The sequence below is a fragment of the Thermobia domestica genome, chromosome 7 (assembly GCF_964235325.1).
Source record: "Thermobia domestica chromosome 7, izTheDome1.hap1.1, whole genome shotgun sequence".
Lineage (NCBI taxonomy): Eukaryota > Metazoa > Arthropoda > Insecta > Zygentoma > Lepismatidae > Thermobia > Thermobia domestica.
Genome location: NC_137460.1, coordinates 111,089,513 through 111,233,691, shown reverse-complemented (window position 1 = coordinate 111,233,691; position 144,179 = coordinate 111,089,513). Strand labels below are relative to the sequence as shown.

At 36.1% G+C, this 144,179-nt stretch overlaps 1 protein-coding gene across 1 annotated transcript; it reads left to right on the top strand.

Moving 5' to 3' along the window:
• The first annotated feature begins 35,548 nt into the window (after positions 1–35,548).
• Stip1 (Stress-induced phosphoprotein 1) lies at positions 35,549–100,126 on the top strand. The gene is made up of 11 exons (XM_081765137.1): positions 35,549–35,704; positions 52,724–52,927; positions 65,132–65,421; positions 68,729–68,909; positions 71,169–71,295; positions 76,814–76,956; positions 81,612–81,789; positions 85,241–85,402; positions 89,239–89,342; positions 93,515–93,678; positions 99,685–100,126. Exons 1-11 carry the CDS (start codon positions 35,669–35,671, stop codon positions 99,755–99,757), a joined length of 1,662 nt encoding a protein of 553 aa, XP_081621263.1. The 5' UTR covers positions 35,549–35,668; the 3' UTR covers positions 99,758–100,126.
• The last annotated feature ends 44,053 nt before the right edge of the window (positions 100,127–144,179 follow it).

Here is a 144,179-nt window from a genome sequence, read left to right as displayed (position 1 = left end):
GGTCGGTTTGCGACACAGAATCATATGATACAGCTTTTTCTTTGTTATCACTTCGATTTACGTTTTTTCAGGATCTTTCAGAATTTAACATTGAAATCCCATAAGGAAAAATCGAAATTTGATCTTTGACCCTATATCTCTTCAACCTTCAGTACAAGTGACATGCTTCTATGGCGAAACAAAACTTATGTCCTTCGTCTAAAGTTACACCAAATTCCACTGCTTTACCTCATACCACTTTTGCACAGTGAGCAAATGAAATTGACACACGAATTAATCAACACTCTGTATATATATATATATATATAATGTATTCTGGCTTATAAACTATTTGTTCTTTTTTAATATATATATATATAACATGGAGCCTAATAACTACTCCGAAGTGAACAATTCCAGAATCAATGGTCGGTCATCCAGTAGGATACAAAAAGAGTAAATCTAAGAACACAGTGGGTTTTCTACTTCCAATGATTTTTCCAGTGGTCGAAGTGAGACGGTTTGCGGCGGTATGCCATACCGCCTCTGGTTTTTCAGTGATCAACACATGCCGTTACTAGAGAGTAGATGCTAAATACCTTTAATAAATCCATTTTTATACACAGTAATTGGCGAATAGCTTTGCGTGTAAAAATATTTTATTTCGTATGTAGAAATAATTTCTAAGTTGACAACACTGACATTTTTGTTTTACCTACCTTTTGTTTCTAAAATGAGGTGTCTTCAAAGAAGTTAATCTAGTTTATATTTTGATGTGCCATATTGAATTTTTCTTTCTTATATGTGTTCGTGTCTTCTTCCCTTAATGCAAATAAATGTGTTTTGAGCGTGGCGGATTTAGGGGTAGTCTGCTATGGGGAACGTATCTTCCGGGGTTTTGGTATACCCGTCAGTTGATAGTGTAGTCCTAAAGTTTTCCCGCAGGAAATTGTTAAGATAAAAATTCGGTTTTTGATCATTTTCTTGTATAATTCTCTACAATACAACACAAGTCTTTTTTTTTCTTTTTTTTTTAAGTATTGGCGTGGGATCAAAGTCTCTCCTCCCATCCCTCGTAACTAAAGAAAAGCTCTCCAGAAGATTTCAGTCATTATATAAATAGAAATGCAATGTTTTAGGCAACATACCCTCACTGTTTTTCAACATTTAGATAGCTGGTATGACGAGTCAAAATTGTAGTAAAACATACCGTCTCTGCTTTTTTCCACTTCGAACACTGGCAATTATATTATTGTAAAATGAAAAAAAAAAGTTTAGCATAATATGTAACACATTGACGACGGGCTACGAAGATTTCTGTACTTCGGTAGGCATGTGACAGGCAACAGGCCACGGAGATTTCAGTTTTGGCCTACAGGGTTCCATTTACATCGACCGTTTTGCGAGAGTGGGCTGATAAGTTCTCGGCCCGACCCAGAAGGACTTGAGCTGCAGGCATGAAAGTGTGAGGCTATTCAACATAATCCCCTCGAAGGTCAACACACTTCGGACTTCGATGCTGCAACTTCTCCAACCCCTCAAAAAAAATCTCAAGGTCTGCAAAAAACTGTTCCGCAGCGTTTATCACCTCTTCATCACTGTGAAATTTCTGTCCTTTCAGTGCTATTTTGAGTTTTGGAAACAGATTTTGGAATAATAAGAAGGGGCAAGATCTGGCGAGTAAGGTGGGTGGTCAATGCACTGAAACCCTAGGTCCCTCAGAAAATCCATTGTTCTGCCACCCTTGTGGACGGGAGCATTGTCCTGCAAGAACAAGACACCTCGTGTCAACTTTCCTGGTGCTTTTCTTTAATAGCGTCCTTTACCTTAGCCAGCAGACTGCAGTAATACTCTGCAGTTATGGTTCGGCCCTTTGGAAGGTAGTCTGAGAGCAAAACACCATCCTTATCCCAGAATATTGAGGCAAGCACCTTCCCTGCGGACTTTTGTGCTTTGAATTTTTTGGGCCTTGGAGATCCTGAGTGGCGGCACTCGCATGATTGCTGTTTGGTTTCCGGATCAAAGTAATGCAACCACGTTTCAGCCTGGGTAACAAACCGATTCAAAAAATCGTCCTTGGAGGTCGCAAAATGCCGTAAAATCACCTGCGATGATCTCACATGTTCGCATTTCTGATCCGCGTTCAAACATTTCGGAATCCATTTAGCAGAAAGCTTGCGCATGTCCAACTGATCATGGATTATTGACCCAACACGTTCTTTGGATATGTGCATTTTGTCAGCTATCAACTGAAGCGAAATCCGCCTGTTGCTCAAAATCAGGTCATGAATCTGGTCCACTTTTTCCGGAGTTGACACTGACATTGGCCTGCCACACCTGTTACCATCTTCTGTTGAAAATTCACCACGCTTGAAGTTCGCACACCATTTCTTCACAGTGGAGTATGAAGGGCACTGCCCACCTAATGTGTCTAGCATGCAAAAATACATTTCCTTGGGCGACTTCTGTTGCAGGAAGAACTTCATTACACCTCGCAACTCCTCTTTGGTGAATTTCACACCTGGCTCCGCCATGGTTAATTCAGTTACCTGTAAAATAAAAACTGTTCATGGTAGAATCGCGAAATTTGGTACTTAAACATATAAAAGATCAACATTTCACATGACATCAATTACATCAGGGTAGTATATTCGGAAGGAGGTCGGGCCAAGAACTTATCAGCTGACCTTCGTAAACACTCTTACAGGTAAAAATGGAAATCTTCTTGGCCCATTGCCTCCTGCATGCTTACCGAAGTATGAAAATCTCCGTAGCTCAACGTCAACGGTGTGAATAATGTTACACCAATAGTTGATCTGGAATAGGTAATATTAATAGTTAGATTTCATGAAACAAAGTTATCATTATGCATTTATTTATGCTTATACTAAACATTTCAGTTAGTGACATGTTTTAGAAAGTAAAGACACATTTTATATAGGAATGTACGTGGAACAAACGTCTCTCTCTCCCTCTTTCTCTCTTTAATAACATTAAAGGGGAGATAGCTTGAAAACGGTATCCACAAATTTCCTATTTCAAACATTGACAGCGTATAACAATAAAGAAAGTAGAAATTCTGTAGATCATGAACTTTCACTTGTGTGTTACAGAGATGGAGTGAATCGAGAGGGTCAAGATTTGTGAGTGGGTCAGTGGGTCATGGACCAACAGGACGTGACCCACTGCGACCCACCATCCACCGTGACCCACTCTAAACCACTAACCACCATGACCTACTCTGACCCACCGACCGACTCTGCTCAGTGTATTGTAGACATCTGTACACTGGTGAATTTTTCTATGTTTTACTTTCAAGGCCTCCATTTGTCTTCATTTTTAAGTGTTTCTATTTATTACCTGATATGAGCATATCTAAGTGAAAAAAGAAGTTAAGACACTTTTGGATATTGATATTTGTAATTGTAATAATAACAGTAGGACTTACTACTTGGCTTTCAAGACACAACCTGTGCGTTCTTAGAGGAGATGATACTGAAAAAATATTTTTTTGAATTGTCTGAAATATATGAATTATTATATAAACAATTGAATGTAAATATGTGTGCGTAATCATCACGGTCAAATAGCAAAGCCAAATAAAATGACTGAAACGCCTCTTTCAGTCGACTCCATTGCAATGTAGTCACATGTTCTTCGTTTGATGCATCTTTTGTTATTATGAGTGGACTTTCTTCAAAGCAGCAGAAGACGAAAAGTGGGGTAAGTATGTAAAACACGCAACGGAAAATTGAACACGTCACCCTGTGTGAACACGGAAGCACTCACGATAGGCGACGTGAACGGCCCGAGTCGCCAGCTTAGGATGACATCCCAAGCAAGAAAATACAAACAAGCCCTTCCAGATACGGAATGGGGAGAGTCTGTACCCAAGGAATCGAACATAGCTGAAAAAGATCTTGATACGATAATAATACTGCAATGACTAGCAAACAGTTCACAATTCAAATCAGTATTACAAAACAATAATCTGAAACGAAACAAATGAGTACAGAACATTAATATAAATAATACATACATAAAATCACATGCAAAGGTATTATCAAGACACATATTATCTGCGTTTACATATTGAACTTATTTCCTTTTTCCTGGTTGTGGCTGTTTTCCAGTGATTCATCCAATTCATCATGAAACTAGGACGATAGTCTGCATCACAAGGTAAATATCCTTTTTAAATTTTAGAATAGTAATTGTTGTATAATTAATATACAATTTACCAATAGAGCTCGTAATTATAATTATATTTGTAAATATTTTCAATCAATTAAAGCTAGGTATATGCTAGCACCATTTAGTAGGTTAGGTTAGATTTCCTCTATATCATTTTCTTTGTGTATTCCGTAGTTAATAGATTTGTTTATATGTTATTAGTTTTCGTTGACTATACTTAAGACTATTTCATAATAGCTATAATAATTAGTTTAAAAGCAGTACTGTTTTATATGCTTTCAATGTCTTAGACTATTTCAGTCTTCCTTTGTTTTATAACTTTATTTTATACTTGTATTTCATATTTTATCTTTATAAAATGCCATATACTTTGTACTATTTTATCGATAATAAAGTTACATTTATTTAGGTAATAGTATACATGAGAACCCCCTGTCTTCCGTGCGCGAGGATACTTCATATTATATATTTATACGTTACCAAATTAAATCACTGCGTTGTCTTCATTATATGTGCTTAACATTCTATTTTTACTTTCTAGAATAAATTTTGTTGATTTCGATTCGAAAAATGTTAAATATTTTTAAATTTATATCATGATGCAGACCAAAATCCTTGTTGCATATAATGTAATGCGCTATAGCATATAAAGTACAAGGGCAAATAGGTACGTTCTTTCTTATTTTCGTATCAGTGGATAAGTAAATGAAAGTGGGTTTGTTACCCCCTTTCTAAATTCGTAGATACTCAATGAATAATCCCTAAAAGTATGAGCGTCCAGCTTCTTCTGGAACTCAGACGGTCTTACGTATACTATATCCTTTATTTCATATCTTATTTCTTATTATGTATTCCTTTTTTCATTTTCTCGACGTTTTCCTTATTCTTTATACGTACAACATACCTGAATTACGCCTAGTAAAATATTATAACCAATCTTATAAATCAACGCATTCTACTGATATCAATATCTGAAACTTGTCAGCAGCAGGCTTATGTAGGTAGCATATCCTGATAAAGCATCCACAGACTTCTAAAACCAGATACCCTCCAAATGTATAACAGCCCCAGATACCAAAAGAGCAGATAACATGTTGTTGACATTGACACTGAGAATTTTGATGTGGTTTCAATAGCCTCAGTACATAAAAATGGTCATCGGAAGTTACGTGTGAGAACCCGGAGTGGGTCCAATTATTAGTATTCCATAGTTTTCAACTCCATATTTGTCGGACGATAAATAAAATAACAATTAACGAAACACTTATGCTGATAGTTCGCAGATTCGTACATTTCCAAACTATTTTTCAAATTGATAATTAACAATTTAAAGAATACTATTTACTTCCATTTGTTTCTTTTATACTTAATAACATTTGTTGTCTTTTCTTGCCTTCTGCACTATTAATAGTGTTCAATAGGCGCACCAAGATTCACCAGTATTTGCTAGAAATGCAAAAAGAAAATGTTATTATTTTTTCCAAATAGTGAATATTGTTAGTAACAGGTTGTATAAAGTTCCGAAGAAGTAATATGGTTCTCTTCCTGTAATAATGTTTCTGGTAATCGATTTTCACTAAGAGTACACTCTTTATCTAAATTTCTTGTATCGAGATTTATAAAAAGATGAATAAAAAACAGTATTTGTTATTCTTGATTTTGCATATTACTTCGTTGTATTCCATATGACCAGTTGAAAAATATTATCCAATAGATGATTTTTTAAATAAATTTATGCCAGATTTTATGAAAAATTGTATTAAAGCTTTGATTGAAGGCCAATTGTTGGTTGCCAATATATATTTGTAAGAAAATGGTGCATATACAAGATGATTATGTAATTGTGTTAATAACTGTAAGCGTAGAGATTGAAACAATTCACATTCAAAAATAATATAATTGAGTGTTCCTATTCCTTTGTCACACCAACAATGGTAGGTGGGTTTTCTCCGTATTTGAAATAATTTTACAGGTATTAACGCTGTACCAAAATTAAGACGAGAATAAACTATTATTTCTCGCAGAATCCAAGTTTTAATAGTTTTTTTCATTTGGTCTTGAAGAGAAGTAGAAATTGTCCAATAAAATTTTCCAGGTAGTGGTTGTTGCTTATTATACCAGTTGATTAACTCTTTTATATGAAATTCTTTAATATAATTATGATAATTCCTAGATGATAATTTGATATTCGTTGGTTTTCTTTCTAGACATGAAGTTTTCGCATCATTATCTATAATATTACTATTTATTTCAATATTGACATGAACCTTGATAAAAGAGAAATATATTTTGTAATTATTCTCCGTCATAATTAGATAAAGACGTTTAATATTTAAAAGAATCCATGTTGTAGAGTATTTCCAATCTGTAGATTTTAAAGCTGTTAACACACTTAATGAATCTGAACATAACAGATTTAGTGATTTTATATTTTTTTATGTATAATAATGCCTGCCAGATGGCAAATTCTTCTCCTTCAAATATTGTGGTGTTTATAGGGGGTTTGTATTGAAGCGTTGTTGTTCTAGACGGAATATATACTTCTGCTCCTATGTTGATATTACTAAATTTTGATGCATCTGTATAAATAAATATGGTATCTTCATCAAATTTCTGTTTAAAGTCCTTCCATAAATCTTGATAAATGTTTTTGCTTAAGATCTTCATTTGTCATTGGTACATAAGTAGGTTTCATCACTTCTATTTGTATCATATTGATCTTGTAGTTCCAAACAAAGCATGGAAGTGATGGAACTTTATGTATCGCTGTATTTAACATTTTAAAATTGAGATACGCCTGAACTATCCAAGGATAGTTACGTGTATAAGGAGCGTTCTTTTTCTTGAGTAGCAATTCTATCTGTTGAAGTCTGTGGAAAGGAAATTTACGAACATTCTTGTCAGAAACTCCGTCTAGAAAACTACTTAAGCCATGGGAAATACCTTCAAGGGCTAGATTTCAACTTGCCAGACTAATCTTGCTCCTCTCTATAAATATTCTCCAGAAGTATCTGTTGATGTTGAGAGGTCTTTTTCTGGCTGTCACAAACTGATATATTTTTAAAAAAATGTAGAGAAGCATCTGTGATACACTGTAAAACTAACTACGAGAAGGAGCCAGCCCCTGAAAAACGAAACTTTTTTTTGTTCAGTGGAAACGTACAGAAACGTGAGGCTCCTATTATTTCGTGTAAAATAAATGTACTCTAAAATACAAAAGTGGAAAAAAGAAATTACAGATCGTATCTTATATCTCATAATTTGTGTGTTCTAAAAAGTAAGCAGTATATAAACTTTATCTATCATAAAAGTAAATTCTGAGAAAAAGTGGCAAAGTCAAAATATATTTTCGGTGTTATATTTCATCTACAAAACATTACCACTACTTCATTGCATGTTTGACAATGCTTTTATTGCATTGTTAGTGCATATTTTTACATATTTAACAGCATAGTTGCATGCATATTTCATGAATTTTAAGTGCATAAAAATCTGATGTCTAATCATGAGTCAGAATTTGCTCAAAAATACTGAACTGTAGCGGGCTAGAAGCACGAACTGTGATCCAACAAGTACAACGAAAGAGGCAAGTTCTCACTGAGGGCATAAAGCTGCATGCTTTCAATAGGCTCAGAAACATTGGACTGCAGCTGACTAGAAGCACGAAGTATGATCCTACGAGTACCACGAAAGAGGCAAATTCTCACTGCGGGCTTACAACTGCTTGCCTGTAGTGGGTAAAAAAAAAAAAAAAAAAAAAAAAAAAAAAAAAAAAAAAAAAAAACTGGACTATAGCGAACTAGAAGCACAAAGCGTGATCCAACGATATATCCAAATTCTCACTGCCGGTATAAAGCTGCATTCCTTAAATGGGCTCAAAAACACTGAACTATAGCGGGCTAGAAGCACGAAGTGTGATGAAACGATACCGCAAAAGAGGCAAATTTTCATTGCAGGCATACAGCTGCAGCCTTCAATGGACTCAGAAACTTCAATGAGTACTACGAGAGAAGCAAATTCTCACTGTGTGCATAAAGCTGCACGTCTTTAATGGGCTTAAAAACACTGGACTGCAGCGGGCTAGAAGCACGAAGTGTGATCCAACGATACCGCTAAAAAGGCAAATTCCCATTGCGGGCATGCAACTGCATGCCTTTAATGGGTTCAAAAACAATGAACTATACTGGACTAGAAGCACGAAGCATGATCCAACAACTACCATGAAAGAGGCAAAGCCTCACTGCAGACATAAAGCTGCATGCCTTCAATGGACTCAGAAACACTGAACTATAGTGGACTAGAAACACGAAACGTTACCCAATTACAAAAGAGGCAAATTTCTACTACAGGTATACAGCTGCATGTCTTCAATGGGCTCAAAAACATTGGATAGTAGCGGATTGGAAGCACGAAGAGTAGTGATTCGGAGAGTACATTCAAAGAGACAAATTCTCAGTGCGGACCAAAAATATACGTAATCAATACGTATTTGTCATGTGCTCTATATGTAGTTGGTTTTGGTCCTAATTTATCTTCTTTTGTGAATCATTATTGGATTATATGGTTTTATGCATAGATATAAGTTTTGTACATGCATCTTTGTACTTTGATGCATCCTCTTAAATGTTGGGAGGGGTACATGAGACAACTACTTAAATTTGGGAATTATCAGAAAGTAAGAATTGGTTTATGTTTCCTAGGACGCAAATACATACTCTTGTGAATTTGTTAATTCACATTGTACTCTTGTATGATTAAGAAATTGCTAAAAGTATGTGTAAGCAACACTTAAAATTTTTGTCCCAATTTTGAATTTTGGCGGGAAATTTAAATTAGCATTAGGGGAAATTTTGAATGTATTGTCCAGGATCCACTAAGAAGTGCTTTATTGCAACATAAGTACATTGGTTTCTTCTCTTGAATAGGGCATTAACACCATGATGCACCCCAATAAAATTTTGGGAAATGTACATTGGCCCACTCCTTAAATTGGAAATTGGTAGAATTAGAAACTTGGTATGGTAGTATAGGACCGAGATATGTACCTCTGTAAATTTGGTTGGTTCATCCCGTTCCCTTTATGGATAAAAAAAATACCCAATTTCAAATCTCGGAGGTTTTTGACCTGTTTTATCATCTTTGATTATATTTTATTATGTTATAAGTTTATAAGAATTAGTAGAGGTGTTTATTCTAATTTTTATCAGATATGGGTACATTGATACACTCTCTTAAATTTCGGAAGAGAGACATTGAATCATCCCTTAAATTTGGGAATTGTCGCAAAAATAAATATTGGTAATTGTTCTCTAGAACTTGAATATATTGTAAATAAATTCTAGGTAGAAACAATATGGTACGCGAGATACGGACTTTCTCCCAAAACTGTTTTATTACAAAATCATATTATAACACTATAACCGTCACCAGGTTATATAAGTAATTTTTGTGGACTATCTGAATATTTTCGAAAGACAGAAACCATACTTCGATTTATACTTTATTTTTGCGACGCAAATAATTTGTTTTCTTCGAAGGGAACTGCTAATAACTCCATTTCTCTCCCCCGAATTCGAACAAAAGAGTCTTTCATCGTTCATCAATACGTAATGTGAAATGTTGTTTTGCGGTCAGAAGATTTTAGTGAGTAACAAATGCCACGTTCATTTGGTGAGCTATATGTATGAAAATCGTATTTCTATTACTTAGATACTTCAGTGTTTCTTCCTTAGACTACGTTCTATAGATATTTGGAACTGAATTAAGTGTTTTCTTCAATTACTTATGGTGATACTAACATGGACAGCTGCGACCTAGCCAAACTGTCGCCTAGCAATATTGTTCAGCCAATTTTTATCTAGAAGTTCTCACGACCAAGTTATCATCGTTTTCGTCTACATTGTGGCCAGTGAACTGTGAATTAACGCAAATCCTTTCAACATCTAATTTGCATATCCATACAGGTGATTTAACCTGATCCCATTTTAAAATGAACTGCCAACATTTACCAGTTGGTCAACCTAGCTCGTACCAGAAGCACCTCAACTCTAGTTTTCTCCATGTGTGGATACAGGCTACATGTTCGTTTAATTCGCCATAGAATTAAGTAAGGGACATACGTCAAGTATCCGCCCAAGGACTTGCACAGCGGCTAGCCCCCATTTAGTGAAGTCCTGGGTCCGCTGACCCAGTGCGCATAATTAGTAAACGGGTCCTACCAATGTCCTAAATTATATATTGCGACTGCCTGTGTTTGTTCTGCCAAATCTCTAAGACTACTCACTAATCCTACAGATGGCTCCAATTTCTAAACAATCGACAAACGTCAAACGCTTTGAACCAAGCTTGAAATAGGCTTAGTAGAAAGTTGATAAATTCAAGCTTCTTTTCAAGTTAAAAACAAGCTAAAATAAACGTTGATTGTCGCTTGTCGCATCAACTGTACATTGCTAAGCCAAAATCAAGGGAAAGCGACCCTTGATTTAAGCTTACGTGCTATCTGGGCTTTAACTGTCTATTTTGCATGAAACATAATATTAGGAGGCCTCTGAAAGTGATAGGCAAATATCTAAATGTTTACGTACTCAGCTTATTTCTATTCTAATTAACTTAGCATTGAGTAAATCTAAAAATTATTTATTATACAGTTAATCTAACATACTATGTCTGGTTATAAACTGAATACTCTTTAAATGTTCACAAATAAATAATTATATTGTTACAAAAATATCCACTATACACTACCACTGTAAGCTAATTAAATCGTTAAAAAATATTGTAATTTATGACAATAAGAAATTGCAATCATTCGTTTAATTTCACTCTTTATTTGGAGTAAAAATTCCTAATTACTTTTAATTATTAATCTAATTTAATTTACTTTCTACTTGGTGCAGCCCTTTCACCTGAGGCAACACGTAATTTGTTAGTCGAGAAAACTAAAAAGTTAGATTTTTTCTTGTCACGTCTGACCCTAGTCTCCGCACATTCATCTTTTTATCTCCTTCATGCGTCGTTCTCCATACCAAGAATAATATATTTCTTACGCTGTTCTACTTCTTGGCGTGAAGTCGATTTACTAGGGAAGTTTGACACCGTTCTGAAATGTGGACTGGAATCGTTACTCAACTGTAACCTAAATAGCAACTCATGGATACAGGCCTCCCTTCCAGTTGGTTCTGGAGGTCTTGGTATTCGTCGGGCTGTCGATTTGGCGTATCCTTCAATTTTAGCGTCGTTCTATGGCTCCCGGCATACCATTGAGATACTCCTCAACCAACTAAATGAGCCTCACATAGAATCTGATGTCCAAGACTGCATATCTGACTGGTCTAACCTAGTTGGTTTAAGCCCTCCTGAAATAACGGGCAGAAGTTCGCAATCAATTTGGGACAAGCCAATCATCAAATTACATCAATCAGTCTTATTACAAGAAGCAGACAGTCAAGAGGATAAGGCTAGACTTCTCGCCTCCTCATCAGCAATTTCAGGTGCTTGGCTACAGGCTTACCTTCACACACCCTAGGACTGCACCTTCCAAACGAAAGTTTTCGTATTGCAGTTGCACTTCGCCTAGGAGTAGACATCTGTGAATCACATAACTGCTCTAAATGTGGTGCATCAGTCAAACAGAATGGTCTACACGGTCTGTCTTGTATAAGTAGCTCCGGAAGACATGTAAGGCATTCGAACGTGAATGACATTATCTGGAGAGCACTCACATAAGCGGAAGTTCCATCTGTTCGTGAACCTGTGGGGTGTAACAGATCTGATGGCAAAAGACCAGATGGCATGACGCTGGTACCATGGAAGAGGGGAAGGATTCTTCTCTGGGATTTCACCTGCTCTGACACTTTCGCGTCATCTAATCTCACTCTTTCTTCATCTCGAGAAGGAGCTATTGCAGCCCGCATAGAATGCGAGTAAAGAAGAAAATATAAAGATCTGCTCAATAGATACATGTTCGTGCCCGTAGCCATTGAATCGAGCGGCATTTGGGGCCTCAAAGGGCTCAATTTCATCAAAGAAGGAGGCCAACGTATAGCACACCATACTGGTGACAAGCGGGCTACTACTTTCCTGATACAACGTATCAGCATAGCAGTTCAGCGAGGAAATGTTGCTTCCATTTTAGGTACATTACCTCCTGGAAAATTATTAGAAGTTGTTTTTTCTTTTATAACTAACTGTTCAGAATTTGCTGTTTATCTTGTATATCTTTTAAAATAGGTATAAAGGTCAATAATTTAATTTAATCTTTATTTTCTTTAATATTTTATTTTTTTTACTTACAGTACAGTATATATATTTCACATAGTGCATTTAATAAATAAGAATAGTATTATTTTATTTAATATGTTCTTGTTGCATGCGTTAATGATATTTTTATGTGTCGTGATCTGAGCGATCACTTGGATGTCCGTGAGGATTTCGAGACGAGACATCCGAACCTCTCGGTGCTGGGTGCTCATCTCATTGTTAAGACTTGAGGGAGATCCGGGAAAAGTTTTGAAATCCCTTTTTGGAAATGTTCTTTCATGACTTAACCACGTAAGTTCAGATCTCCTTAAAGTACTGTCGTGGGCGGGACAGCAGGGGACAGATCCGGAAAGCGATTATAGTACAATGTGTTACAAGTTCCTTTATAAAAGCGGTCCGAAGACCTAAGAATGTCCCTTAATTTAATAAATGGGTATCGGTGAGTACTTAGGATTGTCCCAGAATCTAGAACATCCAAAGGACTGGTTCAGTAGAACCCCAGGCCCAGACACAGTCAAGAGGTCGATGCATAGAGCTCTCAGAGGCCAGATGCAGCCAAGAGAGGGCAAACTATGATCAATCTGGAGAGACTGATACCGTTGGGATACCTCGATATTTCTCGTGGGTGGTGATGTCGCACTCCTCTTCGGGTGACATATTGGATGATGACACTCATCGTCTGTTGGTTGGTTGTTGTTGTTCGGCATGTGTAGAGGATATTATAATATACTTCTTTACAGTTAGTTGAACCTGCTTGTCTCCTTCTATGGGTAAAAAAAAAGTCAAAAAAGTACGAAATCGATGTGTATTATCACGCAATAGGTTATTGATCTAATTTATCCTCTAATGAGGTTTTATTGCATAATATGGTTATATGGTGAAGAACGACAGCCCATTCAATTGAATAGAACACGGGTATGATCAAGGATCTTATAAAATAGGGGATCTGCCCTTACAACAAAATCTTGAAGCCATACGTCACAGTTTCGCCACCCCTACTCTGCCCACTCCGACCAATAGGATAGCAATGTTTTGAGCCAACAACCATGGCGGAAACGAAAGTATCCAATCAAACAATGGCAGAAATGAGAGTAGCCAATCAGACGTGCCGATGCTCGGTTGTTTTTTGGCTTTATCGATTTAATAGGATGAAGATACATATGTACAGATCCTCTATTTATAACATCCTTGGGTATGATAGTGTAAAATTCTTAAATTTAGGAAGAGTTAGTGTTGCCAACAATAACGGAATTCCGCTACAGGTAGCGACTTTTCGTTGCCCTGGCGACAAAGCGGCGAAAGACGAAAAACACGGAAAATGTAGTGACTTTTGGAAACCTATCTTAAAGCTTCCAATTTTCCGCCGTAGCTTGAAAGAAGTGAACAAATTAGGTTACAAAATATTTAGGGGCCGCGGTGGCTCAGCGGTAGAGCATTCATCTCTGGTGAACTTCGATCCCAGCTCGCGCCATGTGAACTTTGTGGTGAACAAACACCGTGTGTGTGGGTTTTCTCGGCGTTCACCCGTTTCCTCCACATTATTCATTCCACCATTTCATTTATTTCTCACATCTCCTTTAGCCTAGCCGGCATAACTGTGGAACGTAAAACTCAAAGATTTCATTTTCATTGTTTTTTTCGTATTACTAGTAATAGCAGTAGTGGCATTGGCTGTCGTATTAGTATAGTAATGAGTAGTAGTTGCAGTGGTAGTAATAATAGTAGTAGGAGTGGCAGCAATAGTGGAATTAGCACTAGCATTCGTAATCGTAATAGTAATAGTAGTATTAGCAGTAGTTGTTGTAGTATCAGTATTACATACGGTGTAGCACTTTTACATATCTTCTTTGTTACTCGTAACGCACTAATGAGTGTAGTACAAGACTTTTACGTCCATGAGCTGTATTATTGTATTATAAACATGTCTAGACAGAGCAATTACAGATAAGAAATAGACAGACAGAATAGGAATATAGAAAGCACACCTTGGGTAACTTTTCACACGATTTTCCCATTCGAGAAGGACAAATAGACATTGCAATATTATGACGACACATTTTTCATTTTCCATTGCATATTGAAGGATTGACTTGACATATCAGACTTGGTTATTTTCAGGTCGGTTTCGCCCGGCCCGTTCTCAGCCCGGCTCGAGATTCAGGCCGGGCCCGGCCATTTCGGATCGAGCCGGGATCAGAATACAGATCCATCCGGGCCAAAGCTCATGTGGGCCCACCCATTGAATTTATGAATATACAATATTTGGCATTATTTGAATTCAATTTGTCTTAAAATCCTCATATTTGTCTTAAAATCCTCATATGGACCCTCCCAAAGTTACAGAGAAATCGGCGCCCTTGACCGGGCCGGGCCGTCTTCAGGCCTGGGTTTGCAGAGTATAATCGAGAAATGCATATTTGTAGAAAATTTCATAGGAAAGGGATTATAAATACGAAAATTAAATGAGTCAAGCAAAATGTTGCTAAATGGACAAGATCATTTTCTTTATATTGTTCTTATTTACTGCTCTGTTGACATGAAATTTACCATATATACATACGTCTTTGCCGATATACACATACTGACATCGTAAGAAATACCAGACAAAATCATTATCAAATTACGATATTCTTATAACAACATATTTATAGACATGCGAAAATCATTTTGGATATGACTGTGCATCTTTATAGCATGTAGGCTGTAGACATACATGCTTCTTCTAACATTTACAATTCACTTTACTGTATTTGTGTGATATGCTTCTTTCAATATTTGTTGCAAGTTTATGTTTCTGTGTTTTGTTTCATTAGTGTGTCCAGAAACATGCTAATATTAATTTGCTACCCACAAGCATAAAGCTGTGAGTAGAGTAATACCCATACGTCCTTTTTTTTGACCTTGAAAGTACTTATACTCTATGTACATACTGTCGTTGAAGTAATGAATATTGTAATTACTCTAAGTACTCTCATTGAAGTACAAAGGTTCAATTGAACTTGAATTATTACCGGTACTTTAGGAACAATTACTAACATGTAATTATGCTGTACCGGACTGTAGTTTCATTATTTTGCCTACGTAATAACGACCTACATATTTTTTGTTCACTTTTTTTTATATGCGTTCCTTTGTAGAGCATGTTAAAGTGACAGGATGAATTATTTTTTGATAAAGGTTTAAATAGGAAATTGAACGAAATGGTTGGCTGTGCTTGTACTTTATGTTGATTAATTATTTTTGTGTACTTTGTAACATTTTGAATGTTTAAACAGAGCTCGCCCATATATAAAGTGATAAGTAAATGCATTTGTAATGAGGGTGTGACATTAGATGAATTGAATCGGCAGACTTTGTAGTGCTTTGAATTATAGCGAAAAATGTAAAGAAAACAACATTAGTTACTGAAAATAAATTGTTTTGGGTTTAAATGAGAAAATAATGTTAATTTAGTTCTGGGTAGGGTGGACATTTTAATATAAAGGATTTAATTAATAATGTAAAGAATTCACGCATGGTTCTTGAAGTGTATAATTAATGTCAACCGTTTGATTTTGAAAGACTTTTTTTGAAACGGAAACGCAATCCTTTAAAGATTAATTGTTTGGGGAAACAACAGGCAAACAAAACTGCAACCCGGCAGGTTTAGGACGCGACAGGAAAATTAATTCAGAACGACAAGGGTTCTTTAAGAAAAGAGACCGCCATCTGTTTTAACATAAGTGCCCGCAGGGGAGGTTGGGCGACACAGAGGATGTAATATATGAGTTATGGAGAGTGAGGTTCTAGAATTTGGTAGAACTTTCTGGATTTATTTTTGTTGGTATACAAACTTTGATGCAAATCAAGAGGTTACATTTGAAGAAATAAAAGCACGATGCGTTTGAGTTGGTGAATTGTATTCTATAGAAGTTAACAGAGAAGAAGAATTTATCTGTAAGTACTGGCTTTGTTTTTTTCTTGTTTTATGTTTATGTTTTCTTTTTTTCGTATGAGAAGGGACATTGGAAATGAAATACACGCAAAACATTTGTAATTGTTGGGAGTATAAGGGGGACGGAAGTGTTTGTTTTTATCGGGAATTGATTGCGGATTTTCCGGCATCGAAAACCATATGACTCGATGTACTTATATGTAATTATAAATTAACTAAGGTGTAGTGTAATGTAATATGGAGACTACAGGGATTTAATATTGGTCATTGCACTTGGATTTGAACCAGGGCCCTCCCACGTGGAAAACCGTACGCTAAATTTTTTTTGTTCGATGGAGTTTTTTTACTTATATGGTACTAAAATTGAACACAATCTGTGACTTGCCGGGAATCGAATTATGATCTTCCGCGCCGAAAGCCAAACACAATAAACAAATAGCAAGGAATTTTGGATTGTTTGGACCTCTCCGTTAGGACGAGGCGTAGTTATTATTTTACATATTAAAAGAATAGTTGTATAGACACACAAACGGACACATTTTATAATAAATATGCGATTATTTTCTTGTTTATAGGACCATAGCATATCTTCAGAATATAAGAAGTTAGTGTTACATGAAAATACCATTAAATGATGTGTGAAACTGATTACTTATGTAATATGGTATTAATTTTTATTATTTTTGTGTGTAGTATTAACATTTACAGTAGGGGAAAGGAACTGGGTAGCCTACACCTGCTTTGAATTTTGCTTATTTTTATCTTTAGTACTATTGAACTGAACATAAGTTTGAATTTCGGTGACGAATAATATTTTTATAATTGTTAGCATATGTCAGTGGTTTCCAACCTTTTTTCATTTTGAGGCGCATCTGGAAAAAATGTTGTTTGTAAAATGCAGGAGCTGAATAAAAGCTTGATATGTGATACTTTTGTAATCATTTTATGAGAAAATTTAGATTTTTTCTTACTGTTTTTTGATGGTACAAATAATCGTATTTGATTTGAAGTTTAGCGTTCCTTTTAAGCACCATAGTTATGTGGGACATGGACCTACTGATTAACGTTGAATTAGAATCCTTGAGCTTCCGCAGGGAATTCAATCCCCACGCCAAAGGCGCGTACGCTAACCACGTAGCCACAAAGAAGATTTATTCGTGTTTGAAACAGTTACATGAACTAAAATACGGTATATAGGTAATTTCTTTTGGTAAGCTTTGTGTTTTATATTATATATTCACCTCGTGATTTACAGCGGTCCTAAACTAATAGATAGGAATTTTGTGTTGTAAATGAGAGGAGAGTATTTGAAAATGTTATTTACCTCAAAGTCGCGTCTCAGTTTCATTAATTGAATGCCGGACAAGCGCCTTTTGTAGGTATAGAGCATATGGTTTTTTACTTTAACGTTTTAGGCTTACACTTCCTTGCTATGAAAGATGGGAAACTAGTTTAAAAAAGTAAAACGATTATTATGGTTTATATGAAAAAAGCACTGTGAATCAAACTTGGACCTACGTGTACGAAAAGCGCCCTGCTAGCCATTAAATTATCGGAATATATTAGACAGTATGGAGAACAAGAATTAGTACCAAGAATGTAATTTTACGTGCGTATGTGACATACACGCTGGGACGTTTTTATACTAACATTATCAGTGAGATTATTTTGTTTTGCTAATATTATATATTTAGGGTTTAGGGTAAAGTAGACGGATAAAAGCGAATACTTATAAGTAATTTATGAAGGGAAGAAATAATAGCGGTAGAGGGAAACAGACATAATGTTTCTTTGGATGAAAGGAAGACATTTCGTATGAGACATAACCATACTATTTTATTGAGGCATTAGGTCATAGATTTTTTAGATCAAGAATTTTTAGATGGGGATAATGTAAAAGTAATTAGAACATGATACGATATTAGTTAACGAAGAATCTTCTTTATTGAAATTCTGTGTATGAAATTAGTACACAGTACTAATACTGCGTACTGCAGTGTGCTAAGATGAACCGAGAATAATAAGTTGTCTAATATTAATCACGTTGATTGCATGGTTTAAAGACACTTTTTAAATATAGAAAACCTATTTGTTTCTCGCCGAGCGACTTTGTATGAGAAGTGACTAGTAAGAGGAGATATATATGTAATAACAGGTAGTGTACGTTAGGGACAACTTGTAGTCATCTAATCAAGGTAGGTAGCGACACTTGTTGTTACGGAATATAAGAGATAAACGTTTATTCGCCAGTGCAGGTAACGGCATCTAATAGTGTGATTAATGTACTTATTATTGGAATTAGCCTTATATACTGATTATAGTATTTAAGTTTATGACAAGATTTATTAGCTTTGAAATTTTGTAGGTCCGCAAATTTCCTGTACGCTAGCGCCATGTTTGCCGTCAGATACGAGGCAGCTCAGATAATAACAACAATTGGCTTAACCGACCTATTAGGAATTACCGTGACTGAGTTACTGAGACGCCTTGCTGTTACAATAAGGATAGTAGTTTTAATTCGGTAACAATATCTACTGTATAAAAACAAGCAAATGAAAAGTGGCTTGTTTTAAGATAGCACTGGATAAAGCATACCATTTAACTGGCCTACACACCGTCTGCATGATGTAACTAGCTCTATTAAGAGTTAGGATGGGTTGCATTTTAGATATAATGAAAGCTTTACGCAGTATACTTGACATTTATGCTACGTAAAAATAACGTATTTTTAAATAATGTTTCATAAGTTTCTTTTTTGGAAGTTTGTGATTTCTGTGACAAAAAATTGCATTAGGAAGTGTGCTGCAATCTATTTTGTATTTATATAATTATTACTATAATTATATTTTCTATACTTTAAACAAAATCGAGACTTAGCCCTAATAAATGACTGCTTAATATTTTTAACAAAACATATTGCCTTCAAATTGTTTTGTTTGAAATATAATTGTGTTCTTATATTTGATATTGAGGAATTTCCGGCTATACTATGATCGTAAGACTTCTAAGAAGGAAGTGAAGAACAGCAAGCGAAACGAAAATGGCCCTAACTGTGTGTAAATCAGCAATTCACAACTTTTAATGCAAGTTGGCTACTAGTATGTAACTGGCAGATTGTTAGATTCTTGCAGATGCTCGCTTGCTGCTAACTTAGAGATCAGATAACTTTTTAAAGTTTCGCAAGTCTAGTGCAAGTGAAGCGCAAACTTATGCTATGTACGATGTGACATACTCTGCAATGAAGCAGAAACAGAACTGGTGGGTCACATACCTAGAACAGATAGAAGATGGACGAGAAATAACATACATTGGATTTTCTAGAGATAAGAAGCGATGTACATAGAAGACAATCGAATACAAAATGTATAGATATAACCTGCCGTTTAGCAGAAACTGTACAAATGGAAAAGATCAGCTGATGGAAACATGTAGAAGAAAATGATGGAGACCTTCGTTCAGGAGATGATTGATATCATTTGAATACATATGATAGTTACACTTTTATATTTAAGCTGAACGTTACAATTTTTTCTACAGCGACAGGAAAATGATCTAGCAGTTGGCAACACTGAAAAAACGTTAGAAGCACAGACGGTGGATGATTTAAATTATTTATTTTTACGTCCTAATAGTTTTTTAGTTTCACATACATTAATTGTATTTTCGTTTCTTTATTATAAACATGAACATGCAAAGCATTTTGTTTATACAGTTAGTTTTAATTATTTGATATTGTACTGATTGGTATATTATTTCAATTACTAGAAGATAGTTGAAAAGTTTTGTGTAGCTAGACGACTATGGAAACCTTAGAGTATTGTGATATGAGCATGTTTAAAGTTACAGAAGAAGGGTGAAACAGAATCATGATGAAAAGTTGTAAAAGGAGAATGTGTAAGGAAGTAAGAGATTTGTGAATTTAGAGAGACAATTGAAATCATATTTAGTTATTAAACTAAAATATTTGATAAAGATTTTTAAAATTTTCTATAATTTTATTTGACATATCCAGTTAAAAATATGCACGCTATTCACAAGTAATGTAGTTAGACACGTATTTGAAGACATTTAGTTGTATTTTGATACATTTTTAAAGATATGCCTGAATATTATTTTTAACGATATATAATTGTTTTGACTATATAGCTGAAAAGTAATCATACTGATATGTATTTTGGCTATATGTTTTGTTTTCCAAGGTCCTAATACGTGATATAAGCTATTCAGCATTTTATGAACTTATTTTGTTCATCCACTACTAAATTACATCCATCAGTTACACATTTAAATCAGTAAATTTTTAACTTATGAACCAACTAGTTATTACTGTGAAGACTACGTTACATCATAATAAATTATAATTGAGCAAATCAATTATTTCTAAGTCTTTAGCAGTGGAGGTTTAGATAACTATCTCAATTGTTCAAAATTGGATTCCAATTGTAAGTGCACTTGTTATGATTACTTTTGATATTTTAGTTTCATATTTAAGTATAAAGTTTGTTTGTTTATTATTTATATAAGTAAATGTTTGTATTCATACTATTTAAAAGTTCCTATAATACATTTTCAATGAAAGGAAAATTTTCTGCATCTTAGTTTATCCGAAGAAACAATATGTAGTGTATTCCCCTGCAAGAGAAATGTTTCTGAAATTCAGTTTAACAGAAAAAGTTGGTAAAAAAATATGTTAATAACAATTTTAGTGCAAAAGTTAATGTATATTGTAACCAAAACGTTTCTACATTCTAGTTTATCAGAATCGTTAGAAACAATATGTGGTGTAATTGTCTGCAAGAAAAGTTTCTGAAATACATTTTAACAAAAAGTTTGTAACAAAATATGTTAGTAAAATTTTTAGTGCAAAATTTTATCTGTATAGTGTTGTAACAATAAACATTCTGCATTTTAGTTTATCCGAAGAAACAATATGTAGCATAATTTTCTCAAGAAAAGTTTCTGAAATACAGTTTAACAAAAGAGTTAGTAACATAATGTTAATAAAAATGTTTAGTGCAAAAGTTAATGTTTAATGTTCTAACAATAAACATTCTGCATTCTAGTTTATCAGAATCGTTAGAAACAATATGTGGTGTAATTGTCTGCAAGAAAAGTTTCTGAAATACATTTTAACAAAAAGTTTGTAACAAAATATGTTAGTAAAATTGTTAGTGCAAAATTTATCTGTATAGTGTTGTAACAATAAACATTCTGCATTTTAGTTTATCCGAAGAAACAATATGTAGTGTAATTTTCTGCAAGAAAAGTTTTCTGGAACTTCGTTTAACAAAAGAGTTGGTAACATAATGTTAGTAAAACACTTTTAGTGCAAAAGTTAATGTTTAATGTTCTAACAATAAACATTCTGCATTCTAGTTTATCAGTAACGTTAGAAACAATATGTGGTGTAATTGTCTGCAAGAAAAGTTTTCTGGAACTTCGTTTAACAAAACAGTTAGTAACATAATGTTAGTAAAAGAAAATTTTTAGTGCAAAATTTTATCTGTATAGTGTTGTAGCAATAAACATTCTTCATTTCAGTTTATCCGAAGAAACAATATGTAGTGTAATTTTCTGGAAGAAAAAGTTTTCTCGAACTTCGTTTAACAAATCAGTTAGTAACATAATGTTAGTAAAACACTTTAATGCAAAAGTTAATGTTTAATGTTGTAACAATAAAAATTCTGTATTCTAGTATATAAGACTCATGCCAGAATAAGTGTTTTTGCTTTGCTCTCAAGACAGAAAAAGAAGAAACACGTATCCACGAAGTGAAATTTCTCGAGTTGCTACTCGCCGAATTTCACAAGTTTCGTGGATACGAGTTTCTTCTTTTTCTGTCTTGAGAGCAAAGCAAAAACACTTATTCTGGCATGAGTCTTATATACTAGAATACAGAATTTTTATTGTTACAACATTAAACATTAACTTTTGCATTAAAGTGTTTTACTAACATTATGTTACTAACTGATTTGTTAAACGAAGTTCGAGAAAACTTTTTCTTCCAGAAAATTACACTACATATTGTTTCTTCGGATAAACTGAAATGAAGAATGTTTATTGCTACAACACTATACAGATAAAATTTTGCACTAAAAATTTTCTTTTACTAACATTATGTTACTAACTGTTTTGTTAAACGAAGTTCCAGAAAACTTTTCTTGCAGACAATTACACCACATATTGTTTCTAACGTTACTGATAAACTAGAATGCAGAATGTTTATTGTTAGAACATTAAACATTAACTTTTGCACTAAAAGTGTTTTACTAACATTATGTTACCAACTCTTTTGTTAAACGAAGTTCCAGAAAACTTTTCTTGCAGAAAATTACACTACATATTGTTTCTTCGGATAAACTAAAATGCAGAATGTTTATTGTTACAACACTATACAGATAAATTTTGCACTAACAATTTTACTAACATATTTTGTTACAAACTTTTTGTTAAAATGTATTTCAGAAACTTTTCTTGCAGACAATTACACCACATATTGTTTCTAACGATTCTGATAAACTAGAATGCAGAATGTTTATTGTTAGAACATTAAACATTAACTTTTGCACTAAACATTTTTATTAACATTATGTTACTAACTCTTTTGTTAAACTGTATTTCAGAAACTTTTCTTGAGAAAATTATGCTACATATTGTTTCTTCGGATAAACTAAAATGCAGAATGTTTATTGTTACAACACTATACAGATAAAATTTTGCACTAAAAATTTTACTAACATATTTTGTTACAAACTTTTTGTTAAAATGTATTTCAGAAACTTTTCTTGCAGACAATTACACCACATATTGTTTCTAACGATTCTGATAAACTAGAATGTAGAAACGTTTTGGTTACAATATACATTAACTTTTGCACTAAAATTGTTATTAACATATTTTTTTACCAACTTTTTCTGTTAAACTGAATTTCAGAAACATTTCTCTTGCAGGGGAATACACTACATATTGTTTCTTCGGATAAACTAAGATGCAGAAAATTTTCCTTTCATTGAAAATGTATTATAGGAACTTTTAAATAGTATGAATACAAACATTTACTTATATAAATAATAAACAAACAAACTTTATACTTAAATATGAAACTAAAATATCAAAAGTAATCATAACAAGTGCACTTACAATTGGAATCCAATTTTGAACAATTGAGATAGTTATCTAAACCTCCACTGCTAAAGACTTAGAAATAATTGATTTGCTCAATTATAATTTATTATGATGTAACGTAGTCTTCACAGTAATAACTAGTTGGTTCATAAGTTAAAAATTTACTGATTTAAATGTGTAACTGATGGATGTAATTTAGTAGTGGATGAACAAAATAAGTTCATAAAATGCTGAATAGCTTATATCACGTATTAGGACCTTGGAAAACAAAACATATAGCCAAAATACATATCAGTATGATTACTTTTCAGCTATATAGTCAAAACAATTATATATCGTTAAAAATAATATTCAGGCATATCTTTAAAAATGTATCAAAATACAACTAAATGTCTTCAAATACGTGTCTAACTACATTACTTGTGAATAGCGTGCATATTTTTAACTGGATATGTCAAATAAAATTATAGAAAATTTTAAAAATCTTTATCAAATATTTTAGTTTAATAACTAAATATGATTTCAATTGTCTCTCTAAATTCACAAATCTCTTACTTCCTTACACATTCTCCTTTTACAACTTTTCATCATGATTCTGTTTCACCCTTCTTCTGTAACTTTAAACATGCTCATATCACAATACTCTAAGGTTTCCATAGTCGTCTAGCTACACAAAACTTTTCAACTATCTTCTAGTAATTGAAATAATATACCAATCAGTACAATATCAAATAATTAAAACTAACTGTATAAACAAAATGCTTTGCATGTTCATGTTTATAATAAAGAAACGAAAATACAATTAATGTATGTGAAACTAAAAAACTATTAGGACGTAAAAATAAATAATTTAAATCATCCACCGTCTGTGCTTCTAACGTTTTTTCAGTGTTGCCAACTGCTAGATCATTTTCCTGTCGCTGTAGAAAAAATTGTAACGTTCAGCTTAAATATAAAAGTGTAACTATCATATGTATTCAAATGATATCAATCATCTCCTGAACGAAGGTCTCCATCATTTTCTTCTACATGTTTCCATCAGCTGATCTTTTCCATTTGTACAGTTTCTGCTAAACGGCAGGTTATATCTATACATTTTGTATTCGATTGTCTTCTATGTACATCGCTTCTTATCTCTAGAAAATCCAATGTATGTTATTTCTCGTCCATCTTCTATCTGTTCTAGGTATGTGACCCACCAGTTCTGTTTCTGCTTCATTGCAGAGTATGTCACATCGTACATAGCATAAGTTTGCGCTTCACTTGCACTAGACTTGCGAAACTTTAAAAAGTTATCTGATCTCTAAGTTAGCAGCAAGCGAGCATCTGCAAGAATCTAACAATCTGCCAGTTACATACTAGTAGCCAACTTGCATTAAAAGTTGTGAATTGCTGATTTACACACAGTTAGGGCCATTTTCGTTTCGCTTGCTGTTCTTCACTTCCTTCTTAGAAGTCTTACGATCATAGTATAGCCGGAAATTCCTCAATATCAAATATAAGAACACAATTATATTTCAAACAAAACAATTTGAAGGCAATATGTTTTGTTAAAAATATTAAGCAGTCATTTATTAGGGCTAAGTCTCGATTTTGTTTAAAGTATAGAAAATATAATTATAGTAATAATTATATAAATACAAAATAGATTGCAGCACACTTCCTAATGCAATTTTTTGTCACAGAAATCACAAACTTCCAAAAAAGAAACTTATGAAACATTATTTAAAAATACGTTATTTTTACGTAGCATAAATGTCAAGTATACTGCGTAAAGCTTTCATTATATCTAAAATGCAACCCATCCTAACTCTTAATAGAGCTAGTTACATCATGCAGACGGTGTGTAGGCCAGTTAAATGGTATGCTTTATCCAGTGCTATCTTAAAACAAGCCACTTTTCATTTGCTTGTTTTTATACAGTAGATATTGTTACCGAATTAAAACTACTATCCTTATTGTAACAGCAAGGCGTCTCAGTAACTCAGTCACGGTAATTCCTAATAGGTCGGTTAAGCCAATTGTTGTTATTATCTGAGCTGCCTCGTATCTGACGGCAAACATGGCGCTAGCGTACAGGAAATTTGCGGACCTACAAAATTTCAAAGCTAATAAATCTTGTCATAAACTTAAATACTATAATCAGTATATAAGGCTAATTCCAATAATAAGTACATTAATCACACTATTAGATGCCGTTACCTGCACTGGCGAATAAACGTTTATCTCTTATATTCCGTAACAACAAGTGTCGCTACCTACCTTGATTAGATGACTACAAGTTGTCCCTAACGTACACTACCTGTTATTACATATATATCTCCTCTTACTAGTCACTTCTCATACAAAGTCGCTCGGCGAGAAACAAATAGGTTTTCTATATTTAAAAAGTGTCTTTAAACCATGCAATCAACGTGATTAATATTAGACAACTTATTATTCTCGGTTCATCTTAGCACACTGCAGTACGCAGTATTAGTACTGTGTACTAATTTCATACACAGAATTTCAATAAAGAAGATTCTTCGTTAACTAATATCGTATCATGTTCTAATTACTTTTACATTATCCCCATCTAAAAATTCTTGATCTAAAAAATCTATGACCTAATGCCTCAATAAAATAGTATGGTTATGTCTCATACGAAATGTCTTCCTTTCATCCAAAGAAACATTATGTCTGTTTCCCTCTACCGCTATTATTTCTTCCCTTCATAAATTACTTATAAGTATTCGCTTTTATCCGTCTACTTTACCCTAAACCCTAAATATATAATATTAGCAAAACAAAATAATCTCACTGATAATGTTAGTATAAAAACGTCCCAGCGTGTATGTCACATACGCACGTAAAATTACATTCTTGGTACTAATTCTTGTTCTCCATACTGTCTAATATATTCCGATAATTTAATGGCTAGCAGGGCGCTTTTCGTACACGTAGGTCCAAGTTTGATTCACAGTGCTTTTTTCATATAAACCATAATAATCGTTTTACTTTTTTAAACTAGTTTCCCATCTTTCATAGCAAGGAAGTGTAAGCCTAAAACGTTAAAGTAAAAAACCATATGCTCTATACCTACAAAAGGCGCTTGTCCGGCATTCAATTAATGAAACTGAGACGCGACTTTGAGGTAAATAACATTTTCAAATACTCTCCTCTCATTTACAACACAAAATTCCTATCTATTAGTTTAGGACCGCTGTAAATCACGAGGTGAATATATAATATAAAACACAAAGCTTACCAAAAGAAATTACCTATATACCGTATTTTAGTTCATGTAACTGTTTCAAACACGAATAAATCTTCTTTGTGGCTACGTGGTTAGCGTACGCGCCTTTGGCGTGGGGATTGAATTCCCTGCGGAAGCTCAAGGATTCTAATTCAACGTTAATCAGTAGGTCCATGTCCCACATAACTATGGTGCTTAAAAGGAACGCTAAACTTCAAATCAAATACGATTATTTGTACCATCAAAAAACAGTAAGAAAAAATCTAAATTTTCTCATAAAATGATTACAAAAGTATCACATATCAAGCTTTTATTCAGCTCCTGCATTTTACAAACAACATTTTTTCCAGATGCGCCTCAAAATGAAAAAAGGTTGGAAACCACTGACATATGCTAACAATTATAAAAATATTATTCGTCACCGAAATTCAAACTTATGTTCAGTTCAATAGTACTAAAGATAAAAATAAGCAAAATTCAAAGCAGGTGTAGGCTACCCAGTTCCTTTCCCCTACTGTAAATGTTAATACTACACACAAAAATAATAAAAATTAATACCATATTACATAAGTAATCAGTTTCACACATCATTTAATGGTATTTTCATGTAACACTAACTTCTTATATTCTGAAGATATGCTATGGTCCTATAAACAAGAAAATAATCGCATATTTATTATAAAATGTGTCCGTTTGTGTGTCTATACAACTATTCTTTTAATATGTAAAATAATAACTACGCCTCGTCCTAACGGAGAGGTCCAAACAATCCAAAATTCCTTGCTATTTGTTTATTGTGTTTGGCTTTCGGCGCGGAAGATCATAATTCGATTCCCGGCAAGTCACAGATTGTGTTCAATTTTAGTACCATATAAGTAAAAAAACTCCATCGAACAAAAAAAATTTAGCGTACGGTTTTCCACGTGGGAGGGCCCTGGTTCAAATCCAAGTGCAATGACCAATATTAAATCCCTGTAGTCTCCATATTACACTACACCTTAGTTAATTTATAATTACATATAAGTACATCGAGTCATATGGTTTTCGATGCCGGAAAATCCGCAATCAATTCCCGATAAAAACAAACACTTCCGTCCCCCTTATACTCCCAACAATTACAAATGTTTTGCGTGTATTTCATTTCCAATGTCCCTTCTCATACGAAAAAAAGAAAACATAAACATAAAACAAGAAAAAAACAAAGCCAGTACTTACAGATAAATTCTTCTTCTCTGTTAACTTCTATAGAATACAATTCACCAACTCAAACGCATCGTGCTTTTATTTCTTCAAATGTAACCTCTTGATTTGCATCAAAGTTTGTATACCAACAAAAATAAATCCAGAAAGTTCTACCAAATTCTAGAACCTCACTCTCCATAACTCATATATTACATCCTCTGTGTCGCCCAACCTCCCCTGCGGGCACTTATGTTAAAACAGATGGCGGTCTCTTTTCTTAAAGAACCCTTGTCGTTCTGAATTAATTTTCCTGTCGCGTCCTAAACCTGCCGGGTTGCAGTTTTGTTTGCCTGTTGTTTCCCCAAACAATTAATCTTTAAAGGATTGCGTTTCCGTTTCAAAAAAAGTCTTTCAAAATCAAACGGTTGACATTAATTATACACTTCAAGAACCATGCGTGAATTCTTTACATTATTAATTAAATCCTTTATATTAAAATGTCCACCCTACCCAGAACTAAATTAACATTATTTTCTCATTTAAACCCAAAACAATTTATTTTCAGTAACTAATGTTGTTTTCTTTACATTTTTCGCTATAATTCAAAGCACTACAAAGTCTGCCGATTCAATTCATCTAATGTCACACCCTCATTACAAATGCATTTACTTATCACTTTATATATGGGCGAGCTCTGTTTAAACATTCAAAATGTTACAAAGTACACAAAAATAATTAATCAACATAAAGTACAAGCACAGCCAACCATTTCGTTCAATTTCCTATTTAAACCTTTATCAAAAAATAATTCATCCTGTCACTTTAACATGCTCTACAAAGGAACGCATATAAAAAAAAGTGAACAAAAAATATGTAGGTCGTTATTACGTAGGCAAAATAATGAAACTACAGTCCGGTACAGCATAATTACATGTTAGTAATTGTTCCTAAAGTACCGGTAATAATTCAAGTTCAATTGAACCTTTGTACTTCAATGAGAGTACTTAGAGTAATTACAATATTCATTACTTCAACGACAGTATGTACATAGAGTATAAGTACTTTCAAGGTCAAAAAAAAAGGACGTATGGGTGTTACTCTACTGCTGTGCAGTCAGAGAAATAAATTGGATTGGTAAAAGTTCAGAATTGAATAATAATAATAATAATAATAATAATAATAATAATAATAATAATAATAATAATAATAATAATAATAATAATAATAATAATAATAATAATAATAATATTGTTTTTGAACTTCAGAAATATTTTGAGCATCGTTTAACAAAAAAGTCCCCCCTTTAGAGTCTTACTTGTCCCCCCAATGTTGAAGACACATTTGCGCCGCTGTGTACCAACCTGTGCTAAGTGAACACTACAGGTACCAAGTAGATTGATCTTGTATGTATGTTTTATTTACTAGTATCTTAATGGAATTTTCGCAGTGTTTCAACGTGCATTTCTTTCGTGATATAAGAAGACTATCTATATACATTATAAACATTACTATAAGTACTCAGAATTATCAACGGGTATATGAGTTCACATGTGTGATACTTTCGTACAACTCTTGTAAATCACGCCCGTATTTAGGTAAGTGCTATTGTGTGCTCGAGCACGGGGCGGCAAAATTTTGGATTTTTTAAATGAAATGAAATGAAATCTAAATTTTACGTCCCACGGTTATGCCGGCGAGGCTAAAGGAGACAATGATGATAAATATGAATGAAATGGTGAAATGAAGACAGCGGGAGGAAACGAGAGAACCGCGAGAAAACCCACGTACACGGTGTTTCGGATTTAGATTTCTGGGCTTTCGGTATCTATGGCCATGTAGCCTGTCACGTTTGAGGGATGATGTTCCTTTTCGAGCACACTATCCGGGGAAAGGGAAGGAAGCGGCCTGGGACTCATAAGTCAGGTACGACCCCGGCATTTGCCTGGTGTGAATGAGGAAACTCTTATTCAGGATGGCTGGCCTGAAAAAGCGTTTTACATTTTTTCGACTTAGGCCTAGTGCTCATACCGAAAGCGAGAGCATTAGCGACTACGCTACGTGGGGCTACTCCACGTACACTGTGTTTGTCCACCATTAAGTTCATTTGGCGTGAGCTGGGATCGAAACATGGACACCATGCACCAGAGGTGAATAGTCTACCACTGGGCCATCGCTGCCCTCAGAAAGATTCGCAATAAAGTAATATTTAAAACTAGCAACCCGCAGAGTACCGCGCAAGCGCGAGAAAATAAGTTAATATGTTTAAATCGCCCTAATTACAGTAGTTACTAATTAGTTAGCTTATCTGATTATTTTTAAAAAGTCATCCTCTCCCATCCCCACCCAGAGGAGTAAGGATGAACACCATGATAACTGATACAGTTAAACTCACCGACCTACTATGAATTCTATGAATTCTACTACGAAAACTATGAATTCAGCACTAATATCTGTCGTTTTCGATTACTTTTAAAATCTTGCCCCCTCCCAGGGAAGTGGAGTATGACCGTGAAGTTGAACTGGATTAAAACTGTCACTATTAATCTCAGCAACCCCTAAAATTATGAATTCGACTCTAATATTAGTCGTTTTCGGGGGTGGCCAATTATTTAGAGCACAGGAGCGCACAATATATAAATACGGACCTGTTGTAAATATAAAATACAACTCTCCTACATTATGTACTAATACTCAGATGGAAAATAATATTTAATACAGTCCTCTTTCATATGGATTCTGCCATTTAAACCGTAAAATTATCATTTTTCATGAAGACCTTTTGTAAGCTGCACTATAATTTCAAGTTTCATTTTTACTGCTATTCTGTAACTGAATAAATATTATTTTGCTGAAATATATCAAGGCACTTATATTTCGTTTGTGACAGGGGTAAAAGTGCGGGGGAACACGGGAGGACGTCGTCCCCTTACTTTTCGAAAATATCTGTCGCTACCCCCCAGTTTCTAAAAAAATACAATGGGCCAAGATAGGCACAGGTAACGGCGTGATGTAATGTGTCCCCTTACCTTTTCAGATCCACTTTTATCCCTGGTTTGTGGTACATAAAATTTCCTTTATAGAATTATGAAGAAACCATTGCCCACTTCACTCATATTACCTAACGCTAAAATATGTCTGAATAATTAACATATATAACAGCGTTTCCCAACCGGTGTGCCACGGCACACTGGTGTGCCGTGAATGGGCCGCTGGTGTGCCGCGAGGAATCGAAACAAAATTATTAATTTTATAGCAATCAAAATGCAAAAGATAGGGGGAAATATATATTTGTATTTCACATTACTATGAATCTACAATTTTAAGTATTGTACCATTTTACTGTTCTGTACATTTCTAATGTTGAAAAAAACGGTTATCATTGTTATGACCATTATTGCTTCTTTATTATTGCAGACTATTTCGTAACTTGAAAATTTTAAATACCATTCAATCCTTTCGACAAATTACCTACATTTGTGTTTTAAAAATAAAAGAGATTTGTTTGTTCGTTCGTTATTTAATGATCTTCCTTCTTAGTAAAAGGTTAGATACAGTTTTTAAAAAGAAAGCGTATTTTTAAAAACCTGAGTCCATTATTTCATTGCAATTGTTTTCTATTTTTAAATTAGAATGAAAAATATCATAATGATTTACGACGGGGAAATACCAGTGATAGAGCTTTATTCTCTGTAAGGAGATCAATAATAACAAAAATACCACTGTGTTTTATATTTACAAATAATAATATCTATAAGTGTGCCGCGAGAATCCAAGTAACCAGGGGTGGACTGGCCATAATCAAGTACCGGCCCGATGGCCGCTGCGCCCTCCTCATATTAGTGCCTTTGCGCCCTCCTCGGGAGGGGCTAAGACCCGTCTTAGTCTCGGGAAAACGCACAGTTTCCTATCTGAACACATTAAAAAAAAAAAAAGCTACATAATTATTTTATAAATTCGCTAGCCTTTGGCCAGTTAGGGCTCACTCCAGACCCCGGTATTTGCTCGGCCTGCGGCCTCGCTCTTTCTGTTTTCGGCGTGGAAATGCTATTAATGATATTAGATTTACCCCTAAATATATAGATTTGACTCTAATATCGGTCATTTTGGACGATTTTTACACATCACCCTTAGCAACCCCACGCTCCGCCCCAAATCCCAGTATTTGCTTGGCCTGCGGCCTCGCTCTTTCTGTTTTTGGCTTTGGGAATGTCATTATAATGATCTTAGGGACCCTGAAATTTATAGATTTGACTCTAATATCGGTCATTTTGGATGATTTTTATATATCAACCCTCCTACCCCCACTGCTCCGCCCGCAGATCCTGTCTTTACTCGGCCTACGGCCTTGTCCTTTCTGTTTTAGGCTTTAGTGGTACCATTAATGATCTCAACGACTTCGAAATATATTGATTTGACTCTAATCTCGGTCATTTTGGATCATTTTTACATGTCTCTCCCTCCCACTCCCGCCGTTACATAAAAACAAGACTCCGTTCAAGACTTACAGATGAACATCTGGAATCATTGTTCTTGATGAACTCAGAAAGAGACATTCTGACCAAAAAAAGACAACCATCTTATTATTGACAAAATGTGTGATAAAAGCAAGGAGATGCGAAGGCTCCTTCAAGCATAAAGTGGTGACTTTACTTTCATATTCCAGTTTTGCTTTGAATTTCTTTTTTCGCTAGGTAGGTATATAATTCTAAATATACTTTTGTTAATTTGTAGTAAATGTTTCATGTATGCTTTTTATTAACGGTTTTAAAAATAGATGAAAAATAAGTTAATGTTTTGATGAACATAGCTTTAAAAGGACAGAAGGATGAAAAATAGCATAAGCCCCAAACTTAACTCAAATCTTCAGTTATAATTAGGCTGTTAACAAATGTAGCCGAAGAATTTAAAAAACTGGTGTGATTTTTGTAGTCTCAGTTAAAGTATGCAGATTTATATAGGCCTAATATACGAGGCGTGTTTTTTAAGTAAGGCCGTTTGAACATAAGTACACAACGAAAGGTTATTTCAAAAAAGTAAATGTATTTTCAGAAAGTACATACTTTACTCTATTTTTCGACATAGTTGCCAAGAATGTTCAAACACTTATCATACCTCTCAACCAATTTCAAAATACCCCCTTCATAAAAACTTGCCGCCTGCTCCGATAACCAAGAGTTCACTGCCGTTTTCACATCGTCGTCATCATTGTAACGGTTGCCACTGAGGTGTTGTTTGAGGTGGAGGAACAGATGGTAATCGCTCGGCGCAAGATCAGGACTGTAGGGTGGGTGGTCTAAAACTTCCCAGCCAAAACTGTCCAACAAATCGCGGGTCTGACCTGCAGTGTGAGGTCTTGCATTGTCATGGAGAAGAACAATGCCCTTTGTCAGCATGCCGCGTCGTTTGTTTTGAATCTCTCTGCTTAGCTTTCACAGTGTTTGGCAGTATGCTTCTGCATTGATAGTGGTTCCTCGTTGCATGAAGTCGACCAACAAAACACCATGCCTATTCCAAAACACCGACGCCATGATTTTGTACTGGGACACAGTCTGTTTGGCCTTTACCTTTACAGGCGAGTGTATGTGTCTCCATTCCATGCTCTGTTGCTTCGATTCGGGCGTGATATGCGAAACCCATGTTTCGTCTCCAGTTACGATCTGACTCAAGAAGCCGTCACCTTCTTCGTGATAACGAGTCAAGAACTTCATGGCATACTCAAATCTTTGGTTTTTGTGGTCCTCTTTAGGAGTTTCGGGACCCAACGGGAGCACAGTTTCCTAAACTTTAGGTGTTCAGAAACAATTTTGTAAAGCACTGATCTCGACACGTCAGGAAATTCGTTTGAGAGACCTGTTATTGTGAAGCGCCTGTTCTCACGAACTCTCGCTTCAACTGAAGCCACCAAATCGTCTGTAATCGAAGAAGGGCGACCGGAGCGGTCCTCATCATGGACGTTGTTACGGCCATTTTTGAATTCTCGTAACAGTATCACCGTACACTTCGCAAATCTGTCGATGAATTTCTGCATCAGACAGGTTACTTGCTGACAAAAACCGTATCACTGAGCGAACCTCACACGCGGCGGGCGACGTGATAGTCTTAAACATTGTGAAAGCACATAACACAACCGTACAGGTCAGCTACAGAGTTGAAACTGAGCACAGTTGTTCCCGAGGCATGCCGGTACACGACGCACACGCTAGTTGCGGTACGCGCGCGAACTACTAGTGTCTACAACAAAACGGACCTTACTTAAAAAAATACGCCTCGTATTTAGTACTCAAAGTCTCTTTGTTTGTTTATGAAAATATTGAATTTGTATAATTCTATCATGATTAACTGCAATAGCTACTTAATCTTTTGTTGTTTTTTGTGTACTAATTTTCCGAAGAAAGCCCCCGGACTTCCATTTATTAGGAGGGGGTATTCCATAAAGCGAAAGCCTCAGATGGACGGCGCCCTCCCAGAGTATGTGACCGCGCCCTTTTTACATAGCCAGTCCACCCCTGCAAGTAACACCCGTAGTGTGCCGCAAGTTGAAAAAGGTTGGGAAACGCTGATATAAAATATAAAATTAGGGAAAAATTGAATTTTAACAAGTCAAATAGTTCATTATACATGCATAGTCATGGATTTAAAGTACAACATGTGGAGGTTCGTCTTCATTAACATAAAAGGTGTTAAATTCAGACATAAATATTTTGATCATATATACGTGATAAAATATTTCCGTCCTCCATAAAATGTACAATTACATTTTTTTTTTTTTTTTTTTTTTAAGCACTGGTTCTATAGGCATTTCCCGCACTGAAAGCTTCATTGTTTCGTTTTCGGACAACGTGTATTCCGAGTGGATGAACAATCCCATGTCTGCGTCGATCTTCGCAATTCGCAGTAACTTTTGGACAAAGCGAAAGCACTCTTGAACCACAGTCGAGAATCAGAACAAAAAATACAGATTTCTCTTCTATCTGTTGGATATTTCTTGAAGAGAAAAGTCATTGTGAAAAGTATTTTTCATATCCCTGTCAATTTGTGTTAAGTCGTACTGGGCCAATGCGACACGACCCGAACCGTGCTGTTCAGTGCGAAAATTATACCTATATTGGAGTTAATTATCAAAGTGGGGAGGGAAACTAATTTGGACATTGTCCTAGAAGAAACAGTATCCCGGGAAGGCAAAATGGGAGGAAAAAGATGAAGAGGAAGAACAGGGTCGATCTACGAACGAAATATTGCGCCCGGGGCAAAGATGTATATCTGTCCCCATCCTTCCAATTTTGCATCGAAATGGTGTCCCTACATACTCTCAACTAGCTGCGCCCCAGGGCAAATGCCCCGAATTGACCCCCCTAGATGCGGCCCTGGGGAAGAAACCAGCTCCAGTCGACAGATGGTATTGAAACGGATAATGAAAAGTCACTATGGAAGATCAGCTGAAGAAGATCGTAATGCATGCAACTTAGGACGCCAACTTTGATTATCATGAGTAAGATCATCTGATTTAGTTACGCTACAATTATAGACTCAACAATTATTACGTAAATAGAATGATCATTGAATTGAAAATAATTTTACTTATTTGCACCCTCAACCCCTCTGAACAACTTTTTCTCGTTTGAGCTTAAACATTAGTTGGAATGGTCATATCTTCTTAAGGGATTACCAACATTGCCCGAAGAAAACACTAGACTATACTAGTAACACGCAAAACGCTTTTCAACTTTTTGTTTCTTCGAGACAGTTCTATCGCATGCAGTATGCCCGGCGTCATGGCTGATGGGAACCAAGCTCAGGTAATGACTAATAAAATTTTTGCATATTAACTAATAGGGTAACTTTTCTTTTAGTTTTTTATTATATTTAATACGAAGTTTTATTTGGGTTTAGGTGCCACGTAAAAATGATACGATAATAGTGTTGTTAGCAAGTTTAATTCTGTTGATTGTTTCTTAAGTAGACTACCATAGGCCTAAGGTGGATATGAAAATCTAGTAAGTAATGGACAAATAAGAAATTCCTTGCTGCGTGTTAATATCATGTTCATGGATCACTTAATTGTTAATTAAGATAAGTCATTTACTAACCTCAAAGTAGTCTGTAATTAGTTTTGAGGCAATGTTTTCCTTTCTTCCATTGTTCTTAGGGACATGTCTCGTATAGGCCATATACAGTATTGCCATTTATATATTTATGTTCCTGTTTTCGGACCTATTTTCTAGAAGAATTATAAAATGTTTCTGACGTGCAGTTTTACTACACGGATCCATAGTATAAGTAGTAGTTGAAGTAGGGGTAGCAGTATGAGTAGAAACGTGTTAGAAGCTCCGCAGGGGTTCGTTGGGTACTGTTCTCGACATAAAATGGGCAAATTAAAGACTTACCTAAATTTTTTGGGCCTTGTACAATCTGTGGATCCGTATAGTAAAACTGCACCGTTTCTGAATATATATCGGGACCAGGTGAATCGGTGGTAGAGCGTTCATCTCTGGTGAATGGGGTCCTTGGTTCGATCCTAGCCCGCGCCAAGTGAGCTTTGTAGTGGACAAACACTGTGTGCGTGGGTCTACTCGGAGTTCTCCCGTTTCCACCTACATTCTTCATTCATCTTTCATCACCACCGCCTCCTTTAGTCTAACAGGCATAATCGTAGGACGTTAAACTTAAAGGATTTCATTTTCGAATATATATACTTGCACTTAATTTATGCAGTTGTATGTTAATTATTGTAACGTGTAGATTCTAATTGCTCTTCTTAAGTAGGTACTTAATGTTAGGAATTGGCAAGTTTTTACTTATTTCATTCCGTGAATAGGTTCGTCTGGTTCCTTGGAACAGTTATTTATCACCAAGAACCAGTTCCTCGCAAATCGATTAGAAAGCGTGGTGGTACAACGTATATTTATCAGGAGTCGGCAGATGTATCGCATTTGTGGCTAATTAGTTCTGGTTTCGAGTTCAAATGGAGGACAATTTCTCTCGTATGTAAGCCGAGAGGCGGTTTGGATTCCGCTTTAAGCTTGTGTGACCCCTTCCAGCACAACCCAGTTGATGTATAATCAGGGTTTGCCCAAGTGGGCGAGCCCGAAAAAACCCACCGAGTTTTTTCGGGTTGGACCCAACTGAAATAAAAACACTTTAAAACCCACCTGGGTTTTTTACCTTTTTGTTAGTATATTATTAGTACAACTAAGGTGATCACATTGAAAGTTATTTTTATCAGATTCTGAATTTTCTTTGGACAAATTAACTATATGCTTTCACGTTATGGTAGACAACAACACTAAACATAAGACCTTTATAAAGTTCTGAATGCACTGAATGAATGAATAAAAAAAAAAAAAAAAAAAAAAAAAAAAAAAAAAAAAAACCTTAGTTTGAGATAATTATAGAACAAATTAGTATGTGCATTATACTTATAGCTTATTTGAAGTAAAATAAGCAATAAAATACTTTCCGTGAACAGTATGCTTCCTGACTCGGCGCCGCTGAGGGACGTTATCCCTCACACGTTGACGGGTTTAAGATCATAGGTGCCGCTACTAACAGTAAATATGTAAATACATTAGTAAAACTATTAGTATTATTTTTTACCTTTGATGGTAACACAAGTATTCATCAGTTAAATTTGGTTTTCCAACAACAGTTTAGTTCATTTATTTGTTGCTACTCTTCAAATAAGCATTCTGTAGAATCGACATCAACAATAGCGTAAAAATTATTTTCAAATTTAAAAGCTTAATGTTCGGAGCCCCCAAGATTACTTAACGCTTACTATTTTAAATGCTGAATTCCAACTTCAGTATTAATGGAAGTTTCGATGTAGAATAAAGCAAGCTGCATTTTCAGGGAAAACCCGTCGTGAAAGAAGTGTTCGGGAAATTCCCGCAGTTGAACCCACAAAGCATCGGAAGTGAATATTTCAACAATAAAACTATTTATTTTAAGCTGGAAGATATTTAATTTCATGCAAGACATTTTGAAACATTTACTTTATAAAATATGAATTATAGGCCTAACTTTGTTAATTGTTTTAAATTAATTTTGAGAAAAGACCCGTCTTGCAACAAGTGCTCGGGAAATTCCCGTAATTGAACGCACAAAGCATCGAAAGTGAACTTCAACAATAAAACCATTTATTTTACGTTGAAAAATAATTATTTCATATAAGACATTTTGATGATGTCTTTGTTTTATATTAATATAGCTATTTGGTATTCATATTTGGCGAACGTCCTTGAGGCTCCTGGGACGACTCTATCTACATTTGTTCGTTTGTCTGCCTGTACTACACAGTGTTCAACTTTCGGTCTTTTAAATTTTCAGAATACAAGCTGGAGACACTTTAAATTTTCTGTATAGATTTTGGCGGCATACCAACGTAAAATTACAAAATGGCGCTTTTTTTTTTTTTTTTTTTTCAAAATAGCGGATATCCACGCTACAAAGGACAGTTTTCGGTCTCTTAAGTTAAAATTTTCAGAGTAGAAACACGAGAGACTAAATTAGCTGTATATATTTTGACGGCATGAAATTTCAAAATAGCGGGTATCCGTACTACAGGGTGCAATTTTCGGACTTTTTAAGTTGAAATTTTGAGGGTAGAGCACAAGATATCTAAATTTGCCGTATAGATTTTTTTTTTTTTTTTTGGCTATCCAATATAAAATTTCAAAATGGCGGCCATTTTTTCAAAACAGCAGTGAGTAGAAAATTGTTGCAAGTTGTGACAATGACAATCTTGAAATGTAAATCATATTTTAACATTTTTACCCCAAAGACATTGAAATATTTCGGGAAAAAAAACAAACCCGAAAAAAAACCACATGGTCTCAGGTGGGTTGGATTTTTTCAAAAATGCCCGGGTTTTTTCAAACCCTGTGTATAATAACACCAAGGCGAAACAAACTTATTTCTGTCCATATGTGATATGAATACATCGAGCAAATTATTTAAACCAAAAAAAAAATGTTTTTTTGTTTATTTTTTCAATAAAAACCATGGTTTTTGCCAACCCTCAATCAAATGCTAATAGATTTAGAACCATACGAACTTCATACTGTAACACAATTCTAAATTTGATACATATTAAAAATAGTCCGTCATTTAAATAAGAAAGCATTTTCTTTTTAAACTTTTCTTGCTTCAAACTATTCTCTCAGACGTTCTGGACAATTATTACCGTAGCGCGTGCAAATTAGTGTGCCCTGTAAGTGATTACGCTGTCATATTACCTGTTATCCTACTATATGGGATTACATCATGAAATTCACTTGTAATGTCTTAGAAGTTCTTTTTTAGGGTAGGAGTTGCATTCATATGTGCAAATTTACTTTATGAGGACTTTCCGTTGCAGGTATAAGATCAGGTCTGGACGTACGCCCTAAAAACGACTGTGCAAAGGTGGCCACTAATAGCATTCTATCTAAACAAGTCAGGACAGGAGCAGGCGCGTCAGGGATGGAAAGATGCACAAAAACGATTATGGTTCAGAAAACACTTGATATCACATCGGTTAGAGCACTTGTAATGGTTTCACACTTGTAATACTCGTAAACTTAACTGCAGTTCCTATATTGTGCAGAATATTTCACGGTAGAAATGGGTATGTTACACAGTCATGTTTCGTATGCATTCATTACTTTTAACCCTAAAATCGCTTTTGTAATGGTTTCACACTTCGTAAACATGAAATTCTGGTTTCCTACATTGCGAAAGATTCCTCTAATAATGAAATTTAATATCCTACAGAATTCTGTCATTTGCATTCATTTATTTTAATAATAAAATTGCCATTTTTATGACTGACTAATCTTAATCAGTATCTTAAATTTATCAAAACTTGAAATATGCCATATATAAAATAATAATTAAAAAACTACAGCAAGAATACCACATTTCTCGACTGCTATAAAGGGCACACAATAGACAATAGGAAAACAAGCAAATTATCAAAGCCCAAAAGCCAAACTAGAAAAACACAAAAGGGAATAAATGAAAAACACATATTAACTATATGTATGAGTGGGGCAAGACCTCCCCCAAATCTCCCTTAAACAAGAAGAAAATACCCAGGTTCGATTCCCAGCGGAAGCTCGTTCGGATTTCATGTTAATCAGTAAGTCCACGTCTCATGTAGCCTCGCTGCTGAACGACGCGAAACTCAAAATCAACTCAACTCTAGAATAAAATACTGAAACTAATATGAACAGCTCACAAAATCATATACTTGAAAGTAATTAAGTCCCCCGATTTCCCGACCAGAATCAACTATGTACCCTATCTTATAATAATAATAATAATAATAATAATAATGAAATGCCTAAAATTTTTAATGTAATAAATATAAGTTGGGCAGGTTGCTTCATGAATAAATATTTCTCCCCAATATTATAACCAAACCAGAATTTCCTACTTCATAAATAATAGTATGTGCAACAGTGAATTTTTTTACATAAATGTAAATGGTCATCCTTTATTGATTTTTAAGTGCTGAACACGAAACTGACAATGAAAATGTGCTCCTGGCTAAGATTTACTTGTAATTACACAATTTACATGTTACGTATAGCGCTATAATAATGAAATTCTAAGGGAAAAGTCACAAAACATTGAAATAATTACAAAAATAAAATTAGTTATTCTTTATAATTTCTTGGACGCTGAACAATAAAATGACAGTGATAATATGCTCCTAGCTCAGATTTAATGGTAATTGCATAGTTTACCTTTTGAATATAACGCTGTTGTAATGAAATTGTAAAGGTAAAAGTAATAAACATTAACATAATTACGGAATTAAAAATAGCAGTCTCTTATAAATGTTTGCACACTGAATATGAATACCAAAAATATAACGTCCTCCTGGCACACTATCGGTGTAATAACACTCTTTAACATTTTGCATTTAGCGCTACAGGACAAGAACTGAATTGGTAAAAGTTACCCAAAGTATCTCTTTTAAACATGCCGTCTCTTTGCTTGTTTCTTGTGAGGAACATCTGTAGCATCATGGAATCATCCAGCAGAAATCCGCTGACATTGAAACCGACCACTTTCTTTTGTAATGTCCCATCGCAGAAATGTCCTGTTGAAATCGCTCTCCTTGCTCGTCACTGAAAGGTCCACAATTCACTGGAAAGGCATCAAGACGTGAATGGAGGAAGTGCATTTTGAGTGACATATTGCACCCAAATTTATCGTAAGCAGATAGCAATTTGTAATTTTCGGCTCGGTGGTTGCCCAAGAATCTGGTACAGGCATTGCGGAAACAATGCCACGCATGGAGCTCATCAGCACTGAGAATAAATTCAAACAGTTCGTCTTGCAATAGGTTCCGTATCTGCGGACCAATAAAGACTCCCTGCTTAATCTTTTCTGTACTTGACGCAGAAGCTTTTGGCACAAGTATGCCAATGCACGTTCATTCCTATTCATGGCCTTCACAAATGTTTTCATGAGTCCAAATTTAATGTGCAATGGTGGTAGCACAATGCTTTGTGGGTTCACGAGAGGTACATTTGATTTTTTTTTTTTTTTTCCGCCTGGCAGCAAAGCTGTTTGTCGCGGCTTTTCTTTTGAATGTAATGGACATTCTTTGCAAGACTATCCCACTCACATATGTAACAACTGTACTTTGTATAGACACCCTCTAGACCAAGCAAAATTGCGATCACCTTAAAATCACCACATGTGTTCACGATATTTTATAAGACCCAGAAAGCGTTCCAACATGGGTTAACTTTCTTTACCTAAGGGTGCATAGGCAACAGGGATTGATGCTGTTGTACTGGATCAGAGCCTTAAGGCTTGTTTTAGAGGCGTCTATAAACAGTCTCCAATCTTCTACTGTATGGAATCTTCAGTTTCTGCACCAAAACCTGGAACATCATTGCAAAATACTAACTCATCAGTGCAGCAGAAATATTTTGAAGATCTTTTTGACGACCGCGTAGAGTTGATACCCTAACTGTATCCTCCAGAAGGTTCCACTGCTGTAACCTAGATGCTAAGAGCGCAGCTTTATTCTTTGCAGTTCCAAATCTCTAATCAGGTCATTAAGCTCCGCTTGTGTGAGTTGGTGTGGTTCAGGATAGTTGGTTTTCGGCTCAAATGAAGGATCAGTGTCAGTGGTATGTGGAGCAGGTTAACTTTCACTTTCATTGTCTGTATCACTTTCCGTCGGAATGGAGCCGGGGGATCGGGAACAGGCAATCCTTCTCCATGGGCCACTGGACGAATGACAGATGGTATTACTGGGTATTCGATCTTCCTTCTCTTCCTCGTATTTATATCTTTCTTCAAGCAGGGTAGCATGCAAAGGTAGCAGTCTGTACTATGGTTAGTTGGTTCACGCCAAATGGCGACCACAGCAAAGCGCATGGAAACGTTCTTCCCATGCATCCAGGCATTCAGAGTAGATGAACAACTCGTATAGTCGAGACGTTCTATTGGTCCCCAACCGGCTTCCTTTGAACTCGAGCGGAAAATTTGCCCTAACCGCCCTCATAAATAACACTCCAAATAAGCCATAAACGGCACGTGTTCGGTGTCGAAGTAATACGTTGTTGCCATCGCTAACTTTTTATTATTAATGGATACATTATATAATAATAATAATAATAATAATAATAAAACACAACAATCATCAAAGGAATTCAGTATAATAGTATGGACATGAGCGGTCAAGGACGGATTTCTGGGAGCGGCAAATAAAGATTGTATTTTTTTCTCATCATGCTTTTGCGGCACTGCCTTGCAGGGGGGGGGGTGAGGACAGGGGCGAACTACTTAACATGTTTGGTTCGTAAAGCGTTATCGTTATGGAAGTTACATAATATTAACAATATGCTATATTTAAGAGTAATATAAGCCCATATCATGAAACTAATGATTGATTTCTTTTTTCTCTTCATTACAACATATCCAAATTGAATTCAAATTAAATGAGATATTTCAGTTTAACGTCCCACAAGCTAAAGGAGACGGAAGGAGGAGGATGCAATGAAAACAAAAGTAACAAAAAAACTAGATAAATCTGTCTTTCTGCGAAGACTACTGAAGAATCAGTAAGCAAGAGGGTGAAAATTGCAACATCGCTTTCTTTTTCAGCAGGTCAACTGGCAGGCCACCCTCAACTGGAAAGACATGTTCAATTATCCCTCCCTTGTAACAAAGAAACACGCGGTTTCCTTCAATTGTGTTCCGCTTCCTTTGTAGCCGCCTGGGGATGGTTCGAGCGATTTTACTATACAACAAACGTGGGGAGCCCATGATTTATCCTGGTCTCCAACACAACACCCAAAGTATAGTAAATATACCCTTCGCACTGCAGCAGTCAATAGCCGCTTCCTGGAACCACAGATCACTTCCACATATGTAGCACACTGTCCACCGAATTTTTACAAATGCGGGGCATTGCTGCACTTTCCTTGAATCACTGACACTTCACAATGAATACGATATGTACAACAGCAATAATGTTCTCATTCACTGGAGTTAGTTGCAACTTGCAATCATTGCCTCACGTGACTCATGAGACGCTTGCACTGTTGCCAAGTCGAATATGCAGCAAATACTTGTCAAGAACGACACTTTGTACCGTGTAAAACAATGATTTCAAATCATGTATTTATAATGTCTCATAGCGTTATATGCAAAATATAAAACGCTAAATTACTCAAACATGAGCCAGGAGAGAATTTTCACTGCGATTTTCGCGTTCTGTGGTCAAAAATCAATGAAGAACGGCTAACAAACGGAACGGAACGGCTACTTTCGTTTCTGTAAAAAATAAAAAGTGAAAAAAAAAAAAAAATGTTGAACATTGTAATAGCCGAACTGCATCACCGTTCCTTCTGAACAATGTGTGGAGTTCAGTCTTCTCAACTGACACCAAACGTTATCAATATTTTGTGTGTATGCTACACAAATAGTATTGGTGAAATTACATTAATGGTTCACAGTTGAATGTCTTTCACTGACCACTAAGGACGAATAACGACTGAAATGTACTCCGTTAACTTAATAGAAAGGTATACTAATTTTGAGAACCGATGTAAATTCAAATATTTAATTTGTTCTTTATCAAAAGGAACGTCCAGCACATTAGACATGTGCCGCCAGAAAAACTACTTAACACAAAATAGAAAGCAATGCGCGCGAGACGCACATGTAACAGTAAACCAGAGCACATGAGGTAAAATCATAAGCAAGACCACATGAACACTAGCGCGGCATATGACATCAAGTCATATCCATACTTTCACGCTCAAGCAGAAAAACAAGCACCATCAACAAGTCACGTGGTGATTCGATACCAGTAACGAATATAGAACAGAAACGTTCTGAAAACCGGAACCAAAAGATCCAAATCACAATCGAAAAATCGAATAAACTAATTAAAATTACCAGACTAAAAACTTGCCTTAGAAACTCATCTGTAAAGGAATAAATTGAGTACTTATTCCACAAAACTTACAGATTGTAGTGCAAGGACAACTTATATGCTCTATCAGTTTCTAGGATGGTTGGTTCTATTTCATCGCCGAGACTATATGAGGCGTGGACAGTTTTGAGATGAATTCTGAACGACTCTAATGCGTTCAAATTTTTTGAGGGTCTCTCACCGGGAATTGGACCTTGGGTCCCATGCTCTAAAGGCGCGTGCTAGCTATCAGGCCAGCGGGGAAGCCGTGTCAGGTTCTTGATTTGTATTATTTCAGATTAATTTCTTACGTATGCACTATGAAACAACTAATTAGATAATGAATCACAAGTATGATACAAGCATTTACTCTATCTCAGACTAGTTGATAGGAAACCAGGAAAACTCCCCTACTCTCCTCCTCTTTCTCGCCGCAAGAGGGAAAAGCAGGTATACCATGCCTGACAGGGAAGGAAACGTTAGAGACATTCAGTATTGTTTAAAATCTCAATTTTCCGCTCCACTCCGCGTTTTCTGTCAATGTGAGGAAGTTTGCTATTCCTTTTAGCTACTCTTAACCTACTCATCATTCGCAACTTCAATTAATATGGTCATTTTAAGAAAATGATATAGCATTGTTTATGTATTTTATAGGCCTAATAAATATTGCTTTGACCCTTTTTTTTTTAAAAAAAAAAAGGTATAACAACAGTTGCTTATAAATCAAATTTATGCTTATTCTTTCATTTTATGTTAGAAGGAGTAAATCTTTTTTAAGAACATTGTTGTATTCAACTCACTTCGTTACATTATGTTACAGATTGACAATACCTTCACTTCATATAAAAAGATAAGTGACAAAGGACCGTGTAAGTATTGTTTTATATAAAGTTTGTTGTTCCCGTTTACATTTTAAGCAGCAAGTAATTGCAATATGAAAAATATCTAGTGAATCTCACAACGAAATGTGAGTTCCTAGGGGCAACAGTACAATAGGCAGTGGACTGCTGGAGAAAGAGGAAACGCCAGTTTGGCAAGCAAAAATAACTAAATTAGTATTTTTAATAGTATTAGACATATATACTGTTTTCTTCAGTTGCTTTAATTTGAATTCCTGTTAGACTATTTGGAATTAACTCGTATTTTTCTTTCGTGTATACAGTATGATAACTGTTTCCATGGAAAAAGAGTCGACACACTTTTTAGTTTTCTTGTTATATACGGTATTGTTATATTTTTGTTGTCAAATGTTACGGTGGAGTGGGGGCTCAGTGGTAAGTTACTTACTTCCGGTTGGATCTTTGGTCATGTAAATTCGTGGCTAACGACATCGTGTCAGTGGGTTTTCTCGGGTTATCGCTTTGCTGCTACTTTCTCCTTCCACCAATTCTTATTTATTATTCATTTTCAATAATCATAGTCTCCTTTAACTGTAGCCCCCATCTGAAACAGTGGACAGCTAGCAGATGGGTGGTGGGGATGTAAGTTCCTAACAACTTGTCTGAGATAGACTTTAATGTCGATAAATTACTTAAAGAAACTTTGAATTTCCTCAGTATATTGTAACTGGTAGGGAAACTAACAATTTGAAGAGTGCAACTAGAAAAATGAAAAATAGTGCTTAACTTTTTTTGTTTTAACTGCAACCCTCCATCTTACTGTGACTTTGGTTTATTATAATTAGACTTTATATTGGTCTATATTAAGATAAGTTGACAGCTAGTGGTTCCTGAAATGGAAAGTAATCTTCATGGAAAGTAATCTTGGTGCATTACATGGGACTTCAAACTTGAAAAAAGAATATGCGTAGTTCCAGGGTTGGCTGGTTTAAACCTTGATTTAAACTAGCTGTTCAAAAAAAAAAAAAAAAAAAGAAAAAAGTATGAACTTCATGTTGACGTTCCCACATATCAAATCATCTGCATTAGTTTTAGCTCTGATTACTACTCATTCTAGCTTTGGAACTTCTTGTATAAAATAAAAGACAAATTCTGATCAAACCATATATAATCTAGTAAATAATAGCGTTACAGTTTCGACAAAATATCTTTGCGTTCATCAGACATATTATCTCGTACATTATACATCGGATAATGTGTCTGAAGGCAGAGACATTTTACCGAAACTGTAACGCTATTATTTATCCTTTGGTCAAAATTTGTCTTTTAAGGTATAGTTTTATCTCCTTTTCACCTTTTAATCAAGGCGTCCCATGTCCAATTCTCGGTAGAACCACAACCTTTCTTTCAAATGTAAACCAAGTAGCGGTTCGGGTGTCACTTTAAGCAAGTGTTCTTAATAACCTCGGTATTACATAAGGATGTTAAGCCTAAACATACGAAACGAAACCAAATTGTATATATATTTCTGCTTGCCTGAATGCCTGTTTTATAAAGACCCCAAGGTTGCTTAAAGATATTGATAGAAGTTGCCAAAAATTATCGACTGCTTTGAATTGAACTTTGTTTTAATTTTATTGAATGATATCTACATACTAAATTTCTATTTTAATTTTATTAAATGATATCTACATATTTGTAATCTAATATCTCAGTTTTAGCGTACTGGTTACGATACGTTGACTGTAAAATTTTACATGCGAAGCGATAACGAGATTTTCCCGTTATTGATTTGCACTGAAGGTAATAATAGGATTTTCCTGGTGGCTAAGGCAGGAGTTTCCCGATTTAAGAAATTTATTTACCGGACCACGTAACTTTATAATGAAACGGGACAGTCCCGATTTCCTAATAAGCGAATATACTATTGGTGTTGGAGTGAAGTGGGTGGAACTTCCATTCTACTGTTCCAGGTCCAAATGGAGGGCAGTTTCCCTCGGATGTAAGCCGAGAAGTGGATTGGATTCTGCTTTAAGTTTATGTGACCCCTTCCAGAATAACCCCGTTGTTGCATAATAACACCAAGGAGAAACAAACTTACTTCTGTCCATATGCAATATAAATAGACCTACATAGAACAAATTATTAAACCCAAATTTTTTTTTCCCTACATGGTTTTTGCCAACCCTGTGTAGTTCTCTCCTTATTGTTGAAATATGTAGGTGACTTTAATGTGAGTGACTTTCCCAATAGTCGCACAAACCTCACACTAAGGAACGATCTCCAGCTCTAATGCCGTCTTTGTAACAACTGAATTGATAGATTTTTGAATTCTCTATACTTTCGAACTCCACTTAGCCCGAAACAACTGGTTCACGTAATGGTTTGCAGCCTTAAGGTTAAATTATGGTAATTTATAATCAATACGGTTCAAGATTGTGTAACTTACACATTACTCTCAAATTCCCACGGAATGCTGCAGTGGTTTGTTGGATACTGTGTAAGTAGGGAGAAGTCTAACCAGACATATGGTATATAAAAACCCATAGATTGTTCTCCAAACGTATGTATTTTTTACCATACGTCAATAACTCGTCCAACAGCTTTCATTGGTCATAATGTTATTGACCCGCATATTTGGAATTGTTTGAAGACCTTTAGTAATCTAAACTACAGAAGTCTTATCAGTATTTTGTTTGGATAAAGCAGAACAACTGTTCGCATATAAGTAAAACGATTTAATCTTGTAAAATTTAAATGACCGCGAGAACAGCTAGTGAATTTGAGTTACATATTCTCAGGTACTGGTGAACTCTCCAGTTGTGTAAACATCTGTGTTTTAGTCGCTATGAATATTGAACAGTGTTCTCCATTGTTTTCTTTGTTATTGTGAAACTTCTGTATTGTTTGTTAGCAGAGAAAAGGAGGATTAAACTCTGCCTTAACGCTTGAATAAATTACTCCTATTCCATTACGAATAGATACAGCACTCTCGTGACTTAAGTAGATAGCGTACACGCCTTTGGCTTGGGAGACCCAGGTTCGATTCCCGGCAGGAGTTCTTGTGGCTCGTATCCCACGTTAAGCTTCAGGTTTACGTCTCATATCCTCTTGCCGGGACAGGACGTTTGGGCGCCACCATTTGGGCGCGGACGTTTCGGCGCTGCCGTTTGGGCGCGAGGTACATAGTAAAAATCACAATTTACGACATATAAAGTAAGCTAGGCACTGAAAACTAAGCGCGAATCAAGATATATACATTTCCTATACTTCTGTTTTTATCTCACCTCATTTATCTGTATGTTTTCTAAATTAAACAGTTTAATTCGTTTGTGGTATTTGTTGCCTAACCTCGTCATGGACTGATTTTTCGCTTGTTCACTATTCTTGTACTTCTGATCTAATGATCTAATTTTTGTATTATATAAGAAAGCTAGAAAATGAAGGAATCAGACGACTGTTAATAATGCTGAGGTGGTATCTAATTTACAGGTCCAGGCCGCTTCCTTCCTTCCCTTTCCCCGGATAGTGTGCTCCCTCAAACGTGACGGGTTAAATGGCCTTAAACACCGAGAACCCAGAAATCTAAAAATCTTAAATCCTAATCGAGTTGAGGGAAAGATGTTAATACAGGGAATCTAAGACATTGAGTTTAGGAACTGCAGTATGCCGTATCACTTTTTTATATTAACATTCCAATATAAAAATCAAAACTTAACACTTTTTTTTCGTCCCATTGTAAGCATTTAATCTGCATTAAAGAAAGTGGAGAAAGGGAAAAAAGAACGATTTCAAAGTGAAAAATATTGTTAAGTGTACATATATTGGTCATTTAGCCACTAGAAATGTGTTTGACATTCACATTTATTGCATAACCACAGTAAAAGGCCTGTTTAAATTTTTTAAAGGAATAGGCTTACTATGTATGTAATGCAGTCAGTCATATCTAGTCTGGTCTACTTACTTTTGGCTTGAAAAGTTATCAAATAAAAAGCACACTTAACTTTGGCTGAAACTTAAATTTACAAAATTTAATTGTTAATTCAGTTTTTAGAATTTTGAAATTCCAGTATTTCTAATATGTAAAACAAAATCCAGTATAATTCAAGGACTTCCACTACAGTAGACACCTTGTGATATCTTGAGTGGAACTTAGTACTCAGCGCCTAACATAATGACTTTTTAATTTAACTCGCGCCCAAACGTCTGGCGCCCAAATGGCTTCGCGCCCAAACGTCCAGTGCCCAAACGTCCGCGCCCAAACGTCACGTACCGCCTCTTGCTGCTGAAATGAACGGCTAACTCAAAATCAAGTCATCCGTTAGGGATAGGGATTTAGAAATGTGTATGTTACTTGCTATGAGAGCTGGAGTCTCTCAACTCCATGATGGTTACTCTTTTTTCCATGAGGATTAGGAAGTCACAAAATTACAATAAATGTATGTATGTATTTACATAAAATCGCTAATAGTTTCTGTACTATATTTTTCAATGCAATTTGTAAAGTATGCATTGATTATACCAATATATGTTTATATCTGGTGAATATACGACGAGGTATCAAAAAGTTCGTGCAATCTTCTGAAAGAAAACATCTATATCTTTGAGACTATACCTTCAATGACATTAGTCTTCACATAGTCACCATGCTTTATGACACTTTTTTGTCAGCGGTCCTTCACCCACCTAAAGTTTATGGTGGAATATAAATCACCATAATACGTTTCAACGTCAGTGCTCTCCCGCCGGGAATCGTGACCACGAAAAATGAATGTTGTTGTTATTATACAGTTACTAATTGATTTACAGAGAAAGATGTTCGTATGTAGTTAATGCATTTAGTGTAATTGAAATTGAATCCAGGATTAGTTGAAGTAAGAATAATTGAGTTCGCTTAACGTATGATGGAATTAATAGATTGTAGTTTATTGCTTATGTCCTAATTAGCTCTAATAATCTTATGGTGACCCGGTTGATACTGTTATTGATATAATCGTTTTCAGCGATTGTATAGGTATACTTCAACTATATAGTACATTAAACGCTACTTCTATGAAATTTACGTAACATTAATTAGCTGTGATAAGGGGTAAGTCCTTTATCAAATCACATCACATATCTTCTAACAAGCAGATATGCTTCCGTATTCATGTTCACACTACAAACCTATGGAAGATGTTACAAAGCATGGATAGGAAAGAATATTGGCTTGCTATACGATATGTAATGTGATTTGATAAAGGACTCATTCCTTACCACAACTTACAAGAAAAGTACTTGGGCTCGAATGGGTGAATACACACAAAAAGGAAAGCATGTGTAATGTTAGCACCCTGGAAGCAGACAGTGATATTCGTTTTTTTGCAAGATGCTGTAAACGTCCGCAAGAGCAAGGCAAAGTAGAGCACGTGTCATAATTACAGGGCGTCTATACCATCTGACCCCGTGCCATTTTCTGCAGAAAAGGGTGGGTGAATGGAAAAATAGGCGAACAGGTATCCCATTATTTTAGAGGCACACATTTTGAATGAAAAAGTTGTGTCCCAGGGTCACCCGAAGGGTCTCAGACAGGGTCCAACCAAAATTTTCAAATGGTAAGATGGGTAGGGTCAAATGTCATTGAAAAGGTATTTGAAAAGAAACAAGATGAAGTCCCGAGTTTCTACGCTCATTCTGTACAAAACGATAGACAGTCAAAATGTCAACACAGTTGTCATGAAAAGTCTATGACCACCATTTTGCATAGGGTACGCATACAGACTTGGGACTTTTGTAGATTGTTTCTATTCACAATACATTTTAAACGATATACTACTTCACCCACCTTACCATTTGAAAATTATGAGGTGGACCCTGCCTGGGACCCTAAGGAGGCTCCTGGGGCAATAAGTTTTCCTTCAGCATGTGTGCCCCAAGAAATAATGGGATACATGTGCTCTGATGTTCCCATTCATTCAAACGTTTCCGCAAAAATGGCCCGGGGTCAGACATCATAGACGTCCTGTGGGCATGGCACGTGCTCTTGCGGACATTTACACCAGCTTGCAGAAAAACCGACATTATTGTTTGCTTCACGGGTGCTAACATTACACATGCTTTCATATTTGTGACTATTTGCCCGTCCAGGAAAGTACGTGAGCTCGACCGAAAAAATACGTAAAAGTAAGAGTATAAATAGTGTTAGTACCCTAAAGCGATAGGTGATGTAGGTTGTCTGCAAGATAGTGCAAATTTGCACCAATAGATGGCTACATAGTGGCAGATAGAGCACATCTCATGTCTACCACTACACTACTCCCAACAGTAAAGCTGCAAACGCTAGTTCTTCGCATGAGGAAAGGTTGAATATGTAGTGAGACGTCAAACGGCGCGGAAAGTGTGATCAATCCAATGAATATAGTGCGATTGGTTGGAGTGAAAGTTGGATGCAAGGTACGTCATTAGGAAGGAATTGGTCTGGAAGATGAGATATTTGCATGTTTTCTAGAAGAAATAATGTAAAAATATGGAAATTAGTTAGAAACCGAAAGTCTTCGAACGTTAGAGCCCAGTGGTGAAGATTGTAAAGAGAATGAAGAGGAAGAAGTATAATGACACTGTAAGTCCTGCAAGAGACAATGAAAGTAGCCTAAGTGAATTCGAACTGTCGACAGTGTGATCACACATTGTGCTGATGCCACACTAGAGAACATATTCAAGGATTATCATGTACGCGGATTCAATTCATATAAAAATCTCCTGCAACGATACCCGAAACTGAAGACAAAAAGCAATATTAAATATGTGTTACAATATGTAGCAAAGAAACAGTAAAACACGGCAGCGTTCAAAGGAAATCGTTCACTACAGTTAAAGACCATCAAGCAAGGTGCCGTAGCAAAGTTTGATGAAGCCCGAGCTATGGAAGCTAACGTCCTGTAATTATGGCACTGAGAGTTTGTTTTGCTGATTTCCTCTGAAAATACAGGAACTCGGTAACACACCTTGCCTCAAGTTTGTCAGTCATTGTACCTTGCGTGATATATGTATTTTAAAACGAATAAATAAATACGAATTAATATTTTGTATGCTTAACTTAGGAGAAACAAGGTATAATGCGCATGTCGAAGGGGGTTCGTCTTCTGGGTGATTGCACGAACTTCCTAATACTTCCTTATATTACAAGGTTTCGTAGTGTTTATGATCTATACTCTGTTAGCGAAATGAGATTAAACGAAGTGTTGTAAAATTTCTAATTTGACCTGTGAAGGAGAAGGGACGGTGATAAATGCAAATAAATTATCAGATAATGAGGAAGATTCTTAGAAATTATACCAGGTGTAGAATTCGTGACTCTTTTGCTATCAGATACTACCATGCTTAAAAATCAGATCCTATCTCGTATAGCGTCCGTAGTGAAAAGACACCTTAAACTTTCATTCTATTAATGCTGATGTAATAATTGAAAGTTTGGTTTCATTTTGCATTTTGTGTATTGCTGTTAATAATAATTAATGCTGCAGTCTTGTAATTGTACAATAATTGTCTATGCTTGATTTTATTCCCTGCAGGCTTTGAAAGACAAGGGAAACGCTGCTCTTCAAGCAGGGAAGTTAGATGAAGCCATAAAATGTTATACAGACGCCATTGGATTAGATGGTAGTAATCATGTCCTATATAGTAATCGATCAGCAGCATATGCAAAGGCTGGCAGGTATCTGGAGGCACTCAAGGATGCTGAGAAAACTGTTGAGTTGAAACCAGATTGGGGGAAAGTAAGTATTGTTTAAAAAATACCAGCTGTTATTACTGATTCAAAGTTTAGTGTATACTAGCAGCGTTCACCCCGCTTCGCTGCGGTCACCCCGGAACGCAATAAACTTTGTTACTTAGATAATTTTTACTTTTTCGCTTTCAAGTGATATGATAAAAACCATAGAAGATTGCACTAATGTTAACATTATATCGCCTGTCATTTATGTTAACCCGCCCCGCTTCGCTGCGGTCATCCCGGAACGCAATAAACTTTGTTACTTAGATAATTTTTACTTTTTCGCTTTCAAGTGATTTATAGCGCCTGTCAGTTATGTTAACCCGCCGAGTCACAGGGTCATGCGGGTTGCATATAAATACGTTTATTTTTATACCTATGATGAACTAATAACAAAGGATTTGTACGTATGGACACCTGAATGGTCAATTATCTCAAGACACTGGTAATTGAAAATTAAAGTGATATGATAAAAAACATCTAGGGTCCACATCCTAACAACCCCCCAAAAATGAAAGAAATCGGTTCAGCCGTATTAGCGTGATGAGCGGACAAAGGATTTTTTGTACGTATTGACACCTGATTGGTCAATTATCTCAAGACACTGGTAATTGAAAATTAAAGTGATATGATAAAAACCATCTAGGGTCCAAATCCTAACAACCCCCCAAAAATGAAAGAAATCGGTTCAGCCGTATTAGCGTGATGAGCGGACAAAGGATTTTGTGCGTTCTCTTTTATATATATAGATTTACTCTATTTGCCGGGGTATAAGACACACCTTATTCGTTGAGAATCAATCAGGTAAACGAGGTGTTTCTTATACGCTTCGCTGATACAGAGATTTTTATTTAAATTTCAGGTAGTTTTCCCGATTATTTTGTGTTTGACACCTGGCTTGCTGTCTTACAGTGTACAGCATCATTCTGTTTACGTATAGTTCAGTGACTAGCAAATAGAGTTCGGATATTATCGCTCTGTTTATAAATTCAGTGTGTATATTTTTCTGAGGATGCGCATGTGTGACTCTAAATTTAGTTAAGCATTTGGCAATTCCACACATATTCCTAGCAAAAATATCACTCCAATTGAATACAAAAAAATAGATGTGTCTTGTAGGCTCGCAAATGCTGTAGTCATTATCAAGAAGAGAGAGAACTTCTAAAAGTTCTGTATCCTTATGCATAGAGAGAGTTGCAGCACGCATAGGCATGTGTTCTTGTTCTCTGTAAAATATTTCACGCAAGTGTAGACCAACATACTTGCTACGATTGTGAGTTTTTTTTTTTTTTTTTTTTTATCAACTTAATTTAAACACACAGCATTTTCTCAGCCAGGAACTTCCTCGTGGCTAGATGGTTAGACTACGCGTCTTTGACGCGGGAGTTTCGAATTCGATTACCGGTGAGAGTTGGTGTGTTGCACGCCTCAGAACTTCGATGCTGAACAGGACCCTAAACTCGAAATGAACCAATTTGACGAAGTTGTTAGAAAGGGCAATGATCATACTGACATGTTTAGAATGTAGTCAATGTATTGTATGCTATTCGCCACTATATTAAATACAGGTAGAAAATTAATAAATTTCTTAAAAGTAGAGTACCTTAACACTGAGATGGGACCAAAGACTAAGTAGCGAAACCTAGCGTGGAATCCCTTGGACTACCTGAAGAAAAGTCCCGAGTTTTCTGAAGTTTCACAGTTGCCCGAGTATGAAAAGGACTTGATCTAGTGTTTTGTCTGAAAGAGTAATCAAACTTCGAAAAAGATGTGTTGATTTTCACATACCCTGCTTGTATATGCAGTCGTAGCAGTTGAATTTACTGGAAAAGTTCAATCAGGTGTTCGAATTATGATTAAAAGAATATGATTTATCTATTATTAGATGGCTTCTCTCAAATCCTTCCAATAAAAAATTTGTGATTAGGTATCTCTGCAGTTCATAATAATTTTCTGGCGTCCCTCAAGGATCTGACTTCGGATCGCTCCTCTGTCTATTAGTTGTAAAAGATTTGAACAAGTACATGATCATTTTCGTATGTATGCTGATGACTTAAAAATTTGTTCCCTTGATTCGATTGATGACTATGCTGTTATTCAAACTAATATTGGTAGTGTTGTGAAGTAGTCGTACGACAATGCTTTTTACCTTTAAATCTCAACAAAATTCTTACTGTTACTTTTTCCAATAAAACTAATCTTATTTATTATACTTATTTTATTGATAATATTAAATATGTTGAGTCCAGAAAAGATCTGCGTGTAATATTTGATAATAAATTATTATTTAATAAACATCTAGAACAGATTATCTCCAAAGCTAGGCGAAATTTAGGCATTATCAAATAGACTGATTGGAACAAAAGTGTACAGTACTTTTATAATGATATTGAATCTGTTCAGAATCTCTTCCTTTCCTGGTTGGGCTGGAAATTTAAGTTAATTCAAAACTAATAATGAGATTAAACACTTACTTGGACTCGTGAAACTATCAAAAAGAAAAACTTTATATGATCTTAAATTATGGTACGGTACTAAATTCTAAGTGGTAAAGTATAGCTAATTAATAATGATGTTAACTTGCATAATCCTTACGCATCTACAGTAGTAATTACAAAATTTCTAAGTGTGTACCTAGTTTAATCGATGTACCTATCTGTGTTTGTCTGCAGCGAACAATTACTGTGATTTTGATACATTTATTGGAGATTTTTTTTTTTATTATTATTATGGAGAAACAATTTTCCAGATATGACTCTTTATAATGCATGTGATTAATATTTTTATGCATAATTATGTGTTTTTGTATCTGCATTAATGATTGATTTGTTATTTATTCATTTATTTTGTTCTTATTATGATTTAGTACAATATTTTACATTACAGCAAATTGTCATTAGACTCATGTCTGTTATTTCCTGATGAATAAATAGATATTCAGCTGAGAATAACTTTAGCTCTCAAAGATTTTACTGTTAGTAGATTCCATTTTCTGTATAGAGAAAAGGATAAATTATCTCCAATATTGAAGGTCAGATGGAAAATTTAGGATACGTATGCCGTTCAACATTAGGAGTTTTCGTAAATGACGACAGAGTGGGTTATCACAGATCTGCGAAGACCCAGAAGTTGAAATTTCAAAATTTTATATATATATATAAATCAGACAACTGGAGTGAATTCACAATCATGTACAACGGCTCATGCAGAAATCGATTGCTTCAAAAACTAGACAGTAAGAGTTACTTTAAAACACAAAATAATCCTAATCAAGCTTGTACTCACCTAAGCATTCACCTATAGACAATGGTAATCTTGACCGTAGATGGTTCAGCGACGATTTGTCGCCTTCATTACTACAAATCCTTAAGAAGTCAACGTTTCTTAAAGACTCAAGATTGTCGGTAATTATCGAAACGAAGTTAAAACAGACATGATCTTATTAACTACGAACGTGCTTAGTAACTGTTTAATGAAGCATTATTCCGGTTCCCTTTGTTCTGGATTTGTGTTGTTTTCTCTTTTCAGTATTCCAGCTTGGGGATGTGAAATCAACATATCTTATACCTGCATCAAAAACCTCAAAACTTAGCAGAAAATGAAGTTCGTAATAATTTCAGTGATAATAAAACACCTTACAGAGTGCTTGTCATAAACTGACTCCCATATGTCGAATTTCACAAATGTCACTTAGGATTTCCGTCGTATATTTTGGATAATTTATCATACAATGGAAGATCCTGTAACCAGGATGGAAGAAAGTAGGAACGCTTTCAAATTCTGAACTGGAAGACCAACCGGAAAACGACCATTATGAAAACATAGGCGCAGAAGGGAGAACAATATTAAGATGGATCTCGCAGAAATAGGAATATAAAGTAGAAACTGGATCCAGTTGGCTAAGGATAGAAGTCAGTGGGGAACTTTTGTGAACGCGGCATTGAACCTCCGGGTTCCATAGGCCATAGAGTTAGTTAGTTAATCATACAATGGATCTCTCTCAAGCGTAATTCGGGACCCTGAAAAATTTTCTTAAATTTCAAGTGTCTCGCCTAATTCGAGACAGATGGTAACCTTATTTGGAAATGACGCACCTGAGGCAGAAATTTCATTTGCATCAACATATTGTATAGTAATTAGGAAAAGGAATATAAAAACCGTTAAGAAGAATTTAGCAAAGGCAATGAAACACACACCATAAAGAAATGATAGTAATATTCAAGTACCATTAAATACACAGCATATCGAAGGTACGTATTTCATAAAAGCATTTATATAGTAACAGCATAGTAGTGATATAGGAAAAAATATTTTGATAACATTCTGGTGTAAAAGTCGGCAACTTGGATTTGGAGTTTAAAAAAAAGAAGAAAAAAGCAATAATTTGTACATTAGTGTACGTTAAAAGACCGTTTTCAGTCAAAATATGAAAGACGGAACAATGGATTAAAAGAGCAAGAAAAGAGGACTTAACAATATCAAACTATGAGAAAGCAAAGGTATTTAAATAGCTTATGGATAATCCTTCGTAGCTGACCAAAACCCAAATCCTATGCTAATTATAGGGGGGCTCAGTCGTAGAGCGTTCACCTTCGGTGCTTGGGGCCCCTGGTTCGATTACAGCTCGCGCCGTGTGGACTTCGTGGTGGACAAACACCGTGCTCATGGGTTTTCTCGGGGTTCTCCCGTTTCCTCCCACTCATCATTCCACCATTTCACTCATCTCTTTATCATCACCGTCTCCTTTAGCCTAACGAGGATAAACGTGGGACGTAAAACTTAAATATATTTCATTTCATTTTCCTATGCTAACTATAGACTCGGCGCATGATTTGAACATTTAAGTATACAATTAAAAGCGGAACGTACAAAAAAAGTAAATAAAATTGTGAAATATCTCTGTTGCTTTCTTTTGAAACTTGACTTGTAAACTAAATAGTTACATTAAGCAGCTGTAAGGAACGGCAGAAATCTTGCGAAGTTAATATAAATACCTTATCGCAGATCGTAATTAGGTACTGTTACGGTAATCAATGTTACTTGTTGATAGATGCTATAGGATACGTAGTTTAAATAAAACTTTTTATATTGTATCTCAATAAGTTTCATTTAAACAGTATGAGTGTACTTTGCCACTTTCTGCAGTAACGTCTTAAAATGCACCGATTAAATGTCAACGTTAGGAACTCAGTCCAATATTCACGCACAGATTGATAGTTTACAAACTCAGGGTTAACATTTAATCGATGCGTCGCACTTTTTCCAAGAAGCCTGTTTTACTGAAATGTGGAAAATAATGGTTTCCTGGATTATCATTATTTCTTGACTGATTGGAAGTTTCAAGAACAAAAACTAGTAATAATCTTTATTGTGACAGTACAACATACGAGCTGCCATAAAAGAAAAAAAAGCATTATTCGTACAGTTTCCAAGGATGAAAGTTTTACTACTTTTTGGGGAATGGAGGTTCTGGAAGAAGGCATCGATGCGTCCAATTTAGAAATTTTAGGATGCTGCTGAAGAAAGTATCAAAATTGCTGAAACTAAGTGAATCATGTAACTTACTTGAAATACCAGGTAAGAAGTTATTTGCTAACCTTGGAAGTTCTCAACGTGGATAGATATCCTGTCCGTCAATGCGGTTGTTTCTGATTTTTTTAAACCGAACAAAATGTTCACATTGTGACGACTTCTATTCCATCGTAAAGTGCAGAAATGTGTAAGCTGTTCGTACTTACATGTGTTGTCAAGGGCACTTTAAAGATGGCATGTATGTAATATTCTTTGAAGAATGTAAGATATGAAACTCATTGATATTCATTAAAGAATGAAGATTTGGTGCAAAAATTAGTTATAAAAAGTATTAATTCTGCAAGGAACTTAACAATAAAATATCAATTCTATTGAAAATCGAACCACTCGTTTCATACTCTTACATTATTAGTTGTTTGAACAGTAAGTCGAAAATGCCATTGTTACTAACATACACAGGTATTCAGTCAACGTTCGTTCGAAAGTTAAATCATAAATTCCTAATAATTCTAATTTATAATCACTCAAAATAAGTTTTTCAGTGAAACACTTTTATTTCTTTATAAGTAATACGTAGACAATTTATAAAAAGGTAATGTGTGTTGACTCATCTACAAGATATTCAATTACATCGTGATCAATTAGTAGCACGAAACAGTTTCACGGCGAAAATAAATTTACGGTACTTGTCATAACTGAACACAGGGAAAGGCTGGTAATCGGGATTCCAAAACATCTCTAATACAAGTTCTTGCTGTTGATATTGGAGTGAATCACTGTATCCAATTTCAGCCTGTGCGTTGTTAGCTATCTGAGACTTAAGTTGTCACTCCTGCGTGTAAGTCGTTGACACCTAGAATGGCAGGATTTTGTGATGAAATACACATTGTGTTACCAGATTATCACTTGACCTTGTTAGAACAATATACTCAAATTTCGAGAAAGGAAGATCTGCAAAATTCTGAAAGCACAGCGTGATCCGGAAGTGGGCGTACTCCTAATTGTTGTTTTCTGACGGTTTTAAGTTTTACTCAGTTCGTTTGATAACATTGCTTGGCATTGTCTGGCAACACTGCTATCCATGTTCATTTGTTTTTGCTTGGTAACATTTATTTGCAGTGAAGTTGGAGTGATCAACAATGTGTGATCAAAGTCCATATAGCATTGAACAAAGATTAGTTGTTGCGGTTTGGCTTCACGAAAGGCGTTAAACAGGTGACACCGGACGATGCTCTCTGGGGTTACATAAAGTAACAAGTAAGAAACACTCGATATCACACAGGAACGCAGGAATTACGAGCAGCCGTGGAACACGTCTTCATCCTCGTGAGTCCGGAGTATCTCCCCAAAAGATCTGCGAGAATTCAGCTGGGTTTCGACATGGATGGTAATCATACCCATGTTTATGACTTAAAACTTCAAGGTAGCTGTGTACAGACATTCTACCATAACGAACACTATACTGTTGAAACTAAAGGGGGGTACGCCCACTTCCGGACCACCCTGTAGAATATTAGGTAATCCATATAAAAGTGAAGTTTTTTTTGAGTCGAGTTATATACATGCATATGTAAATTGCTAAATACAATAAAAGAGATCATGTTTAGAAGGTTCAATCTCGTTCGGTAGACGTCAGCCGCTGGAAGAAGTTTGATGCAACCAAGCGGTGTGATGTGTGAATTCGGCAGAGATAATCGTTCTTAGCTATTTATTGCTACAAACAGAATTTTGTTTTTTTAAAAAATCGCTTTCCTTCAAGAATTATCGTACCAAGTAACGGACAGACGTAATAACATCACAGTCTTACACGACACACTAGCGTAATTCTAATGAATACCAACACTCAACTTTTTGGTAATTATTTTACCACCGAACCATTTTTCAAGTTTGGACAGAGAAAATAATCTGAATTGGGCTAAATCTGGCAAATAAGGTGCATGAGGAAGCAATTTGAACTTTCTCATGGATTTTGCCATTGCGATAACAGATGTTTGAACTGGTGTATTGTCTTCATGAAGCAACACTTTTTCGCTAAATGCTGCTTTTTTTATTTCATCACTCAAAGGCTACAAGTTTGCATACTACTTCCTTTGATTATTTTTCCTTTTTGAAGATAATCAATGAACATTATTTCACGAGCATCCCAAAAAAACTGACGCCATTACCTTGCCAGTAGATGGAACTGTCTTTTCCTTCATTGGAACCGATTCTTCCCTTTCAGTCCATCATTTTGACTGTTCCTTCGTTCTCAGATGTAAAATGTTGTAGCCATAGTTATGAATCGACGCAAAAACTCGGCTTTATTGCTGCGAAACATTGCCAAACACTTGTTTTTGTTTCGTTGAGTAAACGTGGTACCCATCTCGTGCACAGCTTTCTCGTGTCCAAATTTTTAGTCAATATGCGATGTACAACACTTTTTGAAATTCCTACCGTGTCTGCTAGTTGACATACTTTCAGTCGACGATCATCCAATACCAGCTTGTGAATTTTCTTCACCTAGTTGGGCATGGTCATTTCATTTGATCGATCACTGCGATGTTCGTCTTTGCAGCTCATAGGGCCTCGTTTAAACTCTGCCACCCAGTATTTTACTGTTGTAAACGAAGAAGCAGACTTCCCCAGAGTAGAATCTAACTCTGCTTTGATGTTGGTTGTACCGGGACCTTTCGAATGAAAGTATTGTATCACGTAACAATAACCCATTTTTTCCACGTTTACAAATTCACTGAGAGCGTTCACTCTCGATGGCTGCCATACAAATATTAAACATCGTAGATCTTCAGACTTCAAATTTAAGCTTTATAAGATTGGTACTTGCGACCATAGTAATGTTTTACAAACAGTCGCCATCTATACGTCAGGTGGGGTATTTCGAGGACTACCCACGTTAAGCAATGTGAACCCCTACAAACGCAAGAATTAGCACATGCTATCAAACAAAAATTGCTGCCATCAGAGTTGGAAAAATGTAAAAAATTAATATTTTTTGTGGGCCCTGTAATCATGTAAGTATCTACAAACAAAAAATAATTTAATCATAAAATGGTCAAGCAACTATTTTATATATATATATATATATATATATATATATATATATATATATATATATATATATATATATATATATATATATAATATAGAAACCTCTCTAAAGCGGACAGCCGTGGGGAATCAAAAATTGTCCCTTAAAGAGGTTTCAATATTTTCATACGTCAATTAGAAAAAAATATTTTTGCATGAATCATGTATTTACGAATATTACAGAAATGTTACTGTACCTGCATTATTCTCCCCTATCCAATACTGTTCGAAGCACAACATGGAAATAAGATGTCATAGTTCTCTGCACTTTACACTTATCACTACTTCCTACGTTTTCAGTATGTCGCTTTAATTTGTGGGTTAATTGCAGTCCAGAAGTGTCCTTTTTGAGACAATATGCATACCTGCGGGCAAAAACCACTAAACTTTTTTTCTGGTTGGTTAGAGATTCGAACGGGACACTAGCATAACGTCTCATCCCAAACAGCGGGCATCTGTGAATCACTTTTGTGTCTAAAATAGCTTGAGTGGGAGTGTGATGTAAGCAAAGGACATAAGAGTGTTGTTAAACAGAGACGCTTCGTCTGGGTTGCTGAGCAGATGATTGAAGGGGCAAAATGTTGTCACTATGTTTCCTTGGTGACACATGTATGAATTACTAAAAATGTATTTTTAGTACACTTTTCAACTTGCTTCTAGAGAAACTGTCCGTAACACGAAGGCAAATAATACCTATAAAAGACAGAAAAGACTGTACGTGTCCGTACTAGAGAGTATCCGCTTTGGAGAGGTTTGCCAATATGTTTTTTCCTGTTACAATGTTTGGGGATTACAAAATATGTCCGCTTTATAGAGGTGTCCGTTAGTAGAGGTTTCACTATATATATATATATATATATATATATATAATATGTGTGTGTGTGTGTGCGCGCGCACACATTTGAGATGGACGGACCTATATTAATGCAATACAAGCATATATTGTCTCTTGCAGAAACTAGATTACTTATTAACGTTTGCTACGTAGACACAAAAGTACATGCTGATGTTTAGAAGGTTGTATGTACTTGTAACCAAAGTTAAATAGGCATGACGTAAAGAAATATGGCCCTCCCCGCTGGTCTATTGGCTAGCGCGTGTACCTTTAGTCTACGGAGTCCCGGGTTTGATTCCCGAGAAAGCAAGAAAAAATAATTTCTCAATCATTCATTTCATTATCGCAATATTTCATTATCATTCGTCTCCTTTAACCTAAAGGGCATAATCGTAGGAAGTTAAACTAAAAATTTCAGTTTTTCATTTCTTCAGAAGAATATGGCAGCTATAATACCTTTATATTGAAGTGTTATATCGTACAGTTTATCAACTCGGAAAAGAGTGGGTAGGTGTACTTGGTTTTAAGTGCTGAAGTTATCCTTTCTCCCGTATACGAGAGGAACAACATGAATACGTAACAGTTAAAGAAGTAACCCAGCGAAAAACCTACTGAAAAAAGTAAGGTTTGTGAACTATTGCAGCCTTTCTTTTAAGATGACTTCATTGGGATTCGAATGAAATCATACATGATGTAAACATTTATTACTAGTTTCACTACAAACAAAGGAACATATCTGTCGCTTCAAATCCCAGGGTGAAAGTTAAAACTGACATCACGGAAAAAGTTGGGTTATAGATTTGATTTTAGTTAGCATTCCTTTCAAGAGCTATGTGAGACCTGGATCTACAGGTTACGTAAGATTCGAACCATATGAGCTCCTGCCAGGAATTGAACCCGGGTCTCCGATGCCAAAGGCGCGTACGTTCACCGCTTATTCACGGAGAGCTCATCACAGAAAAAGTCTCTGTAGTATCAAATATATATCACTATTTGTATATATATATATATATATATATATATATATATGTGTGTGTGTGTGTGTGTGTGTGTGTGTGTGTAAGATGAGAGAGAGTGAAAGAGACTGACTGACTTACCATAAATATTGTCCCAGGTTTTAGGGTGGCTGTACTTCATCCCTACAAGCGACCGACGTTAGGAACAATATCGTCGTGAAGCATGAGTCATTGCTGGATGAGCTGAAAAAATGTAAAGGTGTCAGTTGTAAGTGTTCGAGATGGAATGGGGCGAGTATGAAAATCTTATGGTTCTTGAGCTAAAGATATCAAGAATGTCTGTCTCGCACGCAAAGCAGTGCCCAGGGACTCCTTGCTTACAAACAACGCAGAGGACATCTCTTGACAAATGAACTGAAGCGTCAGAGGCTCCCAAAGGCAAAACACACTTAAGCGTTACGCAGCAAATGAGCACCGTCGAATCCTTTATACTAATGAGAAGATTTTCATTGTTGAGGAGACTTTTAATAATTAAAATGACAGGATATATGCCACATCTTCTAAAGAAGCTGCTGAAAGGGCTCCAAGGATCCAGAGAAGTCAGCATTCTGCCTCAGTCCTGGTGTAGTGAGGTATGAGTTCCGAGAGCACGACGGAGCTCCATTTCTGTGAATAGGGTGTCAAAACGTCAGTCAAAGTGTACCAGGAGACAGTACTTGAGAGGCTAGTCAAGAATCGCACCAACATCCTCTTCCATTTACAGAACCGGAGCTTCCAGCAGTACTCAGCCTTAACACACAAGGTACAGACAACCCAGCAGTGGCTGAAGGCAAATGTTCCGGACTTAATTTCCACTTCAGAATGGCTTTCTGCAAGTCTGGACCTAAACGTTTTGGACTACAGATTGTAGTCCAAGCTTCAGGAAATGGCTTGCAAGAGACATCCCAATATTGGAAGTTAAAAGCGGTCTCGTCGAAAGGCAGCTGTAGATTTTTCCAGTTGATGTGTTTCTTAATGCACTTGATGGGTGGCCGCGAGGACTTAAAGACTGTATACATGCTAATTGTGGCCATGTTGAAAATTTATTTGTGATTATTGTTAATAATGCATCCATGTAACTCATGTTATTAGGATATTAAAATATATCTAACCATTTTGTGTCAATGTACTTAACATTTTGAGACAGTATTTATGGTAAGACTAGGTGTATAGATGTATATGCAACGTGTAAGTATGACCCAGTAAAAAAAGAAGAGTAATTGTAATCTGGTGAAATGACTCGATATCCCACAATTTCTTGGAATTTCTGAATTCTGCTTATTCGAAACTACGTATAATTTAAATAAAAATAATTTTCAGTTTTGGCAATGTATCATTGTCGTCTTGAGACACATTATCTTATACTATCAGAAGAATATCTTACGTATTATCTGATAAAGTCAATGATATATTGCGAAAACTGTGGCATAAATTAGTAATAAGTATTTGAAATCCTTCTTTTCCTTGTTCTTACTTTTTCCGATTACTGATTTAATCCATTTGTTGCTTGCTTTGACAGAGGTATCGACCGTATTAAACTAAGGATAGATAATCTAATAACTGAAACTTACTTGGAATATTTTGTTAGTTATAAAACTGCAGAGAGATCTAGTTGACATGTTTTCTTCATATATAATTATGATTTACCTATATTTTGTACTTCATATAGTAAGTTCAAAAGAAATCGAATAGCATTGAAGTTCTACAATAAAAATTATTAATACAGAAATAATCATTAACAATGGTTCTTTCTTTTTCATAGGGATATTCTAGAAAAGGTGCAGCATTAGCTTACCTGGGTCGTTATGACGATGCAATCGAAGCGTACCAAAGTGGCCTTCGTTTTGACCCAGGAAATACTCAGTTGAAAGACGCACTCGAAGAAGTGAGAGTGCAGAGAATGAATAGAGGTGGGAAAGGAGTACCGAATCCATTTAATTCTCCAGATATTTTTATTCGTCTTCGAAACGATCCACGAACAAGGGCATATTTGGATGATCCTGAGTACGTGAAGCTTATCCAGGAGCTTCAGAGTAATCCAAATTCTTTAGGGTAAGTGTGATGAGTTTTGGTTTCTGCAATATATGTTTTTGTATCTGAGATGTGGTATTTGTGCGTCACATCTGACTTCTAGCTTATATACAGGGTGTTCATTTATTATGTAGCCAAAATCCACTGGTGAAATCCTCACACCTAAACAATTAAAAATAAGTCCATATGAACATAGGGCGAAAAACTCGTTGCTTCAAAGTTACGAGATGTCAAAATCGAGGATACTCTCACTTTTGAGGCTGCCTAGCTCGAAAGCTATGAGAGATAACAAAGGCGGTTAAAGGAATATTGGAGGAACTAGTACACTCTATTTAAATAACTATGTTTCAGAGTTGGGGCCTACCGGCGCAACGGATTTTATAGAGAGAGCTGCGGTATAGGCTCCGCTCTTCCATTGTTGGCAAATCTTTTATCACCAAGCCAATTTTTCAAGTTTGGAAAAAGAGAATAATCTGACGAGGCTTTTAATTCATTGATTTTGGCCATCACGATAACGGATGTGTGAACTGGTGCATTGTCCTCATGAAACGACACTTCCTTTTTCGCCAAATGCGGCCATTTTTTTTCTTTCTTAATTTCATCACTCAGACGTATAATAAGTTTGCATAATATCCGCCGTTGATTGTTTCAACTTTTTGAAGATAATCAGTGAAAATTATCCCATACACATCACAAAGAACATACCATGACTTTGCCAGTAGATGGAACTATCTTCACCTTCTTTGGAGCCAATTCTCCCCTTTTCAGCCCATTATTTTAACCGTTCGTCTCAGATGTGAAGTGATGGAGTCATATTTCATTCATTATTATGAATCGATTCAAAACTGGGCTTTATTGCTTTGAAACATTGCCAAACATCGATTGAAACATCCTCACGACACTCTTTTTGTTCTATCGTGAGAGTAAACGCGGCACGTGTCTCAAACACAGCTTTCTCGTGTCCAAATTTTCAGTCAATATGCGATGTACAGCACTTTTTTGAAATTCCTACCATGTCTGCTAGTTAGCGCACACTTTCGGTCTACGATCATCCAGTACCATTTTGTGATTTCCGTCACCATATACGACGTGATCATTTCATTTGGTAGAGCACTTCGATGTTCGTTTTTGCAGCTTTTACCTCGTTTAAATTCTGCTATCCAATATTTTACTGTTGTAAACGAAGGAGCAGACTCTCCCAGAGCAAAATCTCGCTCAGTTTTGATATGGGTTTGGCTGAAGCCTTTGAAATGAATTTGTTGTATCACATAATGATGGTTAATTTTTTCCATGTTGACAAATTCACTGAGAACATTCACTCTTGATGGCTGGCAAGCAAACACTAAACAACGTAGCGTGTTCAGATTTCACGTTTAAACTTTATATGGTTGGTACTTTCGACCGTAGTAATGTTTTTCAAACAACTGCCATCTGTACGTCAGGTCGGGTACTTCTGGAACTACCGTATCTTAACACTTCTTCCAATTAAAACCTTTTGAAAAAGATCAAATTTTCTAGTCTTTGTAACTTAAGGCAGCAGACTACTAAATATTTTTCAAAAGCTAACAATTTTTCTTTGCCCTTTTTTCGTAAGTGAAAAGAGATAATGAAATGTAACTTACCACAATAATATATAATGTTATTCTACATCCCAAAATACGAATCGGAAGAATTTTCAGTGTTGCCATCCATAGAAATTACAATGTGGCCAGAATTGAATTACCCAAAAATCTAGGTTAAGGCAGCGACTAGAAAAATGAACTCAACGGTAATTGATGACTTATGATGCTGTCTTTGTTCCTTGTTATCTACTTTTTAAATAATACTTGTCTTTATTTTATAACAACTTACACAAGTTATTATAAAACAAATAAGTTATTACAAAATAAATACAAACATGATTTAAAAAGTAGTTAAAAAGGAACAAAGATAACATGATAAGTCACCAGTTACCGTTGAGTTCATTTTTCTAGTCGCTGCCTTAATATAGATTTTTGGGTAATTCAAATTCTGGTCACATTGTAATTTCTGTGGATGGCAACACCGAAAATTCTTCCGATTCGTATTTTGTTGTGTAGAATAACATTATGTATTATTGGGGTAAGTTACATTGAATGATCTCTTTTCACTTACGAAAAACGAGCAAAAGAAAAATGTTTTAGCTCTTGAAAAATATTTAGTAGTCTGCCCCCTTAAGTTGGCACGTCCGTTCCATTTGTGTCATTACAACTGTAGAGGGCTCCAAAATTTGTGTTTGTGTACGAATGTTCATGATACTGTGTAGATTTTAGTTTGTTACAGTGAATAATAAGTGTAGTATTGTAACTTTTCGTTTAACACGAAGATATTTTAATAACATGATGTAAAGTGACATATAAAGTAGTACAACTTTACGTTTGGTTTGCAACAGTCTTAATCTGGTAATACTGCGAAATATGTCAAATGCCCCCCTGTCGATATTCACATGGTAAAAATGTTTAATAGTTACAGGAGCGTTTCATGATAAATAACCAGTTGTGTTAAATCATATCAGTGGATAGGGATGGCTAATGAGATGGAGAATATCAAAAATACTTCGAATTCGAAGTTAGCGTTTCTTTAGTGATTGCCACATATCTTCAACAGTAGTGACATTTTTACTGCGCGTCACATCACTGAATACCTTACGAAAGATTTCGTGGCAATAGATCATTAATGGACAACACAGCGTTTATTTAATTTCAGTAAAATGGAAAATTGTCTGTATTGGTCCGGAAAACCTGAAAAAAAAAAAAAAAACAGGGAATTTTGTTTCTTTAAAATAGTAGATACACTGTCAGAAGAGTAAAGGTCATCATTGCATACGTAGATCATCTTCGGATCTAGAAATGCTGGCTTAAGATTTCAGGCAGTGTAGATCTTTGATCATTAACGAATAACACTCAAAAGGAAAGCACTGATACCTTGGGGCTTTTATTTATTTTTCTTTGACCGTCCTAGTACGCAGTTGTAAGACATTTTTTCCCATTAATTTGGTATGTACATTAAATATTTTACATTATTATTCACCACAATTTTTTTGTATAATATCCTATTTTAAATATTGTTTATAACACAGTTCGCGATTTAAGACTCCATATTTTGCGGATAGCCTTTCGTTTCAGTTAGTTCATTAAATTGAGCATTTATGTATCTCATTACTATATATTCTTTTATGTCTTTGTATGTGGAATAAATAAAATTGAAAATTCCGCGAGAGAAAGAGAGAGAGTAAGGTAAATGGTAAGAAAAGGATAAAATGTGCTTTTGATCTCGTTTACAAGAGGAACGATTTTCTTTTTATCTGTAGGAACAAATTAAGTGATACGCGAGTTCTTACGACTTTAAGCGTTCTGTTGGGAGTAAATCTAGAATCACCAGGAGACGAGGAAATGGATGTAGATCCTTCTCCACCACCCAAAGAATCTCCAAAAAAGGAGGAGAAGAAAGAAGAAAAAATGGGTGAAGAATTGACCGACGAAAAGAAACAAGTAAGTGATCAAGTAACGATATTTTCATATTTATGTAATTTTGTTTTACAGGATATGTAACAATTACCTGATATACTCTGGTGGTGGTAGTTGTGGTTTGCACTCTTAACTCATATTTTCATTTTCACAGTATTGTCCTCATGGTGCGATATACTGCAAAGTTATTTTTACCGATGGAAGAGTTTCCATGTTTGTGAAACGTATCTCTAATACAGATTTTTGTTACACAGGATGAGGAAATTCCTCACGCTGGAACAGTTTTTACCACTGTGCGTTATGGAAGCGACTTCCAAAGTCCATCCTTTTCTTTGTTTAAGTTACCTGAGTTTGAAAAAAAAATTTTTTTTTTTCGTTGGTGAAGCAGGTTTTTTATTTATTTATTTATTTATTTGATACAGTCATCGGATGAAATATTATTATCTTGACTCATTTTGTTTCTTCATGACTATTACACTAGAGATTTGCAGTATTACTTGTGTAACATATGTTTGTGGCATTGCAAGTGAATGAATACAATTCTTGTTAAAATGCCCGACTGATGTAACGATCAAAATTCATATTGTCTTAACCCTTTAAAAGAAAATTTTCAAACCGTATTTTATCTCCAAAGGAATTTATCGTAAGTTAAGAAGTACATTACATAGATGGTTCAGCACAGGTCGCGTTCATATGCATGACTTCTGTTGTATATGTGCGTGGGCAAGTGCAAGAACAACCATTTCAGGAGACTTGTACGGGGAAATTTGAGTTGCTTCTTTCAGTAGCTCATTTGAGTGAGTAGGTTTAAGCATAGGCCGTGAAGATCCGACCTGTGTATTTACTGCTCACACACTTTTACATTTCTTCTTAAATGGATTTAACATTATTTGTATATTAGAACAATAAAATAATTTTACCTTTTGAAGCGTTGTATTAGGTACTATAAATGACTTGAATGATTCCATCCTCTCAAGTTTTCGTTTGTGCAAATATGAAAGCACTGCCTGAAAGTGCTTCCAGAAAGGAAAAGGGGAAACTAAATATTGTAATAAATCACAATTAATACAACATTTCAAAATGTAAATCATTATATTATTTTAATATATGGAAGGCATTATAATGCAATTGTTAGCGTTTGTTATTTATATAGTTAATAAGTAACTTACAAATGTAATCGTTGAATCATAAAATCCCACAAATAATCTCCCAAGGTTGTGCCCTTTCCGCTGAAGGAGGCTGAAAAATGAATGAGCAAAGAGCAGGTGTTCTTTGGTAGATACTACTACATAATTACTCCGACTGGGGTCGTTTCAAGGCCAGTATCTTACAGGTAACACCAGCCTGTATTTGTTCGGCTAGTGGTGATTGCTCGTTCGAGGGTGATGTCTATAGAGCAACAGAATACCATCAAGCGCGAACAGATCGAAATCCTGAATGTATCTCAGTTGTCTGGTATTTGCGATTAAGCAGGGGTTTATAGTATCTACAGTGTTCGTACCCGAGCGTTAAGGCAAGCTCACATCCCCCTTGGTGCCCAAAATACCAAGGTACCGAATCCCATGGTTTGATCCAACCTAAATCCGAGGGACTCTGGAGTTTCAAATTGGGCTCGTTAATTCCCGATCCTCCCTACCTCATTGAACTTTAATCTCGTGCTAAGGTACCACGTACCAACCCGACCCCAATTTAACGTGTAAGTCTTCATTGCGAGGCGGACCGAAACCACTTCTCCTTAGTAAGGGCGTCCAAATCCATCTGTTTATGACCAATTCCGACTACATCAAGTTTATCACGTAAAATTATCTCCCGAACACAATGACATGGGTTAATTGCCGTTTGGGAGACGAGCCTGATGCCGAAGGTGCCTACCTCAAATTACGGTTAAGATATAGTGTACATTACCCGATTTATTGACGGCAAGTATGATCATTCGGAAGACATGGTCATTTTCCCGGGAGGGCTAGCAAAGTCTGTCTAGGGGTCTCAGCTTTCCTGAAATTGTGTTAATGTACTACGGACACTCCCAGATCCAATCGGCTTAACTATTCTTCCGTGATACGATCACAAACGAAATTATATTCATTTCTATTAGTACAGATGCCAAAAAAATAGTGTAATCTTTGCTAGTCCAGCTTCGCACTTGATGGAGTTGAATATATCAATAAACCTATATGTAATTCTTCACAGGTAGCTAAGTCTCTTGTAAACTGGTTTGTTGGTAGTAATTCGTGATATGCTGATAACCATCGTGTACTTCATAAAATAACATTTTTATTACAGGCTTTGAAAGAAAAGGAGTTGGGTAATCAATTTTACAAGAAAAAGGATTTCGAAAATGCCCTTAGCCATTACAATAAAGCTATAGAGATTGATCCAACGGATATTACTTACTATAATAATATTGCAGGTAAGCTTAGAAAATCTTTTAGTTAAGTAAAAATTTCTATGTAGTGAAACAATGCATTACATTATCGCATTGCATCATTTAAGTTTTCATTACGTATTTGATTTGCTGGATTGACAACTGAAAAAGACGTGGAGGTCCTAAGAGAAATTCGATGTTTGCAATGAAAAGGCAAGCGAAAATATTCGAAGGCCTGCTGTTTTCATTCTCAGTTGCTTCAAGTATAGAAAACTATGGATAGACTAAACATGAATCGTTAATATTAACCCTTAAGTAAGCGCACCTACATGACTTAAGACTCGTGCGGGATTTTTTATTTATTTATTATTATTATTATTTTTTACCTATTACTATGTACCGAATCTAGTTTTATAACATTATTAAAATACTATATTCATCATCCTTGAATGTAGATCTTCATAATTTACTTTCCAATCTGTTCTATGGAGATATGCACATGCTCTATTTTCTATGAAATATAAATTATTCTTTCTTTTTGATTTAAAATTGATCTTTCAACAATGCAGTTGTTCAAGTATTTTATGTCAACACGTTGTAACATACAATATTATTTCCTGCAGATTTAGTTTTGTAAGTGATGGTTCTTTTATCAAATTATAAATTTTTGTGTATGGTTGTATATTCAGCTATTGTGTATGCAGTTCGACAATATCATACAAAATCTCACGAGCATGGGTCGTCAATTTTTTCTTACTTCTAAATGTATTTTCTTTAAATTTAGGACAGTTTACAAGAAAATAGATATATTTCGTGACATTGTGCAGATTATAAATTCTGTACCTATACTGTCCTCACTTCAGATATCTTTGGTATTTCGTTGAGATTATTACATCACAACTATACAATATTCTAAAAATAAAATGTTTTGGTTACTTTTGCGTCGAGTGCTATGGCGTCACACTCCTTGCTTCAAGTAGTCTTAACGACGCTTATCTGAATATTTTTATTTTACTAATTTGTCTGTCACATCGCCTACAAAGAGCTCCCTCGTGCTTAAGCGGATAGCATACATGCCTTTGACATTGAGACCGGGTTCGATTCTGGACGGGAACTCATGTGCGGATTCCACTTTAAGCTGTAGGACTAAGTCTCATACGCGTATATAGGCTTACCATATTTTTTTTGTTGACTAACCGGCACACTAAAAGGGGAGGATTAAAATACATCACAATATTTATTACATTGCTACTTCTTTTCTATTACAGTATTTGATACGTCTATGCAATGTGTTTTCCAATTAAAGCTAATTCCAAAAAGCTTGCCAGCCATTTGGACAAATTCAAGCAAGCTTGCAGTAGGCTACCGTGTCTGTCTGCTACAGACATGCAATAGAGCAGTGCTATTAAGATTGTTTTTTAAACCACTCATATTTTTCACTTGACTGCACCTTTCTCAATATGTCCTTTTTGTTAAGCATCATTGCACGCAGAGGTGGACTGGCTATGTAAAAAGGGCGCGGTCACATACTCTGGGAGGGCGCCGTCCATCTGAGGCTTTCGCTTGTATGGAATACCCCCTCCTAATAAAAGAAAGTCCCGGGGGCTTCCCTCGGAAAATTAGTACACAAAAAACAACAAAATATTAAGTAGCTATTGCAGTTAATCATGATAGAATTATACAAATTCAATATTTTCATAAACAAACAAAAGAGACTTTGAGTACGAGGCGTGTTTTTTAAATAAGGTCCATTTTGTTGTAGACACTAGTAGTTCGCGCGCATACCGCAACTAGTGTGTGCGTCGTGTACCGGCATGCCTCGGGAACAACTGTGCTCAGTTTCAACTCTGTAGCTGACCTGTACGGTTATGTTCTGTGCTTTCACAATGTTTAAGACTATCAAGTTGCCCGCCGCGTGTGAGGTTCGCTCAGTGATACGGTTTTTGTCAGCAAGTAACCTGTCTGGTGCAGAAATTAATCGACAGATTTGCGAAGTGTGCGGTGATACTGTTACGAGAATTCAAAAATGGCCGTGACAACGTCCATGATGAGGACCGCTCCGGTCGCCCTTCTTCGATTACAGACGATTTGGTGGCTTCCGTTGAAGCGAGAGTTCGTGAGAAAAGGCGCTTCACAATAACAGGCCTCTCAAACGAATTTCCTGACGTGTCGAGATCAGTGCTTTACAAAGTTGTTTCTGAACACCTAAAGTTTAGGAAACTGTGCTCCCGTTGGGTCCCGAAACTCCTAAAGAGGACCACAAAAACCAAAGATTTGAGTGTGCCATGTAGTTCTTGACTCGTTATCACGAAGAAGGTGACGGCTTCTTGAGTCAGATCGCATGCTGACAAAGGGCATTGTTCTTCTCCATGACAATGCAAGACCTCACACTGCAGGTCAGACCCGCGATTTGTTGGACAGTTTTGGCTGGGAAGTTTTAGACCACCCACCCTACAGTCCTGATCTTGCGCCGAGCGATTACCATCTGTTCCTCCACCTCAAACAACACCTCAGTGGCAACCGTTACAATGATGATGACGATGTGAAAACGGCAGTGAACTCTTGGTTATCGGAGCAGGCGGCAAGTTTTTATGAAGAGGGTATTTTGAAATTGGTTGAGAGGTATGATAAGTGTTTGAACATTCTTGGCAACTATGTCGAAAAATAGAGTAAAGTATTTACTTTCTGAAAATACATTTACTTTTTTGAAATAACCTTTCGTTGTGTACTTATGTTCAAACGGCCTTACTTAAAAAACACGCCTCGTATATTAGGCCTATATAAATCTGCATACTTTAACTGAGACTACAAAAATCACATCAGTTCTTTAAATTATTCGGCTACATTTGTTAACAGCCTAATTATAACTGAAGATTTGAGTTAAGTTTGGGGCTTACGCTATTTTTCATACTTCTGTCCTTTTAAAGCTATGTTCATCATAACATTAACTTATTTTTCATCTATTTTTAAAACCGTTAATAAAAAGTATATATGAAACATTTACTACAAATTAACAAAAGTATATTTAGAATTATATACCTACCTAGCGAGAAAAGAAATTCAAAAAGAAAACTGGAAAATGAAAGTAAAATCACTGCTTCATGCTTGAAGGAGCATTCGCATCTTCTTGCTTTTATCACGCATTTTGTCAATAATAATATTGTTGTCTTTTTTGGTCAGAATGTCTCTTTCTGAGTTCATCAAGAACAATGAATCCAGATGTTCATCTGTAAGTCTTGAACGGAGTCTTGTTTTTATGTAACGGCATTAGCGCCTCTAACGGCGGGAGTGGGAGGGAGAGACATATAAAAATGATCCAAAATGGCCGAGATTAGAGTCAAATCAATATATTTCGAAGTCGCTGAGATCATTAATGGTACCACTAAAGCCTAAAACAGAAAGGACAAGGCCGTAGGCCGAGTAAAGACGGGATCTGGGAGCGGAGCAGTGGGGGTGGGAGGGTTGATATATAAAAATCATCCAAAAAGACCGATATTAGAGTTAAATCTATAAATTTCAGGGTCCCTAAGATCATTATAATGACATTCCCAAAGCCAAAAACAGAAAGAGCGAGGCCGAAGGCCGAGCAAATACTGGGATTTGGGGCGGAGCGTGGGGTTGGAAAGGGTGATATGTAAAAATCGTCCAAAATGACCGATATTAGAGTCAAATCTATATATTTAGGGGTAAATCTAATATCATTAATAGCATTTCCACGCCGAAAACAGAAAGAGCGAGGCCGCAGGCCGAGCAAATATCGGGGTCTGGGGTGGAGCCCTAGCTGGCCAAAGGCTAGCGAATTTATAAAATAATTATGTAGCTTTGTTTTTTTGTTTTTGTTTTTGTTTTTTTTTTTTAATGTGTTCAGATAGGAAACTGTGCGCCTTCCCGAGACTAAGACGGGTCTTAGCCCCTCCCGAGGAGGGCGCAAAGACACTGATATGAGGAGGGCGCAGCGGCCATCGGGCCGGTACTTGATTATGGCCAGTCCACCCCTGATTGCACGTATTGTTGACTCATGCATCAAACCTCTGTCATCCGTCCAAGCGTTATTCATCAACGAGAAAAATCTCTCTACTGGAGCTGATGTTCCGGGTAGGCAAAAGATGTACTCAACTATCAGCTGAAGATTGCACATTGGGATGTTATTTTGCTTAGCTTGGCTGAAAAGTTGCATCCATTTTTCTTCATTCGATAGCTTTTTGTCTTTTTCTTTCTCTTCTCTTTCCCAGGTTCCTGCTTTACATTTTTTTTTTTTTTTTTTAAGCAAAAAGTTCATCTACTTGGGGCGTTCAGAAATGATTGGCACTACAATTAATTTGTTTTCACAGGAACCATTTATTGAACAAACGATTACAGTTGATTTTAGAGGTATTTCCCGGCAATGTCTATGCACCTTTGCCACCGTTCTGGAAGCTTCCTTATTGTGTAGCAAACCATTCTTTGGGGGTATCTCTCTGCCACTGGCGGACAAATGTGTGGAGCTCATCATTTGTGTTGAACTTTTTACCTCTCATGTCCTCTTTCATTGTGTCGAATAAAGTATAGTCGCTAGGAGCCAGATCCGGCGAATATGGAGGATGCGGCAGTACACTAAACCCTAGTTCATGCACTGTGGCAATTGTCTGGCGACTTACATGTGGCCGTGCATTGTTGTGTTGGAGAAGAACGCCACGGCCCCATTTTCCTTGTTGGCGTTGTTGGATGCGTCGGCGGAGTCTATGCAGTGAACTGCAGTAGCTCTCACTGTCGATGGACGTTTTGGAGGGAGTCATTCCACCAGCAGTATCCCTTCCTGATCCCAGAAAATGGTCGCCATTTGTTTCCACACGAATAGTCCCATCCGTGCCTTCTTGGGACGAGGGTTTCCAGTATGCCTCCATTCCATGGACTGGCGTTTCTTTTCTAGTCTCTCGTAGAGGAACCAAGTTTCGTCAACGGTGACCAGACACTCAAAGAACTCGGTCGGATTTTCACTGTACTGTTGCATCAACTGCTGGCAAATCTCCACACGCTTTTGTTTCTGTGCAACGGTGAGGTCATGAGGCACCCATTGTGCACACACCTTATGCAGCTTCAAATCCTCATGAATGATAGTGTAGAGGGAACCCCGTGATAAACCTGTTTCTTTCTCTAGTTCATCAAACGTGATTCTCCTGTGCTCCATTATCAAATCGTTCACTCGCGCGGCATTGCGTGGTCTGCGTGCAGTTGCAGGACGCCCAGTGCTTTTGTTTTTTGCAGCACTGTCTTTGAATTCGGATACCCAACGAAACACGGATACATACAACTCACTTTCTGCGCTCTGTATTGATTTAGAATCATTACTGTTTTCTACGGAGTCGTCATATGATAGAAAACATGTCTTCCTTCACAATTCCATAGCCACATAATGTTTAAAGTAAATAGTATTTTTTATTATTATTAATAGAGAGAGTCTAGGTGCTTTTATTGATGAATTCTTACTTTTCCTTGCCAGTAATATTTTTCTTCCTAAGTAGGGTTTATTGTTTTGTTTATATTTATTTGTAGATTTCATTGACAGATTGATTCTTTCTTCCAGCTGTATATTTCGAACAAAAGGAGTATCAGAAATGTATCGAGCAATGTGAAAAAGCAATTGAAATAGGTCGAGAGAACAGAGCAGACTTCAAACTTATAGCCAAAGCTTTCACACGAATAGGTAATGCGTACAAGAAATTGGAGGTGAGTTTAAAAGGCAATGTTGTATTTCAAGTTAAAATCTCAGCTAAATTTTGCTGTTGTTAGACTTTCCAACTATGCAGAAATATGTGAAAACGTCAGCCAGTCAACAAGTATCAGAGCAAAAACCGTAGGAGATAGGGAGAAATGTTTTGTTAGTGTAGATTGAACATCACATGATGTGCCCTGTTGGTTGGTCTATCAGCTCTGCTGGAATCTGGATACACACTCAAGGATTTGGGTAATAAAAGTGAAAGAAAATTTGCTTAAGGCTTACCATTAAAAAGCACTTCAATTGGCTTCGTTGGTGTTTGACGAGCTGAAGATCACTCTCTTTGTCGCCACTGTTTTGGATCCGGAAAAAGATACCGTGAGAATAACTTTTTGTACTGACACAATGTTTAGGCTGCAAGATTCTGGAACTGGCTCAAGATTTATTCCAGCATTTGCTGATATCAGTAAACGTGGAAGCCAAAGTGCTTTGCTAATCGGAGTGAGGCAAACAGTGATGACAAATGTTCATTCAGAGCTTGTCCTGACTGGGATTAAATATTTTTTTAAAGTAATTTTTGGGGGACAAGATCTTTGCTTTCAAATTATTAGCTTCCCTGTCTTTTATCAGTATAATACCTATGCAACACAGTCTAAAATTTTAGATATATTTCAGAAAAATCCTGGTTTCACATTTCGTGTCCCCATGTTTTCTGTTAAAAGGGCGTATGGTCCCAAGTTTAATGTTTTTTGTAGGTTAAACAATAATTTAGAGTTACAAAATTTGTAGCTAATAAACATTCAGTATTCATGTGCATTTACACACTTTTTTTCATCATAAACCGAACTATCTCGTAAGAAAACAGGTTTTTGTAATTTCCCGAAAAATTTGTTTATTGCACAACGCCCTTTTAAAACAAAATGGTTCATATGTAAATATATATATATATAAAGAATTAACTGTATTAATGAAATTAGTAACAAATTTTCTAATATAAATTTAAATGAAAAGCAAGAAACACTTAACGTAGATGTGAAGAAGAAATCCGTAAAATCAAATTACTAAAATTCAGAATACTTCAAAGAAAACAGAAAAATAATTTTCCATGTAAGTCAATGGGATAAAAGCAAAGATGGTGTAGTTACAATACTATTAAAATTGTAATATAAAATTTCTTACGTACTAAGTATCCTGGGTGTGAGAATATAATTGTAAATACTGTTAATTTCGTAGTAATTTTTAGTATTGCTTATCTAAATGCTGTGAAAATAAATGCAAAATAGAGAAAATGTAGTCAACCGTAGTCTTATATCAGAATCACAAAATTAAAAACTAGGATTAATGCATGCATTAGGGGGAGAATTATAACCATCTTGAGACTATTAACTGTACTTTTTAATAAACCATCATTCTATGTTCTTCAAAAATAAATCGAAAAGAAAAAGTTTTTGTATTAGTTTTTATTAAAACAAAAATCGGAATGCAAATTCTGATCAAGCGATAAAATATGTATATCGTACTTACATTGATTGTATATCGTATTACTTGTGTAACTACAATTTTCAATTTTGTGTATCATTGGCTTCACATCTAAAGACGAATTTATGATATATAATTCAGTTGTCAGAGGTGTGTTTTATAGTGCAGAGACTGGGTTTTCAAGCATAACAGGAATTTGGGTACAGTCAAATGCGGTATGAGTGGTGACCACCGACTTCAAATATGATAGAATAAATATGGCTGAATGGCTCATCATGAAATGTACTGGGTACTATAGTGTGGTGCTGGGTACTACGCCTCGGTATAGTAAGTCTGAGATCCAGATTTGAATTTTCCGTCTAGTCCTTTTTAGTGGTTGCAACAATCAGGGCCGGATCTACCATTTGTGCGACTTTGCACGAGGCGGCAAGTTTCGAGGGGCAGCAAAATCTGTCATAACTATATTTTTAAAAATATTTCTTGTTGAAACACTCCATGATGAGGGTACTTAAAATTTACTAAGCTGACCTCCTATTTGAATACTACATTCATAAATCATATTTAGGTCGCTTTAGTTTAATGTCACGTGGGCACTGCTAAAGTAATTGGTTAAACAAATTCTAGCATGAATTGCTTGATTGTCAAATACCAGAACACAATTCTCGAACAGTAGCGAACACCTTTTCCATTTAGTTAGTTATTACAGTTTTGATGTGAAAACTAGTCTTTGTCACAAACAAGGTCCTTATCATTGAAGATGGAAATAAGGTTTTTAACAGATGTAGAAAGTGTAATCGCCTAGGTATTGAGTCGCTGTTCAGGCGTCAATGATTTATATAACTGCTTTCCAGGGTCTGTCCTCCGTGATCCTGCCAATGAGTATGTTCCGAATACCTGGACTTACCTGGGTAAGACGTTGAAGGAAATCTCCTAAAAGGGATTACAAAATTGCCTTTAGATTGCCTGCCGGTCTCAATAATGAGATGAGTATTAGGCAACGAGAGGTTCAGATGTCTCGTCCCGAAAACCTCACTGCTCGTGGGTTTTCTCGGGGTTCTCCCGTTTCCTCCCACTTTCTTCATTCCACCATTTCATTCATTTCTCATCATCACCGTCTTCTTTAGCCTAGCCGGCATAACCGTGGGACGTAAAAACTTAGATTTTTTTTTCATTTCGAAAACCTCACGGACGATCAGACGGTCACTCAGACCACAACGCGCACAAACATTATTCATACACACAACAAAAACACACTGGATTAAACGACACTATGCCTATTTATTAAAATACTATTTAAAGAAAAAAATAACTGATTAGAAAAATGATCACAACACTGCATATGTATAATTATTTCCTTTAATAAAATCACACTTTACTTTAGCCCTTTGTCACTTTATATATTAGGATTGGAGATTAAGATAATGACTCCACTAAATACACTTTTCTCACACCACTAATGCAATTCGGGAATTAGCACTGAGGAAAAGTCGCTGGGATAATCCCACGAAGTAATATAGTTGCTGCTCCAAACAATCCTCAAATGTTTACGTTTATCCTCAGTGAAAATAGGTAGTCTCCAAAGTGGAATGATAATGTTGGAGGGCGCGTTTATAGCTTTGACGCACAAGGTATGTGAATCTGGGACTTACTGATTGGGGCTAGCCACGATTAAGTCATTGACTGGTGGCTAATAACGTATACCCCTTAGCACAACATTATACTTGATGCTCGACGCGATGTGCGTGGTTGCTGCCTCGAAACGTGGAGTACCACTCCTCGAACTCAGAGGTTCGAGATACGAGCTGCATTGGTCCACTGATCAGTGTTGGCAGTTCATTCTCAAAAGCACTCAGGTTAATTCACCTGTATGTACATGCAAATAGAACATAAAAAGAGTTGACGTTAATATTAGTCCACTGGCCACGACGCACAAGACATTGCGATAACTTGACTGTGGGAACATTTAGATAACGAACTGGTAAAGCGATGTGGCTGGCGTCGCCCTAGTGCTCGACACCTGGTGTGCTCTGAATCGCAGTATTTCCATAAATGATTGGAAGATACACTTAATTCAGTTCCAAATAACCATAGAACATAGTTTTTTTTTTTATATTACTAAGTTAGGGAGAAACACTGAGTTGCTTCGTTGCTCACTGAAATGTTCTCACCACAAAGTAACGTCTTAGATATATATATATGAAAAAACGATGAAAGACTTCTTTATTCAATTGCGTGGGAAAGAAGCAATTCCCATCGAAGAATGAACTTATTGGCATCGCAGAATATAGTATAAATCGAAAAAAATATTACTGTCTTTCCAAAATATATAGAGCATCCACAAAAAATACTTCTATAACCTGGTGTCGGTTATAGAAGAAAAATCGGGAAATAAAGATAAAAGAGCTTATTCTATAAAAAGGATTATCATCTTTTCTCTGCAGTTGTTTGCTTTATCTTTCACTAACACAGTAAATTAATATTTACAGAAAAAAAACAGACACAACAAGATTGTATTTGTAGTGTTTAGACCTTTCTGAGTGAGAGTGCTATTTCCCTTTTCGTTGTTCATGATGGGGTAGCATACTTTAAATCGTGGCTTTTAAAATGTATTCTTTCTGGAGCTGGTGGGAGGAAGGGCAAATTGTCTAGGGCTAGCCCTGGCAACAGTGAACATTAAAAGTAATCTTCATCTATTATGGTTTTTTATACATAAATCAGCCAGTTTATTATTATTATTATTATTATTATTATTATTATTATTATTATTATTACTACTACTACTACTACTACTACTACTACTACTACTACTACTACTACTACTACTACTACTACTACTACTACTACTACTACTACTACTACTACTACTACTACTACTACTACTACTACTACTACTACTACTACTACAACAACTACAACTACTACTACTACTACAACAACTACAACTACTACTACTACTACTACTACTACTACTACAACAACAACAACAACAACAACATCATATTTTGGCAGACAGAGTCAAAATGAATATCCTTCATTTAACATTTTACTCCCATAGGCTAAAAACTTACCTTTACGTAAGATGGACATAGCTGTCTAAAACATTGAAGTGATATTTTCTATGAGTGAAGTATATTGGCAAGATTATTAATTAATTAATTTATTATTAATTATAAATTTGTGCTTGCAGGATTGGCAAAACGCGAAGACATATTTTGAGAAATCCCTCTCGGAACACAGGACTCCTGAAGTGAAGACTCTTCTGTCTGACGTGGAAAAGAGAATCAAAGACGAAGAACGGAAGGCGTATGTTGATCCTGAGAAAGCAGAGCAAGAAAAAGAACTAGGAAATGAATTATTTAAACAAGGTTAATTTCTGCTAATTACTAATTGATACGATAGGCTGTGTAAATAGTAAATAAAGATTCCCTTACCTTAAAACATCCAAAAGACAGGTTATCTGCGTACGACTTCGAGGCACTCGGCGCCTCTTCCTCACCACATCTAAAGCATTATGAGCACAACTTTATTTTTTACTAAGTTTTGGTTACATTCGTTATAGTTCAAAATTTCTAACCAACACCTGTGAGTTTATTGGGGAGACCGAAGTCGGTTTGATCAAACGGTTCCGTTTGATTTCAGGTGTATAATTTGGTTCCTGACATAACTTGTCGCAATCTGATCTTCACCTGCTTATCTTCTTGAAATGTACAGAACAGTAACAAGTCGATTTCATAGTTTCTACTCACAAATCTTATGTACTTAACTATAGAGTTTCTATGAACCTGTATTACAGTGTCATCAGTTTGCTAACTGGTTCACAGTTCAAGATCGTCAGTCGTTTATTATTTGTGATTTTACGTAAAAGTAAGTACCAAGGATTTTTCATTACCTGTAAATTGGGAAGATAAGGAAATCTTAATATCAAACTTCACTGTAATATCTTCACTCTTATTCTACAGGATTGGTACGCGAAGAAATTCATCTGTCCTATTTTTTTATGTAGTGTTTTTTATGAGCATTCTTAGGAAGAAGTGAGGAGTGCCTCGAAACCGGAAATTTGTGCAGTTTTTATGGCTTTTAGATGTTTTTAAGGGATGATGATTTTTATTTATTGTCCAGGTTAGCGTCATTAATACGTTTTAAAAGCGAAGTTCTTTAACCCTTTTAAATTCTTGCCTTTTTCGGCGTTTTTCTTGAGTCTCAGATAAGCAGCGACAGTATCATCCCTATTTACCCTAGGATCATGGTTCATACCTAGTTTTTCTCACAATGGAACAGCCTTTCAAACGGTACCACTTACATGTCCCTATGATGTACCAGAAGGGAATTATTTGAGGTAAAATCGGGATTTTTTGAAAAAAAAACTACTTCAAAGTTGCCAGCTGAGGCTCTACCGGGTCTGCGCACAAACCTCCAAAAATTTGGAAAAATACTACGTAGTGTACTAATTACTTGTGACAAATTCGAATTTCCTGTCTTAAGGGCGGGAAAATTTTTTACCCATGTTGAGAGAGCATAAAAAAAAATGCCCAAAAATTCCCTAAAATGCACCCTACAAGTTTAAAAAAAATTCTAACACGTCCCTAATGATTGTAAAATTATGGTTCATACGTCCTTTTGTTCAGAATGGAGAAGCTTTTCAGGTGGTATCACCCGCATGTCCCTCGGACATCCCTAAGGAGGGAAACATTGAGGAAAATAGGGATTTTTACTGAAAAATCCCTTTTTCCCCGGTTTGGAGCCTTCTGGTGCGGCCCTAGGTAAACATAGAGATCTGGAAATCACTTTCAATAATACTACGTAGTGTACTAATTACTTGTGCCAAATACCAATTTCCTATCTTCAGTACTAAAGACGGGAAAAATATTTTCCCCTTCAGAGAATATTTCCGGAATTTCCCAAAGATACTGTATAAATTTCAAAAATTTCTTGATACGTCCCTAATTATCGTAGGATCACGATTCATACGCCATTCTCTTAAGAATAGAGCAGGCTTCCAGATTGTATTACCCTCATGTCCCTCGGATGTCCCTAAGGGGGCGCGGTGGCTCAGTGGTAGAGCGTTCACCTCTGGTACTTGGGGTCCCGGGTTCGATCCCAGCCCACGCCAAGTGAACTTTGTGGTGGACAAACACCGTACTCGTGGGTTTTCTCGGGGTTCTCCCGTTTCCTCCCACTTTCTTCATTCCACCATTTCACTCATCTCTCATCATCACCGTCTCCTTTAGCCTAACCGGCATAACCGTGGGACGTAAAACTTAAAGATTTCATTTCATTTCGGATGTCCCTAAGGAGGGAAAAATTGAGTAAAATAGGGATTTTTGCTGAGATCTTTTTCCCGTTTTGGGGCCCTCTGGCGCGGCCCTGGGTTAACATAGAGATCTGGAAATCACTTTAAAAAATATTACTTAAGGTACTAATTAGTTGTGCCAAATACCAATCTCCTATCTCCAATACTAAGGGCGGGAAAAATATTTTCCTCTTCTGCGAATATTTCCGAAATTTCCCAAGGATACTATACAAACTTCAAAAATTTCCTGACACGTCCCTAATTATCGTAGGATGATGATTTATACGTCGTTCTCTTCAGAATCAAGTAGGCTTTCAGAAAGTACCACTCAAATGTCCCTATCATGTAGCCGAGCGGAGCAAGAATCGCGAAAGTGGGGTTTTTGGTCAAAAAATGTCCTTTTACCCTTTTGTCCCTCTGAACCCCCCATTTATGTTGACGAAGAGATCCGAAAAAATTCTCATAAAAACTAATGGGTCCACTGATTGTTTATGGAAATGTTAGGATTCTAGGATTAAAGAGAAGCTCACCAAAAAATGTTGAAGTTAGACCTCGGTAAAAAAAAAAAAAAAAAAAAAGGAATTTGTAAATTGATGACGTCATACCCCCCTATGTTCTGACGCTCGGAAGCGTATAGACCCTTCCAAGTCTTTCTTGAATGCCTCCTCTCTTGGAAAATAATAATAATAATAATAATAATAATAAAAACGAACTAAATAGCATTCTTAGTTCTCTTTTAATCGAATCTTTAAGACACTACAATATCGGTCGAAAACGACCGAAAAAACTTAAAAGGGTTAAGTAGAAATAGTATTTAATATGTTTGTTTATGATTAGATAGACTGTGAGCGTCAATCGTATGGATATTACACATGGAGTGCGTAGTCTCAAACAAACAGGAAAGATAACTTTGGAAAGACCGCGTAGAGTGTAGGGATATAATAGAAGAGGATCTCAGAGAAATAAAATGTTAGAATACTTTGCCTTGGCACAGAATAAAATCCAATGTAGATATGAAGATAAACCTTCGTATTTTTTAATCCATGGTGTGTTACGCAATAATATTTACATTAACTCCTTTCTGCATGATTTTTTTCTTTTAGCGAAAAAAAAAATCAGTATTGGAAATTCTCATGTGGGAACTTGAAAAATGAATTAAAACTTGAATTTTAGATTTTTCACTTAATTCCGACGAGAAATAAGTAAGTGCCATATATGACACATTTACAACTCTCAAAGAACATGCCAGAGGACACCAACATCTCTTATTCATACATGTTACTATCTCACACAGCAGACAAAACAGTCATTTGATGCCTTTGATAAATCACAAAAAAGCTACAGTGAAAAAAGGGTATGTGCCATATATGGCACGGCATGCAGTAAGGGGTTAACGTACTATGCTTAATGGATAAAAGTACTTCGATAGTTTTGAAAACAATGGAGTGCGTGTAAAATTTTGTAGCACTCTTGTGTGAGAAAGTACATATCTACATAACTAAACGTAAACTTTTTAACTTTTCTAGGTGATTATGCTAATGCCATAAAACATTATACGGAAGCCATAAAAAGGAATCCTGATGACCCCAAGTACTATAGTAACAGAGCAGCGTGTTACACGAAGTTAGCCGCCTTCGATTTGGGTTTGAAAGACTGCGATAAGTGTGTTGAATTAGATCCAAAATTTAGTAAGTATATCTCAGTTATTAAAATGGCATGCAGTATTATTTCAGAAGTAGTAGTACTGTATTTTTCATTATTATTATTATTATTATTATTATTATTATTATTATTATTATTATTATTATTATTATTATTATTATTAAAGAATGGTTAGCTTATATGACTTTCCTAATAATTACTTTTTTCCCTAATATTCCAATAAGAGATGCTGTTCAAAAGTTCGTAGCTCAACCCAGGAGCAATGGACATGGAATGATGAAATTGTACAATTAGTCTACATACGCCTCCCGAAGTTCATTTCACTTCCTTGCACGGTGCTCTCATTTTTGTTGACTAGTTTAAAAAATTCTAAAGATTGAGCACTAATGATGGCCTTATCAGATCCAAAATAGCATCCTTTCAAGTGTTGTTTCAGTTGGGGAATAGTATGGCGAAGCTAGACCTGGGAAATAGAGGGGATGATCTAGATATTGAAATCCTAGATCATGCAATGTCAGTTGTATTTGCAGTGTTCGATGAACAGGGACATTGCCTTAAAAAAAAAAAAAGCGTTGCACTTCCAATTGTCTTTCGGTTTTATGAGAAATGCAAAGTAATGCTCTGCATTAAATGTCTGACCCTTGGGCAGGTAGTCTATGACTACGACTCCATCCTGGTCCCAGAAGAATGTTGCACTGTTCTAACTTCTCTCTCTCTCTCTTGAACTTCTTGGGAAACCTACCTCCATTCCATTGACTTTGTTTCATTGCAGGACCGTAGTGGTACAATCATGTTTCGTTTCTAGTTACTAGTCGTGACAGAACTTCAACATTGCGGTCAAAATAGAATATAACTTCCCTTGATGCCCTCACTCTTTCATGCTTTTGATTTGCTAAAAGTTCCCGAGAAATGTCTGCAGTCTGCTACACATTTTGCTGAGATTCTGCGATTTTCAATAATAATGTCATAAATTTCATCCACTGTTCCGGAAACATTATTCTTGTGTTCCTGCACAGGGAGCATCATGTGTTGAGAAATCGTCACATTTAAACTATGCTACCCACTTCTTCACCACTTAATATGACGGAGGAGAGTTCCTAATGTTTCACTAATTTCCACATGAATTTGCTTTGATTTTCCTTGGTGGAACAAAAATTTCATGACAACTCGGATCTCGATGTTCGTGAAATTCGTTGGTTGGGCACACATGATCACTTCAAGGGCCTGAAAAACACAATAAGAATTTTGTTACTAATACAAAAATTGGTATTTGTACATACAGAGATATCTTCTTTAAAACTGCACAGTTTCATCTTTCTACCGGCACTCTTTCTGGGTTAGGCTATGAATTTTTGAGCGGCTCCTCGTGTTTCTCACATTGACTGAAATTTATGGCAGTAGACTACTGAAAATGACAAAGTAAAATGGGAAAGTAAGAATACTCTTAAGCGCAATAACACATAGACAAACAGATGAACAAAATGTAACACTTAAAAGTAATTAAGTAACTTAGCTCACATGTGCTATTAGTTTTTAAAAGAATGTATGGACACATTAATATGCGTTGTAATATTTATAAGGAGTATAATTTTGGCCATTTGACTGTAGCTTTCCACAGGTCCTTCTTAGTTGCAGGTTCTTACCGGAAAAGTTCACCGCATTTCTTGAAGGCAGCTATGTTCACTGATTAAGTACTGTTGTTTTTAAGAAACTACCGTTCGTATTAATACAAGAGGTAAAAGAAAGCAACAGCTCAAAACTGAAATTTCCATTTAAGATGATTTTGTTTGAGTATACTTGAAAGCAGTCTAATCAATTTTGTCCATAACTTCGGGCACACGTTCCACAAATTAGGCAGTGTGTGTGGACGTTTTTTTTTAATGATCATGATGATTATTATTATTTATTATTATTATTGGTTCCCACTCACCTGGAAAATCTGGAATAGTCAGGGAATCCAGCTTAGCACTAAAAGTCCTGGAAAAGTCAGGGAATTTCACTAAAATGTCTGAATACCTGGAAAAGTCAGGGAATTTCACTAAAATGTCTAAATACCTGGAAAAGTCGGGGAACTTCATAACTTACTGTTTAAATTTCATTTAGCTACAGCAGGCATTTCTTATGTAATGACAAATGCTTGAAAGAGGTGGCAATTCTTGCTACTGGAGCCAGTGGTTTAATATTTCCACTTATATATATATATATCTAATTCTTCTTCTGCATTCTAATGTGGAAAGTCAGTGTCTTCTGCACTTGTACATGTTTTTTTTACAAAAGTGAATAAAATCTCTAATATTTTTATAGTGATACATGATTCTTGAGAATAGACAATCCAGTGTGCCCTGTTACTATATGAATGTACTTGCTTTTCTTGTTGTTAGTATTTAAAGATGAGATGATTCAGATTCCTGGGATGGAAAAATAATGTTAGATCGTTTTTGAAATTATTTGGAAGCTAATGTGCCATCTATGTTCAAAGCAGTTTAAGAAAAGAATACATTGAAATTTTGTAATGAATCTATTTTCATGCAACTATGATCTTTATTTTCTCATGGAATTATGAAATGTTTCTGTTGTTTCCATAATGATAGTAATCTATGTATGTGGATAATCCATTTCATGGTGATTGAAATCCACTTACCGTATCTTTTAGATTTGGACTTTAATTATGCACCAGGGGCCGCGGTGGCTCAGTGGTAGAGCGTTCACCTGTGGTGCTTGGGGTCCCGGGTTCGATCCCAGCCCCCGCCAAGTGGACTTTGTGATGGACAAACACCGTGGGCGTGGGTTTTCTCGGAGTTCTTCCGTTTCCTTCCACTTTCTTCATTCCACCATTTCATCCATTACTCATCATCACCGTCTCCTTTAGCCTAACCGGCATAACCGTGGGACATAAAACTCAATGAAAGATTTCATTTCATTTTTTTTTTAATTATGCACCGATACAAATATGTGCTACAAAACGGTGTACCTGGAAATTTCTGAGAAGTAACCTGGAAAACCTGAAAAAGTCAGGGAATTTGATCTTGGAAAATGAGTGGGAACCCTATGATTGTTGTTGTTATTATTATTATTCAAAGTGCCCAAATGCACAGAAGTTAATCGATGTAGCATCTCGCAGGAATATCCGAATATACGATATATTCTAAATGCTAGTTTCACCTAGTATATCGGCTATGTATGCAACGGGTCCAGTATCTGTTTCACTTCCAGCTGTAAATCCTGACTGGTAATTCATGCACACTTGTTTTGGACCTTCTCACACTCCTGGCGAGACTCTTTGTGTAGGGGGATTGTCCTTGCTGATCATTAAGTGAAATTGACGAACCATATAAGCTGTACGTTTTGGCTTTGGGATCTTTCGTAGATACGGTGAAACCTCTTGAAAAAACATCATTTCTTAGTTGCATTATTGGCGTTCGCCTCCCAGAATGTTGCTGTATTGTGGTAGCATATACTCCAATGCACAGGCTTCTGCCTGCTGTGCTTCTCTTTCGCACGTCGAGATTACACAACCTTGGATATCTGTCAAACTTGCTCCATCTGTGTCAATCGACTGTCCATATTCTTTTGTTGACAATTGTACATCCATGTTTAAAAATGTTTTTTCGTAATCAATATTCTTCTTTTCTTTATTCCGCTTTTTTCTTTCGAGCTTATGAATCAAGGCATTTTTAAAGCAAATTGCCTGTGTGTGTAAATCAGAAAATACTTTCAAGAGTTTTCCCACTGCAAAGTAACCGCGTTAAAGAAACTTATCACTGTATTCTCGATCTGTAACACATACATGTATTATTACTTTTTTATCTTTTAATTTAACTCTTAAAACAAGAATCTAACTTAATTTCTTTGTACATTTCAGTTAAAGGTTGGATAAGAAAAGGAAAAATCCTTCAGGGGATGCAACAGTCAAGTAAAGCTTTAACTGCCTACCAAAAGGCTCTAGAAATAGATCCAACAAATGCCGTAAGTATTTACGTCTTAAACATGAAGAATTGAGAGTCGGATGAACCAACTGTACACCAATTAAAACTAAGAGAGCATGGATCTTACTACTGTATTGGATGTGTCTGCATCTATATAGTTCGGCTGCTCCGGAAATATTTATTCCGGATCATAAAGTATGAAAATTTCTGTTACCGCATACTAGCGGTATGGAAGCGAGTATTGATCTCCGATATTTCTCTTCTCATTAAAGTAGAAATGGGCCACTTTGGCTCTCATCCCTTCATGTGTTAGTTTAAATTAGAAGGTAATCTCGTTAACGTATATTTAAAGAGTTTTAACTTCCTATCTCAGATCCTGGCGTTGAATTGTTAATTATATTCTGATAATTATAAAGAACTACGGCTTACGGCAATGGTAAAAGTACCCACGCTTAGATAAATTTCTAATTGCGCTTTTTGTACTTACTTGAAAGTGTGAAATCCAATTAAACTGTTGTTAAACAAATTAATGCATGGAGTCACGAAAATATTAACCTCAAAGTTGGAATATAAATATTTACTTGTAACTCAAATATTATTGAACATAAAGCAAAAATACCTGAATATATATCATACTACAAACATTTATTTCTTAATAAACATGTCATTTCTTACTAAGATAATTAAAAAGTAATATCCGCATATGAACACATGTTGAACAGTTGCACTGTTCGAGAACTTTTTCAGGTTACTGCCTTTTTAAAATTATTTTTAGTAATAATTTCTTATATTTAAATATTAAAAAAAAACGCTGATCTTACAAAATTGTTCAATAAAAGAGATTGAAGTGTATGTATCTTGTGTATCGTAGGATTTATGTTTATAACGCTCATTATTTCAACACCTTAAAACCCTCTGGTGTTTTTTCAAAGTAGACATAACCTAGAAGTCATAGATCACATGTAGATTCTAGTACCGGAAATTTTCATCCACATCAAATGTAAACAAAACTTTAAACACTGCAATATATTCACTGGAATAAACCGTAGTAATACTGCCGATCACTGAACAAAACAGAAAGTAGTTGCTTGTAACGAACTGTATATATTCAGAATTACATCGCCATACTTATTCGCCTTTGTTCAGTTACCGACATTCTTACTAATGTTCGTTCCAGTGAATATTTATTGTTCCAAGAAGTTTAATATGTGGATGAAGATTTGAAGTACCGGAATGTAGATGTGCAAATTGATCTACGACTACTAGGTGACTTGTTCTTTAAAAGACATTCGAGGATTTTAAGGTTTCTAAGTAGCAAGAATATGCTAGGTACGTTGACTTTATTATTATTATTTTTAATTATACACTAGTTGAAATGCCCGTTCATCGCACGGAGAAAAAAAGTTTATGGAAAATACTTAAACTATCTTCTCCTCGTTGGATACACATTTCAATGAAAGTTTAATGATAAAAACTGTATTTTAGTCTATGTTAGATTACACTTTGAATCTCTTTACCTCTTACTGTAGGATACGCCCTATAATCAAAGTAAAGTGCTAAAAAAGCAGGTCGAGTTCTAAAATTCATGTCGAACTGTTTAACCGTTTCCCCGTGATGTGATCACAAGCAACAGATGGCGTTGGTTTCAAAATGAAGGAATTAATTATAGAAAATCTCTCTTTCCCGTCAAAACTGAAATCTTAAGAAACACTGAGACACTGCCTCTTATTGCAAATAAGTTTGTAGTGCTGGTATGATCATGCTAACTTAATGTGCTCTGAAATACTGTATTTTTGGCATAAATTTTGAATCCCCCGTAGTCTTCTTAGGATGCGCCTTTTAATCAAAGTAACATTATAAAATCCAGTTCATTGTAACTGATAACTATATCCGAAAAATTCATTTCAAACTATTCAGCCGTATTTTCGTGATTCGATCACCCACGAGAGCACTTTCATATAGATACATGCGTATTACACAAAAAATGATAAATTGAACATTTTATACAGAATTGTACTGAGTTTTTACACAATATTAAAAATAAAGTCCTGTTACCGATAATGCCTGAGATATAAGCAAATTTATGTATTAACTATGAGTTTAATTGATCCTATGAACGAATATGTTAAACAATAGTGTATTGAATTTGTGTCCTCGAATTACAGTAAAAAGCGGAATTATAAATGTATGTAAGTACGGAATTTTTTATCATATTGGCATAGGCATAGTTGTTTGCCATCAACGTAACTCACCATCTATAGTATGGCACGGAAGGTGTGACGTAAAGACCAAGATTCCTTCCTTCATAATGTCGGCATTGCATAAGGACATGTAAAATGAACCGTATCAGTGTAAGCGTCATGTATCGAACGTAACCAACACACACTTCTATATTCCAATAATTTTAAGTACATCTGTTACCTTCGTCAGGCGATGAAGTTGAGAACTGTTATACTTCAGTATTATACAGCTTTCAAAAAGGATACAATTCAAACAGCAATATTTTTTGTTTATATATTTTCAGTTTCTCAAAAACGAAACACTAACCTACGTTGCTTCTTTCTTTAACATATGTAACACAATAAACATTCACGGTTTTGTTTCAACCTGTTGTTTTAAATCATTGTTATCAACTCTCATACACAAATAATTTGAACATGTTTTAGTCTGATTTACCTGAACATGTATTCGGAATTGAACTCGTCGAACAAATCGAACAGAATGGCTTTGAATACTGAATTCAAGGGGGAACTAATGAACACCACATTACCTCAGTATGAAATGTGCTTCACATGTTGATACCACCATGTTCCTTTCCAAAAAAGCCATATATATATATTTATATATTGCATGTACCGCGCATTGAAGGCCAATTTCGGTGGTCATCCGCCTCACTGGTGTTGTAGGATTAAAATAAAATGCAACCGCTTGGAAAGATTTCATAAAGTAACTTGTTTCAGACTATACAATTTGACTAAAATCAAAACTCATTTTTTGATATATATTCTTTTGTCATAAGAAGCAGAAAAAAACTATATAGATAGTGAATTCTCTTTCTTGCGCTTTAGATAGAAAGCTCTCCTTTTCTAAGTGAACATCTGCATTTGAGATAAAGTAACTGGTGAGAAATCAACATCGCCTTACTGCGAAGAAACTAAGGTAACAGTGTTATTTTCTCCATTGCATCAGGTGGGTAGAACCAATCTTGTCTCCAGATACCAATATTGCCAATTACTGATATTTGAACTTAACCATTTCTGTGTTAATCATATACGAATATTTAGTGACCTGTTAATACTTCTCAAGAACTTGAGCTGGAAACACTATGAGAAGCCACTATGAACCAAAGTCTCCCAAATTAAGTCAATTGTGTAACGCGTGTTAAGATATTCATGAATATCCAGCCCTTCGTCTTCGCGCAGGACATAACTACAGAGTACATTTCCACATTTTAATACCGTTGAGGATCGAAGTACTCCTTTTTTTTTTTTTTTTTTTTTTTTTTTTTTTTTTTTTTTTTTTAATCATAAGGTGTACGATCTCAGGTCGCAGTTTGATATTCATTGAATGCACAGTGTAGGATAATGACAACAAGAGATCCAAGACATTATATTGAAATCATATACTAAAGATACCTCAGTTATGGATTTATTTAACAAAGGTAACAGTGGAAAGGTATTTCTAAATACAATAAGAATACGAATAATAACTCACCGAATATCAGGTCACTAGAAACATATCACATTTAAGTTATTATATGTAACTTACAAGTTCATATATAATATACCATGTTCAAAGCCACACATTGTAGGTTTGAATACTACTTAATTTCTGTAGTTTACAACAACTCGAATCACTTCTCTCAAAATCGAAATACATTTTTCTTCCATTGCAATGATTTAATACACTCACAAAGATAAAATTATACCGGTTCGATGACTAGCCAATCTCCCTTCCTACAGTTGAAATAATAGTTTCATTAATGGTCACATTTGGCACTACTAGTCTGAATAAGCTATGAAATTAGATTATAACTTATTTTTTAAAATTTTTTGCGATTACTTCAACTCATTACACATCGCTCCTCCTAACGCAAAAAAAGGTTAACTTATTATGAATTATAATATCCCAAAGAATTCAGTTTAAACTTATAATTATTTTTACATTGCCACTGCTGTAGTATTAAAAAGCAATTGAACTTCTGTGTTTCAGGAAGCATTGGAGGGATATAGAACGTGCAGTGTAGCAGTAAATTCCAATCCCGAAGAAGTAAGAAAACGTGCAATGGCTGATCCTGAAGTGCAATCCATTCTCCGAGACCCAGCCATGAGATTAATTCTGGAACAGATGCAGAATGATCCGAAGGCATTACAAGAGTACGTATTACTTTGTTAGCTCATCTTACAGACACATTTATTTTCCGAAACAAATGTATTACATATATCAGTCTATATTTTCCTTTTCTCTTCTCTCTTTCTCTCTCTATATATGAGGGTTTCTAAAACTTGCGCCCTACTCAGCACGTAGTAATACTATAGGAGAAATAAATGAATATGACCTTTACTCTCCGAGGTCTCATTTTGATAGTAGAGCCCGCTAAAAAAATATTATGGTACATGGTAAAATAAGTGTATAGCAGGAGCCACGGTGTCTGTGATAGAGCGTTCACCTCTGGTATGTAGAGTCCGTAGTTCGATCTCAGTTCCCCGCCAAATTAACTTCGTGGTAGACAAACACTGTGTGCGTGAGTTTTCTCGTTTCTTCCTTCCTTCATTGCACTATTATCATTCATCAGTCTCCCTTAGCCTCCGTGGATAACCTTAGGACGCTGAACTCCAAAACCAAACCAAACCAAAGTGTGTGCATTAGGGAAACATGTGATTGGCAACCAGGCAAACAGTGTTCAAATTGCACCATCAGTAACATTTTTTATTTGGCTTAAAACGTTATTTTATTCTTCATGTGAACAGCAACAAAGAAACTAAATGGGAATAAGTGCAAAGAAACATAGATACGCGTCCATTTAGATGTCTGAACGTGTTTAATTTTAGTGAAGAGTTGGCATATGATTGTGAACGTTCTGAGAAACAGATAAGTTACACACATGTGCATTCTGTGTAAGCTTTTATCATGCCAAACTGTTAAGATGCTCACGTTTTAGTGCGCGTAGGTCTGGTTCGAGTCCAAATGACGCACTAGAACGTGGTAACGGAGTATAGAGACCTTTGAAGTCAATCAGTAGTGAGAGTTCGCGCATGACGAATAAGTGCTAAGATTTATCACTGACAAAGGTCAAATTGTGGCGTATCACGGGCTTAGTGCTGTCGATCGCCCAAACTACAAATTACTGCACTAGTGGGATGTTCGAGAACAGTAGTATTGAAAGTGTGCCAAGTTTCGTGTCAGTAATGGAAAGTGACGAACCATCGCAGAAATGTATATGATTGCGCAAGGCTAACAGTCGGAGTAAAGGTCACATTTGGCGACTGGTACCGACTCAGGCGCAGCACGATGCAGTAGCAGACTACCCAATACAACGGAACCATTGTCAACTCAAAACCATATATCCTGTTTCCATTCGCCGTGTACTATCGTGTCTGTTTTTTTCAGTAGACGCATTCAGTGTCACTTGCTCTTCACCTAGATTCAGCAACAGCAGTGACATGCAGATTGGACGATGGGAAAGAGAAACGGGAAAAAGGTCTTGTGGTCAGATAAATAACTATTTTTGCTCCACTCTGTGATAGACGTGTTGGGTAGAAACTTCATGAGATGCTGGATCCCTCCTGCATGATGTCAACATTACAGGCTGATACTGCTGGGCGTGTGATATGGGGCATGTTTACATAGCAAGAAGTAGGTCGCATGATGGCTGTAAGCGAACTCATGACTCGTCCAGTGTCACAAAAGACAACAATTGTAGCAAAATGTCATATATTGTCATTTTGTGGTTGTTGCTAAAGTTTTGTTAATCTACCGAAAATACAAGTTACATTGCTTACCATTGTCGTGGAATATTGATCACTTGTGAGATAAGTAATTTAACGCTCCTTACGGGAGAGAATGTGTTATCGATCAATCAAATTCATGGAAAATATACTTGATGTTGATACTAATTCCAAGGTTATGATAACGTGCTTCATATATAATCCTGTCAAATCAATATATGTTGAACCTCAAACTCAACGGACATACGACATAACTTGTGCATTAAAAACCTAAAGAAAACTGTTTGTGATATTGTGTAATCAGAAGTGAATTGTGTGTTGTATGGTACATAATTGTATGTGCTTTATCAAGTTTCGAGGTGGGGAATATGAACTGAGTTACGTAGTTATTGGTCATGGTATTCATTAGGATATTTTCTCTTCATTTTTATGTTCATGATACTTATATTTATGTGATCGTAATTTTCTTCGTTTTGATGTGTTTTGGTTACTGAACTATTCAGACATATTTATTAATAGTGTAATTTACAATCCTGATGTTGATTAACTCATTTAATGTTAGCATTTGGTAAATTATGGACATAAAAATGCAAGGAATATATAATTTTTGCAGTATAAAGTGCCATCTTGTAGTGTCATCTTTAAAATTTATTTTGCCATTTTTGGTATTTAATTTTACCACAACTGCCGGTCTTTAATAATAAGTTATAATAATAATCCACCTAACGTTGACCTTCTGTGCAGAGAATAAATAGTTCGAAGAACACTGTACAGACTTTCAACATGTTCATGGTCTATATACTCTCCGAATCTCAGCTCTGTTAAACACATGTGGGACACTGTAAAACGAGAGGTCCAGCCTCTTAAACCCCCCCCCCCCCTTCTCTCTACTTTCGTAAGTTAGCATCTCGGCATTTATGACTGCATTACACGCACCTTAGTTGCTTATACCAGTGGACGACTACCGACATCTCATTACACCCTTCCATTTCAGATCGTTGCTGTATGGAAATGGGATGCAAGAGGTGCATCCTGTTAGGGGACAGGTCATAGTCTACGATAGTAGGTCGATAATTATGCATACTAAGAAGTGTACACTATAGACAATCTTCGTTGCACTGGGGCTCAGTGGGTGGGGTCCCTGGTTCGATCCCCGATCAAATAAGTTTGTGGTGGACATCATGTCCGTGGGTTTTCTCGCAGTACTCCCACATTCTTATTCCACCAATTCCATCATTTACTTGCCTTAAACATCCACTTCCCTTAGCCTAACAGGCATAAACGTGGCACGTTAAACTGAATTATTTCATTTTCGTAAGCACTAAACTCTTAATCAAATAGGGGAGGGAAAGAAGTTAGAAGAAGAGCAACGAAAAATTAAAGATTAGAGGTAGCTGTGAATCATCTTGATGAAAGCCGTGTTGGAATCCAGGTATGTGATACTGACGCCAAGTTCATAGTAGAGAGCTTTAACGAAGGAAGATAAAACTAATGTGACTAAAAGAACGAAGCAATAATAATGTAATAAAAAAAAATGTACACGTAAATTAACGAGCCAGTTAACAGGAGTTAATAATAAATACTGATCATGAAGAATATGAAACGCTCGTTATCCTTGATGCTGTGTGACGACGTTGGAAGATGGGTAACTGGTCCCATACTAGATTGCCAAGTGTATATGTGGATCCTATGTAGTGATTGTGAACATACATTGAATTTTCTCTCTCATCTCCATATCTGCGGTCACGCACAGAACCGTCACTGTGTCACACAAATGACTGCTGAATATCACTCCTCCATTCGTATCGCCACTACGGTCTGTGCCGATACTAACGAAAACGTTCTCTGCGATAAGCAACTGTCAGGAGTAATCCTGTAAAAGGAACGTAAAAACGACTTCAGCAAGCGTGTTTAGTATTCGTGTACTAAAATGTTGGTAGTGGTGGTGGGGGAACGGACAGTGGTAGCTCTCACTATACTGGCTGTTGATATCTCATCAGACAGTCAGCGGTCCGAAAGATCCTTCTGTGGGGAAACCTCCCTCCCACTGTGTACACCATGAGTAGAACACTTAAGCGTCATAGCCCCGAGATCTCTGTATAATGACCATCCGGCTCCTCATAACTTTACGCTGATCACTAAACTTACAATAGGCGTTCGCTCGTGTCATCTTGGCATTGCAGACAGATCGTGATTCACATTCAACTTAATTTGTCATGTTCACTTAAAGGATATCCCGTCCGCCTCATTTAACAGAATATAGATTAGATTGTGAAACTAGAACAGTTTATACTGAAACATGTATGTAGACGTAGGTGTCGTGACTGGGAGTAAAGATTCTGGAATATGAGCAGCACTTTAAATGATAATTGCCTCAATTTGATATCCTTTGCAGCAAATTGCTTAGCTCATATTAAAGTGAATATTGTTTTCCGGATCCTTTCAAGAAACTTTGGACTACAGAAAAATCACATTTTGCTGAATACTAAAAATAAGTTTTTCATATTGCTTGTGCAGACTTAGGTGGTTGTGTATTAATGTATAATAAAGTAAATTTACCTTTTCATGCTTAAATCAATACAGGGAGTACATAAAGTCCTGCAAGAAACTTCGAAACCGTTACGTTTAAGTGTGTAAATTTTGGGGGTTGGAAGAAGGGAAGTTTAAAGTTTTGTTCTGGCCACAATTCTCGATGACGTTTGGGCTGGTAATCACGTGGCTTAAGATGGCGTCTGTTAAAGAAAAGGCATAATGTGTTTTGTGGTTTGTGGAATTAAAATCTTCCGTTTCAGTGCGGAGAAAGTTCCAAACAACGTATGGGAAAACACTCCCAGCAGAAACAAGTATCAAGAGGTGGTACGAGAAGTTCAAAGAAACGGGAAGTGTCAGATTTACCACGTAGTGGAAGGCCAGGAACGAGTGACGATGTGATTCACACGTTGCAGGACAGCGTAGCCAGGAGTCCAATGAAGTCGCTTAAACGTAGGTCATTGGAACTGGGAATATCGAAGTCAACGTTTACACAAAATCGTACGCAAGAATTTGAAGGTCCGGCCCTATAAGTTAAAATTTGTGCACGAGCTGATAGAGGAAGACTGTGACATAAGAATGGAATTCTGTGAGTCAATGCTTACCCGCTTACAAGTAGATGGTGACCTGTCTCGATTTCTGTTTACAGATGAAGCCACATTTCATGTGTCGGGAAAAATGAACGGGCACAACTGCCGAATTTGGGGGGTTGAAAATCCACGTGAATTCGAGGAGCACAAGCGGGGTAGTCCCAAAGTCAATGTGCGGTGTGCTGTTTCAATGGACCACATTATCGGCCCTTTTTTCTTCAAGGAAGAGACGGTAAATGGTAAGAATTATCTGAACATGCTACATACATTCCTTTTGCCAGAACTTACTAGGTTAGGTATCCTTAGTGAGGTCCACATGCAACAGGATGGGGCACCGCCGCACTATGCCCTTCAAGTTCGATAGTTTCTTAACGAAGAATTTAAGGAGAGATGGATTGGCCGAAAAGGACCCACACCTTGGCCTGCAAGATCACCAGATTTGTCGCCTTGTGATTACTGGCTGTGGGTTTCCCAAAAAGACTGCAAGAGTGTTTGGACGTGAATGGTGCACAATTGGAGGTTTGGCGGTGAACCTTAACTAGCTGAAACAAAACTTTGGACCTTTCTGCAAGCACACCTAAAAGTATTTGTTAATACGTTACGTAGTTTCCAAGTTATAGAGTTTTGCTTTCCTGCAGGACTTTATGGACACCCTGTATTTGCTCATAATTTCTGATGCCGTCTTCTGGACCAACTAAATTAGATTTTAAACCAAATTGCTGCTACGTGTTATTACATTCTCAAACTTTTTTTGGTGCTTCCAGTAGTTTTGACTTGAATTTTAATTGCTGCTAAAGCACTGAAAGTCCTGTTATTAATCTTGAACTATAAAACTTCAACACTATTATAAAAATTAACAATAATTATTGTTAATACGCTTGATAAGTTACTCTTGAAACTTAATGAATACAGTTGAAGATTGATAGCGATGAGCAACTGATTAAACTTGCATTTTCCACATATAGTGTTGAAATTTTGTTGTTATAGGTTAAGAACAGGACTCGATAGTGCCAGTTAAGATTCAGGTCAAAGGTAAGAAAAAAAAATGGAAATGTAATTCTACGTAGCAACTTGGTTTAGAATCTTTTAATTTAATTGGTCCAGAGGGAGGCATCTGAAATTTGTGGTGCTGAAATATTGACTGAATAATACAATAAAAAACGCACGAAAAGGAGAAGTAAACTTTATTTTATTATATAAAAAAATAAGTTGTTTAATTAAAACAGGGTTCAAATCTTATCGTTAAGTTACTAAACTTCTTTCTACACAATAGGGTATGAAACATAGTAATGTGTTTTTCTTCCTTTGTTTACAGCCACTTGAAGAATCCGGATATTGCTGCCAAAATTCAGAAACTTCTAGAGTCAGGGTTAATAGCCATTCATTAAAGGAGTGGAAATCACTGCTGAAAAAGTTCTATTTGTCCACAAATTATAACCAAACCATGAGTCTTGAGTCGCAAAGAATGATTGGCCTGTTTCGACAGTTGCGTTGTGACGTTGAAAACATCAGAACTGTAATGTGTAATGAAGCTGGTTTGTTTTGTAGTGGACATGAACCTTCGAGAAAATTCAGCAATATATGTTCTTAATTGAACTGTCTATGGTGAATAGGGAAATCGTTTACACTTTTGCTATTATGCTAAGTCAAGAATAAAATCAAACGAACGGCGCTTACAATTCCAGAACACTTTCAGAAGCATTCTTAGTGCTTCACAACATTGTTTTATTTTGGACGTTTAAAAAAAAAAAAATAAATAGACGAAAAGCTATCGGATGTCTGTGTAATGGATCTAACCTGCGTGTACTTTGCTAGCTGTCAAGCTCATTCTGAAATTCATATTTTCTCAGTTTGATGTAAGATCTTTCAAAATGAAAGCGAAGGAAATATACATTACCTCATCGTATTGGCTTAGTTGACATTTATTGTTTTTGTATGTGGTTTTGTTCGAATTGAAAGTAATTCTTAGACTTGAAGAAAGAAAAAAAAAAACTGTTCGAACTTCGTTGTATAGTTCAGCTAATGCTATGTAAGGTGCTATAAAATTATAGCACAGTCTTTTTATATTATGCCATTGTATTGAAATTAATAATAACAATAATAATAATAGTTAAGTTGAATTTTTTTCTTCATGATAAGAAAATTCATGATAATGTAGAATTTAAAATATGGACTTAATCTTGAAAATTTTCCAGTTTGTTACCTTGTTGCATAGATTTTACTTGATTATATTGATAAAATGACGATGAAGAAAGCTTAGGACGCTCAGGTAGGCTTGTATGTTCTTTCGCAAACTCTTCAGTGTGTGGCCGAAGAAGCCAGAAGGTTCATTGCCACAGAAACAAAAATTTGCCAAACCCATTCAGTCAGGATTATTATTGTCTATTTTCTAAATAGTTCTTAATTTGAAATTTAGAAGTAGTATATGTGTTAGAATTATGAATGTGTGTTCCACTCTTACAACAAATCAAACGACAGTAGATACAATTTGCTTCGTAATGGTGTATATTTTTCATATTCAGTACATAAACAATCTATCTTTGAGCAGAATAAAAGTTATCAGCTGCATAAGATTAGCAATGAATGACATAATTTTTACCACCATAAAAATAACTTTCCTCGAAAAGTACAGTATGCAGCAAAAACAGTTCTGAACTTGGCTTACAGATGGCGCGCAGGAGCGCCACATGTATGCTCAATTATGTGTGGACTAGTGTAGTGTACAGTTGGCGCGAAGATAATGTTACTCAAAACAGAGGAAAAGGTATATATTGTCGATCTCTATTTCCGCTCGTACGGTTTGATGCAGCGTATCACTGCAGATGAGCGCGCACATCTATTGTATTGCTCTGGAGTGTTAGTTATGACATATGAAAATGATTTCATCAGCAACATATGGTTCAGTGATGAAAGCCATTTGTACCTTAATCACTATATCTATTGACAGTTGATTATTGACCCATTCTTGCATGATTTGCACGGCTTTTGCCGCACCAAAAAATCTGTCGTTACAACAACAATGGATATAGCAAAACGGAGCTATTTCCCACACTGTAAATGAGTCACTTGCTCTTCTACCCATGAAAAGTTTGATCGCTTGATTTCCCGTGGAACAGATTTTCCATATCCTTCCCACTCCCCTGACTTCACAGCTCCAGATGCCTACATATGCGATAGGCTGAAGGAAGCAATTTTCCGAACAGATAACCCCCCTAACACTATACCGGAGTTAAGAGACAACATTTGATAATTTGTTTTGTTGCCCCATTAACTCGTGTTCATCGATCTATAAGATCGCTATGAAGCATATGTGCGACGTAATGGTCAACATTTTGAATACATGATGTACTGGTGCGATTCCTCTTAAATTTACAGTTTATGTTGAATAACATTTGGTTGACATTCATGTGACAACATTTCTTACGTTTCATTGTTGCACAACAAATTAATACATAAATGTCAATGATGTTATTTTAGTACTGTTTTGCCGCATATTTTACGAGTTCAGCTCAATCTCATTTATCGATTGATATGTGTCTTTGGACAGTAATAATAGCTGAACAGAAATTAAAGTTCGAGTTAATAATAATTTTGGACAGGTTGGCTTCTAAAATCAGACACCCTCCGGACCGGACTGAGGAGTGCTGGATTTTTGCGTGGTTTTATATATTGTAAATATTTAACAGAAAATCCTTTTAAAGATTTTCCTGTACCATCCTTTTAAAGAAAGTAAATCAAACGCTAAGTGAAAAGCAAATGAAATTCATGCTCTCTACACACTGTCAATGGCTTCATTCTCTAAACAGCAACATATGTTCGGAAACATTGCTTTCCGAAAATAATACAGATACGTTTAAGAGGAGAAAGTTTCTTGCCGTGGGAAAGTTATTTTGTAAAGAATTCTCACATTACGCATCAACTATTTACACTGATTCTAGCGTTATTTGTATTTTACGTTCCCGGAGTAAAGGACTAGTAAAATCTGAGAAAAAAGTCCAACTTCCCTCAGAAGACAGGAAGGGGGTGCAGATACGAAATCCCCAGAAAGTCTGAGAATATGCAAAGGATACAACTGTAACATGAAACAATTTACGAGAACTATGATATCTCTGAAACAATAACGTTTATGGTCCCAAAGGTTTATTAGCAGGGAGAGGAGATTAATCCACAATACACTGGAACAAGACAGTTTATATTTCAATAGTAAACAACAGTGATTGTAAACCAAGGCAGTAGCGTGTGTTAAATAAGAAACAGGGATCAGTGTACAGACTATGTCCAAACGTATAGCAATATATGGACAACCTCGAAGCTAATTAACATTTATAATTCGTCGAACATGTTTGTTCTATCATTAAGATCATAGTACCTAATTTCATTATCATAATTCAGCATAATTCGTTGTTGTAAGTATTTTACTATTCACTGTCGCAATGCCACATAACATTACACTTATCAACCACACCCATCAGAGATATACACCCTCCATTCCAAAAGAAACCGAACGTTTTAAAAAAAACAAAAAAGCAATGTACATTTTGGAACAAATCATTTTAATTAATCAATGTATTCCCCTTCTGCATCGATACACATATTTGCACGCTCCAACAAGTTGTCAAACGACTTCTCCATGTCCTTTATTGGAATGGTCTTTAGGACGGCGGTCGTCGCCTTCTCAATGGCATCAATCGATGCGTGCCACTTTCCTTTCATCGCCAAATGCAGTTTCGGGAACAGATAGAAATCGCACGGAGCGAGATCTGGTGAATAGGGCGGATGATGCAACCGAATAATGTGATTTTTGACCAAAAAGTCAGTTACAAGTCGCGAACGATGTGATGGTGCATTATCGTCCAAAAGAGTCCAACTGCCGATTTCGCGATATTCGGGCCGAATACGACGAATTCTTGCCAGCAAACGCTTCATGACGCCCAAGTAAAACTCTCCAGTGACTGTCTGGCCGGGCTGAACAAATTCTTTGTGGATAATTCCTTTTGAATCGTAAAAACAAATCAGCATCACCTTAACTTTTGACTTCACCAAGCGACTTTTTTTTGGGTGTTCCTTCATCCGGCGCTCTCCATTCAGCACTTTGCCGCTTTGTTTCGGGCTCATATTCAAAACACCACGTCTCGTCACCAGTTACAATCGATTTCAAGAAGTTTCGATCCTGCCGAGCACTTTTAACGATGTCTTTGCAATGCGCAATTCGATCAACTTTTTGGTCTTCGGTGAGTTTGTGTGGTACAAACCGCGAATTAACCTTCTTAAGGCCCAAAACTTCGGTCAAAATGCGGAATGCGGTTGTTTGAGGAATGCCTAATTCCATTTCAATAACTTTCACCGACGATTTTTTGTTATGTTTGAAGAATTCACGCACTTTTTCGATGTTTTCTTCCGATAATCCGGTTCTGGGACGGCCTGATCTTTCGTCATCATCCAGCGTCTGTCTACCCGATTTGAATCGCCTGAACCACTCGTAAACTTGCGTACGGGATAGACACTCATCACCATATGCATTTTGTAGCATTTGGTGCGTTTCACTAAAAGTTTTACCCAGTTTAACACAAAACTCAATTGCAGCTCGTTGTTTGAAACTCATTTTCCGACCGATGTACACAACACACTGACAGTTGAAACGCTATAACTTTGTTGCCGTGCATCCAAATGTCATGACATTTATACCAGTTGTCAATGAGGGACTACGCCATCTACCGGTAAAATATTACAACAGATGGCACTAGTGGTACTATTTGTTTTCAAAAGTTCGGTTTCTTTCGGAATGGAGGGTGTAAAGTATATCAGATAGGTACAGCAGCTATCTTGAAAGATTACTCAAATCCCGTTCTTGTCTCATAAAATTCACTGTACTAAACTCCACAATAAGTCATTAACATAAAATAGATCTAAACAGTCTTTGTGATTTGGAATACAGATAATTTTAACAGCAAAGATTCAGGATCCTAGGCTTCTAAATTTACAGATTATTCATCATTTTTTGGCATTAAGATCTCGAAACAACCTATTTTATGACTACAATACAATACCAAAAAATAAGAAAAAGATAAATTCGTAACTCATGATTCCGTGACAATTGCTGTATACGAATATTGTTGCGTGCATCGCCCATCTTAAAACACCCAAATTCAATCTCTAATAATAAAATAAATACAAGATAAATTTAATTTCAAGAACTTCAGAAATTGTTTTCAATTAGACTCAGCCAAATGCCACATGAATTTAATTCGTTTCTCCATCATTTAAACATTCTAAAGCGAACACTATTTCAATGATAAACAAAAGAGCGTCTGTGTTTCTACTAGTGGGTCGGAAACATGGCTCAGCAATAGACCGTTTACTTTTGGTGCATGTGATCCTTGGTTCGATCTGCTGCCAAGTAAGTTTGTGGTAAACAACGTATCCATGGGTTTTATCGGGGCACTCCCGTTTCCTTCCACATCCTCATTCAATATCCTTTCTTCCATCATTCACTTGCTTTAATCATCCGTCTCCCTTAGCATAACGGGCAATTTGGGACGTTAAACAAAGATTTCCTTTCATTTTCTACTAACAGGCCAATGCAATGAAACAGCTAGATGTGTTATTCGTGAACTATAACCGTAGCTTGAAGCAGATTAGAAATGACAGAAGACCAGAAAAGGGCGTGAGAATTTTTTAAAAATTAGTTTACAGAAAGTAAAGTTGGGTTTTGCATTTCTCGATAAATGACATCTACTGAAGCTCTTTCTTTCCAGTGCAAGAAAATAGTACTTGGTCTCTATAGTCAAGGATGATGTGCTGGGTACAGGGTGGTCACTAAAGTGTGAATTTTATATAATGTTAAAAAATCTGGAATAAGCCGTAAATTTCGTTATCAAATCGTAAAAACTTAGAAAATTATCAAATCAAGAAGAAAACTTACCAGGAGAAAATTAAGTCGAAAAAATTCTGTAATCTCATAAAATGGAGAATTGAGGGGCATTGCCCTCTCAACTTTTATGTCTGAAATCAGAAAACCTGTCTGTCTGAAATACACTGTGTGTATGTGTGTTTGTTTGTTTTTGATTTTGTTTGTTTGTTTGTTTGTTTTGCAAGAAATACTCACTTCGGTAATAATTATGCTTCGCAGTTTTGTTTTATTTTTCATTGTTATTGGACTTCTGTGATTTTGTTTAGCAAACTCTGATCTAATACTGCTTATAAACCATTTATGTATATAATTTTCAACTCGTGAAACCTTGTGTTCATAGGGCCTATGGTTAGCGATGCGACCCGGATTCCATTCCCGGTGGGAGCTCTTGTAGTTCCGTTCGTACGTTAAGCTGTAGGTCCATGCTTGATATAACCTTGATGCTTAAAACACACTTTAAAATACAAATCAACTAAAGAACTTCCACGAATTCAATATAGTGGACGCAGATAAGCGGAATGATGATGTGGAACCACTGGATTGAAGGGCGAATTTGTGAAAGATTTTCAGAACTCGAGTGAATTGAAGCTTCCGTCAACAAGTTTCTCGATCTAGAAGTCGGTGTTCTCCGACTAGAAACAGCTACAAGGAATAAAATTATGTAATACAAGTGATCGGGATACTGTTCTTTAAGAATAAACCGAACGGAACATCGTTCAGTAATAAATTTCACCTCTCCGTTAGGAAGTACTCTAACTGTATCTGCTTGACCCTTCTTCCATCTCAGGGCATTCGTCAATTGTCAAATCGAAAGACTAAAAATTTATGTGTCAAACATTTCCAGTTAACTTAAAGCCGGTTGGCGTTGGCTAGCAATCTCTACATTGTTTTCTTGGGTTCGAATTCCACGCACGATATTAGTGTTTTATATTGTCCTTTTACCATTCATTTAACTTTCATTTCTCATTGTTTTCTAAAGCCTAAAGGCAGAAGAAGATAAATAAAGATTAACAATCACAATGAAACTTTTTTTTTTTTTTTTTTAAATGTTGAACTGCAACACACACATTACAATTTCGGTAGTTTCTGTTCACATTAGGTTAGTTACGGTTAGGTTAGGTTAATTTATGTTAGATTATATCAGTAATGGGGTCCAGCATAATTTTCGAAAAAATTATAGAATTTCATTTATTTCTATTAATATTTTGTTAATTTGTTAGATTTCGTTAGGTCATGGTAGTTCTACGAGGTTCACTACGAAAGTTTTGAAATACGCATTGTTGTGGCACAGTATTTGAATTCCAACAATTGCGTTCGGTAGTGGTATCCAGAGCGAAGAAGCGGAGCAAGTTTCAACTCGCCTCGCTTATCGGCGTGGCCGTATCGCCTTCACTTGTTTGTTGATGTGAGCAGTATTCGGCTGTCTAGAATGGAGCTCGAAATGGAACATTTTCGGGCAATGATCCTTTACGATTTCAAAAGTGGTTTGAACGAGACACAAAGCCTTGACCGTTTGCAGGGGGGCATGTGGGGACCTTGCTCCTTCCCGTGCTACAATTTTTCGGTGGTTTGGTGAATTCAGAAGAGGCCGGACATCGCTTAAAGATGAAGAGAGAGCTGGACGTCCGGCAACAGCTGTGTCAGATGAAAACATTGCCGCTGTGGAACAAATGATTCGAGAAAATCCCCGAACAACTTTCAAGGACATTGAATCTACAGTGAAGATTGGATCACCAACAGTAACAAAAATTCTTCATGATCATCTTCGGCTCAGGAAGGTTTCATCTCGTTGGGTGCCTCACACTTTGACTGAACAGCAGAAGCGCATGCGTGTGGAATGGTGTGAAGAAATGCTTGCAAGATTTGATGGAGGCAATTCTCGACGTGTCTCTGACATTGTTACTGGTGATGAGACTTGGATCTATCAATTTGACCCTCAAAGTAAACGCCAGTCTACAGTTTGGATCTTTCCAGACGAAAATCCACCCATGAAAGTGAAGCGACCGCGAAGTGTGGGGAAGAAGGTGGTCGCAACTTTCTTCTCCAAATGTGGCCATGTTGCAACTGTTCCACTTGAAGAACAAAGGATTGTTACTGCTCAGTGGTACACCACTGTTTGCCTCACAAAAGTGTTCCCGAAGCTTCGGGAACGGCGTCCTAGAACTGGATTGCGTGGGATCCTGCTTCATCATGACAACGCATCCGCACACACGGCCAACATCACAATTAAGTTTTTAGAATCTACGGTGGTCAAACTTATGACTCATCCGCCGTATAGCCCTGACCTGGCCCTGTGTGATTTTTTCTGTTCCCCAGGATCAAAGATCGCATGCGTGGGAAGAGATTTTGCAGCCCTGAAGAAGCTGTAGTGGCTTACGAGAATGAACATTCAACACTTGAAGAAAAAGACTGGCAACACTGCTTCCAAAATTGGTTTTCGAGGATGCAAAAGTGTGTACAGTATAATGGTGAATACTTTGAGAAAATGTAAGTGTTAAATTGATTTTAAGTATGTAAGTTATTTCAGATCTCAAAACTTTCGTAGTGACCCTCATAAGTACTTGCGTCTTTCATTTTTTATGTACTTCTGGACCCCTTCTGCTAAACATTTACCAAAGAAACTTTTTAAAAAAAATCAATTTCAGCACGGAAGTTTATCATAGTGAATCTTGCGTCTGAACACGTGCAGAAATTTTTAGCTCGGCCGGTCGTCAGCGTGACGCGTAACGTGGCTAAATATAGATTAGTGTTATGATACATTGTCACGGTTTCAACAGTGAATATCAAATTCTGTGCATGCTTAGGGCAAACTTCAACAGAAATGTTCGAGATGATGAGGTTTTTAGGGACAATTGCCTTTCTTGTTGCAGTATTTTTACATAGTATAAGAAATTCAGTACTAACAGAGTGTCCGTGAAAGGTGATGAGCGTCCAAGTCCAAGCATGTCTATCAACATAACTGAAATGATAGACGAAGTTCGGGATACCATTTTGAATGACCGAAATGCAACTCTTAGGATAACATCAACCTTGTGGAGATGAATAAGGAAACTCTTCGCTAAATAATAAAGGAGGATTTAAGGAAACGTAAGTTATGTGTACATTCTGAGTCCCATTCCTGAACGGTGGAATAGGAACACTGATTATTCGTTAGTTTTGGGCCCCAAAAAGTGCTTGTGTTATCACATCCTGCAAACTTACCAGACCCGTTATTCTGTGATTACTTTCTTTTCCCCAAAATAAAAGCATCACTGAAGTTTATATATATAATATACATACTATTTTTCCACCATTCAGAAAGTAGTGATGATCATAAACATCATTGCAGTCCGGAACTTCCAGAATCCATTCCATTACTTACTGGATCGAACAAAACTGTTTCTGCACAAATGAGGTTCCTAAGTTAAATGAACCAAGGTAAGTTGACTTCACTTATTTATTCATTTTTTACAGTACCAGTCTCATTTCCTAATTGCTGCACTGTGTGTGAAGGTAACCAAGAAAGTTCTGTCGCTTTTTCACCCATCACCTTTGAACATCGATGTCACCTAAAACATACCTGGAAGATCAAAAATAGTCCCATCAGCATCAACGACCTTGTGCCAAGGTTCTGGAAGGCCATGGATTCCATCGCGGTAGAACTTCGTGGGCCGTAAAGCGAAGGAGGTATCAAGTACATTTTGCACCTCTACTAGGGATTTGAACTGGCGTCCTCTAAATTGTCCAAGGAATGGAACAGGTGATAATCGGACGGAACAGTGTCCGGGGAGTATGACGGATGCAAGTTTCCCATCCAAGACGTAGAATGGTGTCCCCGGTCATCCTAGCCACGTGGGGCTTAGCGTTGTCCTGTAACAAGAGGACTCCTTTGCGATTCAGAATTGCTGGCTCCAGAGTTTTTCTTGAACACTGCTCAAATGCTGACAGTCCACAGTTGCATTGATGCTTTGACCAGCTGGTAGCAATTCCCAATGCATGCTGCCGCGAGCAGTCCACCAAACACACAGGAGGACCTTCTGGTACAGTGCTGGTTTGGGCTGTTTTGGAACCGGTTCATGGGATGCTAACCAATGATGATGGCGCTGTGGAGCTTCGTACCGGACCCAGTTCTCATCATGTCGACACCCTGTCCAGAAATGACTCCTTCAGACGAGACAGCAAAGAAACTCAGGTGTCTGCTCGCGTTGCCTTCTGGCCCTGAACCAAATCATGTGGGATCCACCGACCCAACTTGTAGTGCTTCCAAAGTTGACTGAGGTGCTGCCGCATAGTTTGTCCACTCACATTGAATTGTAGTCCCATTTCCTCACATGTCTGGACACTGTTCGCCTCAATTGCTGCCTGAAGATCTTCATTTTGTACATGTGTTGGTCTTAGTGTTTCGTCACCGTCAGTGGCGATTTTGTTTCGAGGGGGATTTGCTAACTTTATTCCAGGAAATGTGAAAATTCTGCCAGATGTTCATTTACTTTAATATAGTAACCAAAATTTCGGGGGAGCTTAAGCCCGGAAGCCCCCTTAAATACGCCACTGGTCACCGACCTTAAACTTGTTAAACCACCGTTGCACTGTCCGCGTAGTCATGACACTCTCACCAAAGACCTGGCATATCTTGCACCCCGCTGCAGCGTCGTTTGACCCGTTTGAGCTCGAACAGCATACACGTCCTTATGGCGCTCTATGGAAGTCCTGTGTTCACTCTGCCCTTACGCAAGTTAACGATGTAACTGAACTGCCACAAGCAGATAGTATGTTGGATATACCCACACCAACAACTGACCTTCGTTTTATCTCCATCCCCATTCAACTCACGGTGTGAGAGCCAATGGAACACAGACCTCCGCAAAAAGCGACAGAACTTTCTTGGTTACCTTTATGCGGACTGCGTGTAAAACTATTGACGGACGCGCTCCACGTCTGCGTCGGGCACTCGAGGACGTCCCGGTGATTTTCCCTTCCACAAACAACCTGTTGTTCGGAATTGTTCATACCATCGTCTAATGCTCTGTGCAGTAGCAGGATCCACACCATACTTAGTACGAAAGTCACGCTGAACAGTTATCACTGACTTGCACTCCACAAAACGTAGTACACAAAACGCTTTCTGTTGTCCAGATGCCATTTTAACCAGAACCGTAGTGGGCGTTCACCCAAGCACACTGCTGCTACCTAGCGGAAACCATGTACAACTAGATATGTTCCTCTTTCCAATAGTACGTTGTTCACTCTCATCTCTGAAAAGACAGAATAGATAATATTGTTTAAAACCGGATGATTCTTTTTGATACACGCTGTATTTATGTTTGAATCATTCTATGAAAATTCTAATTTAATTCTACGCTAATTTTCTCTCAATGAAGGGTGGGAACGATCGAGTCGAAGGCAAGGTCAATGGTCTTTGGGGATGCTGGTTTATTACACATTTCTACCGCCCGCTTCTAAACGAACTCATACAATTAAAGATGTCCACAATACCGACTATCCAAAAAGAAAGAAAAATGGAAAAAGATGGCTACCTGACTTGTCATAAATATGTTGGAGTATTTTTAGGGCGGATGTGAATGATGCAGAAAAGACGACCAGATAAATTCTATATATAAATTCTGTGGGTGAACAATCGTTGAAGGAGAATCTTTGTTTCTCTCTCCTTTTCATCCTCAGGCTCTGAAAGGATTTTTTAAAAGTTTCTTTCGACATAATGTCATTATTATCAATGATACAAATAATAATATTAGAACAATATGTATAAACATATCCGAATACTAAAAAATATATTATTTGTTTACTGATTGACTGCCGGTCTCGGTCGTCGAGAAGTCTAGGAGACAAGGAAGGACATCGTTTACGAGTTCTGGGTTTGAATTCTGGAGGAGCAAGTATTTGGGCTCGAACCAAAAATTGTTAAAAGTTATAAGGTACCACCAAACATGTTCAAAACTGATCGGCCCGGGTTTAGGGTTGTCAATGACTCGAGCGGCTCGGCTCACAGCTCATTCACTATCAAGCCGAACCAACAGCTCACCCAACCGAGTCGGATCGAACCCTCAAAAATTGATCTCAAAAGTTTGCTCTCGAAAGCTTTTAATGTGCTTTCTTACTTTAATGTAAGAGTTCATGTGTCGCACGCACAGAGCACTGGAGGCAAAATAATTGTTTTATAATTTTAGTTTTTAAATCTTTAGATAGTGCCTTGATTTGTTTGGAGAAAAGATTTGGAGAAAATATATAACAATAACAATTAAGCCACATTTTCTTTACTATTATTGGACTCTGCTGTTCTGTTGGAGATATCAGTAAAAGCGTTTAATCAGTATTAATTAGGGAAACAACGACACACTGAAGTTTTCTTAAACTTAACAGCGTAAGCGTGAACATTCATAAATGAATTTAACTAGAAATTCGGTAATTTTGAATAATACAGGCACATCAAAAGCAAAGTGATAAAATATTTCATTGATATTAAAACATAATTTAACAAAAACATGAAATATCTTGTCTAGAGTTCAATCAGTTAAGTTACTTTTAAAATGTAACGCGCTATACTTTGTCATCAACTTTTCCTTATATACAGTATATGACGCAAGCTACACAAGTTGATAGTTGTTACTAATATAATTCACATTCAAGTAATGCTACCTCTTCGCTGCCAAATGGTAAATATACTTGCCTTCTATATGTGTGGTCCCGGTTTTATTCTCGGCGAGTTTGCTTGTCTCAGTTTCAACAAGCGGTAGGAGTAAATTTATTATTTCTTCAGTTGATTTTCTGTATGCACAGAAAGCTTTTAAAGTTAAGGAGACGATTTAGAGTACCCGGGTCGTACCCAAAGGAGGAGCAATTGACCCATCGCCCCACCCACTTGAACCAATGAAAACTATTAAACACTGGTCCAATTCATTTATTTTTCAAGATATACTAGTTATACAAGAAATTTATCGAGTTTTAAATTTACACCTAACTGTACAAAAACTTAGTTTCGTAATAGTCTTTTTTTACAGTCGACCCAAGGATTTTTTAAAACTAGAATCCAGATACAAGAAACTCATTGAGCCGGATATACAATAATTTCCTAAAAGCGATATTTGACCTCTAGCGAACAAAATTCGATCCATTTGATCGTGTGTATGATCTGTGCCGACTATAATGGTGTAATTGGTTTTTAAATGGGTCGGCTCACGGCTTGTTCACCACAGAGATGAGATCAGAATGACCGCTCACATCTCACGATTACCGAGCCGATGCTTCACCTCAAGCGAGCCGCCTAGAGCCAATGACTCACCAGAGCCGAACCGAACCGAGCTGAATGCTTACTCCAACAGAGCCGGCTCGACTCAGTTGAACCGACTCGAGCCAGTTGAAATCACTACCCGAGTTGGGCTTCTATTTGGGCTCAAAAATTCAACCATGCAAGTCTCAGTCTTGATGGTAAGAACTACAGTGTATTGTTGTTATCCTCACGACATTTGAGGCTGTCTCGTTATAAAAATCTATTGTTGTCTCGTTATCGAGGCGAGAGGAGATGTGAGCAGTGTTCCCTCTCATGAGTAACACTAAAAGTATTCCACATTAATGCTTACATTTCTCATGCTTTCGCTTTCCAGTCTAATGAGGTCATAATTTCTAAAAGAGCTGAATGAGCGAGGCATTGATTAAACTCGACTCGACTCGAAACTCGACCTTAAAAACAGTGACTCGGCTCGGAACTCGACTCGAGACAATTACCTTTGACTCGACTCGAATTCGCTTTGAGTTTCGAGTCCAGTCTCGACTCGTGCCCATCCCTAATTTTGTCAGCCAGCATTTGCCTCACTCCTGCACAAAAACACACTTTACGATTTGTTCTTTTAACAGTTTGGGGTAACTTCATGCTGCTGTTCTAGCTGCTCTACCAGGCGTAATTAATGTTGGAGCGGGCGTTAGTTGGGTTGCCTAACTCATGGATTTTGTACCTCAAGAATTTCTGTGTCCCACTCTACATGAAACATGCAAAGGCAGAAAGGTATGGAATGTCATCCTATTAAGATTCGAAATAAATATGTACTAAAAATACATGTACTTCTGCATTGTATACATTTAGTGCTCTCTATTGTGATAGTGAGAAGTTCAGGGAAGAAGTTGACAATGTAACTCAAGATACAAATTCGGTTTTTATTATAAAACTAATGTCAACTAAGGATGTTTGTAGGAACGTGTATAGATTATGAACAATTATTGCAAAGGAATATTTTGATATGGAAAGTTTACAAGACATTTGCCTTATCAATTGTTAAAGTCCTGTTTTGAATAGATTGAAACGATTTTTTTAATTGTTTCCCACCCTGGACAGAATCAATAATTTGCATTTCTCTCACTTGTCCGGTACCAATAATCAGTGGCGGATGTACGCCAGGGCCGGGGTAGCCTAGGCCCCCCAGTTTTTTCGGTGAGAAAATAATTTAAGCAATTATTCTACTAGTGGTGGGTACAAAAAACGGTTATTCGGTTTTCCAAAATTTGTTCTATTTCTGACCAAAATAGTGTTTCGTTGTTCTCCGGAAACCGATTCCATTTCCACAGAAATAGTTTTATGTGTTTTCCAAAAGCTTTCTCCGAAACTGGTTTCGGTGAAAACCGAACCGGTTTAGGAGAAAACTGAAACCGGTTTCGGTGAAAAACGAACCGGGTTTTGGAGAAAACAGAAATGTCGGTTTTTCGGGTTTCGGTTTTTCTAGAAACCAGTGTCCGGTTTTTATAAAAACCGGTTTTGCCCATCCCTAATATATACCTATCATAGTCTGGTTACTAGCTTCTCCCCCACGTTTTTACCTTTTAGATCCGTCACTGCCAATAATTATCAGATCGCATGTTTTAGTGCCAATAAATACTCACAACTTAAATCAATTATATATACACAGAGATTAGAACAGTGTGTAAATGAGGAACTGATATTTGGACCAACCCTGTGCCAAAAAAGTTAATAAAACATTTTGAATTGTCATTTTGCTGTGGAAAGTGCACATATACGTCCAAATTATAGATTATTATTTTCATTGAGTGAGTTTTATGACTGCTTATAATGTTGCACCTTCTGATAGGTTTGTAGGACATACGATAGAACGTTTGAGGGCGTTTCAGTTTAAAAGCTTTCCTATGGTTATAACCCTTCAAGATAAGACATACTCTGTCAAAAGTATAATAGAGTTTATACCATCTGAAAATAATATTAACATAGGACATTATGTATAACATAGTTACTTATAATTAGTGACTTTACAGTCGTTGGGAGCGCCAGGACTCACAAGGTATGAAAAGTGTTTCATTTGAAACAAGTGTTCGTGTCCAATTATTAATTTACTCTTGCGCATAACTGACGAATCAATATTGTCCTATTCAGATTAAACGATTTCCAAATGTGTTTTTTCGAATGAAAGAAGAAAAATATTTAGTGAAGAAAAATATTGTTAAATATTACAACAATTATAAGCATGGTTATCGAAAATTAGGATCTTATCTGTAATCCTAAATTCATGCTTTTTTTTCAAATTTTCCAGGACTTTAGGATTAAATATGTATATCAATCTTGTAAATCGTGTAATGATCTTCTCTGGAAGTTGTTTTAAGCATCAGTCTTTTGTCTGTTTAATGAAAAACCATTTTACTATTATATTCAGTAATGTTCAATAATTTTCCTTTTTCTGATTTTATTTTTTATTTTATTTTATTTATTTATTTATTTTTTAATATGCAATTCTGTACATTCACTGCCTTGGCATATGGGAACGATATAACTTCAAACAGATACAATAATTAAAGAATAAAAGTACGACTAAAAGATTCATCTTTTAAAATTCCTGCAAGTCTGCATTATGGAGAACTCCAAACCTGATTAGTCTTAATCAAGGAAACGAGTAAAATATCTTCCACATATATTTCTGAACAGTTTGTATACAATTTATTTACAGATAAATGTTAATGGATTGCGAGTATATGGCAATATTCAGCTTTTCAATACAATTCATATTCTATTTGCAGTGTTCAACTGGAAGTTGTAAATGCTTCATATTCGCATTTAAACCAAAAATATCCCAATTCTCTTCCATTTAAGATTTAATTTATATATACTTTTAACTCTCATAAAGCAATGGAGTGTGATGAAAATTATTGGAATTATCCATTTCTTTTATTTAAGTTGACAACTAAAATTTGAGTTTAATGTAGTGATCAGAATTCAAAAACATTTTGAATCCTAAGCTAAAAAATTTTTCTTTTCATTTAAAAGTAGGAGAGGTAAGATGAAGAGGTAGGATTTTTATTATAGAGTATGATTACACTTTTTTTTTTTTTTTTTTTTTTTTTTTTTGAGGGGCCGAGGTTCCAGAAAGAACGAGGTGAGCAAATATGTGTTGAGTGTGGTTAATTCAACCATAAATTATGAAGGTTAATCATAAGGGTATAAACGGCAAACATGACATAAATACTTACATTAAAATCCATGTGTAATAAGTAACTAATGTTTCGGTTGTAAGAAAGATTTTACGTTATGTTTGTGTGAATTATGTTCTATGTTCATTCCTATTATATTTTGCGTGAATCTGGGTTTTAAAGTACTTTCTGAAGTTACGATAATACAGTACTTTAAAAAAAAGTTGCTATAACTTTTAGATGTGAATTTATTTCTTTTATTTGTTGTGTATAAGTCTTTCACTTTATTATATGGATATGTATTGTTTGCACTTTAAGTAAGACACCCTATTTAAGGATTTTAAATAGACAATGTAAAAACAGGTCTTATTTTTACAATGTAAATAAAGTTTGGTTCGTGTTCTGTGTCCGTTAAATTTTTGTATAATTATTATTGGAATATACATGTTCTCCAAAGGGACTGTTCCAAAAATGCCCAATTTTCCCGTTTGCGTCGCGTGCATACACTTTGGTGGGGGAAGAGGTCGTGACCTAAGACCTTCCATATAAATAATGGTAGTCATAGCTCAGCGGGAAGGCCAAAAATGTGTCAACAATACAATGGAAATGCCCATAAGGCCCGCATGTTTTTGACATATTTTTTGTATATCGCGCAAAAGAGGGGGCGCGCTCCGTTGAGGTCCGTAAATATTATTGTTACCGCAGTCGTTGTGTAAAAAATGTTCTTGGCGCTTCGTGTCTACATCTGTTGACAGTGTGCGAATTACAAGGGGAATGAGGGGAAAATCTCCTTTGGTTATAGCAACATCCAGTATTAGCAAAGGGGATTTTCCCTCAACTCCTTTGTAATTCATACACTGTCAACAGATGTAGATACGAAGCGTCAGGAACATTTATTACACAACTGTCGTAACCATAATATAACTCGTGATATCAGTATATGTACGGAATAGATTAAATTGTCTTGCTAGTTAACATGGAACATTGAAAGATTTTACAAGTGATTTAAAATTTCTGTTGCTTATTCAATATAAACATATAGTCAATTAATATTGTACTTATAGTTGCAAATGGCTACTTTATTGGTTGAAGCAAAAAATAAAAAAAGAGTTTGTATCGAACAGGAATCGAACCCAGAACCCTTTGTACATGAGTCGCAGATTTTCCTCACTGCCACGCCGCCACTTCATAAATTTGCGCGTCGTACGATGTATGCGTCGAATAGAAAACTTTAAGACGGTTTTTCTCCGTTATTTTTGGCCATTGCGCTCTCCCAGTTTGTAATATTAACTCTTTAAATGTGCACTACCACCTCGCAAAAAATGGCCCCGAAGTTCACTTACCAAAGTCTGCCTTCTCCTTGTTAGACCACAACCTTTTCCCACACTAAATTGTATGCGCGCAAAGCAAACGGGATAATTGAAATCTTCGAGTTTTACGTCCACGCTTATGCCGGCCAGGCTAAAGGAGACGGTGATGATGAGAAATGAATGAAATGGTAGAATCAAGAAAGTGGGAAGAAACGGTAGAACCCCGAGGAAACTCAAGCACATTGTGTTTGTCCATCACGAAGTTCAGGTGGCGCGATCTGGGATCGAACCAAGGACCTCAAGCACTAGAGGTGAACGTCCTACCACTGGGCCACCGCGGACCTGCAACTGTGAAAGAATAAGTAAAGTGAGAATGTGGGAGGAAACGGGAGAACTACAAGAAACCGATGTTCTTCTTGGGCACAATGTTGTTCACAACAAACTTGTGTGGCTGCGGATCTAATCGAGTTCCTCGCACCAGACGGAGTACTCTGTCATTTTTTTTTTTTTTTACGTTATTTTGTACTGTTAAATATATTTCGGATTTGACAGGGAGAAGAATGAAGAAGCTCCGAGGGTAGTTAATAACGTCCTGTCCTCTTAATTTTACTAGAACCATGGTGGGTTTCGCCTCACGAACACCAGTCTAATGCTCATTGTAGACGGTCAAAGAAAACTTGAACAAGACCATTCAATATCTCAAATTTACACGTTCAAAGGAGTATTATTCAAGATACTTGAACAAGAGTCTTGAATGGTCTTGAAACAAATTTTACACGATCATAGAAGTATTGAATCATGTTTTATATACTTGTTGATAAGTGGCAGCATTTTCGCCGATCCCAAGAGGTTCATCCAATACATGGCTGAAGTAGCACTCTTATTGGTCACGTACGGATGACGTCACAAAGATTCAAGTTCAATCTGCTACTATGCTTGTTGCTTTTGTTTCTCTGTTGTGTGTATGTGTATGTTTAGAAACAGAGAGAGGAGATTTTATCAATATTATTACTTGTGAAATACATCGCATTATAATTCTTGATATATGTTCACTTCTTACGCTGTACAAACAAATTATCCTTAAATAAGTCTTCGTCCAAATAAAAATGTTATAAAACGCACTTCACATGAATGTTATTATTGTCTACAATTTTAACATTTTTATTAGATCACAGAGACAATATTAGGTGATGGTCCTCACAATGAATACACTTTTTTTTCTTTTTTTTTTTTTGCAGAAATCGTGCACTTTTTTATGCAACACCTTCTTTTGATTTCAAATTTACGTATAGAACTTGGATTCCACTCAATTGATGATGTAAAATTGAAAATGTCTTGGCCTTGTCACTTTTACCATGTATAAAAATGTTTCTTAGATTAACTTTACATTACACGCTCCAGTTCGTCTTTATTTGCATCCAAAAGTCTGATTTAGAAATATTTTGCAGAAAATAACGTTGTAGTGTCGTTATTGATAAGCCATGCTCGGTTCAATTGCACGAGAAATGCCCACCAAACTGAAGTAGATGGTCATTATTAGGTAACATTCTTTATGAACCATATAAGGATACCAACTGGAACATACAATGTCAATTGCATCACATTTCATTGGAGTTTAGCATCCCTTTCAACACCAAGGTTATAATAAGACATGGACCTACTGTTTCACGTGGAATCCGTACCACATGGGATTACGCCGGGAATCGAATCCGGATCTCCTGGGCCAAAGACGCGTACGTTAACGATATAGTCACGATATAGTTCCAGACAATGTAAAGTTAACTCTGATTTTCTTTAGAATGAATATACCAGGGTCAACTTTACATTGCCTTCAACTTTAAACCAGTGGTTCCCAAGGGCCAGCCTCCTGAAGGGGACTTGAAGAACAAGCAAGGGATCACAAGCTGACTACAGAAATAAACTATAAAATTGTCCAAAAAAAAAAACTTAACAGATGTTACGTGTTTGATATTTTTTTCTCCCATTCGAGACTTAAGTAATTAAACACGTAATAAATATAAATGAATGAAAACAAGGCGAGTGGTTTGAGGTTTGGAGACCCGTTCAGCAGCAAAGCTATATGAGACTTGAAGCTACAGCTTAACCCTTATCCGGGCAACCGGGGCCTCCCAGGCCCAGTAGCTTCATATTTTTCTTCGAATTTCTTAATAACCATAAATATTTCGATGCCATAAAATTCTGAATTCTTCTATCTTTAGTCGAAGTTAAAGTTATGAACATATCAAGTTGGTAAGGCTAATAGAGTTGGTAAGGCTCCAGTTGCAGTCTACGTTACAAAAATAGCTTGCCCGGATAAGGGTTAACATCAAATCCTAACTACATAAGTTCTCAACGGAAAACAAACTCAGGTCTCCCTCGCCGATCGTGAATCGCAGCCTTACTTCAGTCCTGTCTGAGACAGGTTTTAATATACATTTAATTTTACATATACGAATCATTTTGCACACATTCTTCAACAAAGTAAAATCATTGTTCTATCAAGTATTTAATACCTTTTAGGTTTGATTCCAAAGCTATTTACGGAGACCTTAGATCTATTCCATCATTGAAATTTGGAACTTTTCACCATTATTTTTTTAGTTCCACCATTATTTTTGAAGAACTTTGCAATTTTATGCTCTGCAACTGCAAAGTTGCAAAGTTTTTGCAAAGCTTTTTTTTTTCATGAACAGAAAAAAAGTTTCGAGATATGACTGTAAGAGAAAACTAACGTAAACTAACGATATGAGTTGGAATTTTATGAGAATTCAATATGGGCGAGCTAATTCACAGTTGGCGCAAAACTTTATTTCTAGAATAAAATCGTTATTTTTGCGAAACTAACGACAGTTTTAGCAAAACTAACGTAAACTAACGATGTGATATGAAAAACGTTTGAAATTCGTTTGTGGGTGGGGAATCGTGAAGTTGGCCTGCCCATTTATTTGTTGAATAAAAATTTTATTTTTTCGAAACTAACGATAATTTTAGCAAAACTAACGTAAACTAACGATAAACTAACAATGTGAGATGGAAATTTATGATAATTCTTTATGGGCAGGCTAACATGACATTTGGCGGGAAACATTATTTCTCGAATAAAATCGTTATTTTTGCAAAACAAACGTTAAATTTAGCAAAACTAACGTAAACTAACGATAAACTAACGATGAGTTGGAATTTTATGAGAATTCAATATGGGCGGGCTAATTCACAGTTGGCGGAAAACTTTATTTCTAGAATAAAATCGTTATTTTTGCGAAACTAACGATAGTTTTAGCAAAACTAACGTAAACTAACGATAAACTAACGATGTGATATGAAAAACTTTTGAAATTCGTTTGTGGGCTTGGAACCGTGAAGTTGGCCTGCCCATTTATTTAATGAATAAAAATTTTATTTTTTCGAAACTAACGATAATTTTAGCAAACTAACTTAAACTAACTATGTAGATAAGAAACAGAAAAATTCGTTAGGTGGGCGGGACAACTTCACAGACGTAAGGAATTTCATAAGCTATCGAAGACAACAATCCGTGCCGATTTTTTATTTAGAATTTTCTTCATTGTTGAAATGGCTTGTTTGTTGAAAGGAATATCCAAACCTTTAACAATATAACTCTTTCAATAATGAAGAAAATCCAAAAGAAATCGGCACGGATTGTTGCCTTCGATGGGTTATCACCGGGGTTATCAAGTTTCTTCTCCAAAAGTTTGAAGTCTCTAGATTAAAATTTATAAGATAAATTGTCAATTTTCGTGAAAGATAAAAAATACATGAGAGATATACGAAGACTGTAGTGACATCTATTGGCAAAACTTGTCCCTTTACACCAACCTTAAAATCCATGTGTAATGAATAAATAACGTTTCTGTTGCGAAGTAGTAATTATTAATTGAGTTAATTCATGTATTCCAGTAAAGTAAATGTGTTCCTATTATTTAATTTAAACCAGGGATGCAAATAACCACTCGGCCAGGGTGAGTGGTTCATCGGTCCGAACGAATGTTTAATATCACTATTATTTATTTCAAACTGTAAAGACTGCGATGTAGCGGCTAGTAGCTTTTTTCTTAGGCTAGTAAAATTGTGTTGTTTAGTTGCATCCCTGATTTAAACTCTTCTTTTACGTCCAGTACTTAATTGTTACTATGGTAATTGTTACTATGAAGTGCATACCGGTTACATAAATGTTATTTGAGTCAGGTTTGTTCTTTAAGTAAATATTCCTGCATGTAGGTTATTTCGCAATCGCTTTCATTACGCACATATTAGTTCACTACCTGAATATACCCATTCTTCGCATGGGTCAGATAAAGTGTCTATGTAAACAAACTGAACAACGAAAAAAATATCTGTCATTTTCTACTACTTTTACATATCCCGAAAATGTCCCCTGGGACCCTCTGGTTTCATTAAAAAAAAAAAAGCCTCTGACCCCCAGTTGATGGGGACTGTATTTGGAAGTCAACACCTATAGAAGTACCACCATTCATCTCAGCGACCGTGAAAATTATGGATTTGACACGAATATCGGTCATTGTGGATTATTTTTACGTCTTGGGATTCCCCCAGTGACCCCCGGCCCTCAACCGAATGGGGTGGATGCGATCGGAGTTTCACCATTGATTTCAGCGACCGGGAAAACTATGGATTTGACACTAATATTGGTCATTTTCTACTACTTTTTACATGTCCCGGTAAAAGTCCTCCCCCTGAGATCCTCCTGGTTCGAATTTTTTAAAAAACAAAAACGCTTCGACTTGGTATGGAGCCTGGACCAAAATATCCGTGACCAAAATTTGGTAACTCTCGGTCCACTCGTCTGGTCCCCAGGCTGCACACACACAGACAGACAAACACTCTTTATTTTCTTTATATCCGATTAGATTAGATTATGAACAAGTACAGAATAACTTTAAAAAGGTATGTTTACTGAATATATTTTATACAAGAATTTATTCATTTTACACTTCTGTTGTTAGTATCGTGTCTTGCAACAAACTTAATAAACTATGAGTTTAGTTGGGTCTCACGACAATTATTGTTGTATAGTAAAATATATACAAATCAGTTAATTAAAAATAGAAATATAGTTCTCTCAGTCTGGGTTTTGGTTCATTTGTCCTGTGGTATGGAATTGATGAGTGTTTGCTGTTAGGTATTTGTCAAGTGTGCATCTGAATAATTATACTGTTAACTTTGTTAATGTTCTCCAATGTACTCCAATACAGTGTTCGAAGTGGAAAAAAGGCAGAGGCAATACACTTTATTACAATTTTGACCTGACATACCGGCTATCTAAATGTTGAAATACAGTGAGGGTATGTTGCCTAAAAGATTGCATTCCTATTTATATAATGATACAAAACGACTGGAGAGCTTTTCTTTAGTTACAGGGGAGCATGGAGAGACTTTGAAATCTCCCGCCAACAACTTTCTAAAAAAATTAAAATATCCCCTTATGTTGCATTATAAAAAAATATACACGAACATGCACAAAAACCGTGTTTTTATATTAGGAATTACTTGCGGGAAAATTCCCAGACCCCCCACTCGACTGAGGGGTATTCAAAAACACCCGAAGAATCGCCCCCAGAGCAGACAACCCTAAATCCGCTCATGCTCAAAACACTATATTTATATGAATTAAGTCAAGAAGACACACATACAATTCAATATTGCACATCAAAATATAAACTAGATGAATTTTCTTGAAGACAATTCATTTTAAAAACAAAAGATAGGAAAAAGGTAACAAAAATATCCGTGTTGTCAACAGAAATTATTTCTACATAAGAAATAAAATCTTTTTACGTGCAAAGCTATTCGTCAATTACAGTGTATAAAAATTGATTTATTAAAGATATTTAGCATCTATTCTCCCGTGACGGTATGTCTTGAACACCAAAAAACTAGAGGCGGTATGCCTTCATCACTGAAAAACCAGAGGCGGTATGGCGTACCACCGCTTCGACTACTGCTCCTTTACGAATTCCACATGCTCACTTGTCAAACGAAAGCATTCTTTAAACTGAATAAATTCATGCCGTAGAAATTGATTGTGCTTTTATACACTTCCTTAGGAATCTTATCCTCACTTGATGAATATAATAACCTCCGAAACATTTTCAAACGACAATGGATCTTCGTCAATAATTCAGACAAAGTGAAACTTCTCTTTGCAAACTACAACGCAACTTTGCAAACTCTTTCTTTGCATTTTTCAGTTTTAAATTGATGGTTTGTACCTTTTCACTTTGCTTTTTGCACTTTGCAGAAACATTTTTCGTGGAACACAAACCTTGCTGCAAATTACAAAGCTCAAAGTGAAAAGTTGCAAAGTTCTATGATGGAATAGGCCTCTGATTTTTATACTTAATGGAAGTAGATTGTATAATAGAGTACCTTTGCGAGCAACTGATCATAGTGCTGCCAAAATGTCATGAGCCGTGACAAAAATGCGAACTAAAGCTCACACCCACGTGTTGAGCCAATAAGAGTTCAGCTCTTGCTAAGCGAGAGAGCAGTAGCGAAAGAGAGTGGAATTTCTTTAGCCGATAGCAGCGCCTAGAACAGAAGACTAGGTGTCAAGTCTGTGTGGTATATCTATAATTGGTGCCTGCAAGTGAATGTCTTCTTTGCTTCTTGTGTTGTATCTGTGAATGTCTTTGTCTGTCGAACAACAAATTCCCTACATGTTTTTCAAATATATTAATATTTCGAACGAATACATTGAGGGATGAGTCAATTTCAAGTTCCTTAAAAACATTTCTGCAAGCAGAGTTCCATTCTACTCCTGAAAGTATACTTACCACTTTCTTCTGTAGCCTAAAGATAACAATACTTTTAGGTATATTTCCCCAGAACATGGAGAAATGTCAATCTTCAAAAAATACTTCAATAATGTTCACGCCAAATAACATGGTAAACACACATGGTATAAAACTGTTTTCAAGTCAGATGAAGAATATTTACTTGGGACGCAAATTAATGCAACATATTCTGTAATAGTAGTTGGTAACACTGGTGCCAAGGAGTATTTTGGCGTTAGTTTCACTTGTGGTCACGACCCGCTCACCTCTTTGTCGACCTATAAAATGTAGATTCCGATTAGCTCTGTCCAATGGCACCACTTTTGACTTCTGGAACCGAATGCTTTAAGGTTAAATTAAGGGTCAAAAATAAATGTTGAGTTTAGTGTCCCGTTCAGTAGCGAGGCTATATGAGACTTTGACCTACAGTTTCACGTGGGAAACGAACCAAATGTGCAGCTTCGTAGCGAGCATTACAAGATTGAGGGGGAGAAGAAGAAACTTTAAAATTGCCAAGTCTTGATAAAAAATTGCCAAGTGGTCAGCAGTATACTCGTGATAACTAATTTAGTATACTTAGTTTACTACTTATGGATGCCCAAATACGTGAACTTACTATATTGAAACTTTGAAGTGTAAAAGTGCGCAGAGCGGGTTTCTTTTACTCTTCAGTTCTCCAGTCTCCTCCCACTTCGACTTCATAATTTCGCACTGATGAAAAGTATTAAATACCGACAGGAAAAGTACTAATATATAACCTCCCTTTTAAGTGTCCCTCCAACCATACGCCCGGGGCACGTGCATCGTTAGCTCCCCCATAACTGCGGCCCTGTGAGCTACATAACTAACATACAATGCTTACGTAATACTTTGACTTATTAATATTATAAAGAAAGGGAGAATTGCAATTTTTGTTTAACTTTCGGAAAGAAGCAACTACGGAACTAAAAATAAGGTAGGAAAGGCAACACATTTGTATGAAAATGAACTGAAACACACTGCTTTCACCCAGTAGACGTATTGTTTGGAACCCAGAAATGTGACTTTTGGAATCTTGCACTTAAGTTCACAGCGGAAGCGACGAAATGACTTGAAAATGAAATATCTGAGTTTTACGTCCCACGATTATGCCTGTTAGGCTAAAGAAGACGGTGATGATGAAATAATGAGTGAAATGGTGGAATGAAGAAAGTGGGAGGAAACGGAAGAACCCGAGCAAAGCCACGCACACGGTGTTTATCTACCACAAATTTCACTTTGCGCGAGCTGGGATTGAACCAGGGACCCCAAGCACCAGAGGTGAACGCTCTACTACTGAGCCACCACTCTACTTCTGAATCTCAAAGGGGTCCTCCTATTACAGGACAACGCTAAGCCCCACGTAGCTAGGATAACCGGGGACACCATTCTACGCCTTGGATGGAAACACTATTGCATCCGACATACTCCCCGGACATTGCACCATCCGATTATCACCTGTTCCATTCCTTGGACAGTGACCTTAGAGGACGCCAGTTCAAATCCCTAGTAGAGGTGCAAAATGCACTTGATACCTTCTTCGCTTTACGGCCCACCAAGTTCTTCGGCGATGGATTCCATAGTCTTCCAGAACGTTGGCAGAAGGTCTTTGATGCTGATGGGGACTATTTTTGATCTTCCAGATACGTCTTAGGTGACATATCGATGTTCGAAGGTGGTGAGTGAAAAAGTGACAGAAATTTCTTGGATACTTCTATAGAAAAAAAACTTAAATTTGTAAAATTTACATACTATACATAGTAAAAAGTTTTTACTAACCAGTCATTGCCTTGATCTTGTTTTATTAATAGAAATATCAACTCTTATTATTCCCTTATTAATCTCCAAAATCTGCCTGTTGTCTTGTACACGCTCTTGTATCAAATGCTTTTGTGTCCAATGCTCTACCTGCCACCGAAACGCCTCTTCTGTCTGTTTTTGTTTTAATTCTACACGCCTCTAGAGCCGTAGCTAGAGATTTCGGCACCCGAGACGACGTAGAATTCGGCGCTTCCTACACTCACCTTACCAAGCTTTTTTCTTTTTCTTTTTCTTTCTTTTTTTTTTAAATATATATAAGAGAAGCAACTTTTGACGATTCACTGAATTTTTATCTAGCTGCTTAGACAGATCATTGCAACAGTCAAAAGCGATCATAATGTATTCTTTTACAAATAACAGCTGTTTTTAAGAGACTTATTTTGGACTTTTTGTAAAACTTTTCAAAACTATATTTTGTTGTATACAAATCCACTTCGAGAATAGTTATGGAAATACAGCTATTTACATTTCATAATATCGATAAAAAATGAAATTTCAATATATCACAAAGTATGTGCTTCTAAACATAGGCGCAAATCTATCTTCAACATTGGGGGGGACGGGTAAGACGTTCCCATATATATATGTTCAAAATATTTATGAAGTTGAAAAACAATGCTGTGAAGGATCAGGGGAGCAGAATTGTCTTCAGTGACGTATTTAGGAGGCTATCGGGCTCATTCTCCCCTCGAAATAATTTGTTAGTTTTACGCATTCCACGTACAACAATATCCTTCTTACCATTTCTAGGAATGTCATTGACTTTCCATTTTCTTATCCTTTTTGTTCAGAAACAATACTGTATTTGTCAAATTTCATTCCATGTAAGAACTGCGTCCTTTTGTTCTTTCTTTCGTCCTTTCTACTTTTCTGTTTCTTTTTCTTGACGTTACTTTCTTTCATTTTTACTACCACCCTATCATACTTTATCGACCCTTGTTAGTTGTGATTCAAGTCGGCCGTCATCAGTAACACCAAAACTAAGAGGAGTTGATAAGCGAAACTAGTGTTCCACACCAACATGCGCGGATATCAACATGACAGGACTTTAGTTATTATAACAAAGGAACAATTATATCGTTTAGTTATTTTTAAAAGAAGGAAATGTTTGAATTAAAGAAAATCAAAACGGGGGAATAATTAGCCCGGGAAATCAGGACGGCCAAGAGGATGCTTTCTTTTTCTTGTATGAATAGAATAAAGGGTTAGATTCACTTCTAAATTTTTGTATCATATAGGATTTATCAATCTGTAATTCTTGCCATTATAACTTCAATTTATGCATAAATTAAAATATATTTAATTCTCAAACTCAGGTAGGCAATTGCCCACTTCCTTCCTTGTGTTGGGCATAGCCCTCGAAAGAAAATCCTAAATACGCCATTGGTTGTCTTCAACATTGGAAGGTAGGCAGATTTGAGGCTTATTCTAGATAAGGGAGATGAAACTCATATTACGGTAGATGAATCTGATCAACTGATCAATAGAGTCTATTATATATTAGGTGATGTAGATGAAGTAGGTACATATCAGTATTACAAATCACTGCCGTGAAAACATTCTGAAATCTGAATACATGCATATTTATAATTGGTATGTTTCTAATTAGGCATCCACAAAGATCCACATTAAAATTGTTTTATAGTAATATAATAATATAAATGACGACTTCCCCAAAACTATGAAGAAAGAATATCAATTATGTATGACGCAACAATAGTTTTTGAGCAAAATGATTATAATCTCAATAACATTATAGGAATCGTTTCAGAAATCTGACGCATGTCATACTCTTTACTTAACAGATGTAACCTTAAGATTACGGAGAAAAATATTCCAGCAATTGAATTCTTTTCTTTGTTTAGGAAACATCCTCTCTCAAAAGAAAAATTGGGACACGCGGAAATACGTAGGAACAAACCATGGTTCGAACTAGCAGAGAAGAGAAAACAGGCAAAATTACGTTGGTTGGCTACACAATCCGAAATAACTACACAAAATTTCGTAGACATCAGGCGAGGAACTTCCAAAACTTAGAACAAAGAAACGCGATCTTTTGAAAGCTAAAATTTAGGAACTTGAAGATAATAGTAAAAATAAATACATTCGGGACATCAACGGATAAAAGGATCAACGAATTTAAGAAAGGCTATCAGCCTTGTTCTTGTATATGAAAGAAAGCTGATGGAACAGTTCTCACTGATAGAGATAGCATTTTAAATAGATGGAAAGATTTCTTTGACGATTTGCTTAACACGCAGCCAAAAACTAATGTGAGTGGAGAAAGGAAGATACACACCGCAGAACCATATATTCCAGATCCCAATCGAATAGAAGTAAAAATCGCTATAAAGAAATTAAAAAAACACAAATCTCGGGTGTAAACAAAATTCCGGCTGAGTTAATTTTAGCTGGAGGCGAAAAATTGTGGAACAAGATACACAAACTCATTCTCCTTATCTACAACAAGGAAAAATTGCCACAAGAGTGGGAAGAATCAATCATTGTTCCAATCCACAAGAAAAGCGACAAAACTGACTGTAATAATTATCGAGGCGTCTCTCTTCTGTTAACACCCTATAAAATCCTTTCAAACATTCTATTAGCAAGATTGACCCCATACGCAGATGAAATTTTTGGAGATTATCAGTGTGGATTTAGGCGAAAACGATCAACTATCGACCAAATATTTACCATTCGCCAAATACTCGAAAACAAGCGGGAATACAGTATTCCGGTACATCAACTATTTATTGATTTTAAAAAGGCTTATAACTAGGTTAGGATAGAAACATTGTACAACGTTCTTACAGAATTTGGAATACCGAAAAAGCTAATTAGATCAATTAAGGCATGTTTAAATGAATTCCAAAGCAAAGTTCGGGTAGGAAAATTTTTGGGCACGAGCTTTCACGTTAAGTATGGCCTGAAACAAGAAGATGCGTTGTCGCCATTATTATTCAACTTTGTCCTGGAATACGCTATAAGGAAAATCAAAGATAGCAACCAGGGCTTAGAGCTGAACGGTGTTCACCAGGTTATGCGTACGCTGACTATGTAAATTTAGTAGGGGATGATAGGAGAAAAATAGAAAGAAATGCAGGTCTTATTAGACGCGCTTGCATGGACATGGCTTTAGAAGTAAATGCAGAGAAAACTAAATACATGGAAGTGCGTCGGGACCGTAATATCTACGGCAAATTATGTATGTGTTAAAATATTAAATAATACTTTTGATAAAGTGGATACTTTCAAATATCTAGGATCAATATTAACAGACGAAAATCATATTCACGAAGAAATTAAATGTCGACTAAAAACAGGGAATTCGTGTTATTATTCAGTTCAAAACCTCTTGTCGTCGTGAATTCTGTCGAGGGATTTGAAGCTTAAAATGTATAAAACGATAATCATACCTGTTGTTCTGTATGGTTTCGAAACATGGTCGCTTACTGATTGCAGAGCATAGACTGAAAGTATTTGAGAACAAGATCCCGAGAGAAATATTCGGACCAAGAGGAATGGGAATGGGGAATGGTGGAAACTTCATAACGACGAACTACGTAAATTATACGGCTTACCAAGGTCATCAAGTCTAGGAGGCTTAGGTGGGCAGGACATGTAGCTAGGATGGAAGAAAGTAGGAACGCTTTCAAAGTGTTAGCGGTAAGAGCAATCGGAAAACGACTATTAAGAAGACCTAGGTGCAGATGGGAAGACAATATTAAGATGGATCTCACAAAAATAGGAATACAAAGTAGAAACTGGATCCAGTTGGCTAAGAATAGAAGTCAGTGGAGAGCTTTTGTGAACGCGGCATTGAACCTCCGGGTTCCATAGGCTATAGAGTTATCTTACGAAGCATGAGTAGATGCCTAGGCCGATACTACAAATAGATTAAATGTGCATTTACTGAAAAGATGGGATCTACTGACATTGGATAGTCTATATACTCTTCGTATGCTAGGGCCTAGGGGAGAGGAGTAGATAATATTTCATATCATGTTACGTCACGCACAGTCGCACGCCTTCATTTTCATTAAAAATGGAAAAGCCAAGAGAAACAAATTTCATTTCACTTTCTTTTGTGGCAGTCGGACACAACTCATCACAGTTATCTGCAAAAAGCACTTTTCAAATCGGATTCTTGGGAGAGCCTCCAGTTCCAATGTTGGGGAGGACATGTCTCTCCATTTCCCCGGAATTTGTGCCCGTACCTACAGCTGAGACAACTTTCCAGCATGAGGAGAGGGGCATATCCTCCTCTGGCATTTATTGCAATTTGTGCCCAAATAGTGGAAGTGGAATTAATACATATTGATGAGACTACTAAACTCACTACAGCACGAAGTTCAGTTTGAAATACTACAGAATACGATTCTTTTTTTTTTAATGGAAAACCAAGAGAAATCAATTTCACCTTACATACCTTTGGGGCAGTCGGACACAAATCATGACACTTATCCGAAAAAGCACTTTTTAAATCAGATTATTGGGGGGGACGGCCCCCCCAAGTCCAAGATTGGGGGGGACATGTCCCCCTCGTCCCCCCCGGGATTTGCGCCAGTGCTTCTAAAATGTTCGAATTGCGTGACAGTATTAATTTCTAGTAAAAATTGTAAGCTTTTGTAATTTTATTCTGTATGTGACCACATAAATAGCATTTTAATTTCGATTCTTTTTACAGTAAAAAAAAAAAAATATATTTTGTGAAATGTAAAGAAAATTCAGAAGGAGCCTTCTTTGCTAATTTCTCAATTGACATATTAATTCTTATTGCACCGGAACTCCAACCAGAATTTAATCGTAGTCACCCTACAAATATTTCAGTTATTAGTGTGAATCGACGTTCGAGAGTAGCGGCACTCTGAGGAAGAATTGCTGCATTAACCATTGCTGGTTCAGTGGAAATTTTGATTGGAGTTCCGGTGCAAATTGGAATCAGAATTTCCACTGAACTAGCAGTTTCTGCACAGCAACTCTTCCCCAGAGTGCCGCTAGTCTCAAACGTCGATTCACAGTAATAACTAAAATTTTTGTAGGGTGACTACGATTAAATTCTGGTTGGAGTTCCAGTGCAGTAAGTTCCATTTTTTTCTTTCTTTTTACTAAACACCACAGTAATCCGATCTTTTGTACGTGACGTAATACGAGAACTTCCAGTTCAATTTTCGTCCACGTTATTTCGTCTTCGCTGAAAACGCTTGATGGAATCACCAAGAATAGATGAAATCTATTTAAGTTTAAAAGCGATTTGATGAATAGGAAAGCCCACATTATGATGCGCAATCACTCCAACGCGTACTCCTTCACTTAAGATCTTACCTCTGTCCATGGTCTTTAAAAATAACGGCAACAAACACTCAAAAGAGACCCCCCCCCAAAAAAAAAATCCACACAACACAGTCGAAAACTTCACTGTAATGTATCTTATAATATTGTTCAGTAATAATGTAGACTTCTGGCATTATTTATGTTTGATAAGGCCTGTATACTATGGAATTATATTCCAGGGACAACTATAAAAAGGTATTAACTACTAACGTTTAATCGTACTTCGATCAGGCAAAGTTATTTCATGATCTTGATAACGTTACTTTTAATTATAATAATCGCCGACATTACAATAATTCCATAATCTTTTCTGTTTTACTATATGTAAACATGTTACAAAAAGGAAAGACGTCTATTATGCTCACGAGACATTATTAAACCTGCCATATTTATTTTATGAGAATACGGGACATCTTCAATCTCCCCCACTCAATCCAAACTTTCAAACACAATACATTTTTCCTTCTGGCTAAGCGGTTAGCGTACACGCCTTTGGTGTGGGAGACCCGGGTTCGATTTCCAGCGGGAGATCATGTGATTCGGATTCCACGTTAACCAGTGGGTCCCGTCTCATATATCCTCGCTGCTGAAAGGGACGTTAAACTCAAAATTAACTCAACTCAACAATACATTTTTTGGAAACATTTTCGCTGCATTATTTGAAATGAATACAAAGAAGTAACGAACAATCAATACAATCTGTTCTTAGGAAACTTTACGTCCCTGGAGAACTCCTATGAGAGCTCCTTCGTGAATAAGCTCTTAGCGTACGCAACTTTGGCGTGGGAGATCCGGGTTCGATTCCCGTTGGTAACTCACATGGTTCGGATTTAATTAGCCAGTAAAACCACGTCTCATATAGCTTCGCTGCTGGAAGGGATGCTAAACTTAAAATCAATCAAACAAACAAGAACTCCTATAGCCTAACTGTTTTGCATTTATATGATATTTTTTCATCTGAATAGGCTTCCCAAATAATATATTTAAGAATCTATCAGACGAAAGAGAATGATGCACCTAGAATGTCATACATTGACACAGTAGTGAGTATTCCAGAATGACAAAAAATTAAGTGTTGTTGCTACAAATAATAATAATAAAAAAATGTAAATAGGGTTATCACACAAAAAAATAGTGCATGAAATTTTACTCATATACTGTGGGAAATATAATTTTCTTTCCTTAAAGAATGAACGTTACGTCTTGTTGTACCAAATATTAGTGACAACACTCATGAAATACAAGAAATATAACAGTAACAACCTTGATACGATTGTACCATATCTCAATATAATTTACTAACAAGAATAAAAATAACATGGAAGTCTCAATTGCATACACGATATTTAGCACATATTGTTTGTATAACAGACACACAAGGAATCATTCAACTTACATAGGCCTATAAACTTATTTATCACTAGAATGGATTTATTTCTCAGATTTTTATTGTTGAAGAATTGATCGTACATTTCAGTGCAAGAAAAGTGAACGTTTTTGCTTCAGAAATAAAGCATTTGCAATAGTTAATACTGAGATATTTGTTTTCTTACTTAACCAGAAGTTTTTTTTTTTTTTTTTTTTTTTTTTTTTTTTTTTTTAAGCCTTCTGTTCCTGCAGCTGACCCTGGAATGCAGAGACAAAACTCGACAATTTTGGGGAGGACTGTTAAATTTATAAATCTTTTCTTGAGGAGATTGAACACAGTCACTCATCGATCTTGTGCTTTGACATTTGAGCTATTCCAGTTAGTTATCTCTTCTGCTACAATACGTTTAACAATAGAAAACTCGTCAAAGAGTGTTGTGCTGTTAACTTGCATATTACCTACATTTTCTATTAATAATATACGCGTACTTTCTTCAACATTTGAGCATTCAGGCTCTGTTTTGAAAGTATACCAAGTAAAATGTGTTAAGATCTGAAAATTTCATTCTCCATGAAATTAGATAATCATATGATACAGTGTAGTATGTGTGAACATAATCCTGTGTTTAAAATCTATCCAGACCTTGTTTGTTTGTCATATTCATACATGTCTTTCAACAGAGATTTAGCTTTCAGACAAAAAAAATATTATCTTTTCTATTTTTTACCTTCATTGTGAGAAGTTCATAACATGCTAAAGCATCAGCAATACATGCATGATGGTTTTCAATTTCTCGTACATTTGTCTCGTACACTTGACTGTCCACAGATCACAACCATAATTCTGACTCTTCACCATTAAATGTTATTTCAAAGCATTAGGGAGATTCTCAGCGTTACGCACGGGACATTTGTACACAAAAACTGTTTTTTTTTTTAAACAAAAATGTATTTTCAAATAAAGTAAAAAGTATTCAAAATTAGGGGGAAATTATTAATGCATAGTTAAGTAAAATGAAACATTCAAAACAATTGCAAATTTAAGTTATAAGCTAAAATTAAGCGTTACGCACGGGACTCAAACAAAAAGCTCATTTGACAACCTCAATTTCATTGGACATTCTTTGCGATTTATGGCGGCATTTTCATTTTATATGCCATCACTTATGTTCTACATTCATTCTCCTTACTGTCCATTATATTTTTAAATTGGAAAACAGAATTTAATTAGCTTTACATTATGTTTTCTTTTTCGACTCACCGTTACGCTCGGGACAGAAAAGTAACCATGCAATTGCTTGGTTGTTCTAAGGCTGTTATTACGCAATATCCTTAGTAAAGAGATTATTATTTTAAGATTAACATTTGGACATTAGCAAGCATAAAAAATGTCCATAATTTAATTTAAATGAATTAAATTACATTTCAAAGTAACAAAGTCGAACTTTGCTAGGCAACTTGCTTAGTGTTATTACCATGTCTTTGGGGTATTTGTTTGAGCGCTGATTGATGGTGTTCAAACCACATAATGTTGTACAACTGTTAAGCTGCTCGATCCTCTGTGCTACCTACCAAACGTTGAGTCGTTTGAACGCTGCCAATGTCAGGTGAAATGCGGGAAAGTGAATTGAAGGGAAACAGTTAGTTTTTGGTTGTTTGGTATGATCGTTTGTTACTTCACAGTGAAGATTTGCTTTAGTGTGAGTTTTTTAAATAAGAAATATGGATTCACAGGCAAGTAACTCTGTTCCAAGTAATATTGTCAGTGATGACCTGAATCGATCAACAAAAACAATGAGTGGCGCTGAAAGGGCTAGAAAATTTAGACTAAACATAAGAACAAATGAGACTGAAAAATAAAGTGAGAATGCAGCATTAGAGGCAAGTTAAAAGACTAACTCTTTACCTCTCACGTTCCTTTTGCGACACTCGTACTGCATTGTTTTGTTGTTGGTCATTTAGAAGAGGAAAACACTCTAATATGTGAAGAAGAACAAAGTGATTTAAGTCAGATTGGTTCAAGGAAAAGGAAAAGAGTGCCAGTGTACAGAATGATATATTCATCAAGTGATGACAGCGACATTAATACAGAATACAACTTTGAATACGATGTTCATAATGATATTCGAACCCTCCAACTGTCGAGCTCAGAATATACAATATTAGAGCAGGTGTATTTCTCCTAGTGAAATTTGATTGTGGTTCTTCCAGAAATAGATTTAAACATAGGTAGGTATGTGTGTCTGAAAGTGATGTAGAAGAAGATGGGGACATTAGAATAACAATTCTGAGATGCATTGACAACAGTTGTATAAAGTTTTATTTTGATTAAAAAAAAAAAAGATCTTAATGTCTCATTTGATCAAGTTTTAAATATACTTCAAGCACCTAATTTGCTGATAAAGTGTGGAAGAATGTACTATAAATTTCCAGAACCAATAGCCGGTTTTGAAAAGAACTAAAGAGTTTTGAGAAGAATCCATTTGCCCCCTACAAGACTGTCAAACCAACTTAGATACCTACCTTTCTAATGAAAAGAAAAAAATGTGTGATTTATCATAGTTGCTCTATTTGTTTCTCAGCCTCGTGGCAAATGTTTCTGTCGTGTAACTTAACATAGACCTTTTGATAGTTATGTTTGTTTTAGTTTCTCTCAGTAAATTCATGTTTCTTTGAGTTAATATGTAAATATAAAAATTTATTTTTTATTGTTTAACCTCAATAACAATAAACACGTATTGAAAACTTAATAACTTAATTTTATTCACTTCCTTGCGTGAATCTGTAAATGTTCCGTACGTAACGTTACGCACGGGACAACATTTCTATATCTCATAAAATAAATAAGAAGGATAATAAACAAATTTAATGAGTACTACTAATAGGCTAATAATAATTCTACTTTGGAGCAAAAGTTTCAATATTTTATCTTCTACAATTACAAAGGAAAGACGAAAAATATATGTTTTCCGTTACACGCGGGACAGCAAAACATGACATGAGAAAACTACGATTTTTGCCTGCCAGAATAAAACATTAATTAAAACTAAATTATCAAATTTTTGCCAAAGGTCCACTTCATATTTTTTACTATTGTTCATATAATTACAGATTTAAAATTTAGTTTGAAAATTATTTGAAAATTGGGATATATGAACAGTATTGAGCATGGTGTAGAACAGATAAAGTTTATGTGGTCAAAACCTAGTAAATATATTTTACAAAAAGACTTTAAATGTTTCAGTATATAGTTACACTATTTCTTAATAGAAAAACATAAACATCATAGTTTCAAATTAATTTTGAAAATTTACTGACCATGGACCACTTGCCAGAGAATCGCCCATTAGGAGAGATCTCAACTTAGGCAATATATATATATATATATATATATATATATATATATATATATATATATATATATTAGGGCGGAGCGAAAAATCACTTTTTTATATATCGAAGACGCAATAGTGCGGAAAAGTTGTCAATTGATATTGATAAAATACTGTAAAAATTTCGTTTCTGAAATCAAATATCTTCCGGTGGCGAATCGCCAAAAAAGATTTTGTGTCTTGATAGGGTATGCAAACCCGCCGTACACATCACTTATTTTGCGTTTCTACAATAAATGAACAAATTATTACCTATATTTCTTATCGTAAGCAGTCTATAAAATTGAAGAAATAATTTTGAGATGATTTAGGCAGATTTGGAACCATAAAATAGCCCATTTTATCAAAACAAAATATTGCATATCATATACTGTGCTTGTAGTTTCTTATAAGGTTCTAGTATTAAATTAATATGCCGATAAATATGTTCATTGTTCATTATAATTTTTCCTTCAACACACTTTTTCCTTTTAAAAATTCTCGTACTGCTTTATAAAGTTTAACTTCCTCCCCTGAATAAGAATTCAATTTGAACTAGTCCAATTGAAAGTAGTAGTATTAGAAAAAAACAACGTTAGTATTCGATAACTTTGTCGGAGTGTGGAAGACGATCTTTTCAAGGTAATTTTGCGGTGTTAACATTGAGTTTTAGTGTTTACTTCGTTGTGCGTAGTTGGTACGTGTATAAACAGTTTGTTTTTGTACTGTAAATTAAACTTGATGTAATGTGTGTGAGATATGTATTTTATATCAATATTGAAACTCTGACCATGCCGAAGATAAAAACAAGATTAAGAACGATTCACCCCGTGTTTGGACATTCAGCTGAACTTTCAGGTGTGTAGTTGCCCACAAAATTAGATGTAATGAAGCATTAGTTTCATTTGGTAGAGCTGGAAAAGTATGAGAAAGGGTATGATCGATCTGTAAAGAAGTTGGCGAGAGACGTTGCTCAATGTGTGAAATCTGTTTAGGGCAAAACTTCCATCCCTACTTTGTCGTTAGAACGTGTAGTTCAGATTCTACTTGCTTTGCACGGAAAGTATATAAGAAGGTTGTTAAATCTGAGAAGAAAACGAAAGCTTCTGCTAGTTTCCAGAAAAAAATGGATATATTTAAACAAGATTACACGAAGTCTTTTGATATATGTTCCTGTAAATGACATGAACTTTCCATGTGCTCATGTGAATTAAGAAAGAAAATACCTAGGAAGGAGTGGACATTTCTGTAAGAACAGAGAACAACACGAGTAGCCAGAATAGAGTGAGTTGACTACGAGGAGACTTTAAAACTAATCATACGCACTAAAAGTAAGTCACGAAAGACCACCTGCCAACACTCTTCGTACACATCACAAATGAGTACTTCTAATGAACTCCAGACATCATCTTCTGATGGCGATGAGTCAGGTGTTGATGATTACTTTGCAAAACAACAGAATATTAGAGAAAAAAGAAGCAAGCAGCAACGACATGTCCTTAGACTTGTCGGTATGCTGGCAGACCGATTTCGAACATCTGATCGTGCAACTGCTTTGATAGCAACAGCTACATTGCAATCTTTTGGAATAATTGATCCACAAAATGCTGGATAGATGATAGACTTCCGAAAAGTCCGGCGAGAAAGGGAAAATATAGGACAAAAGGAAGTGCTAATGGCCAAAGGAAAGGATCTTAGAGGCTTTTACTTTGATGGTCTTAAAAATCAAACTCTATGCAGGAAAGAGACTGGAGGTCGCTGGTTTCAGCAAAGAGATACGCTACTTGTAAAGATGGAGCTAAACACTTGTGGTTAATGAGAATTTCTTCAAGGCACATACCACAAAAGGAGCGGCAGTTGGTTGAAGAAATGCGTAATCCAAAATAACTGTTATTTAGCACACCCGGAGAATATATTGCTTTCTATGGTTGACGATGAAAGACTTCACGTCAGAAAAGAGGCATAGAGAAAGATAGTCAACGTAATGGGAAAAGCTAGGAATGAGAAGAGAAGATATTATGACAGTAGTATCAGTAGAAAGACGAAACGAAGACCAGCTAAAGAAGACAATGAGTCACATGTAAAAAAAATATATGCTACCAACGCTCAATTTCAATGCAAACGATTACACAGACCTTATTAATTGGGAATCAGTTGAAGTAAGGCATCCTCCAGCGTTGTCTTGTTTTCCAACAAAGAACTTGAAATCTACAATAATAACCGTAAACATCCAGTCATAAAAAGAGCTTTAAAATATTCCTGTTACATTACGAGTACAGGACGCTGCGTGAAACTTGTAACAGGAGCATCTGCAATAGAATGTGGCAGAGATGGTATTATCAGACTTAAACTAAAAATACCGATTTGTAAACACAAAAGTAGAAACAAAGGCAAACTATGCTCTGCAAATAACCAAAGATCTAATTTTGAACATACGTGTATGGATGGTAGGGTGGGCATAGGAGGGACCCACGTAATCGTTGTAGGTCCTGGGTCGTTTCGCTGAAACAAGCAGAGAGGTGCAGAAAAAATAGGTATTTTGTATTGAGTAGATTGTTCTATTGATCAAATTGACTAGTGTGTGATCCAAAATGTGCCTAAATCATGCAGAAAACATCTCTAAAAATTTTATATATTACTTAACTTAAGAAATGTAGGTTATACTTTTGTTCATCTACCGTAGAAACGCAAAGTAGTAGTCCCCCCGTTATGGCTAGCCGAGTCAGCAAAAATTTTCTCGTTCTGATTGGCTGAGAGAGGTCACGTGACGTTAGGCCCCGCCCACGCGGGAAATTCAAATTTTTTAGGTCACGTGGTATGACGTCATGAGTCACCCTGCGGGGAAATCCCTCATTCTCTTTTATGACATGGATTTTTGAAATTTGTTCCCTTTTACGGGTAAGATGTGTGTTTTGATTGGTTGATAGCTGTCACGTGATTTTAGACCCTGCGATATTTGAAATTCGTTCCCTTTTACGGGTAAGATGAGTGCTTTGGTACCACGATGATGATTGGCTGATAGAGGTCACGTGATCTTAGGCCCTGGGATTTTTAAAATTCGTTCCCTTTTATGGGTAAGATGAGTCCTTTGGTACCACGATGCTGATTGGCTGATAGAGGTCACGTGATCTTAAGCCCTGTGACTTTTGAAATTCGTTCCCTTTTTATGAGTAAGATGAGTGCTTTGGTACCTCGATTCTGATTGGCCGACAGAGGTCACATGATCTTAGACCCGCCACACGGTGAACAGAATACGTGGGAAAACCCCTCACTCATTTGTTTCCATGTTACGGGTAAGATGATTGCTTTGGTACCACGATGTTGATTGGTTGATAGAAATCGCATAATCTTACACACCCACCCCAATGCTAGACATTCAGAGTGCTATGACGACGATCCACCCTAGACCTGGATTTTAGAATTTAGTTCCCTTTTTATGGTTATGCGTAAAGTTCCCATGAAGGGTTCAACCTCCTCTTAAATAACCCTTTTTGGTATCATGATATTGTAGTGAAGTTTACCTTAAATATTATCATTCTCTTTGACAGATAAGATGATTACCAGCTTTTTTTTTTTACCTTGATGGAGATCCTGTCCTTGAATTAGTAGCCTATGTCTCTGGAAGTAACAATGGTGAAAGAGGGGGTGTCGCTTGTAGATTTCTTATAACGCATTGTTGTGAGCTTAAGCGATTTTTTGCTCAGTAAGCGCTTCATTAATGGAAACAGTGTTGCCAGATTTTTCTTACCGAAACTGCTCCGATTCTTTTCGAAACGGTTCCGCAGAGTGCAAGAAATTTTAAACTAAAAAATTTTTCGAACTAAAAAAAAATTTGTAACTAAAAAATTTTAAACAAAAATTTTCAAACAAAAAATTTTCGAACTAAAAAATTTTGAAACAAAAATTTCAAAAAATTCGAACTAAAAAATTTAAACTAAAAACTTTCGAACTAAATTTTCAAATCAAAAAATTTTCGAACTAAAAGGAATTTAAAAAATTTTCGAACCCAAAAAAAATTCGAACTAAAAAAATTAAAAATTTTTCGAAAAATATTTTAAACTAAAAACTTTCGAACTAAATTTTCAAATCAAAATTTTTCGAACTAAAAATTTTAAAAAAATTTCGAACCAATTTTTAAAAATAAGTTTCGTACTAAAGATGTAAACCACATTTGAAAATTTTCAAATCAATTTTTGAACTAAATTAAAAACCAAATTTTGGACACTAAAAATTCTTTAATTATTTTTCGAACAAAATCATGTAAACCAAATCTTGAATATATTTTCCACCTTAAATTTTCAAGATTACCATGATTTGAAAACAAGTGTTCAGGGTTTCAAGAAATAATAAAACATATTTTTTTCAACTTGTTGTATTTAACGAAAGGTATGTGCTCTTCTCATACAATTTATTAACATAATAAATACAGGATCTAGTTAATGAATATTTTGGACGCGTCATCATCTTCGAATCTTGTAGCCGTATCCTGTAAAGAAAAAGAAGAAACGACGGATTACTTTAAGAATTTCTTTTTTCTGAAACAATAAAAATGAGTCAATATTGATAAGAGAGAAATAAAACTTACTCGTAAATGATGGATCTGCTTAGGCTCATCTTCCTCCTCGGGTACAGGATCACTGCATTTTTTTCACCGATGGATGTTTATGAACTCTTCTGGGTATTGCATTTTTCTAGGTGTTGCTCCTTTATGGTCAAGGTTCCTCCTTGGATACGAGATGACTGCATTTCTTCCACTGATGGTTGTGTTGATGGTTTATGAACTCTTGTGGGTACTGCGTTTTTTTTCTTCTTGGTGTTGCTGCTTTGTGGTTAAGGAAGGGAAAGAAGAAAAGGAAAAGGAAAAAAGAAATGGCGGCCTTATTGGGTGTTTACAGTTTTTTCTTCTTCATCTTCTTTTTCCAGTTCCATCTTCTGTTTTTTAACGTACCCGTACGGAACCGTATCATAGGAATTGAATTCTTTAAATCGACGTTTTGTGTACTGGATACTGTACATTTTTTCTTCTTTGCGTGTGACGATGGTATGGTCTTTAGTCCTGCATATCTTATGGGGGATAGTGATGGTGACTTGTCCACGGCATTGATTTGTAATCATTTCTTTTAGCGTGTTGAAATTTAATTGTTGTCCTGCATTGTAGTTTAATGTAAATCCTCTAATTTTGCATATGTAACTGGTGACGTTGGTATCCGGATTGTATATTTCTAGGCTGTAATTTTTTGGTCCTCCACTGACAAATGTCTTGATGTATGCTCGTGGTCCGTAAGATTCCATCTCATTCGATAAGCATCCCAAGTACGTTGAAGGTTCAATGGTTGGCTCCCCGGGCTTCTCCGTAAATATCACAGAATCCGTGTCGAAATATAAAACACGTTCCTGCAACATTTCCAGGTACTTGTACAGTTCCAGACGTGCCTGACATGTTGTAAATGCACCTAACACGACATTGGTGTTTCGGTTTTGAACAGGCACATGTTCATTGTACTCCCAGAACGCATACAACATCGTATCATTGATGGGTACAATTTGATGGAGTTTAATGTCGGGGGAAGTGAGTTTTTCATAAAATTCTTCCGGCCGATCAATAATTGTGGTCTGGCTAAAGTTTGTACGCTGGCAAAGCTTTCCCCATAGAGAGTTCCCACAAAGCTTAGATAAACTTCTTCGTGCAGGATTATTTTCAATTTTGGACGGATCCAATGCAATACCTTCACGCTCCAGGACGGTTTGTATGAATTTTGATTTGTCTTCTTCGGTCACACAGGAACTAGGCCAGCCAGACGCTTCCATTTTTGATTTTAAAAATGTATTGATATATTCCGTGAACAAGCCACCTGTTTTCGTGATGGGATCATATTGTTCAATGTCATAATCCCAAATTTCAAAAATTTCCACTGGTTGATATCCTAATTCTACTGCTTTCTGGATTTCATATGATACCCATGTTCCAGTGAGGCACCGCTCCTGATCGTTGTGTGTACACGTTGCTGTAGGGTCTGGGTTCATTTCTTCGGCACACGCAGCACACAGTGGAAAGAGTAGTTTCTTGTTACATCGGTAAGGCAGGAGACCATGATAAAGATGGCGACTTGGTAATATCGACATTTTGATTAGACCATTGACTTTATTTATTGGTGGTATATTTTCATCACCCTGTAGATAAATTCGTGGATGGCCTACAGGGTATTTAGCACACTTATTTATGTAAGGATAAAGCGAGACAATATCGAAATATTTTATTACTTCCCCCGCTTTTTCGTCGACTTGGTGGTACAATTTCACGCAATTGGTCCTTCCTCCAAAAAAGCTATCTCTTGGATTTAATGGTCTGCGGTTCATGTACGGGTGATTCTTCAGATACGTCGCCATTGCAGGATTTTGTTTTAAGAACTGATTAAATTCGCACTCCCACATTTCATGTACAATGTACCCCAATTCACGCAGTCTTGCATTTTTTCTTTGCGTTCGTTCATAACGGAATTCCATGGTGTCTTCTGGATTGCTGTAGATGGGCTGATTACGGCCTGTAGTAAAACATACTTTACATCCGTGATAAAAGCAGCCGGCATGCTCGTAGACGTGCTCCTCTAACGTCTCAGGATCTTGGTAGTAGCCATCAACATGGAATCCCGCAATAAACACTTCTTTTTGTCGGGCCGCATGTAAGATTTGTTTTTCTTCGGTTTTTTCAATGTAGGCCAGCCATTGCATTGCAGCGATCGATTGGGTACTTCTCCATCGATAGCCATGTGCCGGTAGAATTCCAATAGTGTTGGGTTTAAGGAAATTCCGGCGGAATACTAAATTGGAAGCACTGGCAATCGTGATCGTCTCCAAGAAGGGATTCACTTTGGTTTCTGTTTCAAATGACGTCATAAACGAAACGCATGCTTGTCGCAGTACATTGACATCTTGAATACAATACTTGAGAATTTCTTTCTGGAAATCAAACGTGTCATTACGATGATCGTTGTACCACTGCATGAACTTGTTCCTGTCTTCGACGGCCATTTCATCTGCACCATAATACTTCGTTTCTGGAAGTGGTCCAATATACGATTGATTCTCCTTGGTGTTGAAGAAATGCGGGAAGTAGCCTTTGGTTGTTGGTAAATTGAACGCTTTTGACAATTTACTTAATGCCATAGGTAGGAAGTTCAACGAGTCAATGAACGTCAGATTATTCAACGTTAAACTCAGTATCTTGGTCCCATTTAATATGACGTCAGGTCTCCATTGGCATTGTTCGACCATGGTCTTTAAAATGAAATGTCCATCGTAGCCCTTAGCGTTGTGAGCGACACAGAAAATCCTATTTATATTGGGACGACGTTCCCGCAAGTACTGGAGAAAATTATAAACTGGATCCTCTCCTTGGAAAATATGCTGGCGCTGACCACACGTACTGCAAGACTGCTGGATATTATCGTTTTCAACACATGCGTAACATACTTGTTGTGCAACCAATAAATTTGGAATGTGTACATACGTATTATCGCCAATATTCGTGTCCTGCATAGATTCTATATCATAGAATATCAACAAGGCTTTCTTTGCGTGCATGAGCGAAGGAACACCAGGTTTCAAGCATTGTCGATCAGGAAGCATAAAACATTGATGGGATCCTGGAACAATCTTCTTACAAACATTGCAAAAGATCTCATTGCAATCATGAAGTCGTTGTCCTGTATGCACAAAAGAATATACTCTGTAGCATTTAGTACATTGCTTCACCATTTTGCATACAGGTTCCCCATGATGATATACAATATTACGATGATTGTTAAAACATTCTTCGCCGTAAAATTGACGATTGCAGTCTTTGCATAATATCAGCGTTTGGTTCTTGTCGCATAGTGGTCTCTGTAAACATTTGGAGCACGTTACAGGACAATTTTTCACATGTTCATTGCGTTTACTATACTTTTTATGGCACGCTTCACAGTAGAACTTGGTTGCAAAACAAGCAGTTAAAGATTGGATGATGTCAAAATGGCCAGCCAAACAAATCAAATTTATGGGAGTGCGATTTTCGTCGTTGGGCCCCTCGTACATGATATCACGGCCTGTGAAACTGGTATACACAGTAATTTTATATTCTTTGAGGTATGCCTGGAATTGTCGTATTTCATTTACACTGGCACCATGATCCAAATTGACTCCTGCATTTGCACATAGCGCATCGACTTCATTGTCCACAATACATTTCGATTGATTTTTATATTGCTTATGTTGTTTTACATCTACATTCTTGTATTTTTTCAGGCCAATAGCAATAACAAGGGCGTACGCCAGGCACCTTGAATCTTGATTTTTTACACGTACAATCCCTCGCTTGCAACGTAATAATTCTTCATTTTGAAGTATTCCTTGTGCTAAACGATCTCCATATCCGTATCCTCTTGGAATATCCACACGATGGAAATGAACGGTGAATGGTTCGT

Excerpts from the sequence above, each read along its gene's own strand:
- Stip1 (XM_081765137.1), top strand. The coding sequence starts at position 35,669 with ATGCCCGGCGTCATGGCTGATGGGAACCAAGCTCAG. Across the intron at positions 68,910-71,168 it reads TGACCGACGAAAAGAAACAA|GCTTTGAAAGAAAAGGAGTT; the intron begins GTAAGTGATCAA and ends TTTTTATTACAG. Across the intron at positions 71,296-76,813 it reads TTACTATAATAATATTGCAG|CTGTATATTTCGAACAAAAG; the intron begins GTAAGCTTAGAA and ends TCTTTCTTCCAG.